At 41.5% G+C, this 144,179-nt stretch overlaps 1 protein-coding gene across 1 annotated transcript; it reads left to right on the top strand.

Annotated features, from left to right (window-relative positions):
- Window positions 1-37,208: 37,208 nt before the first annotated feature.
- LOC126101338 (odorant receptor Or2-like) lies at window positions 37,209-99,384 on the top strand. The gene is made up of 6 exons (XM_049912009.1): window positions 37,209-38,008; window positions 69,909-70,008; window positions 72,458-72,559; window positions 72,708-72,781; window positions 90,745-90,871; window positions 99,310-99,384. Exons 1-6 carry the CDS (start codon window positions 37,209-37,211, stop codon window positions 99,382-99,384), a joined length of 1,278 nt encoding a protein of 425 aa, XP_049767966.1.
- The last annotated feature ends 44,795 nt before the right edge of the window (window positions 99,385-144,179 follow it).

The raw sequence follows: 144,179 nt of genomic DNA, 5'->3' as shown, positions 1-144,179 counted from the left end.
TGCTGCACTGAGGTGCTGTACACAGGTTCATACAAGGCAGGGAGAGTTATTGATGCGAACAGGATACAGAGTTCTAAGAGCAGCCTAGAAGAGGTAGAATGGGGTGAAGTATACACAGAAAATTATGCTGTTGCGAAATTCATTTTATTCCACCATAAATTAGTCTCACAATTTGAGAGTATCTTTTCTAAAACGTTACCCAAAAAAGCCATTACAAAGTCAAGTAAGCCATGGATTACTAAGGGAATTAAGATATCGAATAAGAGAAAGAGGGAAATATATGTATAGACCAGAGTAAGTCTTGCTTACTACGAAAGATACTGTAATATTTTAAGGAAAGTTATTAAGAAGTCGAGAAGCTTATGTATTCTGACAGAAATTACTGATGCGGATAGTAAGACTAAAACTATATGGAATATTGTCAAACGGGAGATGGGGCAGCCTGACAGTGCACATAATACCGTAGCAATAAAGCAAAATGATGATGTTGTAAGTGATAATTGACAAGTTGCAAGTAGTTTTAAGAATCACTTTATGAACGTAGCAGCAAAAATAGGATTAAAGGGCTTAGTTGAAGAAGCAGAAAAATATGTTGAAAATGTCATACCGCAGGACTTTAGGCCTTTAGCTAAAACACCAACATGCATCACTGAAATTAAGGGAATTATAAATAGAATGAAAAACAAGAGCTCATTTGGTGTTGATAGAGTCTCTAACAGAATTCTGATGTGTTGTGCAAATTTAATAAGTGGAGTCCTTAGTGATATACGTAATGCTTCGCTGGCACAGGAAATTTGTGTTGATGGAGTCTCTAACAGAATTTTGAAGTGTTGTTCTAATTTAATAAGTGTGGTCTTTAGTGATATATGTAATGCTTCACTGGCATAGGGAACTTTTCCAAACAGATTGAAATACGCAATTGTCAAACCTCTTCCTAAGAATGGGGACGAGAGGACTTAAATAATTATAGACCCATATCACTGCTGACTTCATTTTCTAAAATATTCGAAAAAGTTATGTATTCAAGAGTAGTCTTATATTTAAGTGAAAATAATTTACTCAACATGTCACAGTAGGATCCCAGAAGGGTTACTGAGAATGCTATCAACATATTTACCCATCAAATAGTACAAGCCCTAAATAGCAAATTATCGCCAGTTGGAATTTTTTGTAATCTTTCCAAGGCATTTGACTGTGTGGATCATGTTCCACTCTTACAAAAACTCATGTTTTATGGAACTGAAGGCTACACATACAGCTGGTTTTAATCATACTTAACGAAGAGAAAGCGAAAAGTTAAGCTGATTAACTCAAATAATGTTGGGAGGCTAGTAAAATTTAGTGAATGGGGAGGTATCACCAAGGGAGTCCCACATGGTTCCATTTTGGCTCCTCTGTTATTCCTTTTTCATGTGAATGAACTCTCACTTAAAGTTCAGCACGCAGAACTAGTACTTATTAAAGATGACACGTGTGTTATAATAAATCCTATTCCAGAAAAATCAGTAGAAAATATTATTAAGGATGTCTTTCAAAGAATTATTAAATGGTTCTCAGAAAATGGACTCTTCCTTAATTTTCAAAAAATTCACTATATCCAGTTCTGTACACTGAATAGAGTCATACTGACAATTGATGTGGCCTATGAACAGGGCTCTGTTAACAGGGTAGATTTCTCCACATTTTTGAGTGTTCCCATTGATGACAACTTGAACTGGAAGAAGCATATTAATGAACTTCTCAAACAATTAAGTTCAGCTTCTTTAGCTCTTCGTATAATCGCTAGTCCTGCTTATAAATAGATCAGCCTCCTAACGTACTTTGCATATTTCCATGCAATAATGTCTTATGGAATAGTTTTCTGGGGTAACTCACTACTTAGACATAAAGTATTCATTGCAAAAAAGAGAGCAGTGAGAATAATTAGTGGTGTTCAACCAAGGATGTTATGTAGGCACCTATTCAAGGAGTTAGGTATTTTAACGGCACTATCAGAGTACATATATTCGCTAATGAAATTCGTTATAAGTAATCCATCTCAATTCGCGAAGATCAGTGATGTTCATACGTACAACACTAGAGAGAAAAATGACCCTCACTATCCGTTATTGAAGGTGTCAGTTGCTCAAAAAGGAGTGCATTATTCAGCAACAAAAATCTTTGATCATTTGCCCAACAACATAAAGTGTCTGGCAGGTGGCAGATCAAGTTTGAAATCTATATTTAAAATCATTTCGTCTGGAAAACTTTTTCCTATTCAAAACTGGTAAAAAAAATGTACCTCTAAATGTAGTTGCATGTGTAGAACTAAAAATTTCAGTAGTATTAATATTAGCCCTATTCATTTGTGTATATATATCTTGTAATCTGGCCTGTTCCACATCATATCGATAAAATTATCGTGAAAATGATCTACGGATCATGACATTACTAAACTAAACTAAACTGAGGAGATGTATTGAAGTCGGTCGGTGAAGCCTGGCATAAAGTCGGCGTTCCAAAATATCCTGAATGTGTTCTATAGGATTCAAGTCAGGACTTTGTGCGGGCCACTCCATTACAGGGATGTTACTGTCGCGTAACCACTCCACTGTGCAGGCCACTCCATTACAGGGGTGTTATTGTCGCGAAACCACTCCACCACAGGCCGTGTTGAAAGATACAATCGCCATCCCCGAATTGCTCTTCAATGGGAGGGAGCAATGTAGGCCTCCCTGCCGTGATAGTACCAGGCAAAACAACAAGGGGTGCAAGTACCCTCCATGAAAAACACGACCACACTATAACACCACCGCCTCCGAATTTTACTGTTCGCACTATACGCGCTGGCAGATGACGATTCCCGAGCATTCACCATACCCACCACACCCTGCCACTGGCTCGCCACATTGTGTAGTGTGATTCGTCACTCCGCACAACGTTTTCCCATGGTTCAGTCTTCCAATATTTATGCTCCTTACACCAAGCGAGGCGTCGTTTGGCATTTACCGGCGTGATGTGTGGCTTATGGGCAGCCGCTCGACCATGAAATTCAACTTTTCTCACCTCCCGGATAACTGTCATAGTACTTGGAGTGGGTCCTGATGCAGTTTGTAATTTTTGTGTGATGGTCTGGATAGATGTCTGCTTATCACACATTACGATCCTCTTCAACTGTCGGCGGTTTCCTTCAGTCAACAGACGAGTTCGGCCTGTACGCTTTTGTGCTGTACGTGCCCCTTCACGTTTCCACTTCACTATCACATCGCAAACAGTGGTCCTAGAGATGTTTAGGAATGTGTAAATCTCGCTTACAGATGTATGACACACGTAACAACCAATCACCTGAGCACGTTCGAAGTTCGTTAGTTTCGCGGACCACCCCATTCTGCTCTCACAGGATGCGTGATTACTACTGAGGTCGCTGATATCGAGCACCTGGCAGTAGGTAGCATCAAAATGCCACTAATTTGAAAAACGTATGTTTTGGGGATGTCTTGAGAGTTTTGATCAGATAGTGTACGCAGTTTATACCTGTCAAACTACGGGTTGGAGAAAGAGATACTATTACAAGTTAAAAATAAAGCAGGATGTGAGTAAAAATACACCAGACAAACATAAAGAAATGGTTGTCTTCTGTGTGTAAATGTATATTAGAAGTTAGTTAATGTTTTACAAGAATATTTGCTTGTCTTATTCACTTACGTAATAAAAAGCCAACGAATAATCCGATTTATAATCATCTACGCACATTATTTCAGATTAAGGTATGGGTAGCTGGATGACTTTGAAAAGTAACTGAAACTAGATAGGTGAAGGGAAGATAACCCTCAGTTCATATCTTTACGAATGCTGTGTAAGTCACACCATCGAATATCTTCCAATGTCTCCTGAAATAGTGGGTATTTAGTCTGATACAGCGTTTTTGAAAATACATATATGCTCAAAACGAACTCCATCTACTGTGTTAGCAGCGACATGTGAACATTTGTCTAGCCCCAATTGGATAGACCCCCAGTAATTGCCAGTGTATTATCAGGAAGGGGTTTCTCGTTCTGGTCTTCTATGCTTTCACAGGAACAGTCGCTTACAACAAAGTGCTTGTAGTGGGGATACTTCAGCCACCCTTTCATGATACCACTACATCAGTTACTGATTTGCAATGGGCTTTTATAGGAAGGAGACACTTGTAATAATCCTCTGTGTAGCTGCTATAGTGTAATCAGTAACTAGCGGGGAAGGGTAGGGGCAAGGGGACAGATTAGGAGTAGAGGAAGAGGGGGGAGGGAGGAACACCATGACAGTATCTGCTATCATCAACGGTGCGATGATGCCACATCTAGCAATATCATTATGAATAAATTTGGCAACAATGTAGACTGAATCTATGTCGGCTCTCCCTTCTACTGAGGTGGGCCAATGCATTATTGACTGCACAGTTCGTGAAGCTTTGGCCCTTGAACAAATCATTCAATTTTTCTGACACTGTAATCATTTATTTCTCTGTGGATGTAAATGGCCTCTACCGATTTCCGTTCCGTTAGGATAATTCCACAGAAAGAAGTCACAGGGGTTCATGTCTGGCGAATAGGGAGGCCAATCCACGCCGCCTCCTGTATGTTTCGGATAGCCCAAAGCAATCACACGATTATCGAAATATTCATTCAGGTAATTAAAGACGTCGGCCGTGCGATGTGGCCGGGCACCATCTTGCATAAACCACGAGGTGTTCGCAGTGTCGTCTAAGGCAGTTTGTAGCGCCACAAATTCACGAAGAATGTCCAGATAGCGTGATGCAGTAATCGTTTCGAATCTGAAAAATGGGCCAACGATTCCTTTGGAAGAAATGGCGGCCCAGACCAGTACTTTTTGAGGATGCAGGGACGATGGGACTCCAACATGGGGCTTTTAGGTTCCCCATATGCGCCAGTTCTGTTTATTGACGAAGCCGTCCAGGTAAAAATAAGCTTCGTCAGTAAACCAAATGCTGCCCACATGCATATCGCCGTCATCAATCCTGTGCACTATATCGTTAGCGAATGTCTCTCGTGCAGCAATGGTAGCGGCGCTGAGGGGTTGCCGCGTTTGAATTTTGTATGGATAGAGGTGTAAACTCTGGCGCATGAGACGATACGTGGACGTTGGCGTCATTTGGACCGCAGCTGCAACACGGCGAACGGAAACCCGAGGCCGCTGTTGGATCACCTGCTGCACTAGCTGCGCGTTGCCCTCTGTGGTTGCCGTACGCGGTCGCCCTACCTTTCCAGCATGTTCATCCGTCACGTTCCCAGTCCGTTGAAATTTTTCAAACAGATCCTTTATTGTATCGCTTTTCGGTCCTTTAGTTACATTAAACCTCCGTTGAAAACTTCGTCTTGTTGCAACAACACTGTGTTCTAGGTGGTGGAATTCCAACACCAGAAAAATCCTCTGTTTTAAGGAATAAACCATGTAGTCTACAGCACACTTGCACGTTGTGAACAGCACACGCTTACAGCAGAAAGACGACGTACAGAATGGCGCATCCACAGACTGCATTGTCTTCTATATCTTTCACATCACTTGCAGCGCCATCTGTTGTTGAAAATTGTAACTACTGTAATTTCGAAAGTTTGTCCGCATGAAAATGTACTGTTGTCCCAAGCATATTGCAACAAACGGTGTAGTTCTATCGCTGCTCGTTTAGTTTTTATTGCCGTTTCAAATATACCGGTCATTTTTGAAACACCCTGTAAATATGTGAATCATTTTCGGAGCGTTATGCTACGACTTGCTGCAATGCGGCCTTGGATAGTTTCTCCTCTATTTTAAGGACTCGACAAGGGGATGGCTTTGAAGAGCCTGTGTCGGAAACGCAACACGTCCTGAAACCTATTCCTCACGTAGCTGTGTGGGCGTTGCCTCCGGATCGCGAAATCGGATGCGCACAGCCAAGGCAGTTGATTTTGTCTTTCCGAGACAAGTAGACGGTGTCGAATTCGGCACATATTGCTTGTTTATGTTTGCACAGGGAACAGCGCCTGTATTGGGGCGCCGTGACAATGAATTAACGTTTTAGGTAGTAGTTGGCAAGACAGTGGCGTGGAAAGAGGAATTTTTGACCTTCAGGCTATCCCATAATTTATGTTCTATTACAGTGCACTTTGCCGCGGTGGCAGTTACGACATCCCTTTGTGATCTATGTTACCATTTTACATCACGTAGGAGAAGTCTAACGAACTATTTCTTGATTATTTACAATTGTTTGGCTTGTTACTATGGCAGAATATCAACGGTTTACTACGGACGTCGAAATTCTGAATTGTTACGGCAACTGACTGAAGGTATAGATGACGGAACCGAGAGTATCAACGACTCGTGTAGTGGAACGAGCTATGAAATATCACAAAATGATGGCGATATGGAAGGCACCGCTTTGCGGTCTGATGACGCTATCTTAGAATTTTCTACAAATTGACGTTTTGCCAATAGTGACGCGAGAAATACAGATCTTGGGCGAAATTTCTAAACCGTTTGGTCAGGTAAGTCGGTTTTAAATACACTTTCATTCATTTCACAAAAAACGTAATTACCCATCTTCCAAGACCTAAAGGCAGGGTAAAGGGCCTTGTAAGTCAGAGCCAAACGTTGTCGCTATTTATCGCTGATGAAATGATTGACCTGTTGATGAAGTACATCAACGAAGATATCGACCGTAAGGCAGAGAAGTACAGGTCAACAGAATCGTACGTCGGTAGAACTAATTCGGCACAGATCAAAGCTATTATAGTGTTGTCGGGCTTGTCTGGGATTCTGTAAGACTCTGGACTGACCGTAACGGTTGTATCATTCCATGTAGGCTTTCACGGCCGGCGTCTTCATCAGTAAACACTTCCGGGCTAAGTTGCCGTGGTTGATCTGTAGAACTTCTTCTCCCTGACGTTTCGTTCTCAACTACGGAGAACATCTTCCGAGGTGAGTCAACGACTGGCTGCTAGGAGCTGGGGCCGCCGCTTATATGGATATCGTAGAGGGCGCCACCACACGTCACGTGGCGTCGATGTGCAGCTATCTCTGGCTATCGTTTGTTCTCTCGATTGCAGGCAATCGATTGTCACGTGATTGATGCAACGTCGACCGCCATATCTTATCCAATTTTAATCCTTGAAACAAGCGTGCTAGCGAGGACGTCGCATTATTATACACGTATGTATTTAGAGGCAATTGAAATCCACAAACATCAATACAATTTTAATCGTAAAGAAGAAAGATTAAAATTGGATAAGATATGGCGGTCGACGTTGCATCAATCACGTGACAATCGATTGCCTGCAATCGAGAGAACAGACGATAGCCAGAGATAGCTGCACATCGACGCCACGTGGCGTGCGGTGGCGCCCCCTACGATATCCATATAAGCAGCGGCCCCAGCTCCTAGCAGCCAGTCGTTAACTCACCTCGGAAGATGTTCTCCGTAGTTGAGAACGAAACGTCAGGGAGAAGAAGTTCTACAGATCGACCACGGCAACTTAGCCCGGAAGTGTTTACTGATGCGTAACGGTTGTGTTTTCTTACATTTATGGTCCAACGTGTTTCGATGCACGATGACAAAAAAGAGATTTGAATTTCCATTTAGTGCAGTATGTTTTGATACAAAAGGTATAAGGGACTTAGAAAAGGAAACGATAAGTTTGCAGTATTTCGCTAATTGTGGAATTTGTTCAACCAAAATTATTCGGAATACTACAGCTTTTCAGAATACGTCACTGCTGATGAGAATCTTTTGAGTTTTAGGGACCATGCCCTTTCCATATGTATATACCTCAAGAACCATGTAAATATGGTCTCATGGTCTTTGCAACGTGTAATTCTAGAACGTTTCATTTATTTATTTATTTTTGGTGGGATTCCTTATGTTGCCAGAGAGAAAACTGACCATAAAATACCTGCCATCACAGTAATTTGTAAACCTTACTGAGATACTGAAACGAAACAACAGAAATGTGACAACCGCTAGCTGGTTCTCTTCTTGTGAATTAGTTGAAGAATTGAATGAAAGAATACTGACTTGGTACGAATTGGAAGAACGAAAATAAAAATCTAAATAAATAAATGAAATAAAAGTACTTCCTCCATCCGCAGTAAATACTAAAGGTCGCATTCAGAATTCTTCAAAGTTTCTGTATGATGATCTGAAGATGCTGTTTTTTTTTTCCTGTCCGAAAAATATAAAAGCGTAGCTCCCTTATCAACCATGCCTTCTACTGGCGAGATGGACTAAAGTAGCTAAAAACCTGTCGTAGTTGAATTCTATAATGACACCGCAACGATCAGATGACTGCTGTACTGTTAAAACAACTCTTAGACCCTCCCCCTGTCTTTCTTTCCCGCATGGAACTTTTGTCTCAGATGTTTTCCGCTTGCAGTCATCCCAATGGATCGTTGCGCACACATTTCTTAGCCAAGTAGCCCGCATGGTCTCTTTATGAACCTTCAACTCCTGGCATGAGTAATACTAGCACCCGCTGACGTTAGTGACTTGTTAGTCACGGGATAGCGATACGGAAGTATAGAGATGGCGGTAGTATCACGTACACAAGGTATAAAAGAGCAATGCACTATCATTTATACTCAGGTGATTCATGTGAAAAGGTTTACGACGTGATTACGGTCACACTACGGGAACTAACAGACTCTGAATGCGGATGGGAATTCAGTATTCCACGACCCACAGTGCGAAGAGTGTCAACAAAAAGTTTCATGCATTATCCCTCACTAAGGACAACGCAGTGCCCGACGCCCTGCACTAACCGGTCGAGAGCAGTGGTGTTTGCGTAGAGTTGGTAGTGCTAATAAACAAGCAAATCATCTAGTACAAGGAAAATCTTTAGTACGAGGTCGCAAGTTCCGTCTTTAGTAAGGCTCATTTGAAAGTGTTGTGTTAACAATTGTGACAGGAACAATATTAACTGCTAATGACTCAGCACGTGTATCACAATGGCAACACATCATTAGTGTCCGGGAGTTCCAGACATCAAAATTCTTGTGAAGTACGTATTACACTTCACAAAACGGACATAGTCGACATTAAAGAAATGCTAAAAAACAAACCACTGACTTACAGCAGGAACATGGAATGAAAAGTGATGCTCCAGAGTGATCACAAAAGTTCGCACCTTCGAGATCCAAGGAATTACGAACTGTTCAGGATATTCAACTAGGTGTCAAATATAGAAAGCATATAGAATCTTATTGCCGTAATGGGGTGATGAGAACTGAATGAATGTGATGGAATGCAACCGAATGCGAAATAGCCTGTTGTGGAGTTTAACGTGGAGATGATTATCCTTGAAGGTGTAGCTGCAGATATTGAGATAACATGTTTTATACGCACGGAAAAACAAACATCCAGAGCCAGAACTTTTCCAATGGTTCCAGGCGGTATGAACTGCAATGTCACACACTTTTCAGGAGCGGTAATTTGCTGTAAAGCCTATGATTTTCGTACGCAGGCCAGGAATCAAGTAGTAGTGAGCTATTTTGACCAACTTTAGGTCGAAAGCAGTGTTCACACCATAGCTGTAGTTCTCTGGCAATGATTTTACCATTATTCCTTGATGCGACATAAATATTCGCTACTGCCCTTGGAAGATCACGCAGACAAGAAAGAATCATAGGGACAGAGCATTTGCAACTTCTCGCAGCACAATATCTAACTTTCCAGTCAATTTGCCATCCTGATTAACAGTCGGCATAATTGTATACGAATGAGTTAGGGTATTGGTATTAGCTGATCTTTACACAACTCGTTTGGTCCCTCAGATTTAAACCGTTCGTTTTATTAGCATTCGCTCTTCAAATTCCGATACGTCTGTATTGAAAACAAAACTATAAGTTAGTTTATCTCGCCTACAGGTTTTCGGGGTGATTCCGCAGTTTCTTGTGCATCGTAAAGTTGACCCTTCGTTTCAAATTTCGTTATGTTACGTATTCCAGATTTGTAGCGCTGTCTAAAGTTATGCAACCTTCCACTGCTTCTCTTGAAATCACTGTAATCTACGTCTCGTGCAACCTGATGTACGTAACGCAGCAGGTCACTATCATGCACATCCTGTAAATTGTATCGAGCATCCTGGAAACGCATCCTTACGTTAACAAGTACGACTTGTCCTCCCTTGAATATCCGTAGTTTTTCTTACATACTATACGGTCTTACTGCTGTGAACTTATTCCAAACCTGTTAATAATTGTGTTTTTGCTGTAATGCGGATGATCGTCCATGTATGTAATTATGTTTAGTACCCGCTCTTTGGGCAACGATTGTCCTTTACTACGTTTTACTGAAGACACTTCCGAAATATAAAAACTCACAATGATCTTAATAAAAATTAAAATATTTAACTTGCTGTTCTGCAGGCGTGTAACAGTCGACGGTTGGAACCCGAATGATTGACTGACTACGGTGAAAGGAGTGATTGTTGTCTCTTCAAAACAAACAAATGTATAACAACTATGCTACAGCTGCCTGAATTTACATTGGCAGTTAAACCTTGTAAATAACGCAAGGAATTTAAGAAATACACTACTAAGGAAACACAGAAAAGAAACTGAATACCTTACTTACTGCTCTAAAGTCGTGTAACAGACGAGAGTTGGATGAAGACATAAAAAGTCGTATCGTTTCATTGCATTCACATATATGCTTAAATGTTGCACATCGCCAAGTGCCGTTGTCCCTATAAGTTTCAGCTTGATACCGCTACCTATTCCTGAGAAAAGTTCTTAAACATAGGACAGACAGACAGACGGACAAGAAATTGATCTTATAAAGGTTTCATTTTTACCAATGGAGATACGACACCATAAAAATTAAGACATCAAGTAACCACACATGCAAAATAGAAAAAAAAACAGCGTTGCTGCGGCTGCTGATACAGATTAAGAAAGCTGATATGCACTATCTACATCAGCGTCTACCGCATACAGCTCATTCAACATACGTGGACCAGTCAGACACACACACTATCCGCGTGCTACAGGCTGTGCTTAAAACAGTAATAAATTGCCGTTACACTGCAATGAATTGGTTAGTTATCTATGAGTGGTGACCAGCGACGTCGAAGCCTCACACTGGGCACCAAACCTATGGTAAGTTAGGTGATATTGAGCGCCACGCTGGACGCTTAAATGTCTTTAACGATAATTTTTAGAGGTGACATAGGAAAAACTTCTTTGCTCTGTAGTTTCTCTGGACTTCAAGGTTGATCATTATCTACCAGTTCAAAAATCTCTCATCTCTGGATGTGAGTGAAACACTAAAGCGTCTGATGATTGACTACAAATAAAAATATCAAACAAATTTATTTAAACGAGAGAAAAAGGCATGAAACATCGTAAATATGGGATCTAATGGTGCTTGAATTGGGCAGGCTTACCTTATCAAAATCTTTGGCAGTCAACAGTGCTGTGTTGGTTGTCGGTGGATGTAGATCTGTTATTTGGGCTGTTATCTTGTCCATCACCTTTGCGAGAAAGTGGTCGGTGACGGATGAAAGACAGTTGCCTGGGGCTCAATGGCGTATTCACTATGTGCAGGCCGAAAGGATTAATCCTTCATTCCGTTGGCAAGAACTACACGGCCGCCATTTTCATCATTCACGTCATAGCTTTAAGAGAGCTCGACTCCCAGACGAGCAGACGTTGTGCATGTGGCCAAATTACAAAAGTGCAGCCAAAGATCCAGATTTAAACCGGATGACGGTGGTTATCAAGACGACTGGTGGGCAGATGGGTCAATACACAGATGGTTAGTTGAATCAGGCTGCAAAAGCAGCATCACGCTAGGTACGGAATAATGCGAATAAGCGTTGAACTCGAATGAAAACACCAAAACCTCGAAATTAAATCAGAACAATGGGGAGTAGATTGAAATCATTGCAAAAATTGATCAACATCCAGGACAAGAGCTGACAATGTTCTGTACACTAAACCTTGAGATGAAGTCCCATCAAGATGTCTCACTCATCACTCTCTCCATTGAAAATGTACCCTAATTGTGATCACCGAATCTTCACTCTACTGAAACAATGTTCTCTTCATTCACCAGCTCGCCAGTGCTTGATGCTGGTCTACTACCTCTTGATCTTCTAGAGAGATATACACTCCTGGAAATTGAAATAAGAACACCGTGAATTCATTGTCCCAGGAAGGGGAAACTTTATTGACACATTCCTCGGGTCAGATACATCACATGATCGCACTGACAGAACCACAGGCACATAGACACAGGCAACAGAGCATGCACAATGTCGGCACTAGTACAGTGTATATCCACCTTTCGCAGCAATGCAGGCTGCTATTCTCCCATGGAGACGATCGTAGAGATGCTGGATGTAGTCCTGTGGAACGGCTTGCCATGCCATTTCCACCTGGCGCCTCAGTTGGACCAGCGTTCGTGCTGGACGTGCAGACCGCGTGAGACGACGCTTCATCCAGTCCTAAACATGCTCAATGGGTGACAGATCCGGAGATCTTGCTGGCCAGGGTAGTTGACTTACACCTTCTAGAGCACGTTGGGTGGCACGGGATACATGCGGACGTGCATTGTCCTGTTGGAACAGCAAGTTCCCTTGCCGGTCTAGGAATGGTAGAACGATGGGTTCGATGACGGTTTGGATGTACCGTGCACTATTCAGTTTCCCCTCGACGATCACCAGTGGTGTACGGCCAGTGTAGGAGTTCGCTCCCCACACCACGATGCCGGGTGTTGGCCCTGTGTGCCTCGGTCGTATACAGTCCTGATTGTGGCGCTCACCTGCACGGCGCCAAACACGCATACGACCATCATTGGCACCAAGGCAGAAGCGACTCTCATCGCTGAAGACGACACGTCTCCATTCGTCCCTCCATTCACGCCTGTCGCGTCACCACTGGAGGCGGGCTGCACGATGTTGGGGCGTGAGCGGAAGACGGCCTAACGGTGTGCGGGACCGTAGCCCAGCTTCATGGAGACGGTTGCGAATGGTCCTTGCCGATACCCCAGGAGCAACAGTGTCCCTAATTTGCTGGGAAGTGGCGGTGCGGTCCCCTACGGCACTGCGTAGGATCCTACGGTCTTGGCGTGCATCCGTGCGTCGCTGCGGTCCGGTCCCAGGTCGACGGGCACGTGCACCTTCCGCCGACCACTGGCGACAACATCGATGTACTGTGGAGACCTCACGCCCCACGTGTTGAGCAATTCGGCGGTACTTCCACCCGGCCTCCCGCATGCCCACTATACGCCCTCGCTCAAAGTCCGTCAACTGCACATACGGTTCACGTCTACGCTGTCGCGGCATGCTACCAGTGTTAAAGTCCGCCCCAGTAGCTGAGTGGTCAGCGTGACGGATTGCCGTCCTCCGGGCCCGGGTTCGATTCCCGGCTGGGTCGGAGATTTTCTCCGCGCAGGGACTGGGTGTTGTGTTGTGTTCATCATCATTTCATCCCCATCCGGCGTGCAGGTCGCCCAATGTGGCGCCGAATGTAATAAGACCTGCGCCAAGGCGGCCGGACCTGCCCCGCGAGGGGCCTCCCGGCCAATGACGCCAAACGCTCATTTCCATTTCCACCAGTGTTAAAGACTGTGATGGAGCTCCGTATGCCACGGCAAACTGGCTGACACTGACGGCGGCGGTGCACAAATGCTGCGCAGCTAGCGCCATTCGACGGCCAACACCGCGGTTCCTGGTGTGTCCGCTGTGCCGTGCGTGTGATCATTGCTTGTACAGCCCTCTCGCAGTGTCCGGAGCAAGTATGGTGGGTCTGACACACCGGTGTCAATGTGTTCTTTTTTCCATTTCCAGGAGTGTAATTTTGTCGTCACATCCTATCTTTCGCTGATGCTATATCAGTGCCAGCCAACAATCGATTCCTCCTGAGCAGTTCTCCTTCTCTTGATTCCTCATTGCAGGATGACGACCCGACGTTCCGCTTAAATCTCCCATAAGTCCTTAGCGGGACACGCACACCATGAATACAGAGGAAATAGAAATTCTTTCACTTTTTAAAATTTTGCGGGTATTCCTGATAAAAATATGTACTTTATGTAGAGTACCTCATCATTTTCGTGTTTAAATAACTTTTTAAAATGTTAGTGGTACTTGAATGTGCAATTGTCACACTACTTTCAAACACAACGAAGTAGCGTTAGGTTTGAAAGTTCACTAGCTGGTGCTTCAAAACGCAAGCTGAAACATCTTATCGAAAATGAACAAGAAGTTGGTGTTGTAAATATTAAAAACAACAGTCACATTTTAATTAATAAACACAAATTTTCCGAGTTGTTTTTGTGTGTTCCTATATATAAGTACTGTAATAGTGAAGAATTACTTACATTTAGTTAGGATATAAATAAAAGAGGAAGAGTTTCTAGCAAAATTGTTGTGGAATGCCAAGTGCGTAAAATAACGTACTGTACATTGGAGTCTCCCATATCATACGAAAAATATATTCAAGTGAATATTCGCCTTGTTTATACCATGATATATATTGGGAAGGGATGAACAGCAGCCTACATTTTCTGTGCTATGATGATTCTCCCATTGCCACCTGCGAAATTTTAGAAGTATTATAAACGTTTGCACATAGGTCAGTGAAGATTCTATGCGGATGACAGTGAAAGTAACTGAAGATATTTGTCCATCTAATGATATTGTTGCTGCATTGGAGGCTTTCTGGCGGAATAGGGGCTATACATTGCTGCTTCTGAAGATACGTTCAGGATGGTGGAGTATTAATGTTTGACAAGACATTGCCAAGGTTGTAGCAGACGAGTCGAAATTGAAGACAAAGGTGACCAAAACTTCGTAGGTTTCAGTAGTGGTACGGAAATCCCTATTTTTAAAAGGTCAATTTCTAAATGTGGGGTGCGATGTACTCACTACCTTGGTTATGGTGACTCTAAAATCTTCAATATGGTTGTAATTGCTAAACCATAAGGTGAAACAGAAATTTGAAGAAAGTGGGATGTAAAGGACATGTGGAGAGTGGGGTAGGACATTGAGAACTCTCCAACTGTAGGACAGGAAAAGAAACTCTCTGATACCAAAGCAACTGGTGGACATCGGAGTCTTGCTAATTCAGAAATAGGTAACCTCACACAATGTTATGGTATAGCCAGCAGAAAAGACACAGAAAATATCAGTGAAATGAGAAAATCAGTTTGGAAAACTTTGTTTCAGTCATAAACAGAAAACCACACAGAATATTATGGTCTACCATGACGAGAAACAGAGAAAATCTCTGTGAGATGAGAAAAGCTATTGGGGCAACTCTGTTTCAAAGGATATTCACTGATGAGCATAGACAGCATGGCGCCTGCAAGATAGGAAACACTTCATTGTGAAAGGATAATAGGTGTGAATCTAATGGACAAATACATAAATACACACGCCTTGCTAGAAACCGTTAAGCTAGAACTAAAGCCAATGTATAGGGATCCTCTAAAGTTCTGAAAAATGTTTACATGGCAAAACACAGAATCCTAACGAAAACATCAATAGTTGTATATGGTAAGGCTTAGCAAAATCTGTTTTTGTTGGCATGTCATCTTTTTAGACTTGTGTGCTGGACGCCATGATATGTTTTAATTATGAAGTAAGAAGCATATTCCAAACCATGAGCAGATCAGGAAGCCAAACTGGAGACAACATGGAAAGTAACCTGCTACGAGGGGAAAGGCTGCTGAAAGCATGACATAGGAGGCCAGAATAACGAAAGACAACTCAAGAAGATGGAAACGACATTCAAAATCAACAATATTATTGAGCTTTGATGTTTTGACTTGTTATCATTGGTAAGAAAATGACATGCAAATCTTTAGTTTTTCCATGCTTAGGTACCATTATTTCATTCAACGATTAACCTAGAAAAACAAAGATTTCATGAATAATAATATTGCTTATAAAGCAAACCACATTATTCAGTAGTGCATCAAATACTTTAATTTGCAGTATGTTACACATTCTAAATTATTAGGAGAAAAACCTGATATCCAAAAGCAATTTAAAAATATATAAAAGCAAAACATTGGTAAATGTTTATGATGTACTGTTTCAACAAGTAAACAATTAAAAGAATAAAACTGGTTTTGACCATTTTTTAATATTGTGGAAGTACAGTGAACCTAAAGCAAAAATTATATGTAATTCAGAATGTAAGTTAAAAATCAATATTCACAGCATTATGTACTACACATTTTTTAAATGTTTTCACTTAAGGCTCACAATATGCTAATTGTTTTGTTGAAGTTTCATTCCAGTATCTTTTAAAGTTTTTGAGCTATTAAATTTCAAAATACTAGTTAAAACGAAAGGTTATGACCTCAATGTCCCCTTTAAGCACCTAATTTTCAAAAGTCTTTAACTCCAAAGTCATTCTGGGAATTGTATAGAGCCAAGAGTATTGGGAAATCGGACACCATGCAACCTCGTTCCCGACTGGGCACTCAGTTGTAATCAGTGCAGTTTTATATTTACTAGATTGTAGAGAGACTGTGTTCTGATGGTGTCATGAGGACAATGTAATACATAAAATGCATAACGCTGTTGTAAGTATCAGACATGATAATGTATCTGATTTGCATAAAGTACCAAAAATTTTAACAACTACCTTTCCACACTGACTTCCAAAAATTCATTTAAGCAATGACTCACCAGTCACATTGGTTAATTTTATTTGAAGGTATATATCTTTTGCCACAGTTTATAAGAATGAGTAGATTGCATATTTTCCACGAATCATGAAAGGCCAACATACACATATAAATATAAACAATGAATTTGGAGTACATAGTTGTTGAACATGAGTTATACCTTAAATACTATCAAGAAAAAAGCTTGAAAAACATGGTAAAATTCCAAATTCTCTTTAACATCCCAGTTACTCTGGTCCCCAACAAATGGGCGCAGTATAGAAAATGAGCCTAGTTCATGCAAGTTTTTACTGCCACCAACAGATGGCTGCACTACAGGAAACGTGTATAGTTCGTTTCTTGTACCATGAGTTTCTTAGTATGACCAACAGATATCAGCACTGTAGGATGCAAGCCTAATTCGAATTTTGTATCAGAAGTTTCCTACTGCTACCAACAGGTGGCTGCATCGTAGAAAACGAATTTGGTTGTTTATTGTAATGTAAGGGTCTTCGTGTCACCAACAGATGGTTGTGCTGTAGAAAACATGCATTGCACTGGTAAAAGCGATAACTGCAGTTTCTCTGTACATCGCTTAGCTTAAGATGCAACAGAGTTTTAAATTAATTATTTTCCATATCCATGGTTCTTTTCAAACGCCAAAACATTATTTTCAGTCACTGTCCAGGTTAATGATGCTTCTCAAATGTTAAAATATTCTGAAAGTTGGCAAAAATACATCTGAAATATGTTGTAATGTTAATATCTACATACACATATAGTTATCAAATTAGGGTCCAAAATTCTAAAATTTGTATTCCAATGCTATTTATCCATGCATAATAGCAGTTGACATTTTAGAAGGTAGCCTGTATGGAATCGATGTAACAAAACTAGCCTGATCAGGCTTATAACTACAGAAAAATACTAATACTAAGCAGGAAACACTGTAAGCAAATTGACAGTCAGGATGCAACTAATTAGGCTTACCATTACTGTAGTCCCAATACCTCCTCATGTTTAATATTTCGGCGTTTAAATTGTTCTCAAACACCATGCTAGGACAAACAAAAGTAACCCGTCATGCATTATAAATGCATAAATAATTAGAAAAGTGTAACCACGGTAATGGTTGAATGCAATAGTTATTAGTATAAAAGACGCAGGCCTACTGCAAACTATGTAGAATAACAACTACCAAAGTAGTTTGCCGTAAGTTTATAGACTTTACTTGATATACTGATTTCTACATTTATAATGCCACAATATTCTGAAAGATGAGAAAACTATACCAGTAACATGTAAATTGTGACGTTTACATCTGTTCTCCACCATCAAATTGTGGTGAAGTACAACAAAAACGCTGTAAGGCTCGAATAAATCACCTTACCACATCGATGATGTCACAAAATTCTAAAGTACATGAAGTTTGTATTCAATCGGCGTGCAGCTGGATCCCCTATCTCTTCCCCATCGACTCCTGTTTCTTCTTCTATCACATAATCACAGAAATACTCCCCATTGTAGAGCCCTTTTTTTGTGATTTCGTTGCGTTTCCTGCAGCCTATTTGCCTTGGCTCCCTGCACTTCCTACTTATTTCATTTGTAAGTTACTTGCATTTCTGTATTCCTGAATTACCCAAAAGACTTTTGTAATTCTTTCTTTCGTCGATTGATTGAAGTATTACATCTATTATACAATGTTTCTTCGCTGTTGCCATGTATCTACAGTTTCGTTACCATTTTCTGTGATTGCCATCTTTAGAGCTGTCCACTTCTGTTCAGCTGTACTGCCTACTGAGTTTTCATTGTCACAGTGTCTGTAACTTAAGAGAATTCCAAGTGTATCTCTTCATTCATCAATTCTGATGAGAACAATCCTACCATTGAACTTTACACTGTAACTTAATCTCTTCCCTACCTTCCGATTAATCGCAAATCCTCTTCCCATTATTACATCAGATAAGTGAATTATAACGCCATACGCCAATGAACCACAGATAAGCCTTTGTAATCCTATGACCAGAGGAGGGCAATATAACTTTGCTAAAGCTAGTAATCAGAATATCTGTCAAATGAGTCTGAGCAATAATAATTCTATTTTGGAAGTCTCTTTACAATAATAATAAGTATCACAGCCGTTCCAATGTACTGTAAAAATGGAGTGCATTCTCCTGCAAAATATTGTGCCCAGGATATGTGACATGGAATGCACTCACAATCTATAATTTTCCTGTGTTCTGTGTGTCTTTTTTACGTATGAAGGCATGATTTCGTTAGAAAGATAGATGGGAAAACTTGAAATTCTTATTATTATTAGTCTTTGAAAAAGACATAAGCAGTGTACAGGTCTTGATGTCATCCAAAGTTATGTACACCTTTCATGTGTGTGTGTGTGTGTGTGTGTGTGAGAGAGAGAGAGAGAGAGCGAGAGAGAGAGAGAGAGAGAGAGAGAGACAGAGAGAGAGACAGAGAGAGAGAAATGGCTCAAATGGCTCTGAGCACTATGGGACTTAACTGCTGTGGTCATCAGTCCCCTAGAACTTGGAGCTACTTAAACCTAACTAACCTAAGGACATCACATGCCCGAGGCAGGATTTGAACCTGCGAACGTAGCGGTCGCGCGGTTCCAGACTGTAGCTCCTAGAACCGCTCGGCCACTACGGCCGGCCAGAGAGAGAGAGAGAGAGAGAGAGAGAGTTTAATGCACAAGAAATAAACGAGAACAGTGTAGCAACGCTTTTGCACTGTTGTTTAACTTTTTTATAAATGTAAATATGCAGAAGAACATACACAATTGTCTTGAGATGTGGTTGATATGTATTTATAAATGTGTGTCTTTGCATTTATTATTATTATTATTATTCTTATTTTGACTCTTTCTTCTTTGGGATTTACCCTATATAGTAGGTGTTACCATGTAAAAACTGTTTTGTTACCGTTCCTCTCTCATCTGTCTGATTGCGAAGCAACTGGATGAACTTTTATCCTGATCGATACAAACAGCTCTACCCTCTTGTGGTCTTATACATTTATATTTCTCATACAGCTAGTATATGCATCCAACTCACACTGCAGTTTTGGGTCAAATGAATCGACGGTAGGCCCTGGTTCTTTGGAGATGTTTCGTAGATGGATGCTGACATTTACATCTCTCATTAAAGTCACAATAGTATTCCTAAGAACTATCCACAGATTGCAAATCTAGATGAAATTACCAGTCTTAAGGAGTAGAATAAACATTTTAACTGTTGATCCCAAGAAGTTAACTAAATGAAATGGACACTATTGATTTCCTTGAAAGATAGTTGTGAATTTCTATGTGCAGTAGTGATTATCGTAAGAATATTAAAGGATTAATCCAATTTCTGGTTAGGTTCTATGAAACCGATGATTTACTTAGAGAACTGACATGAACTTTTAGGTTCCATAATCTGTTAACATTTTTTTTTTAAACCAAAGTGAGATTTCTTATGACAGTTGTGTACTTATAAGAATACACATATTGATCAAGTATTTGTTGAAATTCTTGCCATTAGGCAGAGGGTAAGCTACGGTTATTTACTGTGAGAATCGTTCATGTCAGAGATTTAATTGTTTTACTTCCATTTAAGAGTAAAAAGTTATTGTGTTTATGGAAAGGTAGTCTTTTCTCAGGATAATAACATATTCTTCAGCAGAAATTGGTAATACTTAAAAATGTTTGCTAGAAAAACCTCATTCATAATGGTGACATTCATTTTGCTATGAATGATCTTAACTGAATGACATAAAAGATCTTAACTGAATGACATGAATGATCTTAACTGAATGACAGTCCCTCAGAAATATTTTGAGCAGGTTTTGTAGTGAGGTGGCTCTGTAACTGTATTTAATAACGGTGATTGAGTGTTAAATAAAATTAGATCAATTGATTTCCACTATATAGATAATTTTAAAATGGAAGAATCAACATTTCTCATATATTTAATACAAACTCATATTAAAGCAGCAAATAAAAAAAAATTCTCAGACCTTTTATAAGAATTCGACATACTTCCAATAATGTTAATATCAATTAGCATGAAGTCACTTAACTGCAAGACTGCAAAGGTTTGAATACTCTCATATAGTGCTCCTATTCAAAGCCATTGAAAATATTTTATTATCTGTATTGGCAATGAAAATTTGTTTAAGCACTTTTTCATACATTTCCAGATGTGCCACAAACATTAAGTATATCCTATTGTGGATTGTATGGAGTGATTCAAACTATTTTGTTAGTAGCGTACGATCATATTCATAGTTTCCTTTTCGGTTTTTTGTCAGTTCTGTGCTCCATAGACTTCTGGCTCACTTGAAATGATGTAGAAGAAATAAATTTACAGATTATGAATACATGATCTGTTTCTGAAAATTAAAGCATGTCAAGTATTTACAGATCATTTAACATCATCATGTTTTCAACATAATTAGTTTTGTAATTAGTGAAAATCTTTTAACAAGAGGAAGATTTTTAACGTTATTGATTCAACTACTATTTGAGTCAATTACAGATTTAGTTTTGGGAAGTACAGATTGCTTCTATCAGTACTGTAGCAGTGGGCATCATTATTTTTTAAAATTTTTATGGATCAGGTGTGACAGAGTTTTAATTACTTGAATAGATGCCTATAAGTTTGCTGTTTATGGAGAGCACTAATAGTTTTCATTGCTCGTGTTTTTACAATGAATATTTCCTTTCCAATTGCTCATTACTGCATAGGTCTAAACCAAAAGATGATTAATGAGGTGAACTATGATAAATTCCTTAGATGGTTGATTTGATTTTTCTTAGTAATAATAATCAGAGAAAATGTTTCTAATATCGTGTTTGTTTGCATGGCTGTCCTCCACAATAGTTCTAGAATTCAGGTACTACTGCATTCTCTGCCTTAAGCTTACTTCATTTAGTTAAATAGAATTTTATGCCAGATGAATTTCGCTTTCATTTACAAAACATCTTCTGTAGCCATTCTGTAAATATAGATACATACGTCGATACATTTAGGTTGTTAAAGGTTAAAAATCGTATTTCTTTGTTAAGTCTGAATGCTGTATACAAGTGGTGTTTCTGAATCTTTTTGACGTATTCTGTGAACCACTGCCATTTCCTTCTTTGTTAGCAGTGACTGAAGCCGAAACAAACTTCGGTGTAGAAGAAGAAGGCGATACAAATGACTAAAAAACTTGCAGGAACGTCTTGAAGGGATAATGTTAAGGTACTTGTGTAATATTTACTGTAACAAGAAACTGGAAACAAATGGTATCACAGATCACGCAGACTACCATATATCATAATAAAATAGGAAGTTTACGCTAATAAAACGACTACACCTTTTTAGTAACGCACCACTCCAAAAGATACGTAGAAACACATGCTATTACAACCAAACGGAAATAAAAGAAAACGACAGAAGTGGTAAATAGTAGTGACTACAATTAGTAATAGGAGAACACTATCAATTTTGCTTTAAATTGTGAACACTTACAGTGCAAAGCTACATTTATTTATAGAGACTCCAATGTCCTTAAAAAGTGTCACAAAAAATTACAAATGACACTGTTTAAAGTTCTTTCTGAGTTTTGAAATAGCAAGAGCGAGCTTTACGTTGCAGCTTATCTGTGCATGGTCGGTGAGTTGCCGAGTCGACGACAGTTCGGCTGTGGTAACGGCGAGATTATAGTAGATCTGTCGGTGATGATATGTATCCGTCTCCTTGCCCGGCAGCTGATTCACTCAGCATCAGTCTTATCCTTCCGTCATCTCCCACTGAGTGTAGGTTGGTCGGTAGTAACTGTTGTTGCAGTTTGGATTGGAGCCCGTCAGTGAACGTCAATAACGTTACTGATAAACATTGTACAAATTTTAACATCAAATATACTGCTTCGATGGAACGTAAAATCCACTTTCACTCGGAGGCAGTGTTCGTTGACGTTTGTTATACCATTCTTAGCATACGCGTCACCTTAGCGACTTCACAATTCAGTTAATCAGTTACACAAGGTGTAAATAAATTGTTCAAATGGCTCTGAGGACTATGGGACTTAACTTCTGAGGTCATCAGTCCCTTAGAACTGAGAACTACTTAAACTTAACTAACCTAAAGTCATCACACACATCCATGCCAAAGGCAGGATTCGAACCTGCGACCGTAGCGGTCGCGCGGTTGCAGACTGTAGCGCCTAGAACCGCTCGGCCATCGGCCCGGCAGATGTAAATAGCTTAACTATTTATACAGCGAGGTTTAACTGATTTAATGCGCTCAGAAGTCCATTAAGTTGCAAATGAAATAAGTACATTTGTTTCTGCAAATTTGCTGCAAATAATTTGTTTCAAATGACGACTACCACTATTAATTGGCGTGTACATTGCAATTGCAGCTTGTAACACTCTACGAAGCTCGCAGTATTCAAACGGTCAACCGTTTTTTCTTTCATAACGTCCACGTCAATATTTTGTCCAACATGTATTCAAAACATAAGTATTCAGCAGTATATTTGTACGTCTGTGTGTGTTTATGTGTGTGTGTGTGTGATTTTATCCAATACCACGCTGTCACATATATATTTGAAAGAACTCCGCAAATAGAGTTATTCGTTGCTTTCAAATATCTGCACCTGTCATGTCACCTATGACGGTATTTTCATGACGTATGTGCACTCACTAGACTATTCCGTAAATGAATCACAGCTGACTGAGACTTCAAACTTGCAACTGAGGTGCAAGAAATAGATTGGGGAACGTCTTCTACTACATCTCGGACATGAACGAAAACCTCCTTGGATCCACAAACAGACTTATTCAACTATATAAAAAATATGCTTCCCTGAAGACCGGAAAAGGAAGAAGGAAATTAAATCTCAGCTACCTGAAGATCTAAGACACATCTCACGAATCTCGGAAATACTGTTATTTCGGACATACAAACTACGTCCTACGTCAGAAAAACATATTCGTTACAAGCTAAAGCGGAACAGTGTGTCTGGCTGTGAGAAATGATAAACTCACACATGTTCACTCATTAACCAACAACAGAAACAGACCAGCTGGCTTGTGGGTGGCCTTGGTATAGACAATGGAGCTGCTGCAGATCCCATCGTCCCAGCTCATCTGAAGAACTGAATCGGTGCCTCATATTACCTACAACAACAGTTGAACCGCAAATGAAACTCTCCGACAACTTCATGGGGTACATGTCTGTATCCACGAAAAAATTATATCTAAATAATGTTACCTGCCAACAGCGCGAAAAACGCCATCATGCATATGAGATCAGCGTCAGCTGGACACGATGACACCACAGACTAAATGATGAAGTTAGCCCACTATAAGAGATGTCTTCAATCGCTCCTTGAAGGCAAGAAGGAAATAGTTAAGCCACTACTTAAAATGCACGTTGCCACAGCTCTCTCTGATTACCGATCTACTCGAATTCTTCCTGCACTGTTCGGAGTCTTGGAATATATGGCCCACGACTAACAAACTATCTAATTACAGACAAAGACATCGACAAATACGAATCAGTTTTCTGTGAACATAACAGCACAACATCTGATGTAATAAAAGTTAACACGTAAGCTAGAACTTACTACGGAAGCATAAGACGCGACTACCACGTGCTCCTTAGAATTCAGCCAACATTTTGACACTGTTGTCTTTGAAATTTTACTTGCCAAAATTTGCACCATAAATTTCTCGCTAAGTGCAGAGCAAAGGTTTCGCTCATACAGGACTTCTCGCCAGCAGTGCGTCACATCCGGCACGATAGATTGGTGATGGAGGCAGGTAGCATTGGTGTCCCTTAGACTTTGTTACTAGGTACTACAGAGTTTTTCATTGGCTGTCAATGACGTGATGTCAATTTTGTCCTATAAGCTGATGACCACCAGTTGCATGTAAATATTAAGACAATAAATGTGAACAGAGCTATATAGAATCTGAAAACCAACTTGTGTGCACTATTAAAATGGGCATAGAGTATATGATTATAGCTCAACCTGTCCAAAAGCTGACTGGTACTAGGTCGTCATACTAGGCTCACTAGCCTGAATGATCGGGAATCCCTCTCATCTCTAAGACAAATATCAGCTTCTCTAGTCAGCAAAGGGTTTAGAGTAATAATAGATGAAAATCTAAATTGGACTAAGAGCGTAACTGTAATATGCAAGAAGGCTTCAGTATCTGTCCATGACCTACAACGATATAAGAATAAATAAATCTTCCCTCTTGACCTGAATAAGAAACTTACACAATCACTTATAATTCCAATTATTTATTAAGGTGATGCTATCACGGAAGGTCTTACCCAGGATAGCCTACTGCACCTAGAACTGGTTACTAATGCCTGTGTTCATTACATATTCAACTCCTTTATCATATTTCACCAGCATGTACGCAGCTGTCCTGGCTGCGTGCACATTAGCGCGGAGATCTACTGTTTCTTTGTCTTCTGCACTACCTAATGAACGTACGCTCTTCCTCGTATCTCTCCGCGACCTTGACGCTGTTGTCTGAACAACATGGCAGAAACACCCGTTCCCATTAGAGCAAAATCCCTTCTGTCCCAGTATGTCGTTCAGTCACGTTCTCGATGTCTTTCTCATCAGCAAGAACCCGACTCACGAATAACTATCCGCATTATATGAGAGAAATGAATAAGATCTCCAGCTTCAGAAGACATTAATGTCATATCTACTGAAGCAACAATGATGACTAACGTAGTCGCTGTGTGCACTAGTTACCCCTGTACATTCTTCTCTCCAACCAATTCTTCTTTACTTGCCAGTATTATTAGCTGGTGCAGTCTTCTTCCCCAGAAGCCGCTATGTCAGAAAACATCTGTTTCATAGAACTATAAATTCTTTTTGTATCTCCTACTAATGTTTATTTTCATTGTTAGGGGCAGTCCCAGAAGTAGTAGAAAAACAGCCAGTATCAACTTTATTAGTTCACAATCAGTATTATTTACGCACTTTATCCCTACACATATACAAACCTTTTTAATTCAATATGCTACATTAAAATTGTTATTTCTTAGGCAACAGTGATGTAAGAAAAGTACAGTATATGTGAAATCATTGTGTGATGAGAGATGTCCGGATGATCCTAATTGGATCAGCTTAAATAAATCAACAAATAAATAAATAAGTAAAATAAACAAATGCTAATACGTTTCAAACAGCATACCCACGCAGGATATCGACACTGCACACACATTGGCTCTCTCTGTTCTACTGCAGCAATAGCTCTTGCTTCACAGTTCGTATAACAGTTATTGATATTTCATTTAGTTTTACATGTTGCACTTAACAATAGTGTTATAAGAAAGATAAATAACTGAAGTATTTGCACACTCGGAAATAAGAATAAAAACATGAACAAGAGATTCGTGCTGTAGCGTGGATTGCCAATTGTTAGTTTTTTCACCAAAATGTTCTATATTTCACCGCGTTTTCGATGTTGGGTACCAAACTTCCATTCGTATCACTAATTTATCAACTGCTTTGCAAAATTGCACATTTGGTGCACAGTTGCCAGCAGCTTGTACATGCTGCTTTCGTAAATTTGAACCTAACCTAAGAGAGTGCTCGTTTTCCGTCTCTTTCCTTGTTTTTGGCTGCCACCAGCTGTGTCCGCCACCCAACCCCTCAGCTGAACCTCAGAGCAGAACACAGTTGCGTTTTGACATTATTGTGTGCTGTGTTTTGACTGTGTATCTAACCTACTTGTTAATTAATAAATCATGACAGAAACGAAGGTGTCTGCTGATTTATAAAGTTATTACTAGTATATTGCAAGACCATTTTAATCGTTTATAATCATTGCTTTACAGCCAAGAATTTCTTTAGGTATAACTACCTTCTTTAATATCTATTATTGTGGTAAATTAGATTTTACTCTTTTGAACGTTACAGAAATACTATAAAGAATACCAAGTAATTAACGCAAAATATGGATACCCAACCCAGAAAAAGGTCTTCGTCGTTCTTGTGGTTTTAAAAAGGAGTGCATGAATGACGAAACATTTCTACAGTTGTATTAGTCAAGCTAATGACAGACAATATACAATATGTGTGGTTCCGTCATCTTCTGTTAGTGTACACAGCAATGAGGTTAATTCTCTTATTGCCGGCCGCGGTGGTCTAGCGGTTCTAGGCGCTCAGTCCGGAACTGCGCGAGTGCTACGGTCGCAGGTTCGAATCCTGCCTCGGGCATGGATGTGTGTGATGTCGTAAGGTTAGTTAGGTTTAAGTAGTTCTAAGTTCTAGGGGACTGATGACCACAGATGTTAAGTCCCATAGTGCTCAGAGCCAGCCATTTAATTCTCTTATTCAAGGGAGAAACGGCCAGATACAGCCTTCATCGGTGCCATCAAGAAATGTTTCCTTGTACTAGCTTTTGGAGGTTTAAAAGAGAAAATACTCCAGTAGCGTTCAATAAAATTCATCGCGCGGTAAAACATGCATACAGCTACAATTCCTCTGACTATGGGAGTAAACTACATGCCCGAATTTTATGATGTCCATCAATTAACTTCAGATGTGCAATTAGGTAGAACAAAATTGCACGCTCTCACGACTAATGTCATGGCACTATATACTAGAGAATCCGTCGTAATAAGTAAAAGATAAAAGCAGTCCATTTTCAGTACTTATCGATGAAATGTACGCTTGGCTATGACCTCACGTCGGGTAGACTAGTTTATTTATTTATCGTGTGGCATTACAAGTGCAAGTACAAACCATGATATGATTAAAATACATAATTTATGAAAAATACGTGCAATATGCTCCATATGACTCAGATATAGTACAAATACTGATATAAATACAACAAACAAAAGTAATATAATGTTCACATGAGAGCATAGTTATAGTAGAAGGCAGCCATAATTCACTATAAAGTTAAATCCAAAGGAGACAGCCTTTCAGGAGCAACAGGACAGGTCTCTTTAAATTCCCTCCATTTTAAAGAGAAATTACCCAACGGGCAATCTTGTACTATATGTAGCAATGTTTATTCAGCAATTTCACAATCACATATTCGGTTGTCAGTGATACCCCACTCGCACATCATGAATTCAGTTTTAGTGTTCCAGTCCTTACATGGTTTAACTGACACTGTGTTCTGGGGGGAAGTTGTAGTCTTGGGTGTTGTTGGTTGGGGCCTTCTACATTGTTCTGGTTAACGTCACTGTTAGATAGTTAGTTATATGTTCCATCGATCATTTGGACAATTCTTTTATCCAGAGTACAGGATATGCATATATGGTTACTGTTAACATTAATGAACGCATTACCATTTTACTCTTACTAATACAACTACGCTTAAAAACAAGTTTTCTTTTCTTTTTACTGGTTACCAGTTATTAAGCATAATTCCTCAGTGGACTAGGAGGAGTTGTCCAGGCGAAATGATTTTTAAATTGCAGTTAAAACTTGCTTCGATATCTGCCAGGCATTTTATGTTCTTCGGCAGCTGAAAAAAAAATATTGGTGCATATTCAACTCCTCTCTGACAACTTTAACCAGGGGTTAGAAACTTCATTTTTTACCTCTAGTGTTGGAGGTATGTGCATTTGACAGCAAAAAAAGTGGGTCACTGCCGAATACAACTAACATAACGTAGCTGTGTTGCAGGTCCTCTAAACACCGAAACCCCATGGGGTACATTCGTTTGACTGCACACAATGGGTACCGCAAGAGACTACTGGAGACCAAAGGTCTTTATTGGCGTCAGTCAAAGCATCAACTAATATCGTCATACAAAACATTTTAGTAAACACGTTCTTAGCGATGAGACGCCCCATAACACTCATAAACTAACCTTGATTACAACAAGTGACTTTCCAAAAGATCTGAGAAAACGGATTATTTTACATATATCGTACAGTAATCCTTAGTCAAAATAAAATATGGAGTTACAAAGCTGTAAGGCAATTGGTAAAAAGTTTTTCGCTCTCGAAAAGGTTTTCCATTCACGTGCTGAACGTCGCTCTATGGCGAGTAGCTCGGGAAACTGGATATTAGATGAACCAGTAAAAAAACGCGATTAACGGCAACAAGCACTCTACGGAAATCTCAACGTTAACAGCGAATCACCAATAATAACATTGTCCTCGTAACATATCAACAGCTACATGTACACAAATTTGAACTTTAAATGACATGACCAACGTTGTCGTTCTGGACCTGGATTGAAACCCAGCACCTATAGCCATTGCTAACCGAGCTAAGCTCTGTTTGTGCCTTATTCAGACCTGATCACTAGGCATAAAGAGACGTGAAGAATAGACGTTTGCACCAGTATCAGTTATCAATTCAGATCCTGAAAATGTCCGCCGCCGCCGCTCGTGGTCTCGCGGTAGCGTTCTCGCTTCCCGAGCACGGGGTCCCGGGTTCGATTCCCGGCGGGGACAGGGATTTTCACCTGCCTCGAGATGACTGGGTGTTTGTGTTGTCCTCATCATTTCATCATCATCCAGGAAAGTGGCGAAATTGGACTGAGCAAAGATTGGGTAATTGTACGGGCGCTGATAACCACGCAGTTGAGCGCCCCACAAACCAAACATCATCATCATCAGATCCTGAAAATAAATGAGGTAAATGTTTGTACTGAACTGGGAATCCTGTCATAACAGTTACCTTCCTGGGAACTACCCCCAACGACGTTTAATATGGTGTCATTCACAAGGAAAAATTGAAATGCCACCGTGTAAATCTTGTGACAGGGATGCGAATCCAGCACATAATTGGATTGTTGACGAAGTTAGTAAAATCAGAAGTTAAATATCAAATGTTTTCACCAATAGCGAGATGTTGGATACTTAAATGACGATAGAATGGCTTTTGCCTGATTGGGATTCGAACCAAGCATCTAGCGTCGTCGTTTTCTAGCCAGGGACAGACGATAAATTGCTATTGTTGGTTCACCAGTAGCGAGATATGCGCATGTGTAGCTAGACATCAGGCGACGAAAACTTCTGTGCTGAATGGAATTCAAACCCCGCACACGTGGTCGTGAAGACACTTTAACTATTAAATTATTTTCCAATAATAGCTAGGAGTGGCCTGTTTGTACCTTCAATGATGTAATGGAAAATACTCTGCTGGCTAGAAGTTGAATCCACAACATATCGTCCTTGGTGATCAAAACGAAAGCAATGTCAAACCCAAATCCGTTTTCGCCAGTAGGACGGAGAGGAATGTTTGAAATTGAAAAGATGTAAGGAAACGTTTGATCTTGTAATGTTGTGATAAAAAGCTCATCAAGTGGCTCTGAGTTGAAACGAACACGTTGCAGCTGACAATGCACGAAGAGACATTGAAAATGCAATTATTTTTCGCTAGTAGTTCGGAGTGCACATGCTAGGGCTTGAAATGAAATAATGAATATTTTGTGCTGATCAGGATTCGAAACCAGAGAGGTGCGCCGGCCTGTGTGGCCGAAGGGTTCTAGGCCCTCCAGTCTGGAACCGCACGACCACTACGGTCGCAGGTTCGAATCCTGCCTCGAGCATGGATGTGTGTGATGTCCTTAGGTTAGTTATGTTTAAGTAGTTCTATGTCTAGCGGACTGATAACCTCAGATGTTAAGTCCCATAATGCTCAGAGGCATTTGAACCAGATAGGTGCCTTTCGAGGAAGCCTAGAAGAGTTTTCAATCTTGGGGAACACAGTGAAATCGAATTCGAATCCCAGTCCAGCACCACAATTTTCAACGTCTGAGTTTGAAATAAAGGAAGAGCCTTGTGAACTTACATGGCCATTGGTTCATTAAATGAAATACGTTTTCTAGTTTATGAGTTCTTGCTGGTGACAGAGTCTCTGCCTTCCGGGGTTCATCCATCTGTCACAGCTGAAACGAATGCCGTTCTGCCCCAGTCGGCAGCGAAGGGATGTTATCTTTACTGCGGATAATGAACTACGGAGCTTACTGGCGTTCTGCACTTGGCGTTACTAGGAGTGAAGGAGAGTTACTTGTCTGTGTTAAAATCTACGCCTGACGTGAGATGTGAACCTACACGTTTTACACATCAATACAAGATTACTCCACCAGACCACAGAACCCCCTGCCAAGTACATAATTATGAATTGCAGAGTATTCATTTAGATGTAGATGCAGATGTCAAGGGACGGGTAACAGGAAGGAGGGCGAGATCTGGGAATGGATAGAAATGCAGAAGTGCAAAATATAAGCGTGAAATGCTTGCAAAGTATTGCTTACTTAGATGAGTGCCACAGTTCGTTTTATCTTAGGACCGAGAGATAAGGAAGGACTGTTCTCAGAACGAAGAATGGGTTTTGTGAAGGGGAGATCAAAGAATACGGTTTCATAGGTGTTGAGAGGAATGACAGAGAGGAAAGACAGCAGCAATTAAAAGAGAAAATGTAGCGTCAATGGAAACCGCTAGATTTGTGTGTAACGTTTTTGGGGGAATGGAATAGAAGGGCACTTGCGGCGATAGTGTCAGAGAGAGAGAGAGAGAGAGGGTGAGAGAGAATAGAGGAGATATTAAAAACGAGTAAACATAATGCGAAATCGTTTGAGTGTTGTGTGGAGGACGATGGGTGTATTCATGGTTCGAGGGGAAGAGAGAGATGTATTTGAAATAACAAACACTACTGTGACAGAGTCCATCTACGCTGAATAGTTTTGTAAGTATCTAGACAGGGTATAAATGAAATCAAAATAGAATATTTATCAAACTGTATATTCAAAAGAAACCCACTTGAATTAAAAAGGAAACTCAAAGGAAAAATAATCCATATTGTATCTTTTCTGTTGCCACGTGATCTTCCACTAGCTCCCAATGAGGAAAAATGACGAAAAAGAAGACATAACAAAACATTTTAGGGAGTCTAATATTTTTTCCAGAATTCTTCGTTATTTTGTACTTCTATCATGCGTCTTGGCATAGAATGTATAAGCCGTCGGACGTAACAGCCTGAAGAAGCAACTTCCTCCCAGGCTTCTAGGACGTAGTCCCAAAGAGCGTCCGCAGTAGTTGGTTGGTTTCGTGGCGAGTTCTTTATTAATGTTCTGGCGACCTCAAAAATGGCTCTGAGCACTATGGGACTTAACATATATGGTCATCAGTCGCCTAGAACTCAGAACTACTTAAACCTAACTAACCTAAGGACATCACACAACACCCAGTCATCACGAGGCAGAGAAAATCCCTAACCCCGCCGGGAATCGAACCCGGGAACCCGGGCGTGGGAAGCGAGAACGCTACCGCACGGCCACGAGCTGCGGACTCTGGCGACCTCAGCCCACATGTTTTCCATGGGGTTCATACCAGCCGCCCGTGGTGGCCAGTCCATATCGTTGACGCCAATCGTGGAGAGACGCTGCTGAACAAATGCAGACTTCTGAATAGGAGAATGGTCCTCTTGCAATGTGAAGTCCCCTTCTGCGTACAGCATTCGCACTGACGGAAGCATCACATTTTCCAATATGAGGGCATACTGCATGCTGTCCGGAGTTCCTTCTATCCTGTGAAGAACAGATAGTCGGCCACTTCTTCCCGTCGTGGTTACATATTCGCGTCGATGGCGAGTCCTTTGCAGTCTGTAAACGATTCATGGACCGTCGTTACTGGTGGAAAACATCTTCTCATCAGTGAAAATGACATTATTCCACGACGCCCTCAGATGGAGCTCCGAAAATGCTAGCCGGTATAAAACGTCGTCTTCGCTGAGCTCTTGTTTCACGGCGGATCTTCGTGTATGCAGTCCAGCGTCCCTCAGCCTTCGGCGAATCGTGTCACTGGAGCCGTGAAAGTAGGTCTCCCGCCGCAACTGCTTCGCGTTCGACTCTATCTCGAATAGACCTCTCCCAGTGCGCCATTACGGCAGACAGCCTGGTGTATATTTCTGCTTGCCGCTCTTATACTGATGCCAGGAGAGGAGGTAAACATATTTACGTCAAACGGAGCGGCAGAGGCAGAGGCATGCGGCGCAGCCGTGCTGGCTCGTCCCGGGCTCGCCTCGGCCAACCTGGCTGGCCCGTAGCTCGCGAGCCGCCGCTAGTACAGACCCGAGCCGCAAGGTCACGATCACCCCTTGAAGGATCAAAAGTTAACCTAACCTACCCAAGTCTGCAGTGTAAACGCAGCTACAGCTATTATGCCATAACATGTGCCGGCACACCTACAGTTGACGATTGATTCAAGTATTTGACGAACAATACGTTCAAAAATACATTAATTACCACAAAATATTTCACCTAGCTAGCAATAGCATGACGCAGAAACTATTCTTTCTTGTAAGCGCTCTGCATTAGATGTAGCCTTAAGAAAATGTGTATTCAAGCACGACAACTAAGCGGAATGTAAAAGTAAACAGGTTCGGCGCCAGCTTCTCCTAATAATAGTATATACGTAGTATATAATACACGTTTTGTGCACTTATAACATGTACTCAGTGTCTCTGAAACAATATGTCCTGCACGACGGAAATTACTTTCTGCTGAGGCACTTCATTTACATCTCAATGATACACGACTACTAGAGAACATTGCTCTTTACCGCAGTCAATCCACTTGTAAATTAAAACCATGATATCGCAGATATTAGGCAACACGGTACTAGGGATGAGAAAGGCCTTAAGGTTTGCAACTAAACATGCTACTCCTAGCTACTACTGATTAAAAATTTGATTATTAACGTGTCTTCATAACCATGTGTGTGGCGTTCGACTCTCAGTCAGCATAGACGTTTTCGTCGCCTTATTTCTAGCTAAACGTGCGCACATCTCGCTAATGGTGGACCAACATTGGACATTTCTCGCCTGTTCCTGGTTAGACAACGACGGCGGTAGGCGCCGGGTGCGAATCCCGGTCAGGCAATACTTCTTCAGTCGTCATTTAAGGTTCCAATTTCACTACTGGTGACAAACTGTGATTCTGATTTTACGTACTTATTCAACAATCCGATTAGGTGCGGGGTTCGCATCCTTGTCACCAACATTACATGATGGCCTTTCAATTTTAAACATGTGTATCCTTTGTTCCTGGACAATGCTACAATATACAACGTCTTTCGAGTTTAATTATCAAGAAGGTAATTGTCATGTTAGGATTCCTGGTTTTGTACAAACATTATCGTCATTTGCGCTCAAGTTGAGAAATGATAACTGATGATGGTGCAAACGTCAATATTTGACGTCTCTTCCTGCCTAGTGGTCGAGTCTCGATAAGGCACAAAGCTTTGCTTGGTTAACAATGGCTTTAAGTTCTGGGTTTACATCCGGATCCAGAGCAAAGACGTTGGCCATGTCATTTAAAGTACAACTTTGTGTACAAGTAACTGTTGTTTAGTAATGTGAACAATGATATTACTTGTGATTCGCTTTTAATGCTGGGATTTCCGTAGAGTGCTTGCCGCCATTAATCAGGTTTTCTTTTAACTGCTTAGTATTACATAAAGTTGATGCGAAACCACTCCCCGTTGAACGTTGAACGACGTTCAGCATGTGTTGGGTAAACCTTTTAGACAGCAAAGAAATTGTTTCCAATTGCCATACAACTTTATAAATCCATATACTGTCTCAAATATTTAATTGTGTCTAAGGATTACTGAGCGATTTATGTGACAAAATTAGTTGTCCCATAACGTTTGAAATGTCACTTCTTGTAACTAAGTTTAGTTTACAAACGTTAAGGACTGTCTGATCTCTTCTGTACTATCATGGTGTTACTTTACATCTGGATGGACTGTCATAAAGACCGGTGTTCTCTACTAGTCTCTAGCGGTACCCATTGTGTATCTTACAACAACTGTACTGTGGAGGGTTCGACGATGTGCAACATAGATGTTCTATGTTGGTTGCGTACATTCAGGTGCAGCCTATACATTGGAATTCAGGCGTGACCCACTTTTTTTGCTGTCGAGTGTACATCACTGTTCTTCTGAAATTGTGATGGATTGTTTGTGAGGAATTTCATTAGCGAAAATATGTATTGTGATGATAAGTTAAAACTTTTAACTCCTTGAACAGGTACCTGCACGACATCACTGGATAAACATCATATATAAATCTTACTGCTCGCTTTTGTGCAATCAATACTTTCTTTATAGGTGGTAAGTTACCCAGAAAATTACTCCGTACGACACTGCTGAGTGGAAATATACAAAACATGTCATATAGTTTGACAACGAATGTCCTTCACTACGACGGGATTTGTGGCTTCCTGTCCGACAAGGGTGAAGAACTACGTGGCTTCAAACCTGCTTCAGTACCACGTTCAGTTATTAAACATGTATCGTCATCTTTTTACTCCTCATGTACACTGTCTGCACAGTCGAGCGTATACTATATCACACATTCTACTGACGTATCTTGCAGAGATGCTAATATTTCATCTGCCACTCCTTTTTCACCGTGCGAAAATCCTTTGATTTCTTTGTGACGAAATGTCAACTTCAACAACTGTTGCTATAGGTATACTGCAATGTTTGCTTTCTTTATCTTTGCCATTACTCTGCTTCGTATCAACACCATTAGCACTGTTGTGCGTTACTCGTCGAGTAATTTGTTGAGTTACGCTCTGTAGCGTCATGCCGTGCTCACCTTCGGGTTACGTCAAGTACCGCCCGTCTTTCCATTAGTAGCCAATATTGTGGTTGCATCGTAGAAAATATGTGGGGCATCAGTTGCCGAACTGGTGACCAAATGCAATACAAAATAATTTTTTAACTACATGTTTTAACGGTTTCGACAGAGACGTATAGTACAAAACTATAGTATCTGAGGTACAAAAAAGTGTGAATCCATGTTATTAAGCCGAGTTACTTTACACCGTTGCAATTAGACACCTTTTATCACAGTAATTTACCGTACATGGTTCGCAGTCGATAATGGATCGGTACAGCACGAGAACTTGTAATTTGATACTTTGTGAATGCTCAGTCTGAAATACATATTATTTTCAAAGCGTACGTAGCAACAGGTATATCTCGTCCTCTATCGCTAAGTGTCGAAACTGTGTTGCCTAGAACGTCTTCCCTTTCTTCCTTTGTCTTCCTGGTGTAATATAGTCCTTCCAGTATCACAAGTTTCCGCTAACAGAAGGACAACGACAAATACACAAATTAGACAAGTACAATTTGCTGTTGGTTGGTTTTAAGCTCATGTTTCTTCGAAGTTACCGAGGCATACAAAAGATAACTTAGTGGCCATTTCACTGAGATACTTTTTTTTTAGAATGTTGCGTGCTGCAAGCTTATCCATCAAAGACGTCTCAAATTCTAAACAAATTAATATTAAATTTGTTACATATATATTTCATACGTTTGTTACGCTGCATAAAACATTACAAAATTAGAAACAAGGTAGACTGTGGCTATGCCTTTAGGTTCGCACATCACCGTAATATTGATAGCAAAGAGAGCAAGCTAATCCATGTCGAGGTACACTTTTTTTATTGAATGAAACGTATGAATCTTTGAATGTTTCATTGAGTGATAACATCCTTCGATTAATATTTATTTATTTAAATAACTTTGCTGGTGAGGTATTGTTGTAGTGAGCTTTTATGAGTCCTTAAATCACATTACGCACATGCTTAGGATTGGTATACTACGTCTAGCCATGTCGAGCTTTCTAAAGGACATCAGTTTCGCCATTCACAGTCGAAAGTATCTATGTTCACGTTTGGAATTTCGACCTAAGGTCATAGTGAGATGGTGTCCAGAAAAAGACTGCGCTTCAGCACACGTAAAATTTCAAAAATCCTCCGACGTGTACTCATATCATTGGTGTATCTGAGCCCTCTGACAATGTTAAGTACTCAACAGATATCCTTATTAACCAATGCCTTTGCGCATTGCTTACATGTGAACTGAGGCAATGTACCATCACAGTTGTTCATCGGGATTTGTGTTAAGGCTGTTAACATTGTTATAAGACTCAGATACGACGATTACATGAGTGCACGTCGTTGTTTGTAGCAAACCACTTCAGAACGGCCCTAAGACTGAAATTGTATTTGTGAAAATACATTCAACAGTCAACGGCTAAAATGATGTCTTTTAAAAACGCCTGACACTGTTATTTCAAAGTGTTACTACCTGCCAAATAAAGTGCTAACAGTGGCATACGCCAAGGTTTGTTGACAGAATGTGACACATATTTATATAAGTATTGTCATTATTAATCATTTTCTGATTGGATGAGCAACGTATATGGCCACATGACTTTTAAGTGATCTTGTCAACCGTACTGTTTAATGTTTCATTGAAGCTATATTATTAAACCCTATTGACTTACTGCGTTTGTGTACGTTACATAACTCAGACGAGACTAATTGAGGAAGATGAATAAATCAACAATAAAATGCTTAAATATTACTTGATAAATGGAAATTCGTCTCGACCTCTCAATTTTTTACTACTGCACTCATGTATATATATGAATACAAGGGACGTTCAGCGTAAATGGATCGAGAAGCTGAAAGGACTGCAGTAGTTTAAATTTCGCTCCACTGTCTGCACCGGTCTGTGTTACAGAACTCTATTCAGGCGGAGTATCCTGAGCTGCAGGTGGAAGAGGAGCGATGAAAAGTAGGGAAAAGGGTGACACGGAGCTGCCTTTATCATGGTCGGAAAGCGAGCGGTCAGTCTTGAAGCTGAATATGCGCCACTTGTGTTTATTTGGAGCATGGCCACTGTCAAGGTACCGAATATTCCACGTTTACAGCGTCATCAACCTAGCTCTGGGCATCTGGTACGTCAACGAGGCCTCTACATACGTCTCCTACATATGGGGAGACATGGAGGAAGCGACGCTGGTACTTATTAGTACTTTCAACATCGGCAGCATCGTTGTGAAGACGACTCTGTTCCTGTGGCACAGAGGACAGTACTTCGCCCTGGTCCGACGAGTGGACGATCTGATGCTGTTACAGAGCGAACCCTGCTCTCAGGACCCGGTCCTCGGGCACTTGCTGTGGCGCTCCAAGAGGACCGCGGCGCGCCTCACCACGGCCATGCTGCTGCTCATGGTGTCCCAGTACGTCACGTGGTACCCCATGCCACTCATCATGAACTGGGGTGAACGCCGCTTGCCTCTAGCGCAGCACCCCTGGGACAACAACAGCAATTATTACGTGCTGTCTTACGCCGCACAGTGCATTGCTGTATCGTGGATGACGCAGATCAGCTTCGGCATCGACTGCCTCTTTGTGTCCATCATGATCCTCGTGGCCGCGCAGATGAAGATCCTCGCTTCGCGCGTGGCCAATCTGAAGATGCAAGACGTCGGGTTAAGTAGCAAGCAGCACACAATTAAAAGTCCCGGATACAAATTATACAGAGATTTGTGCCTCTGTATTGAAACCCATCAACAGCTTCTAAGGTACGTTGAGCAGTGACTTGTAATTTTTGTGAATGATACGAAGCTTTTCATAGACTAGGATGTTAATCTTCATCGTATAAATGATCGGTTTCAAATGGTAGCAGTCATCCTCAGGCAACTGTAAAAGGCGATCCTTATTATTGTAAAACTTATCGTAAGCGATGTCTAAACGGAAAAGCAACCAACGTCTTTTATTACGGAGAAAGAATAAGAACTCCACAAACAAAATTTAAGAGATTGTTCTAGGATATTTTCTGAGTATTTTGGTACAAGGGATGGGTGGCCTCCTGGATATCGTTACAGAATAATTTCATTGCATGTGATTTCTATCGCTATTTATCTTGGTAATCGTACTGCAGAGAAAATTTTTGCACAAGAGTGAAAATATTGACACATGCACAGTGTGTCTTATTTTGAAGCAAACACGTTCCATTCACTCACGGTACTTGTGGTTGACAACAACAATGACCATTTTACGCCGCCAAAATTGCAATTCAGTGTTGCTAGTTAACTTTCCCGGGTTTGTTTCACTGACAGTCCTAGCTGCACATTAACAGACGCTACACACGCTGCCGTGTTCGAGGTGGTCAGTTCTAGGAATAATAGATAACAGATCTGCATTTGTAATGTGCAATAGTATACACTGATAGAACCGTTTGAAATCATTGTGACAAGAAAGTACTTCCTTGGTCTGAGCCGGCCGGAGTGGCCGTGCGGTCTGGAGCCGAGCGACCGCTACGGTCGCAGGTTCGAATCCTGCCTCGGGCATGGATGTGTGTGATGTCCTTAGGTTAGCTAGGTTTAAGTAGTTCTAAGTTCTAGGCGATTGATGACCTCAGAAGTTAAGTCGCATAGTGCTCAGAGCCATTTGAACCTTGGTCTGAATTTTCTTCTGTGTCTTCTGTTGAAATTTCTTGTGATCGTATATTACACGCTTCTTCACTGTTGTGAAGGGATTGTTACAGCAACTGTGGTTATTGGGATGACAAACCGACTACATCATTGTTCTATTATTACTCTGAAATGATGACCGTGGGTTTGTAGTAGCAAAATACTCATAAAACATCCCTGACCAAAATCCCTAATATTGCCAGTGGAGTTCGGCTTCAGCCTCTATCGTAATTTTACAATAACTTACTATGTCAGAATACGCCCGCCCGATTGGCCGTGCGGTCTAACGCACGGCTTTCCGGGCGGGAAGGAGCGCCGGTCCCCTGTACGAATCCGCCCGGCGGATTTGTCTCGAGGTCCTGTGAGCCAGCCAGTCTGTGGATGGTTTTTAGGTGGTTTTCCATCAGCCTCGACGAATGCGGGCTTATTCCCTTTATTCCGCCTCAGCTACACTATGTCGTCGATTGCTGCGCAGACAAATTCTCCACGTACGCGTAGACTTTACCACGCAAACATAGGGGTTACACTCGCCTGGTGTGAGACGTTCCCTGGGGGTCTACCGGGGACCGAACCGCACAATAACCCTGGGTTCGGAGTGGGGAGGCGGAGGGGTGAAGTGGACTGCGGTAGTTGTCGTGGGGTTGGGGACCACTGCGGTTGCGGCGGGGACGGGACGGAGCCTCTCCGTCGTTTCTAGGTCCCCGGTTAACATAACATAACATAACATGTCAGAATACATTGTTTGTTTTGGCATATTAGTATCTAAGATCATATTCTCATTAGGTTATTTCTGTTGCTACTCTACACAACGAAGCGACGACTACATTTCAAATTTGAGATTTTGTTTGTTATTTACGGTTTATGCTACGCCTCCTATTGGTCGAAATTCCTCCCCTTTTTTTAATTTTACCGTAGAAACAGATGAAACAGTCCAGTTGATGCGTCATACCTTTGTAAACTGCAAACGACACATTACTGGGAAGTAATGATTCCGTAGATATGTCTCTTATCTTTTGCTTTCGTTTCATCCCATTTATTTTCGCTTAAATTGAAAGTCTCTAGTAGTATATCTTTGGGCACTCGAACACTTTGACCAAACTTCAACCTTACGACCTTTCCATGCTATCACTGAACATGAACGCATGACTTCAGCCATGTGTGTTGCAGCTGTAACATAATACGAAGTTACGACAGCAAAAGTTCAGAATCTTCAGCAAAAATTCTGTCCCACCAGGAACTATTGCATATGAAAAAGACATACACACGTTTCGCTCTCACGATCGCAGCGCAGTATTTTACCAGCCATTAAATTGGGTCATGTGCAAAAGTATCGAATTAGATATGAAAATACATAACGTTATTCACAGTTCGAAAGAATTTCCTTGCCAAAAACGTCTAGGTTTCACGTGTCTTGCATAAACCTGGTTCGTTTTCTAAATCATCCAAGCGAACTGAATTTTTTGTGCCATTTTCAAATAGTATCGAAACAGCTTGTATTATTTATCGAAATACATGCCAAAATTGAGAACAATGTTGTAACTCAAAATAGTTTTCTGTATTATTTATCGAATATACACACATTCAGAAAAATTTATTGAGTAAAAAAGTGTTTTGTAACACAAAATTGTTTTTGCATTAAGCAACAGGTTCCAAAATAAATCCAGAGCTTTTGCCAGCAGCTCTTGATGCCAGCAAGAGAGTTAAATACTCTACGAACACACACACACAATTACGCCAGATGCTCTACCTAACATTCTCCTTCATCATTAAATTTCATCTACCTATGTTTTCAGTTCAGAAGGAAATGGTCAGTGCCGTATTGCCTCATCAGTGAATTTCATCCACTCGGTTTTATTTGTACATCACTAAATAAATTTCCATGCCCGATATTGAACGTAAATTACCACCTCATCAACAAAGTTTCATTGCTTTATTAACTGTTATGATTTATACTTTAATTTTGTGTGTAGTATCATTTCACAAGGGTTAGCTCCTGTGTTTCAGATTGATACGTGTGTGACAGATTGATGGTCCATCTTCAAGTAAACTAAACGAAATTCCAGATGAAATAAATAAAATTATATGCGTTCTATGTTTTTTTTTCAGTTTTCACACTATAACCCAGTTACAAACCGAATTCACTGTTCCTTTACGATATCACAAACTCTCTAAAATCAGTTACAAATACTGTTTTATACTTTGACGGAAAAAATTACAGTAACAAAAAATAAGTAATGTAGTGTAACGAAATTTTGGGAATACAGGTATCTAGGTAACATATATAAACAATTACCATTGCAAAATCACAGTTTAATGTAACTGGAGGTAAGCCATTGCAAGTAGGAGAAGCTGGTACATCAATAACCTCTGTAAGTATTAGAATGTTGAATAGAAGAACGCAAACGTGCAAAAATTGTATTGTACAGGAGCCGTGTGTCAGTTTATGGGATCGAGTTTTATGGCTTTTCACTTGGTCGGTCAATACAGAAACGGTTAATGCTGCTTGTGGATGAGAATGGAATTATCGTCCGCTAGGCTCCCTCTCTGCTCCATTGGAGACAGATCTGGTGGTCGAACCTGTCAAGACAACATGTCGACACACTGTAGAACATGTTGGGTTACAACAGGAGTATGTGGGCGAGCGTTGTCATGTTGGAAACCACCCCCTGGAATTCGGTTCACGAATGGCAGTGCAACAGGTCGAATCAACCAGACTAAAGTAAAAATTGGCAGCTAGTGTGTGTGGGATAACCACGAGAGTGCTCCTGCTGTGATAAGAAACAACACCCTTGGCCATAACGCCAAGAGTAGGTCCTGTGAGTGTAGCACGCAGACAGGTTGATTGCAGGCTCTCCATTGGCCTCCTTCTAACCAACAAGCGGCCATCACCGGCACCGAGGCAGAAGCAGCTTTCATCAGAAAACACAACGCACTTTTACACTGCCCTCCAATGAGCTCTTGCTTGACTCCACTGAAGTGACTGAAGCAGCGAACGGCGGTGGTTTGGGGTCAGTGGAGTGCACGAGTGCACACAGCAGGGCGTCTAGCTTGGAGCTGTCTTCGAAATAAACAATTTGCAATAGTTGGTTGTGTCACTGCGGTGCCAACACATGCTTAAATTGCTGCTGCAAATGCCGTATGATGCATCATAGGCATGTGCCAAACACAATGGTCTTGCCTCTCGATAGTGCCACGTGGCCCTCTGGAGCCCCGTCTTCTTGCAGCCGTACATTCCCATGACCACCGCTGCCAGCAGTCATGTATAGCGGCTACATTCCTGCTAAGTCTTTCTGCAGAACCGCAGAAGGAGCATCCAGCCTCTTGTAGTTCTATTACGAGACCTCGTTCAATCTCAGTGAGTCATTGATAATGGCGTCTTTGTCGCCTTAAAGGCTTCCTTTCTTAACTCACCATGTCGAATCTCAAATGCAACTAACGATGACTACCATTACATAGTGTATTTAAAGCAAACCTGATCAACATCCTTATAGTTGCATTACCAGTGCCACTCTTAGGGACTGGCGTAAATTCTAATAGACGTAGTCTTCTATTTACCAGGTGTACCGGTATGAAATGAGCGTTTTTTTGAAAATGAAACACTAATTTTGAACTGAAAAGTGAAGACATTTTATTAAAAGTACTGACCATTGCCTTCTATACATTTTGACCACTCTTCTGGCAATTTGTGGACACTACGCCAATAGAAATGTTCGTCTTTTGAAGCAAACCAGACACCCGATTTTCGACTTCTTCGTAGGAATCGAAGTGTTCCTCAGCCAATGCGTGCCCATTCATGAAAACAAATGGAAGTCTGAAGGGGCCAAGTATGGTGAATACGGCGGGTGGGGTAGCAGCTCCCAGACAAGTGTTTTGATTGTATCCTGAACCAGTTTTGCTTTGTGTGCAGGTGCATTGTCGTGTAAAAAATTACTTTGCCTTGTCTTCTGGCCCCTTCTGGTCTTTTTTCGATCAAAGCATAGTTCAAATTGATCATTTATTGTCTGTAGCGATTAGTATCCACAGCTTCACTGGGTTTTAGAAGCTCACGATACACCACACCTTTCTGATCCCACCAAACACAGAGCATTGTCTTCTTGCCGAATCGATCTGGTTTTGCAGTCGATGTTGATGGTTGTCCCGGATTAACCCATGATTTATCCAGTTTAGGATTCTTAAAATAAATCCGTTTTTCATCGCCAGTAACAATTCGATGCAAAATTGATTTTCTTTCATGTCATTGAAACAAAATTTGACAAATGGTTTTCCGGTTTTCCATCTGTCTTTCATTCAATTCATGTGGCACCCATTTTCCACACTTTTCATCTTTTTCATAGTTTTCCAACGGCAAGAAATTGTTTGTTGTGCAACATTTAGCATTGCTGCCATTTGCTTCTGACTCAAAGTATCACCTTCATCCAATATTGCTTGCAATTCGGCGTCTTCGAACTTTTTAGGTGGTCTTCCACGTTCTTCATTTCTTACATCAAAATCATTATTTCTGGACAGTTGAAACAATCTTTTGCATGTTGCTTCTGATAGAGCATTCGATGCGACTCTGCAGCGCTTTTTTTTTCAAATAAAAACAAAAAATTAATGCTTTCCGCAAATCATCACTTTCTCGTACAAAATTCGACTTGTTATCTCGATGAAAACATATGGTGTTGTTTGTTCCATGTATTGATGTATACCAAATATCTTTGACAGATGTCATACCAAACAAAAAAAAATTAAGGCTCGTTCACAACAAATGTTCCCTATCGACACATTTGTATCTTAACGCTCATTTCATACCGGTACACCTGGTATTTACTCGTCAAGTTCCGTAGGACCAAATTGAGGAGAAAATCTTCAAGGTCATGGAACGTGTCAGTACATGAAATTACAACATAAACGTAATAACAGATAAAAATAAATGTTCATCAACCTTCAAAAAGTCAGTCCATAAGTTTAAGTAAATGCTATCACCAATACAATAAAAATCAGCTTAATTTTTCAAGGAACTCCTCGACAGAATAGAAGGAGTGACCCATGAGGAAACTCTTTAGTTTCGATTTGAAAGCGCGTGGACTACTGATAAAATTTTTGAATTCGAGTGGCAGTTTATTGAAGGAAGTCTGATCAAAATGCAGGTTTGATTTCTGCCGAGTATTAACCGAGTGAAAGCTGCTTATTCTTGGGAATAAACTAATATTGGAACAAGAAACGACAATACGTATTGAGAGGCCAATGTCAAAATACCCAGACTCCTGAACAGAGGTCGACATGAGGTTCGTGAACTAACACCACTTATTGCCCGAACCGCCCATTTCTGAGCCAAAAATATCCTATTAGAATGAGAAGAGTTACCACAAAATATAATACCATACGACAATAGCGATTGAACATAAGCAAAGTAGACTAATTTTCGTGTCGAGCCATCACTCACTTCTCATACTGCTCGAATAGTAAAGATGGCAGTATCAAGTCTTTGAACAAGATCCTGAACGTGGGCTTTGCACGATGGCTTACTACAGGGTGTTTAAAAAATGACCGGTATATTTGAAACGGCAATAAAAACTAAACGAGCAGCGATAGAAATACACCGTTTGTTGCAATATGCTTGGGACAACAGTACATTTTCAGGCAGACAAACTTTCGAAATTACAGTAGTTACAATTTTCAACAACAGATGGCGCTGCGGTCTGGGAAACTCTGTAGTACGATATTTTCCACATATCCACCATGCGTAGCAATAATATGGCGTAGTCTCTGAATGAAATTACCCGAAACCTTTGACAACGTGTCTGGCGGAATGGCTTCACATGCAGATGAGATGTACTGCTTCAGCTGTTCAATTGTTTCTGGATTCTGGCGGTACACCTGGTCTTTCAAGTGTCCCCACAGAAAGAAGTCACAGGGGTTCATGTCTGGCGAATAGGGAGGCCAATCCACGCCGCCTCCTGTATGTTTCGGATAGCCCAAAGCAATCATACGATCATCGAAATATTCATTCAGGAAAATAAAGATGTCGGCCGTGCGATGTGGCCGGGCACCATCTTGCATAAACCACGAGGTGTTCGCAGTGTCGTCTAAGGCAGTTCGTACCGCCACAAATTCACGAAGAATGTCCAGATAGCGTGATGCAGTAATCGTTTCGAATCTGAAAAATGGGCCAATGATTCCTTTGGAAGAAATGGCGGCCCAGACCAGTCCTTTTTGAGGATGCAGGGACGATGGGACTGCAACATGGGGCTTTTCGGTTCCCCATATGCGCCAGTTCTGTTTATTGACGAAGCCGTCCAGGTAAAAATAAGCTTCGTCAGTAAACCAAATGCTGCCCACATGCATATCGCCGTCATCAATCCTGTGCACTATATCGTTAGCGAATGTCTCTCGTGCAGCAATGGTAGCGGCGCTGAGGGGTTGCTGCGTTTGAATTTTGTATGGATAGAGGTGTAAACTCTGGCGCATGAGACGATACGTGGACGTTGGCCTCATTTGGACCGCAGCTGCAACATGACGAACGGAAACCCGAGGCCGCTGTTGGATCACCTGCTGCACTAGCTGCGCGTTGCCCTCTGTGGTTGCCGTACGCGGTCGCCCTACCTTTCCAGCACGTTCATCCGTCACGTTCCCAGTCCGTTGAAATTTTTCAAACAGGTCCTTTATTGTATCGCTTTTCGGTCCTTTGGTTACATTAAACCTCCGTTGAAAACTTCGTCTTGTTGCAACAACACTGTGTTCTAGGCGGTGGAATTCCAACACCAGAAAAATCCTCTGTTCTAAGGAATAAACCATGTTGTCTACAGCACACTTGCACGTTGTGAACAGCACACGCTTACAGCAGAAAGACGACGTACAGAATGGCGCACCCACAGACTGCGTTGTCTTCTATATCTTTCACATCACTTGCAGCGCCATCTGTTGTTGAAAATTGTAACTACTGTAATTTCGAAAGTTTGTCCACCTGAAAATGTACTGTTGTCCCAAGCATATTGCAACAAACGGTGTATTTCTATCGCTGCTCGTTTAGTTTTTATTGCCGTTTCAAATATACCGGTCTTTTTTGAAACACCCTGTATCTATCTGAACACCTATAAATTTGAGCTGTTCAGTTTCACTAATCATATGCCCATTCTGGGATTATTAAAACATCAGGTTTTGTTGAATTGTGTGTTAGAAACCGTAAAAACTTAGTCTTACTGTGATTTAGAGTTACTTTATTTTCTACAAGCCACGAACTGAGGTCACCTTTTGCTGCCTGTTGCTAAAGTAAGAGGTGAACCAATTGTGAGCTACTCCCCGTTTTCCGTAACGGTCCTACTTTTGGAGCAATATTTTGTGATCAACACAATCAAATGCCTTAGTTAAATTAAAAAATATGCCACGCGTTCGAAACCTTTTGTTTAACCCATCCAGTACCTCAGACAGAAAAGAGAATACAGCATTTTCAGTTCTTAAACGACTTCTAAAGCCGAACTGTACATTTGATAGCAAGTCGTGTGATATAAGATTACATACATAGCATAGCCTTTTCAATAACTTTTTCAAACATTGACGGCATAGAAATAGGTCTAAAATTATACACATTATCCCTTTCTTCCATTTTATAAAGCGGCTATACTACTGAGTACTTTAATCGCTCAGGAAACTGACCATGCCCAAAGGAAAATTTACAGATATGGCTAAATACAGGGTTAACATGTGCAGCACAGAACTTTCATATTCTGCTAGACACTCCATCATAAACATGAGAGTCCTTAGTCTTCAGTGATTTAATTAATGACTCAATCTCCCTCTTGTTTGTATCACAGAGGAGTATTTCATACATCAATCTCAGAAAGGCATTTGCCAAGAAAGTTATATGATTTCCCGTAGAAACTAAATTTTTATTTAATTCACCAGCAATTCTCAGAAAATGGTTAGTAAATACTATATATACATATCTGATTTATCAGTAACAGATATATTTTTACTGCGAACTGACTTTATATCGTCGACCTTGTGCTGCTGACCAGACGCTTCCTTCACAACTGACCATATAGTTTTAATTTTCTCCTATGAATTACCTGTTCTATTTGCATAAGACATACTCTTTGCCTTTCTGATAACGTTTTTAACGCGCCTGCCAACTTTTGCTTATATCGCACAACTCCTTCTTGGTGCTGTGATTTCTTTCCGTCAGAGTATTTTCACACATACACAAAAATATCAGTTATTAGTTGTAAGGAAGTTGTTGCCCAAAGCTATAATAACAACTTCATGTAGAACTATGAAACTTTATCATCTTGTGCTGTAAATGCAGTTTGTGGTGTTTAACAGTAGAAATTACATGACAGTTCGATGAATAACGTCCTGTACAGTAGTTTTGATATCAGAGTTTAACACATATTCCCCGTAATCAACTGTGCTTAGTTATTTTGATGATGAGAATTTCTCATCTTTTGTTCTATGCACTAAGTTTTGTGCTTCAGATCCGGGAGCAAACAGCTTTTTTAAGTCCTACGAATTCTATTACAGTCTCTACTGATAAATCAGCTGTAATTGAACCAAGTTTTTTTTCTTTTGGCACTTGGGACATTAAAGAAGTTACTAGGGAAAGCTGAAAGGTCAAAACAATTAGGCCCATCGCTTTAAATAACATCATAACTGTATGGGGTACTTACATGGAATATTACACCATCTGTTTCCGTACATCATATTTTAACATTTTTGAAATACAAATACCAGTAATGGAAATCTGAAAGAAGCAAGAAATAGCTAAATTAGACATTCCTATGACTGTCATAAACTATGTTAAGTCTGCTTAATACAACAACAATCTATTATTTGAAATTCAGTCTTGCAGTTAGAGTAACATCTTCATATCTACCTTACCTGGACGTCTCTAGTTATGTGTCTTTCGTATTTCAGACATTTTGCATTGTTTTACAAAACACAAAGTTATTTATCAGTAGATGTAAGAGGATTTTTTTTCTCAAAAGATTGCTTACCTGGATACATTTTTGTGAAATTTACAGTGAAAATATTGCTTTTTATTTCTTTAGTGAATTAAGGTATATCCTGTTCACTTCTTTGATTTGTTACTATCAGGTGGTGATGGATTTTTCTGACGAGAGAAGACTAAATCGCGAATACTCTAAAGATATTTGACAGCACCTTCTAATATGTACCATAGTTCGGCATGTTTTTCACGTTAAGAGTTTCAACACCCTCAGGAAAAACGCCACACAAAATTGGGGACTGTTAGAGGCTATCACTGACCACCTGTAGAGGCTATTCACGTCCAGTTTGTAAGATTATTCAGTTTTATCATCATAAGTAGCGATGAATCTGTAGTTTGGAATAGCATGTTTGCATGAACTGTGAACAATACGATGATGTTATTGGTAATAAGCTGCAAATAATCTGCTTGTGTGATTTTATTTAGGGCATCCCATCCTAATCCAGGTGAAATAATGTAAATAACAAGATCCAGTTTATATGTTTTAAGACATATGGGACAAATGTTTTTGAAAACATAAGCAAGCAGTAGCATAAAGTTTTCAAGTCTGTGTGGGAGTGGGGTGGTTGGGGGGGGGGGGGGGGGAGTTAGAGCTTACAGGCGCTCAACAGAGAGGTTATAAGCGCTCTTACATATATTAAAAGAAACAAATGGGGATAAAAGAGCTAAAATCACAACGAGGAAGAAACCTATAAAATGTCACTGACTCACTCCCACCTCACTCGCGTTAACCCACACAATCACTCTACCTCACATGCTTGAGGACAACGGAGAAAGGATGAAAGCTGCTATATCTGGGATTAAACCATAAGTAAACCGACAGAGGAGCTAAAAGAAAAACAAAGGATAATGTGACTGGCTGACCACTTAGAACAAAACCATAGGTTAGCCGGTCATCCTTTTAATACATTAACATCATCTCCCTAAAATTTTTGGAAACAATTTGGATACATCACAAAACGCTAAACTCTCACCCCACTCGATTAAACGTCATTAAAAATAGAGGACAGATACGTCGGCAAATCTGCCGCTGCCCTCTCGCCTGAAAATAAAGCACAGTCTAAAATGTTGAAGATTGTGATCTATACGCCAAGAGTACTACACACTGGAAGATCCTCTCGCCACAACAGGAAGCCATGCGTCGTAGGGATTTGGCTAATGCGAAGACGAGCAAGGAGGATCTCGTCACGCCTGCTAACAGGAAGAAGTTACATCACGACCACGTTGTGGGCTTTACTAGACGCAGCGTATTGTCGTCACTTCCAGCCACTCATCTTCCCGTCGACGTATGACTCTGTACCTCAACAGCAAGAAGATAGATGCATGGGGATGGCACACTGAACTAATTGAGGATCACGACACACCTCCTTGGCTACTACATCTGCCATTGCGTTCCTCGCAGTACCTACGTGCCTTGGCTGTCAACAGTAAGATACCTCCTTCCCCATCATTTTTAACTGCAAAAGAGCGTCCTGAATAACCTGGAGGACTTTATCGGCTGGATGTAAACGTTGCGGAATCTGACGGCCACTCGGGGAGTCGGAACAGACCAGTAATTAAGCTGGTAGGGCGCATCTCATTTGCTTCAGTGCCTTCAAGATGGCGGACTCTGGAGCTGACCACATCTTGAGTATACGATCTGGGGAACCAACAGCGTAGCCAACGGAATCCATCAGTTTATATCTATCCATGACTACAGTTACATAACTTTCATGCTAATTTAGAATGTCTGAAAATATCACATTAAAAATAGAAGGAGAAGTGATAGCTCTCCTGTACTGTACTAAATCTAAAATTACTCTGTGCTTCTGCAGCAACCAGGGTGGCAATCGGTTAAGAGCCCGGATTTGAAGCCATAAGTGCCCTGCACCAATGGACTCCAACATACATTTCGTGCGGATCCAAAACGGCCTCATTGCCGATGGACGACTGGTAATGAGGTGTTCCATAGCTTGACGAGCAACAGTATGGTGCTCTTGCGAATTTCGAGTAGAGAGAAACGTACACGCATGATGCACCATGAGGAGTTACGGTCAGATGGTAAGTGGCAGTTCACCAACCTCAGCGCAAAGACTGGGTAGGGGGCTGGTCTTGTAAGCGCTCGTGGCCAGTCTGATCCTCCCACAGTGTACCACATAAATTCTCTTCAGTTTAGAAGGTCTCGCTGACCCATGCGCTGTGTAGCCATAGTCAAGTCGCGATCGTTGGACAGCCCTGTAAAACTGGAACGGACGCGCCCTGCCTTCTCCCCAAGACCTGTGATCCAAGACACATCAAAGTGTTCAGTGCTTTCTGGGCCTCACCTTCGTGTCCTTCAGGTGTGGTAATCACGTCAGTCGGCAGCCAAAATTGAGGCTTAAAGACCGCACAGAGTCTTTAAAGGCAGGAGCAGAAGAATAGTGTCCCTGAGTGCAGTGTTCTAGGAGTTACCCTCTTTGGCGCGGCCATAAACAGTATCGAATCTACATTATGGAGTCCTCTACAGTGCTCCTTAATTGTGGACGATTTTGCAGTTTTCTGTTTCTCCTTCCGTACAGAAACAAGAACTTGTCATCAGTTGCAACTTACTGTACAGTGGAGGAGTGGGCTCTCGGGACTGCTACTGTCGCAGGTTCGAGTCCTGTCTCGGGCATGGATGTGTGTGATGTCCTTAGGTTAGTTAGGTTTAAGTAGTTCTAAGTTATAGAGGACTGATGACCACAGATGTTAAGTCCCATAGTGCTCAGAGCCATTTGAACCATTTTTTTTTGAGTCGGCTCTCGATCTCGTAGCTGCAGTCACAATTAGCAGAAATCAAGAACCAAGACAAATGAACATAGAAACTAACTCCATTGTTTTCCTACATGCCATGAAAGTGATAGTGTATTTGCCATTATTTTCGTATTCCTGGCATTCAGCATTAGACCTGCAGTAAGAGCATTCTTAACTCTTTCTATCTCCCATTAGTATGTTATCAACTAAATATCAAGGTCATTTACATCTATCCCAGTTGTTTCAATTCCGGTTTCTCCTTCAGCTAATTGGGATTCGTCATAATGTACTCTGCATACAGACTGAATACATAAGGTGACAATAAGAGTATTAATTCCATACGAGACCATAACATGATTGGGCACTCCAGTGTTTCTCAGTGCTTCCCGTAAGTTACAGTGGTCGACACTGTCAAAGACTTTAGCATAAGGAATAAAGGAGAAATACACATACCTCTGTAATCCTTTTGCTTTCTCCGTAATCCATCTAATGTTGGCAGTTCGATCTCTGGTCTCTCTTCCTTTACAAAATACAGCTTGTTCTTCAGCTATCTCTTGGTCTGTTTCCCAAGAGTAAAACTGGTATACGTGTGAAACTACAAAACATATTAATTATATATTATATATTATTTCAATAATATCTTCGAGATAGTGATTTTCCGGTGCCTTTTGCAATGACTCCCACAATAGATTGATAAAACTCTCTGTATTTGAAAGTGATGAAAGAAAAACCCGAGAAAATTACTGTGACCTTTTCGAAGGGAATAGGCTTTACCTACAAACATATACATCCACCGAATGTGTGGATAACGAAGAATAAGGTCACTCCTGTCTGTATTGTGATTAAATACTCTATTAATTTTAATTCAATAGTAATGTCGTCCTCACATGAGACCAGTATGACGAATCTTTGGCGTCATTCAAACCTAAATGGAAACATTTACTAATTACTTCGCGTATCACACTGCTGTGTTCCATTTTGGTCTAAGCATTGGAATAAATAAAAATTCTCAAAAATCATATTTACCTACACTAAAAAATTAGGTCAATTTAGTTTCTTTTCCCCTATACCAAGATGAGTATAAAACGTTTAACAATAGCTGTCGAAACTTTCTGCAAGAGTAAACGTTTTGTTTAACTCTTGTGATATGTTACAACTGTGTACTTAAGCTAGGTACAAAACTGTGTAATAGTGTGTGCGGAGTGGGAACCTAGCTACAAGCTCACGCTGAGCACCGGCAAGAACAGAGACATGAGATTTATTTCTGTTCCATTCCAAACGTGTGCCATAGTTGTAGTCAGTCACGAGAGTTCTCAGTTTGGCCTACACTTAGTTGAAGAGTTGATACAAAAAATCTCAACAAGAGTTCTGACCCGGTAACCCAGAAAAACTCATCGCAATATTCTAACGCTGAAGGAACTTACTCCTGAGTACGAAGTGTTTTCTGTGGAATGCAGAAGGAATCTAGAGCAAACAGTGCCAGCTTGAAGGTGTGATTGTCGAGATATTATGCCCTTAGTTCAGCCAGGAGGCGACCAGCCATGGTAGATATGGATGAGGGATGATCTTGAAATCCAAAACAAAGTACCCAGTATTCTATGTAGATCTACTTCACTATCTGGTCATTATCGTAACAGCAGCAGTTATTCCGCAAGTACATCAAAACAGATCTAAAATATTCCCCTTTGGGAAACCTCTGCCCCAGTATCAGATCGCTTGGTATTTGGCTGAAAAGAACGTGTGTTCTGTAAGGGACTGGACATTAAATAGCCCATTCTGCCATTAAGAGTAGTGACTGAAAAGCATAAAAATAAAAAAGTTCACTAACTTACTGCTATACTTCGTGAAACATTCCAAAGTTAATAAGAGAATTAATGCAAATTAAATCGAACCTCGAGACCTGGGGTTACAACAGGCACTAAAAGTAATATTGCTAATGGAACAGACAGGGTGCGTAACAGAAGCATCTAATACCATTTGTTATTTGGCGTCAAGCGAGGGTGTGTTTACACATATTTAAAAAAATGTTTCAAATGGCACTGAGCACTATGGGACTTAACATCTGAGGTCATCAGTCCCCTACACTTAGAACTACTTAAACCTAACTAACCTAAGGACAGCACACGCACCCATGCCCGAGGCAGGATTCCGAACCTGCGACCGTAGCAGCAGCGTGGCTCCGGACTGAAGCACCTAGAACCGCTCGGCCTACACATATTTATTCGTTCGTATGTTTACTCAATTTCTGTTGACGTTCATAGAAGCAGAATACATTTATAATAATTACTTATTAGTTACCATTACTAGAGTAATCATAGCGTTGATCTGCAGTTTCTGTTAGCAACAGAACTAAAAAAAAAAAAAAGCTAAAAGACGCAAAATACACAGTAGTATCGTTACGACGGAGCAGGGCCACACTAGCGGCACCACATGGCTCATTGCTTTAAATGCATGCATATATCCTAGATGCAGGAGCAATATTCTGAGGCAACGGTGACCTGGTACAAAGTTACGGCTGCAAAAATTCTGCCTCATCAGTATGAATTTTGCCTTATCAGTGAAATTCACACACACACATACACACAAACACACACGCACGCACACTCACGATTGACAATATTTTGTACTTCAATAAAACAATGTTTATGTCAGTAAATTTCATCTCTATCTGTTTTGTACTTGACTGAAATGCTACACAAGGTGGATCGCAGAGTATAGGTGTGACGAAAATAAGAATGTTCAAGAGAAATTACATAAGCGATGGTGCTTATTATTGCAAGGCGTGGAATGTTCATGTGTATCATAGCTCACAAATATAAGACGCCAAGTAAGTATCCTTTACGCAGGATGAAGAACCGTGACTCTGCCAGCGGCAACAAACTATGTTTCCTACGCTTTGTCCAGATAATCAGATATAAAGAAAACGGCGTATGATGTCCATTGTGATTGGTTCATGAACTTACTGTAACTGTAGACACGCCTTTTTTAAATATACAACTTTTGTAAATGTAAATGTGTGCTCCCTACATCGAGTGATATTATTCTGAGTGCTAAGCGTAGCAGCATGTAGGCTCATGTGACTGTAACTGTAGACACGCTTTTTTTAAATATACAACATTTGTAAATGTAAATGTGTGCTCCCTACATTGAGTGATATTTTTCCGAGTGCTAAGCGTAGCTGCATGTAGGATCATGTGCATAGGAAAACGACGACGAGGAAAAATAATAGACATAGAAAATATTTCAAAAGATGTGTAGTAATTGCAGAAGGTAGTTAAGCCACGATATCACACACAATATTAGCGCTCAGAAACACGTTGCACTCAAGGATTAAACAAGAGACAAAATGAAATTTATATGAGCCTCAGGATATCGTATAAATTCCAGTGATAGGGAGTGTAACGACTTCAAATGCTTTGCTATTTGCATGGATTAAAAGCCGACAGTTTCTGCACCGTACTTCTAAAAATGCTTTCTTCACAAAGGCAAAAACTCTGTAGCCTCACATGGAGGACACGCCTTAGTGTCATGAAAGATTCTACTTCAAAGCTCGGAACGCGAATCAAGCAAATAAATTCGTGTAAACTACCCTATCTCTGCGTACAATTCACAAACTTGCATCCCACATGTGCTAATGCTGCAAGCAACCAAACTGCACCTCACGATACTATTTTGCCTAAAACAGAGATCTATTCCTTCATACTGTAAAGATGTAACACCACACTAGACTCATGCACACTATTGTTTCTCTTCAGCCATGCTACCTACCGTTCATTCTGATGTGAGCTGTGACATATGAGCCAGCTGAGTTGGGTGCAGAGTCCTTCTTAAACACGTTGCAAAACAAACTCCATAGAAACAGGCCTTGGAAGTCCTACTGTACCGACCAACTGCCACGTCATCCTCAGTGCAAAGGCATCGCTGGGTGCAGATACGGAGGGGCGTATGGCCCGCACACCACTCTCCTAACCACTGTCCAGTTTTGTGACTGGAGCCAGTGCTTCTCAGTTAGGTAGTTCCTCAGTTTTCCTCACAAGGGCAGAATTCACACGACTTGCCAACACCACATGGCAGATCCTGACGGTCACCGATCCAGGTATTAGCCAAACCTGACATGCTTAACTTTGGTAATCTGCTGGGAACTAGTGTAACTACTGCAGCAAGGCCATTGGCCTAAACACCTTACAGACTGTGACAAAAACCAACTACGTTGACAACAGTCGATAACTAGTTACAGGAAAGTATCTTTATACTAAAGTTGTGGTTTAATAGTATTCGAAACATTCTAGAAGAGAAAGTGAGAAATGTAACATACAACCATAGTGAGAGAAGGAAGGTGGAGATGGACAGAGAATGACAAATGAAGAGACAGGTAGAGGCAGGGAAGAAAGAGATAGAGAGAAGGAGGAGGAGGATATGAACTGGGGGAGAGGAAGAAATGGACAGAAAAATGGAAGAAGAGGAGATGGGGAGGCAAGAGGAAAAGGACCTGATGGACAGAGAAAGGAAGAGGCAGAGATGAACAGGGCAAGGAGTGGGGGGGGGGGGGGGGAGTTGGAGATGTTGGAGATGCAGAGTGAGGCGGCGGGAAGAAGATATGGATAAGTAAATGGTTCAAATGGCTCTAAGCACTATGGGACTTAACATCAGAGGTCATCAGTCCCCTAGACTTAGAACTACTTACACCTAACTAACCTAAGGACATCACACATATCCACGCCCGAGGCAAGATTCGAAACTGCGGCCGTAGCAGCAGCGCGGTTCCGGACTGCAGCGCCTTGAACTGCGGCCACAGCGGCCGGTTAGAGATGGATAAAGAGGGGGTGAAGGATGAGAATGACAATAATAGGTGAAAGAAAGAGATGGGCTAATTGAAGAAAGGAATAATTACCCAGTGATGGTGTTCAGAGCGCTGCTGTGAGGATGCTGAAAAATTGTAGGTACAACCATTAATCGGTGCACTTGCGCAGTATGTTGAAAAAAAAACACTAGTTCCATTTTCTGACACCATGTGAATACATGACAAAGTAAGCAGTGTTGGTGCATAAAAAGGGGAGCAACGATCAAGCACATGATAATGGTAGTTCTGACATTTTTATTAGGGTATCGTCACATTTTACATCATGTTTTCAATACGATGTCCTGACAACATGCTGCATCCATAACACTTCACGGTCCACAGCTGCTCGCTGTATATCCTCTGTAATCACAGCGATATGTCGTCGGATGCTATACTTCAGTTGAGGAATAGTCCAGATACATCACTGACAGACACCATCTTTCAGATACCCCGCAACCACAAGCCATATGTATTTAAATTGCCTAGATAAGATGCAGTCATTATCAAAGTTTTCACTGAGAAAGTAATTCACATAGAAAGCAACATGTGGTGTCGCCACATCTTGCATGACAATAGTTGTGTTCATTCTTGGAAAGCTGGAATTATATCTTGAACAAGGAGGGCCTTATAACACGTAAATGCCACCGCACACCTAAGAGGTCCACGAAATGCCTTGTCCTTGAGAATAAAGATGTTTGCGAAATGACAGTGCACAGTCACATAAGCCGAGTGCAGTGGACGCTTCTGCACAACATGCGATGGAGTAGAATCCCACATGCGACGTTTCTGTGCATTGAAGACGTCATGTGGAGTAAAATGTGCATCTTTCATCCAAAGAACATTTCCCAAGCACCTGTCGCCCATTTTCATGCGTGTCAAGGAACAAAGCGCGAAGTCACGGCACTGTTGTGTATATTGGGTGTTCGTTTGCTGCACATTCTGAATCTTGTAGGGCTAACATTATAGAAAGCGTCATACAATCTTTTGAATTGTTTACCCGGACAGAGACAATTCCCATGAGTTAGCTCGAACATTGGTTGCAGAAGTTGATACACGCTGGATAGTCAGGTATAGCTACAGCAACTTCATTGACAAGTGCCATGGGTGTTCGTTTGCTGCACATTCTGAATCTTTTAGGGCTAACATTATAGAAAGCGTCATACAGTCTTTTGAATTGTTTACCCGGACAGAGACAATTCCCATGAGTTAGCTCGAAGATTGGTTGCAGAAGTTGATACACGCTGGATAGTCAGGTATAGCTACAGCAACTTCATTGACAAGTGCCATGGGAATTGCCCGCCTCCTTCTCCCTGCTGCACCGCCTAATTCACCTGATTCTTCAAATCTCTTGATCACATTCTTTAGCCCGTTTATTGGAATGAGGTGTCTTCGCTGCTTTTTCTGTCGACGATATTCCAGCAGTGCACCCTGCTAGTGCTGCCAGTCTTTGTTTCTTCTCAATAACCATTGTGATTCATACGGAAATTTTTTTAACCATTTACACCAAAAGTCAGTTCACAAGAGAAATAAACACACATAGCCAACCAAAAAATAGCATACTGATGTCAAATCAAAAACATTTCACATTCTGACCACTTACAGCGCCATAATTTCACCTGTTGGCAGAAAGTGGAACTATGTTCTTTGAAAGCATACTCTCCAAGTGGACCGATTAATGCACAAACCTAGGGTGTTTCAGGGTCCTACGATGTGTAAAACCTGTTTATTTATAACCAACCTATACACAACCGGGCGACAACAGCTATTCAGCTAGCAGAAAATTAAATAAACTATCAGATTAGCCATCACTTTTGCTCAACGGTCCCTACAGAACAAAAGCAGATATTCGTTCAAGGGCTTAGATAGTCAAACAAAAATAACAAGGCGAGTTTAGTTACGCCAAAATATTGCCCCCTCTGGCAATTACGGTAAGGCAGACCCAAAAATTTATAGAGAGCAAAAGGAACAACAAGAAGTTGCTTCTGTTCTATAAAACACAGAAATACACCAATGGGAACAAACTGAATTTGTAATATTAATACATATAAATAATGAAATACGCTTAGTAATGGCTGTACTATGCATACACATAAATTGAATCAGACCAGGAGGAAGTCTGTACTTTTTTCTTAGGGAAGTGCCACTCTTTCAGCTTTTCAGTCAGTAGCATGCATAATACTTTGAGGATTTTCTAACTTGAGATAGGAGGATAACACGAATCCCTTTGTACTTTGACACAGTCAGTGTTATATGATGGAACCTTTGGTGAGTTTGGTAATACTTTGGGATTTCAGGTTGGACTATTTCGAATCACATGACCCTATGGAGGGCACATTCTGATTGGTGGCACGAATTTTATTGCCTCCTCTTCATATACATGAATAGGGAAACTCACAGATGACTTAAGGGCAGCCAGAGGACCGACGTTCTGGATGGATGAGTTGCTGTTACAATGAACTGAACTGTGCATGATAAGAGAAGGAAAAGCCTTTCTTAGGTGTCATGAAGTTTCACAAAACATCCTTACATTCGAGCAGCTAAGGAAGGTGTAACCGAACCCATCGATTCCAAGTGCAACCGATCCGTCTTTTAAATTTAAAGTACGAGAATTTTGTGTAATTGAACTTTTTAACGTTTTTATAGCACGGAATATATTTCTTTTTAAGCTGTTGTAATAGCTGCGTTTACTCTCTATGATGTTTAATACGGTACAGAATGATATATTAAGTTTAAGAAAGAAAATACTTCGACGCCTACGTATCTGTGAAAAAACACAAGCCGTTATCGCTCCGTTTTACGACAGCGCATCCCACGACCCAGCGACTGCCACACATTAATTGATCTCACTAAGCACGCTGTTTCTCTTCCCAGAAAACTAACGCCTCTTGTCCACTCAGGTGAGCATTAGCATTTAATCTGCACTATATAACTGTCAGTATTTTTGCTGGCTCTAAGAATATATACTTATGTGTTTAACCATGTGCAACCTAACGGAATATTAACAATCTTTTGGCATCTAGTTTTCTCTCCAAAGAGTGATGAGGATAACTGGCTTCAGTCTGCATTAATTTCGACACACAATACAGGATACTACACTGAATACACTGCACTACCCACCCTGTTGTTTATTATCACACTAGCGCTCCCTAGACCGGTACTATTGTTCCAGAATTTATTAAATCCTACGTAAATGAATTTACTATATTACATCTCCTCGGAATCATGACGCACCTCAATGTGTACCTACTTTAAAATTTGCTTTTATGTATTAATTAAAATAAAATAACTGAAAATTAAGTGAAAGTTCTCTCAAAATCTGAAGCATTAAGTGAATTACCAATGCGACCAGATTATTTTAAATCCAAGTAAATCAATTTAAAGCTGTATTTTCCAGCTAAATATATCTGTGACAAACTAGCACTGTTGGTGGTACTCCTCTTACCTCAATATCTTCAGAGCCAGAACCCTTGAGGAAAGAAAGACGCTACATGTGCGCAAGAAATGTGGCCAAGAAAACCAAAATAGTGTGAGAAAAATGCTCAAAACATGTTTGCCCCAACCACAGATTTTCAGTGTGCCAAAATTGTTTGTAATGATATCTCAAATATGTAAAAATGTTTATAATTTTCAGTGATAAAAGTGCAATTCCAAATAAAATTTCCTTAAATTACAGTTTCGTTTTTCTTATTGGTGTACTCCGAGACCCCACTAGAGTATTAGTGTATGAGCATTTCACTAGAGGAGTTAAGGGTTAAAAAAGTTGACTGTATTCAATAATTGTATATTAAGATTGTGACTGTAGCAACCATTAAACTTCTGAGTACTTAGATTAAATAAAAGGTCTTCCCTCGTATATCGTAGTTCTCGTGGTGATGTAGCTGAAAATTGGAGAATGATAAGTGGTTAGGTTTTCAAATTTGCAATGAGATGGAGTAAAGTTAGTACTACCACGGTGCGTTGGCTCCAAATTCCGTCTTAGAATAATGTTGGATATTCTTGCTTTCCAAAATCCGCAATTCCTGGAGATGATTTTAAAACGACGCAGAGGCCGCTTCTACACTAAATTGCACTCGAATGAGCACCATTTTAGCACTCACAATATTTGTACATCGCCGGACACGGCACAGCCACACTGTCTCCCACTGCTGTGTATTTTTTTTTTCCCGTCCTTTCAACGCCACTTCACACTCAGGACATCCACATAACTATGGGCTGTAAACCCAAAGTAGATTCTCGACTTTCTTATCTGCTTTACTAAAGTTATTGTAAGTTTTCAAATAACCCGTGAATATTACAACCGTTAAAATTACAGGAAACATGTATTATTATGTTTTTGTTTTCATTAAATGAGATCCTTTGCTTCAATTACTTTTAACAAATTGTCAAAGACATTTAACATAGAAAACATCTATACATTTAACGTAGTTGGAAAACATCGATGCCTGTGTGTACCGAATTTACAGTCATGGATTAATAGAAATATTTTAATAATTTGTTTGATGACATTTAAGCTTTTACGTTACAGAAGTATCGTGCAGCACTGCAAGAAACAAAATAGCACAGGGTTCTTTCATAAACAGTTGAGTGAGATGTCTCCGAGGCTGAAAGAAATGGTGTTCTGTCGAAAGGACCAGGAAATTCAATGCGAGTATGTTTGCATTAACAGAAAGTGTCAAAGTACACAAAATTATTCTCCAAGAGATGGAGCATAGACCACTGAATGGTTCTTAAGGGGGCTGCTATCCGATATGCTAAGGTACTTGCACTCAGGAATTTAGAAGATTTGGCTGCTCCTATTTGGATAGCTACAGAGTTTGAGATAAAATATGTGTTCTCTCTACGGACGTAAATGTTACAGACGCAGACTTTTGAGACACACTACTAGGCAGTGTCGCAAGTAGTCAACTGGTATACACTATAGGGAACTCATAATCCACCGTCTGAACATCAGTGCTACAAAAACGTATGTAAAGGTGGAGTGCTGTGGGTGTTAAGAAACATATATTTTTATCGGGCACAGGTGTGCCTTTGTGAGGGGCTCTTCTCCACCTCTTGGGTGACAAGAATTTGAACACTCCATTTTACAGGTAACGCGATACAGAGGTGGTGATGTAGGGTCGCTAGGTTCAGCATGATTGTCACTTCATGTAGGTAATGGGTATGTGCAATCATAGTTTTGGATTTTCTGATTAGTTGTCATGTTAAAATATTGATCTTCAGTGACACATGGTGGCACTGAGGGGAACATTGCTCCAGCTGGGAGAAATTGTCGCCACTGATCAACAATCACAAGATTAATCTACTATGAAGAGCAAATCGGTTAAAAGGCTGGCAAAATCACTAACAGTCATGAAAAAGTGCCGCAAGGCACCAGGTAATTGCTTTGAGTGAGTGTGCGAACAGATTTACCCATTAACATGTTGTGTGAGTTAAGCCCACTGGTGGAAAATGAGGTTTTGGATGCATCACAATGATTTATACGTAGGAGTGTTGTATGTGTACAGCAAATGGATGGCGAGAGGGATTTTCAGCGCCAATAATTTCTGCGCTGGCAGGATAAGTTTGGCCAAATGAATGTTAGCCACCAACTCAGATGTTCTAAACGAAGATGATACAGACAGGCCAATTGCAGACCATAGCAATAAACAGGCAGCCAGAACAGCTGCATTACATGTAAAAGTGAAGCATGTGAAGGGAGCAGATTGGGTATATGTGGAGAAATTGTTAGAATTTGAGGAGTACTTAACTCTTATGGACCACTGCCAGCAGAACCCATAACACAGCATGGGATTCTGACTGGCGATAGAGCGTCACTGTACCAGAAAGTATCAATTACTGCATATTATGGAAGAATTTATGAACCACAGAAAGACGGCGTTACTGAGTAAAGTACTGATCCTTGGCAGCAGCTGTTGCTGTCGTACCAAAGAAACTATTGAATGTGTTTAGAAATTATGCATTCTTTTGTGACTATCAACACTTAAATAGCAGAATGGTAACAAATGATACATTACAGAAACTTAAGATAATTTAGGTTGGTGCCAGTACTTTTCTACATTACAGATAAGGATTGGTTACCATCAACTGGAAGTGGTTCATGGGGATTAAAAAAACTGTAAACTCCACCTTGTTTAAAAAATGCTGGAAGGGATGCAGAGGGGTTTACAGATACGACAATGTGTGGTTTGCCTTTACAATATTATCATGTTTTCGAAGGACATGGATGAGCATGTGCTATGATTGAGCGATGTTTTTAGGAGATTAAAATCAAGGTATCTCACTTTAGTGAGACATGTGGAAGAAGTAAATCGCTTGGGGTATATGATTAGTCAGGAAGGGCTGAAGACGGAGCCTAAGTATCAGTAAGTGAGGGATTATCCGACATACCAAACACGTAGGGTTTTGCTGTGATTTATGGGTTTGGCATGGGATTATTATTCATAATTTGTACAGGTATTTGCAGATATTGCACAACTGCCATCATTTATACATTTGTAGAAAAAAGGAATCAAATTCAAACGAGTAGTGAAATGTCAAATCGCATTTAAAAAGTTGGGCATTAACAAGAAGCCCTGTATTGGTTTTTTTGGAGTCTATCCTACCATATTTTGCTTTCAACCAGACGGTAGAGTGCTTCTTAGTCCGGGAAGTACAGGCTGAGAGGTATCCAGTAGCATAAATATCATTGCAGTTAAACATATCCAAAAAGAATTATTGTGGAACAGAGAAAGAGATGTTACCATTCACACAGAGTGTTACATATTTCAGACGTTGTCTGTAGAGCAAAAATGTGAAGATGTTAAAGACTCACACAGCACTGAAGGGATTGTTGCAGTTAAAGGATCATTAATGCAAACTTAAGTAGTGGACACAAGATGAGTAACACAGCTGAAAAGTTGAAGTAGTGTGACTGGTATGTCACAGCCTTACTCAATGGCAGAAGGCATAGACTGCTGATGAGACACAGTTGCTGTTCATTGTTCATGGTAGACTGTTATGCGTTTCAACTAAACTGAAGTCATGCATAATCATACTATTGAACTAAAGGAAGAGGTAGTGAAGAAAGCAGACGATGATGTGTTAACCCGGCACAGAATGTCAGAGTGTGGCAGTACATAACCAATGGAGAATGAGAAGAAAAGACGTAGAACAGTATGTAAGGAATGGTATAGCTTTCGTGTAGCTTATGGATCTAAGCCCTCAAATGGTTCAAATGGCTCTGAGGACTATTGGACTTAACATCTATGGTCATCAGTCCCCTAGAACTTAGAACTACTTAAACCTAACTAACCTAAGGACATCACACAACACCCAGTCATCACGAGGCAGAGAAAATCCCTGACCCCGCCGGGAATCGAACCCTGGAACCCGGGCGTGGGAAGCGAGAACGCTACCGCACGACCACGAGCTGCGGACTCTAAGCCCTCAGCAAGTATCACTACAAAAGTTGCCAGACTCATCCAAATCTTTTGAGAAGATTGGTATGGATATTTTGGGATCTTCTAGCCTGACAACAGTGGGAAACCACTAAGTTTTGGTTATAATTTACTACTTGTCGCGATATATTACGATGATCACCATTTGGAGCAATAAGCAATAAGAGCGGTGCAGATGGTGCAGACTTTGGTAAATAACGGGTTGCTAATATGAGGTATCGATAAATGATAATCACTGACCAGAATACCAGCTTCGTGTGATATTTTTTGCAGTATTTATGCCCATTTTATGGGTTTGGGAACTAATATCTAGCGCACTAGACCTACATAATAATGCAAGGATGGACTGTGTACACCGTACTGTAAGAAAGATGTGCTATTACGTCAGTTGTATCTTAATGACCGGGACGTTTACTCACCATAAGTAGTAGCAGAATACAATTAAAACCCACATTAGCACTGCTGTTTCTCCATGCAATTACATAATGGAGATAGATGTCTACGCCATTTGACATTAACCGATTATCATGCAGAATGGAGAACCAGTGGAGAACTTTGCAAGGACGCTGAAAGAGGTGTGGGAATATATACAGAAGACGAACACTGAGGCCCTACAGCGTCAAAAAAGAATACTGTACAGTTATATTAATACAATATCGAGCAGAACAGTGTGTGATGTTAATAAATCCGTACACCACAAAAGATAAAATGATGAAATTCATCAACCAGCCGCTGTTGCCGAGCGGTTCTAGGCGCATTAGTTTGGAACCACACGACCACTACGGTCGCAGTTCGAATCCTGCCTCGGGCATGGATGTGCATGCAAGCCCTTAGGTTAGTTAGGTTTAAGTAGTTCTTAGTTATAGGGGACTCATGACCTCAGATGTAAAATCCCATAGCGCTCAGAGCCATTTGAACCATTTGAGAAATTCATCACGACACCAGGGACTGTAGCAAGTAATGCAGGCGATATGACCCTATAACGCGAAACTACAACTGCCAACTCAATCAAGTGTTGTTCACATGGGAGCTTATGACACTTTGATTTGGATATCTCAGTACCAAATACCAAGAGTAAGAAGAGGTAGGATGGAGAGGAAGAAGCACATGTGTGAGCCACATGCGAAATGCCACATCTATTAATGACACCAAAGTAAAGAGGGTGACCTTCAGGTTTTGCTGTTAGCGCAATTTACATATGAGAATTTTTATATGGATTACTAATTAGGATATTTTCCTCTTAAAGGAACTGAAAGGAAGTTTAATAGTGGCATCTCATTAATATAACGTTTGTTATGGCAATTGTTTTGTTATTATGGAACTTAAGGGTTTTCTGTTAATTTATTTCTCTGCTGGGACAGATTATGAATGGCAGGACTTTTGAAAGGGGAAGGAAGAGTAATCTCAGCTTGCTTTTCCTATGTCGAGGCAACACTATAAATGTGACGCTGCCTTCGTTGTATTGACAAGACAGACCATACCAAGCATTTCCAGTCCGGAATCTGACCAGTTCTAATAATATCCTGGTAGCCTGTCTTATCCCCTCCCTCTACAATCTCACAACTACATGAGAATGGGGCATTTCTGCAGAGCAGTGGCTTCAGCAGATGCAGCAGTACCGAGGTAACCAAGCATCACAGTGTCATACCCAACAGTGCCATAGTATCAAGCACATTTGTGGTTCTGACTGTGCTTTGAGCAGCCTTCAGCTGTGTTAGACAGAAAACTGCCAAGCCCTGAGAACCTCCAGTTCATCAACTGCAGATGGAGTGGGTAATCTGTAGCCAATAACGATTACTTAAGTGAAATTTGGTATAGAAACTTTGTGATAAACTTAAGGAATTCACTGAGTAGATCTGTTTATTGTTAAGTAATTATTAGCGCATTTTTCAAAAGTAAAGAACCTAGTAATATTATGTAGCTATTTCAGAACTGGTAATTCGATGGAGTAGAAGTCTTGTGTGAAAAGGACAAAAGTCTTGACGCAGCAGTATGAGCGAAACATTTCCTGCGGCTAGTCATGGAAAAAATATCATTTTGGTTAAATACATTGAAAATGAACCTTCACTGTTAAGGTGACAATTGGAAGTCATCTTGGACTATCAGTGCTGCACATAGCTGTTAGTTTGTAGAATATGTGTCGACTCCTCATAGAACTACCATGAGCTGAGAAACGGAAGCTGGATCTACCCAGAGTGGAAATGTGTGGTACCACTGTTATATTTTAGCATGGCTTGGTAAAATAACGATGCAGCCGCGGTTTATCAAGAAGTCATGGGAGCAGGTCAGAACGGATGCAGTTACATCAGGGGTTACCTAATAAAATGACAGGTATTCACCCCAAATCGTATAGACCATTACCACATGCAGCAACTCAGTGAAGAAACCAGAGGTGTAACAGCATTGACTCAGCAGGACGACTGAACCACAGCGTTATTGGTTTCAACCCCGGAGTCGATGCAGTTGTGGCTTATGTGACAGAAGTCGATGCTGTAGCAAAATAGCAGCAGACCAAGTATGTGTAAACACTCGTCACTTTTAGTCAGTCTGCTAGTCACCAGCACTGAGGGGGATCTACAGCAGTCTATGAGTCAACAAATCTACATGTAGCAGCAAGTCACTATCACTGGAATCTGCCAATGCTTGCTGCAGCTATGCAGGTGTTTTAAGTGGATGGGTTTCGGACTTAGCAGCCGCTAACCGGTGGACACCTTGGCGATTACTACAGCTGCTGCTGACTTCCTTTCCTTGGGTCTGCTGTCAGCCAGGGCCTTGCAGTAGGTTAGCCACCATCGCTTGTGCTTGGAAACACTTTGCTGCCAGCTTCTGTTCATATGGGCAGACACTGATGCTATTGTTTTCCATCCCATGTAGCGTTCACAGCGCACCTCATCTGGTGCTACCGGGCAGTATTTAAGCTGCAGTATGGGCGATACCCTTCTTACATACGCTGCTGTTATGTCCTGGGGATAACGACATCTCCATTTATCATAACGACTGGCGTAATCATCAGAGAGATAAAGAAATGTTTAACATTGATGTTTTCCCTGTTAATGAGGCGGACAATGATCAGGCATCCACACACCACTCCAATACTGCCCCATCCAGTGTGGCGTATCACAGGCTACCCAACGCTATCAACACAGCTCCACCACCCACCATAGTGGCTGACGAAACCCGGTCATAACAATACAAAGCAGAAACAATTACAATACCATAACTTGGGTGACAAAGATTATATGCTTTGGAGACTGTTTATGCACGCAAGTTCCCTCATTTAGGTTGTCTTGACGACTGTAGCGTCAGAAAGAGCATCCGGGAGCTAAGTTAAAGATCAAAATAAAAACGTACAAAATCATGAAGAAGCACACCTCTTATTACACATGAGACTTAGGCGAAAGAAAGAAAAAATGACTCTTACACATGATACTGTATATTATGAGAGTAGATTAGGATCTCGAAGAAAGACAGAACCTTCGTTAGACAAAGAGTAACAGTAGGATGAGTGAATACTCTTCCCATTTCACTGTCTGAAAATAGACAGGATGTTTAAGGACACCTCGCTCAGTAATTGTTATGAACAGGAAATCTGTTGTAGCGAGGATAAGAGAGGATACAACAGAGTATGTATGGGTATAGGATCGGTCGGTCAGCAGCTTACTATTATAGGTAGGTAGGGGGAGGGGGCGGGAGGATGATGGGCTTGTTGAAGCCGTTTTTTGGGATTGTATATAATTTATAGAAAATGTATGGGGATGTAAAGGAAGATGCTAAAGGCTACGAGAAGGGGAGGAAACATAATTGGGTGCGTAATTTCATGGATTCCCGTGACTGGATAAGTAGACACAAAATTGACAGAGGAGAGGAGAGATTGGTTAAAGATTTGTCAGGTAAGTAGAGTGGTGGGAGGATTCAGTTAGACCTAAGAGTCTCCAAAGAGATCTGTCCGAAGCGCGTAATACGTACATATTTTGTCTTTAACAATATTTCTTTCGTGTGAAAAACTGTCATAAATGTAAAATGTAAAATAACATCGTAGGCATTACTGCAGACGTATAGGTGAAGGCAGAGAAGTAGTTGCAAAGCATCTGTGGTGTGGAAAAAAACGTATGTCTTGGTTCACAAATGTCGAATTATTTCCGTCGAAAATATTGTAATATGTGGACAGGCAAGTTATAAATGGGTGAGCAGGTATGTCGACACAGTATATACCCTCAAGAAGATTTTGCAAATAACGAGAAATAATCTGTGACCTAATTTTAATAAGCTGTTCGCTAATCAAGAAGAGCCTGTTGCCAGCACAGATCTCACAATAAGCACTACTTCGCACCAGAAGCAGCACATCGCAAAGTGAGGTCAAGGCAGTCTAACTGTAGTTGTGTAATAGTCATTCCAGCGTGTTAGTAACGTTTTGGAACGTTAAAGTGTGTTTTGTCAAAGAACAAATTGTGAAGAGAAACTTCATTGACGCAAATTGTTAACCATCAAAAGGTTCCTATCCTTTCACCATAAATGCCGAGAAAGTCACAAGTAAAATAAATAATCAAAAAAAGCCAGTTATCTTCGATTTCGAATCAGGTGTTTGCTGTGTTCAAATGCGGTGGTGACTGTAGTGGATTAAACAGTATTGCACTACTACTGTGACAATCAGTTTAATTAAAACATGATTTGAAAGAGTTTCATACTGTATGGCTGGCTTTCTTGTAGTCACAGTAATTTTGGAATTTTATGTTGTATTTTATAAACGATATTACGTATGTACACCTACATAAAATTAATTCCAAAAAATAGCTGTTGCCATGGATTAAAATTATCTGAAACGCAATCATTTGCAAATTAATAACTAAATAATGATAAACAATTTTTGGCACGTTTAAGAACTTAGCTGCATAATAGTTTTCATTAAGTTTTAAAGTTATTACACTTATTATCGGTGATGATTAAAATAACTAACAACATTGAATTCCAAATTAACGAGTTTTGAGTTTATGGTGTATATCCCTGTCACATGTAGGCTACCGTGTGCATTCTGTCAACTGCTGCTTTCTCTTTGCCGCACGATATTCTCGTCGTCTCAGAGTCATTACAATCACTTGCTAAATTTAAATTTTTGCTCGTTTAGGATCTGGCGACGGTTTTATTCAGCACAGCTGAAGGAAGTGTTATTGCCGCTCTACTGCTCCCGATCTATATTAATGACATAATCTAAGTAGCCCTCTTAGATTGTTTGCAGATGATGCTGTCAAATCTTCTCAAATCATCAGAAGACCAAAACGAATTGGAAAATGATTTAGATAAGATATCTATGTGGTGCGAAAAGTGGCAATTGACCCTGAATAAAGAAAAGTGTGAAGCTATTCACATGAATACTAAAACAAATCCGCTAAATTTTGATTACGCGATAAGTCACACAAATATGAAAGCTGTAAATTCAACTAAAGACTTTGGGATTACAATTACAAGTAACTTAATTTGGAACGATCACATACACAATGTTGTGGGTAGAGCAAATCAAAGACTGCGATTCATTGGCAGAACACTTAGAAGGTGCAACAGATGTACTACTGAAGAGACTACTTACACCACACTTCTCCGCCCTATTCTGGAGTATTGCTGTGCGGTTTGGGATCCACATTAGGTGGGACTGACGGATGATATAGAAAAAGTTCAAAAAGGGATGGCTCGTTATGAACTATCGCGAAATAGGTGTGATAGTGCCACAGACATGGTACATGAATTGGAGTGCAATCATTAAAACAAAGGCGTTTTTCTTTGCGACGGGATCTCTTCATGAAATTCCAATCACCAGTTTTCTTCTCAGATTGCGAAAACATTCCGTTGGCACTGACCTACATAGGGAGAAATGATCATCACGATAAAATATGAGAAATCAGGACTCTCTCAGGACAATTTAAGTGCCCGTTTTTCCCGCGCGCCGTTCGAGAGTGGAACGGTAGAGCCAACTTGAAGGTGGTTCTTTGAAGGCAACCTTTGCCAGACACTTAATTGAGAATAGCAGATTAAACAGATAGATGTAGACTGAAACCAAATTACAGGATTCAAAATTATGGCTAATTACAGTGACATTTTAATTAATTATTACTTATCTGCATCCCACTGTTTGTCTTTAAGCATTACCACACTGCGCCAAGTGATATGCAACGGTTTGAATAATTATTTAGAAATAAAAATCTAGCTTAGCCACTATCTGCTTACTGTTTACTGTTGTGCTTTCGGCAAATATGCAACAATGTTGTCAAGATGCCAGGTAAGTGGAAATTTTGATTAGGGCCAGATAATTGTTTTACTTCAGCTGCACATTTAATATGAAGACAAGTTGCATTCAGGTCAGTTACAGTTTAGTTCAAATTAGTTTATGTTTAGTCAAAGGTTTGGATACGAGTTTAAGTTGGATAACGGGTTGTGGGTACATAGTTCTGGTAATATATAGTTTATTCATAGAGTGAGCAGTAAAGTTGGCCTAAATTTTGTACAGAAACAAATATAATGGGGACGTCCACATTATACTAGGACTGAAAATAATCTCGACAATGGCTTCAACAACTTAACATTAGTAAAAGACTCCGGTAACAAAATAAAGGCATATTCAGTAATGTACCAGAGATTCTAAATCAGTATGCTAGAGCATTGTAGATCTTTGGTAAGTAATACGTAGGAACGTAAGAATGGAATAACGAACCTTGTATTAGGCCCGTTCTTCTTCCGGGAACACGCTAAACACAATGAAAAGCCTTTTGGAAGAATTTAGCTTTGTGTTTGGTTCTAATACGATTGTTTCTGGCACTGTAATGTTTCATAACTTCAAGTTGTTCTGCAGACTTTTCCTGCAAGTAGGAGACTCCACACTAAGTGTCCTATGGAGTGTGAATTGCGTAACGTAAAATACATGCATAGTTTCCGGTTTATGATTCTACAAGTAGATATGGCATTACTAATGTGGTTTGTTAAAGTAACAACATGAAACTTTCTCTGTTACAGATTTATCAGAGAATTGGAGGACGCAATGAGTCCCATCGTATTGACTCAATTTGCCTGCAGCGTTCTTGTCACCTGTGTGACGCTGTTTCCAGCAGTTTTCGTAAGATTCTTACTTCAGACTAATATGATAAATAGTAAATAATTCAATTTTTTCGTCTTTAACTATTTGTAGTTCTCTCGGCGCAAGAGTAGGAGAAAAATGGGCCGGATTCATAAAAACGGTTGTTAAGAACTGCTTAAAACTTATACGTAGAATGACGAGTGTTATAAGGCAACACGGTTTAAACTGGTGGTCAGATTCTATGAAGAATTCCTATCCTGGTAATTATTGCGTTACTCTGTTCCAGTCAAGACAGCGCCTACTACTGTGAACCTTTTAATTACATACACTCGCAGCACAAAAAATTATCCACTTCGCATGTCAAAGTACGTCAAAGTACGCAGTACTTCCTAACCGCTAGGTACGGCCCTGGAAAGGTGAAGTGGATGATTTGTGTAACTGCCAGTGTGAACATAGGTGGTACCAAAAAATGGTTGTGTCGTTCGCCATCTGAAAAAGTGCAGCAACTGTGATGTGAGTGTTATTAAAAGGGTTATCGTCTTCATTGTTTTCTTATTGCTTCTTTTGACCACGAATGAGAGTTACAAATTATAGATCTTTGGTTACTCTTCCCCACAAAACTCTGCTGTTACAGTGGGTAATGTGGTATGGTGAATAGACTTAGAAGCGTAGTAAACGTTTATATATCTGCACTAACCATATATGTGCAAGCCGTTGCGTTCACTGTAAACCTAAGTCAGCATTACAAAACATCAACCACAAATTCTATCTTTAGAGAAAATGACTGACGAACCACTGGACTGTAATTTCAGTAGGTATCAGATATGTCGAGAAAAAAGTCACACGTGTAACTGACAAAGTGGGTCCCATGATTTGAACCCCAATTAAAATCTCTCGAAGTGTTTCTGAGAATGTGATAAAAATCTGGGACTGCATCCACTAATCTGACCGAAATGATTACTAGTATATTAATGCATTTATTTGAGCTGGTGTATAATAAGGAGCTTCGGACACTTACATCTTACCATACTTGCTTAGTGAGTAAACGCTGTTTGTTGTGATACATGTGCAATGTGTAATTATAATGTTAATATTAATAATAACGACACCCAGTACAGCAACGATAAAAGGTTAAGCTGCAATATCTTCTTGAAAGCAGAGTGGATTTGGATCAGGCGCCAATTTGCAAGTAATATATTCCATACACTTATGGTTGAAATGAAGTTGTTTGCTGTGCAGCGTTAGTTACACAGTGTGTCTTCTCCAAACTGAAACACTCTCCGCATCGCAAGTATTACCAAGGTTCACTTCACAATCAGTGTCGAACATGAGTGCTTCTGAAGCCAATGAACAGAATTAATGTTAACAATGGTATGATTAAATTTCATTGGAGAAAAGAGTGCAAGGAAGCGATTCATATTTATGACCTTGTATAAATGATACCAGTAGACTTATTGCTATTAAAATTCAGTTTATAAGGGGTATAAGTGCAGATATTATTATATGTTGTACCTCAATATGTACACACATCAGTGAGTTGCTTGTTTTTCCTCTGTGTCAACAGCCTTCCCACAAGCATGTCACAAATCAACAAATCACGGTCTGATGTTTTCTGCAAGGTTGTAGCTGCACCACTAAGTGGACTATGCCTCTCAGTATAGACTGCCACTTTGTGCGCTCACTTCAACACCTAAAGTACTGCCCAGCGGAAAATAAGGAGTAATGGTTTTTTCTTGCCAAACATACTTAGAGGTACTAACCAACGCCAAAACTTGTAGCAGATGCGGTTATTAGTTTGCAAATACTGACGTAATGTTGTCCACAATAATCAATAACAAATGTCTGCACTTATACCTGCTACACCATATATATTCATGGAGGTTAGAAAGAGTCGCAAAAGCTTGTAAGGGTATTGCAAGGGAGTTTGTACTGAGCAATAACTGCTCAGGAAAAAAATCGATACGTTGTTCCGTTTCCGAGTTATTTAGCATGTAAATTAGACAATCAGTTAGTTTCGCGCTGAAATTCAAGCATTTGCAAGAGCTGATATGTCGTATATACGTAGACATCTATGAGTCTGTGGTTACCGTTTGTTGAAACACTCATAACCAGTTAAAATTTGCCTTTTTCTAGAGTGATAAATTTAATCTGGGTGAGCACAAGCTATGTTCTTTCGGTTTGAGGAAACAAATGATGAATACGTTTGGCGACACCGCTGCTTGATCCGCGTGATGACCTGACTGGCGAACCTATGTGCTAAATAATTCACAAATGACGCAACGTTCCGATTTTTTTCTCTTAACAGCTATTATTTCTCAGCCCAACTTCGCCTGCAACAACCTTTTCAGACTGTTTCTGACCCCCATGTACAGCTAATGGAGTAGTCTCGAAAAATATATGGTATGCGTAACTGCATTTTTGTCTTCTACAAACACAATACTATGAGCAGCAAAGGACGAACATAAACTGTCTGTATTTCTTGCTGCAGAGCACAGACTTCACTGCTGTGATTCGGAGTGCCGGCTTCCTGCCCGTGCCATTAGGACAACCTTATCTGTACTGCTGGGGTGCTCACACCGTGACAGAACAGGTAATAACGCACCGGTCATCCATGTTCACTTCATTGTGTTCTTCTGGGTTTCTTAGACCGTGTGAACCCGGAAAAGTCTCTGTCGTCAACTAAATATGCATTATTGTATGGTGGCTGTTGCTTACTATAACTGTTACGTATATTGCAGTTTGGTTGCACCCAGGAAGAAGTGGGGAACGCCAATGAACCCCCTCACAACTTCTCCCCCTGCTCCCGCCAAAGGTAAAAATGATAATGATCCTTTCAACGAAAAAGTCCTACCTTGTTCTGCCGCACAAATAGACGTATCAATTCATATCAGTATGAAGCGAGTCAAAACATGCATAGCACACTGACTACTGCCAAGTGTAAAAAGAGCGGTTTATCATAAAATCTCAAAACTTTTTCTCGTCTGTTTTTATGCCAGCTGGAAATGCCAGACTGATCTACACTGCAGATGTATCGAGTAGTGTTTTACACACATTTCAGAGGATTTTTCTTGTTTTAAAACAGCGATTTTGGAAAATACTAAAACGTAAGTATGGAAAGTATTTGCGCTTATCCGAACGTTACCTGTCTTACTGCAGTATAATACGTCTATGTCTCATGCAAACTCTAAAAGATAAGTTGTATGTGCTTCTTATAAAGTAATATCACTACTGCGGCCAATAATTAATAAACAGTTTTTTACTGTAAACTGTTCAGTACTTTCCTTCACTCACAGCGCTTTTACGAAACTAATATGATTTGACTTTGCTGAATACACCATTGCTTCAGTGCATTATAGCCTATGCCACACATACTTCGTGAATTGTTGGAGTTAAGGCATTCATTAGTACAGCGTTCATCTATGTCGATGGGCAGCTCACACTATCGCTAATATATGCGAGATTACTGCCTCTTCACTAAATTAACGAAGCTGCTCGGAATGGTAATGAGCTGCTTGTCATGGTACATTAGAGCAGACTGATGTCTAACATTTTTTAAGCTATCCGTCAGACACATAAAGGAAAAATACCATGCCGTCTCAGTTTTCTTATGCCGTGAGTCAAAAGAGATAAAAACTCTTCTGTGTGCATTACGTTGAAGAACTTGTGCAGGAACTGGACGTTGATACATTATTATAAGTGTATTTTACACTGTTTCCGACACGGAAAGGGTGTTTACAGACACTTCGCTATGCTGAAATACGCCGGTGCCGTTTTCTCCAGGCACGCTTTCGTTTCCAGTTTTAATACATTTATATCTTGCCGCGTAGTTGATCGCTGGAACATTGTACTTGGTGGCTAGAATGAAACTGAAGATGTATCGAGGACTGCAGTGACAGGATGCTGAAACATCATAAGTACGTTCATTAATTGCTGCACTCTCAGAGTGAGCTGAAAATTGTATTTTCACTATCTGCCACTAAGTGAAAATATGGTGCTTTAAGCACTCTGAATGTTAAGAGGGTGCAATGAAACAGAAGGAACGATCAACACTTGATAACGATGGTTCTGGCACCTTTATCTGGATATTTTTTTGAAAACTTTATCAGCGATGTTATGTTAACATGATAATTAAAAAACAGTCTTGATCGGAAATTTCTTTTAATCGGAGTGACCGGTTTAATCCTTGAGGATCATCTTCAGACTCCAGAACGGCAGGTGTATTTCCATGGAGCAGTCATTTCAGCGTCGTGGATCGGCGCAGCCTGCTCCATGGAAGTCCACCTGCCGTTCTGGAGTCTCAAGATGATCCTTAAGGATTGAAATCAGTCACTCCGATTAAAAGAGGTTTGCGATAAAGACTGTTTTTTTTATCATCACCTTTATCTGGGTACGGTCACAAGTTACAATATGTATTCGATATGGTCTCCCGACTAAGGAACATGGCAATATCTACAGTTGCTGGCAGCCTATCCGGTGTAATAAAAGGGATATGTCGTCGTATGCTATCCTTCAGATCAGGAAAAGTCTGAATACCACAACATGAAGTCACATAGAGGGCGTAGTACCTAGAAATGATGGGGTCGTTACCGATGGCTTCTCGAAGTAAATGTTTCACCTTGCAAGCAACATGAGGTGTTGCCCCATCTTGCGTGAAAATAATAGTGTGGACACAGTTGTATTCTTGCAAAGCTGAATTCAAGTATTGCACAAACATGTCCTTATAACGTCACTGAGCACGTAACGGGACTGTGAGGTGTCATGTCCTCCTCGGCGTACCATGGCGTACGGTTTGTTGGTAGGTTTGTGGAGGTACGTGGCATTAAATGGCCAACAGCCTTGCCGAAGTAGTGACACTACACCAGAGTCTGACCAGCGCTATTGGGAAACGGGGTGCACGCAGCCTGTGTGAGGTAAATTGAGAAGTTAACTTGATTGAGACGGTCACGGAAACTGACGCCGGTCGGGAGAGTGGTGTGCTGACCCCACGCTCCTCCATATCTGCAACCAGCGTCGCCTGAAGGCTGCGGATGACACGGCAGTAGGACAATACTGTTAGGCTCTTCCGAGGTCTGTTCGGGAGGAGGTGAGTTTAGTTTAAGTTTAGTAATGTAGCATTAAATGTCTACGCACAGGTCGTGTAATGCGCGTAGATCACGGGCCGTTTGTAGCGTGCTCGGTTATGGCGCCCGATAGCGACATAGAGGGTCCCATAGGATGTACATCAGGCAAATCTGGTTGCCGAGATATCAACATGAGTTCACTACAAACCCTGTCCGCCCCAACAGCACCGGCACGGTAGTTCAGTGTGATCGGTCAGATCAGAGGGTTAGCTGCCCTTAAAAAAAAAAAAAAAAAAAAAAAAAAAATGGTCAGCGTGACGAACTCCCGTCCTAAGGGGCCCGGGTTCGATTCCCGCCTGGGTCGGGGATTTACTCCGCTCAGGGACTGGGTGTTGTTTTATCTCCATCATCATTTCATCCCCATCCGGCGCTCCGGTCACCCAGTGAGGCGTCGAATGTGATAAGACCTGCACCAAGGCGACCGGACCTGCGCCGTAAGGGGCCTCCCGGCCAATGACGCCAAATGCGAATTTCCACTTTAACTGTAAACCCACGCAAACCACTGTAGCACTGTTCTGACTCCGAGACACTGACAGTTATACTGCTGTAGGACGACGCTGCCGTCGGGGAAGACATCAAACATGAAGTGATGTAGGTACTTTTGCTGATGTTAGCGTGTCTTAAATTACGACCACAGGTCCCATGCAAGTGCAGCAGAATGTCTTCCAAATCGAAATACTGCTCGCACCAGACCGCGTCCGTGACGCGCAGCACGTTTCGAGTCGCCGTTCACCTCGATGGCGACGTTTTTGAAGACGACCATCGACCTAATGTAGCAAAAATGTGGTTAACCAGAATAGCCGATACGTTTCCATTGATGACCGTCGAATCCCGATGGCCCCATGCCCACCGCAATTGTAATTCACTATGTCGTTGGATCAACATGTGAAGACGTACAAAGCTCTATGTTCATCAATATGCGCGACCAGAATTGCGCTCTTTTGAGCAGAGACGCCACAGATCACGATGTATCCTACTTTACAGAGCAGACAAGCCTCCAAAACCCAATTTCTGTGAAGAGTCGTGGATGTCCAACCATTTAGCTCCTAGCGGTAGTTTGACTGTCCTTATACCCCCTACCGTAGATGCTCAAGCACTAGCACGTGAGATTTCGAGCAGCTTCGCTGTTTTCGAGATACTCGTTCACAGGCAGCGTAATAATAATCTGCCGTGTATCAAAGTCGATCTCAATGGATTTGCCAATTTCTAGCCCAAATCTTCGCTTGCGTGATTCCCCGTCCGTGGCCGCTCAACTTACATACTTTTGTTACTGCGTGACGTGCCCGCAACGCTGTCAGGTGGCACGATGGGCAGTGGTCATAATGTTTTGGCTTATCAATGTATGCTGAATGCAGTGGATGCTCCTGCACAACATGTGCCGGAGTAGAACGTCGTATTCGTCAGTTTTGTGCTTTCACTGCACTTCGGACAATAAAATGTGCCTAGTCTGTCCAAAGAATATTCCGCTGCCACTTTTCACCCATTTCCATGCGTGTCAAAATACGAAACACGAAGTTAAGGCGTTGTAGAATATCTTGGTGTTTATTTTGGTGAATTTTCTGGATCTTGTAGGGATACCAATGTAAAATACGTCAGAAAACGTTTCGAACTGTTGTCGAGGGGAGAGACAATTCTTGTGACACAGCTTGAGCACTGGCTACAGAACTTGAGGCACGTGCTGAACGATCAACATCTTCAATAACGACCGCCAACTGATTGGGCCACCTGCCTCTACCTGCTGCCCCACCTAACCCACTTGCTTGTTCAGATTTCTCGATCATATCCTTTAGCCCATTTATTGACATGTAGCCTCTTCGCAGTTGTTTCTGTGGGTGATTCCCCGCAATGTAGTGCAGCTGTTTCTGCCCTTCTGAAAGAACACCTTTACCAGCAGTGCACTTTCTTCGCGGTAGGCGTTGCATTTCATGTAGAAAAACCTTTTACATCAAAGACACTTCACAATAGAACAAAAGAAATCAGCACACGCCGCCAGGCAAAAAACAACATACTGACTTCGAACAAGGAGACTTTTCACGTCATGACTGCTTACAGCGCCATGATTTTGCCTGGTTGCAGGAAGTGTTTTTTTTTTTTTTTTTTTTTTTTTTTTTGTAGAGTACGCCGCTTTCGCACTTGCTAATGAACATACCTACCATGTTTTAGCTTCATGGAGCACTCTGAACCCTTCAGTTTAATTATAACAATGCGGCATCGGTCTTCACTGTCTCATTAACTTCTTCGTCTCGACAGGCTTTTAATTTACTATTTTGGGCGTTACTTACGTACTATCTATTACTGAACATTGAGTTTCAAATTTAGCGCAGCTTGTGTAAGAAAAACCAGCAAAATATTATACATTAATGCATGCACAGCTTAGATGAATGGAAAACAAACTTAAATACACAAATACTTGATGTACAAAATTTATAATATGCGAGTTGCTTTCTATCAGTTCACTTGCACTATAACACTACGTCATCACAGAAATACAAAAAAACTAAAGGGACTTTAGCAGGGAAAGCTATTGTTGTCAGTACCAACTGCATATACAAAGTGAAGAAGGCAGCGGGGTTCACAGCGGTAGTTGACGTATCAGCCACCGCTGGTGCTGAAAAGTAGCACAGGTGGAATCTACACGCTGCACCCAATGCTGGGCGTCGGCTGCCGTACCATTACTCTTAACTTTAAACAAGAAAATTTACAAAATATTTGCTGCCATACTTATGTTAGCTTCTCCTTAATGAGTTTCCAAAGGTAAATTGGATATAAGACTACACTTTTTAGTAAACCACGAAATTTCGTTTGGGAGCTCCAAAAACAAAGGGCCCTCTTAGTATGGGAGCCTTCAAGAGTGTATTTCTCGATTTGCATTCGAATTCACGTGTGTACGTGGGAGCTGGTATCACTTTATTGCTTTCCATCTGTGAATGTAAATAGTTTCCAATATTCCTCTATGTGTCGTAAACAGCATTGGAAACTGCTTTCTTGTTTCACTGGCGTCGCGTCGGATAATGCTGTGAAAGCTGCACATTATTTCAACGAGACAGCTGCTGGTCATCTTCAGGTACTTACTGACCTGTTGCTGCAATGTCTCGCCAATATATATATATATATATATATATATATATATATATATATATATATATATATATATATATATATATATATATATATATACGCTGGCTTGCTAGAAAAGCGCAGACACCAAGGTGTATGTCATCGTAAACGAACTATAGAGTATGGTGACATCAAGTGCCTCCTGCCAGAGAAACGGGTCACAATCTTCGTATGCGCGACGCGGCAAAAGCACGGTCGCAAATAGAGCCCAGCATGTGCTCGGGTAGAGTGGTTGGTGCCCAATTTAAGTGTGCGGACTCAGATTCCCCGCCCCTGTAGACTCGGTTTTGTTCGTCTGCGGCCAACGAGGCCTTAGTGCCGCCAGTGCCGGTTCGCATGTCTTGCTGAGTTGAAATCCCGTGTCTCTATTACTCAAGCTGCTACCCACACGTATTTCGACTACTTCTTTAATGGTTGGTTGGTTGGTTGTTTGGGGAAGGAGACCAGACAGCGTGGTCATCGGTCTCATCGGATTAGGGAAGGAAGTCGGCCGTGCCCTTTCAGAGGAACCATCCCGGCATTTGCCTGGAATGATTTAGGGAAATCACGGAAAACCTAAGTCAGGGTGGCCGGACGCGGGATTGAACCGTCGTCCTCCCGAATGCACTTCTTTAATGCTGGAGGCCCAATACCTGGAGATGAACGACAGGATCTTTGTCTCTTCGTAGTTCATACTGTGCCCGTATCAAGACATTGTTCCGCAAGAGGAGACTTTTCTGGCTGACCCAGCCCGGAGTGACGTCTACGTTCAGCACACCACTCTTTGATAGTGCGACACGTCTGGCCAATGTATGAGTTCCGACACTGACACTTAATTTTCTATATCCCTGCTTTCCTTAGACCCAGGTCGTCTTTAACAAAACCCAACATTGTTTGTACTGCTGGAGGGCGGAAGACGCATTTTATTTGTTGTTTCTTAAACGGCCTGCCGATCTTGAAGGACACGCTGCCAGCATACGAGTAGGCGAGAAAAACCGTCCTCTTGGAGTTCCCCGTTTCTTCTGACTGTTCTTTAGGGTTGGTGTGTTCAGTTTGAAATGCATTACGCGTCTGTTTAGCAGAGTAATCTTTTTGTGCAAAGACAGAGCGATGACGGCTAAGCTCTTTTGATAAGCTCCCCCTATCCGAGATAACTCCGGCGCTATGAAAAAGAATCCGTAATACGGCACTGCGTTAAGATGAGTCATGACAGCTCGTAGCTCATAGACATAGGTACACACTGTGACCTAAGGAACCATCATTTTTTCTGCGAGCCAAGCCATCTAAGAATGAAAGGTATCCATTTTTGTTCACTTCCATGATGAAGGAAATGCTCGAATGGAGGCGGTTAAGGAGTTACAGAAATGCAGGAAGTGTTGCTGTCCCATGTAGACATACTACAAAAGTGTCGTCCACATATCTATAGAAAAATTCAGGTTTCAACACTGCCGACCGAAGTTCTTATTCCTCGAAGTCTTCCATAAAAACATTACCTACTACAAAAGACAAACACACATGCCAATTTGCTCAAAATATTGTCCATTAAATAAAGAGTAAGTCGAGGTAAGTACATGTTTAAATAGATATAAGATGTCTTCCACCAACTTAACTAACATAAGTTGTAGTGAATCCACCGGAGATGCTCGGGTGAATAAAGAGGCCACGTCGAAACTCACTAATACACTCCTGGAAATGGAAAAAAGAACACATTGACACCGGTGTGTCAGACCCACCATACTTGCTCCGGACACTGCGAGAGGGCTGTACAAGCAATGATCACACGCACGGCACAGCGGACACACCAGGAACCGCGGTGTTGGCCGTCGAATGGCGCTACCTGCGCAGCACTTGTGCACCGCCGCCGTCAGTGTCAGCCAATTTGCCGTGGCATACGGAGCTCCATCGCAGTCGTTAACACTGGTAGCATGCCGCGACAGCGTGGACGTGTACCGTATGTGCAGTTGACGGACTTTGAGCGAGGGCGTATAGTGGGCATGCGGGAAGCCGGGTGGACGTACCGCCGAATTGCTCAACACGTGGGGCGTGAGGTCTCCACAGTACATCGATGTTGTCGCCAGTGGTCGGCGGAAGGTGCACGTGCCCGTCGACCTGGGACCGGACCGCAGCGACGCACGGATGCACGCCAAGACCGTAGGATCCTACGCAGTGCCGTAGGGGACCGCACCGCCACTTCCCAGCAAATTAGGGACACTGTTGCTCCTGGGGTATCGGCGAGGACCATTCGCAACCGTCTCCATGAAGCTGGGCTACGGTCCCGCACAGCGTTAGGCCGTCTTCCGCTCACGCCCCAACATCGTGCAGCCCGCCTCCAGTGGTGTCGCGACAGGCGTGAATGGAGGGACGAATGGAGACGTGTCGTCTTCAGCGATGAGAGTCGCTTCTGCCTTGGTGCCAATGATGGTCGTATGCGTGTTTGGCGCCGTGCAGGTGAGCGCCACAATCAGGACTGCATACGACCGAGGCACACAGGGCCAACACCCGGCATCATGGTGTGGGGAGCGATCTCCTACACTGGCCGCACACCACTGGTGATCGTCGAGGGGACACTGAATAGTGCACGGTACATCCAAACCGTCATCGAACCCATCGTTCTACCATTCCTAGGACAACAGGACAATGCACGTCCGCATGTATCCCGTGCCACCCAACGTGCTCTAGAAGGTGTAAGTCAACTACCCTGGCCAGCAAGATCTCCGGATCTGTCCCCCATTGAGCATGTTTGGGACTGGATGAAGCGTCGGCTCACGCGGTCTGCACGTCCAGCACGAACGCTGGTCCAACTGAGGCGCCAGGTGGAAATGGCATGGCAAGCCGTTCCACAGGACTACGTCCAGCATCTCTACGATCGTCTCCATGGGAGAATAGCAGCCTGCATTGCTGCGAAAGGTGGATATACACTGTACTAGTGCCGACATTGTGCATGCTCTGTTGCCTGTGTCGATGTGCCTGTGGTTCTGTCAGTGTGATCATGTGATGTATCTGACCCCAGGAATGTGTCAATAAAGTTTCCCCTTCCTGGGACAATGAATTCACGGTGTTCTTTTTTCAATTTCCAGGAGTGTACATCAGCTGGTTCGAGACGCAAAGTCTTCAGTCACTGTATAAGATCTACAGAGTTGCGAATGTGATGTTTACAGTTTCCTAACAAAGGGCTCAGAACAGAAGCCAGATGTTTAGCTCGGTAATATGTCGGGACTCCTGTACTGCTCACAATAGGGCGAAGCGGAACCACTTCCTTACGTATTTTAGGCAGTCAATAATCTCGTAGTGGAACTGGAGCTTGTACTCTTAAGATCTTTTTAAGATAGTCAAGAAACCGGCTCAATTTGATGAGGGTGGATGCCTTCCGTTGTATTGCATCGCTCGGTTCCTTATGGAGAAGACGAGCCCTGCACCAAATCCGTTATCTTGCAGAAGTAAGATGTTGCAGGAAAAAGAACAGTAATGTTTCCCCCGTTAGCGCGTAAAATTAGTATCTCTGTCTCTTTTCTTAAGGAATGGAGCGCTTTTCGTTCTTAGTACAGATGTTATGCTTGGGTGCGGGCATCCTAGTTACGGCCCTGCAAGTCTCTCGCCTCATTTCTTCAGCAACCTCACTGCGATGTTTGAAAACACCTTGTTCCACGGCACTGATAAATTCCAAATTTAGTCCCTTTTCGAACACCGATACCGTAGCGTCACTCCGTTTTTACTTCTGAAATTAAACACAGCACTTCTACATAGTTTCCATTCTAGCGATGATTGGCTGGTAAGGAGATGTAACTTGGAAGTTTGACGCGCTACGGCCTGCTGCCGCGTCCAGCCCAAAGGCGAACACTTCCAGGAATCCCCTGACAGATGCGACGAGATATTCAGATGTGGGTAAAGCAAGCTCCTGAGACTCTGTCTAATCCTCACCCTGTGCAACGGATTCTGCCTCTCACGAATGCCATGCTGGCTCGTTGTTTTATGGTCTTGGCGACTGCAGAGTCTATATAATGAGCAAACTTGGCGATTGTCGGTGTAGTTTGCTGGTCAAAGGTGTGTTTCTCTTGTTGCGGAGCTTATCTAACTCAGGTATTCTGTTGACCATTTCCTCCCTGTAGACTTACTTCCACGTACTGGGACTCATTCTTTAAAGAAGCAGACGAAATAAGTTTGAGTAACGACCTGGTTAACAGAGACACGGGATTCCAACTCTGTAGCGCATGGGAACCAGCATTGGTGGCCCTAAGGCTTCGTCGGCTGTAGACGGTTGAATCTGATTCTACACAGACTGGGAATCGGAGTCAGTACACTTAATCTGGGCGCCAGTACTCTACCCATGTGCGCGCTGGAACATTATTTGCGGTCTCGCTTTTGCTTGGTCTCTCAAGCGAAGGCGTTATAGCGTCACTCTTTAGCGCCTGCGCTTTTCTAGCAAGCCAGCACATATATTGACGATCAACTGCAACAACACATCGGTAAGCACAGCATTGGAAACATTTTGGAGCTTGAATTAGGTGTTTCATCGGCTGACTGTGTCATATGGGAAATTATGCATCATTTGTACAGATGTTCTAATTGTCTACATGGTGCTACCTTTCCTTTATTATTGTTTCTAACACAATACGATTCATTTTTACTTTCTGTACGCATATTTATTGCAGTAGAGGTTACAGTTTTCCCATAGATATAGCTACGTGGCTTTGTCCATACCTATGGACACAAGGTGGCCCCATGGAACATACCACCAACTTCCTGTGTCGCTTGTTTCGAATGAAAGGCACCTATTCGGTCTGCACTGCATGCACCAGCTGTCTTTCATAATATTTGGCAGATATCAGGCAAGGATGTCACTGCTTACTGTTTAATAATTGTCACATCACAGTTCCCGAGATACAGATAGTAGCAGTTCCTCAATAAATTTCAGATGAACCACTGCTTACTGTTTAATAATTTTTTGAGTGATAACTGTAATAGATGGCAATCACGCTTGTGTAATGGTGAGGGTGAGGGGATCCAGGAGCGGTAAGTAGCAAAGCAAAACAAAATTTCACAGTTTATTTGACACAAACAGTTTCACGTAAGACACACGCTGGTAACCTTAGCACACTTGATTATTCAATTAAACACTCATAAGGGAAATTTACTGAATTATTTAAAATCATCAATGAGTAATTCAGACCCTATTAACGGCAAAATCCTGACAGAATTCCAATAATCAAAGTTAAATAACAATGCACAACTAATTTACGGTTCCAAAAGAGAAGGCCAATAGCTGACGAAGGAGGTTAAAGACCCATCTCGAAAATCTTCGTTTAGAAGCTGGTACATGAGTTATTTATATTCGCCACAGGTCTCAACAAGGCTTCCCACCAAATTGAAAAAAGCGTAACTAAAACGACTAATTTTACATCTAAAATACTAAAGAATTATTACGACACATGTCAATAACAACTTAAAATAATTAAAAATGTGACAGAATGGCACCTGTTCCACAAACCAGAAACATAAATCAATTTATGATACGATATTTCAGCAACTCTCTTGACTACACCGCCCCTCTGGTGCAGTCGCACACATTTAAACCGAGTACCAGCTAATACTCAGTGAACTGCACTTGGGAAATTTACTCTCAACAGGTGTTGCTAAATAAATTCAATATCAGTAAAACCCCATATCAAATAAAGACACCATAATAAAAACTGTAAGACCATCTCAGCCAAATTAGATCAAAGAGAAATTATAGACAAGATCATATGCGGTGCAGTTATTACAGATGAAAGTAAATGATAGACATGCACAAGTTATTGTTGGGACTCTCTTCGGAATCTTAAACAAAAGACCACGTAAATTTAACATACCGGCCACAATAGCTGAGATCTAATTTCTAAATATCAAACAGAGAACCAGTTTTCGTCGACACGTAAATGACGGGGCAGTAGACCTCGCATGAAAACTGTCGAGAATTACCCATAGAAGTGATATGTCCACTCATTTGGTACAACTAAGAGCTGTCACGAAGTAACTCAGCTGATGGAAGCTTACCTTGAACTTCCATTGGATGATGATCATAGCTGCTACAATGATCTCACAGAAGGTACACCTCGATCAACTACTTTTGTGGCAGGATCAGAACCTCGATACACCGTATGAAAGAATTTATACGTGGCTATCAATCACATAACCAGATCCACACACAAAGAAACCGTCTACTTTCCAAGATGACAATCGTTACTGTGAGTGGATGTGATAATGTGCTCACGACTGCCAGGAGACTCTTTGGCAAAGTGTATTTTCAAAACCTATCATTCACACCGCGCATCCAGAACTTGCGGCCTCTGCGACATGCGAAGGAAACTCCACACACCTCACCTTAAGGTAGCGACGCTAGCTGACAATATATCGATATGAAGGTATCAATCTTCTCCTATGAAATCGGAAGCTGGAGTAGGAGCTCATTCATTAGATACGAGCTTCGCTTCGGCACTACCTGACTTCAGCTGACTCAAATATGACCTGATTTTCTTATGCATTTTAATGTCTGACACAGGACAAACTATTAACAGTCTTATGAGGCCACAGATATCAGGGCAGCATTTTCCCCATAATCCTCCGTGTCCCTTACTTAGCTCCAGAAAGTCTTCACATAAATATCATACCCCACTCTCATTGAAACAGTGTCTCTCTCTCCTCCCCCCATCCCTGATTGTACCTACGGATCTCTCTAATGTATAAGAGAAACTTTATTTTTCGCCGTCTCCCATTTAGCCTGGATATCCTCAACGTTATTACACACTGGTCATAGATCATTCAACGGAACAAATTCCTCAGTCGTGAATTAAGGAAGAACGTGAACTTTAGTCTGGCAGCCATCATCTTATGTGCCTCATGGCAGGCAGTATCAAAGGCAAGACTAAGCCAATCTACATAACCAAACGAGAACGGTAAATTATTAATGGGGATTTCTAATTTTTGTTAATATGTTCCTCTAAATATGGCTGAGGATAATACGGGGTAATCGTCACATGAGAAATATCATTATTAAAACGAACGTTTTTTTAATTAATGCGGTCACTTGCCAAGGCCTGGTTAATATAACACTTAAGTGCTGGATACTAACGGTGGTCGACATTCCTTTATTAGGGACCAAACACACGTACCTCATATAGGCATCAAACACCAATAAAATGTACCTAGTAGCACTGTTGTTAGGTGGGAGAGGCCCCAAACAATCACGAAACAATTGATCCAGTGGCTGATGTTCCCTGGTGGATTAACAAAAACTTCTCCTGGTGTTAGTATTAGACACTGCTGTCTCAAATTCTTGATATTGACCTACTAATCTCTTAATATTTGAGTCATTCTTTCCCAGGTCAGGTGTTATCTTATATGCATCCTAGTTTTATAAAGCCCCAGGTGCTCTACACAATGAATGATGAAAGTAACTAAAGACAGCAGGGACTAAGCTTTCAGTATGACAGCTTTTGAGATTCCTGTTGTAACGTGTACCGAAATACACAGTACTCCCTACTGCAGGAAATAGACATCAAACAAGTTACCGTCCTCCAGCTTTCACTGAATTCCGCCCAGACCACTATCTTGTAGTTGTCTGACCTTGAAATCAAAAAGCAGTAAAGCAACGTCAGTGAGAATTACTGCAGCTACCACAGAATACACGGCCTTGGCTTCGTCTGCAGATTCCGGAACGTTCCTCTGAAATACGCGACTAGGTGCATCGGCGACCTGATGTTGCACATCCCGGATAGGTATTGCTTCAGCCTGAAAGGCAGATTCCACAAAGTTTCTGCATGGCACTGTACTGAGACCTTTTGTGGTGAACTGCTCGCATCGTATTCGCAACTCTTGTGACTTTATTAATAGACTGAAGTAACTTCGACTCGTTACATCGGACCTATTAGTGAATTTCCACGATGTGTCATCCTTAGTAAGGTCCCCCTCATGGATTCAATGTCACTCATCAGCAGTACGTTCAAAGCTATCATAACGGCGCTATTTCGTCATACCCTTTCCTCACTCTACCTTTTATTCAACAGTGCATATTCCCAGGAAAGTGACGGAGCCGCCCACTGGTAATAAACTTTCTTACGGAAGACTTTGAGTTGAGGGCCTTGATTCTACCGACCTTAAGCCAAAAGTCTTCTGGCAATATACAGAAGACGCATTTGTACTGTGGCCGCACGCTGAAGAAGACGGCCACGCTTTTTGAGGCATCTGAATTCAATCCATCAGAATATCCAAATTACGATAGACGCGGAGAAGGGCGGCCGTCTGTAGTTTCTAGACTTCTTGGTCAATCGGAAAGTTGATGGATCGTTGTGTCAGTACATATACATTAAGACCACATCCACAGACCAGTAAATGCAGGTGTCCCGCTGCCAACACCCGGCATAGACTATGGGAGGCCATCGAACGTCGTTGCAACAGGCACACGTTCTGTCTGATCGAGACAGCCTTGCAACCTGTGTTCTAAGAAACTGCAGTCTCTCTACATCAGGCCATCGCAGCTTTAAGAACGAAGAAACCTATACGAGCAAGTCCAGGTCGTTCCTCCCGTCTTCGGTAATATATCGTCGAAATCAGGCAGAATCCTAAGGAAACTTCATGTGAAAGTAATCTTCCGCTTTTGGCGGTTCAGCAAAGAACGACCAGGGATTGCGGAGGGCTGGAAACTAAAGAATAACTTGACAGTGTAGCAAACCTACTTTGGTAAGACAACACGTACAATACTTGAAACATCCTTTGACCGTGATCGCAACACTCGCCTTATGCAATCCAGTAAGTCCGCAATGGCCGAGTATTATATGTCCAGAGAACATTCTAGGGATACTTCTGCCATGGAAATCTTGGCCTCGAAGAGATCCTTCTAGTACACAATTATTAAGGAGTCAGTGCAAATACGATTGACGGAAGATGTTATTAATCATGATGACAGCTTTCAACTGGATAAGGAGTGGGACCCGTTGATTTCTTCTATGTCTGCAGAAAGGAAACATTTTATGATTAGTGACACGTCTAGTGATGACTTAATTAATTTGACATCTGAATCTCAACTATGCAGGCACGCATTACGACACCAACGTGCATGTCGAACCGCCGTTATGCATGTTTCTACGTGCCATAGATGAAGCAATATTGAAAGACGGCGTGAAACTCGATGCAGGTCGCTCATGTAGTGATTACCTTTCCACATGTGACTTGACGTCAATTTTGTGGTATAGTGGCAACGATGAAAACTAGCAGTCACAAGTAAAAGCACTTGCCTGAAGATGACTGAATGGTTGTCAGCCGAAATATTGTGGCAAGAAGTCGACGTCACTGGATGCAATCCCGTAACAACTACGGAATATTCTTTACGCAAGGGAAATTTAAAATCACTGAAAGGCAGATACTCGGACTATCCATTGGTCAATATTTCCGGTTTTGTGGGACCTAGCATGGACACAAATTAATGCCTGAGTATTAGTTTCTAAGTTAAATTTGTCATGCTCCAGGTTAAACTTAAACCTTTCTAGGGCAAAGACGGCGACCAAAGCTTCCAAATCATAAACGGAATAATTTACTTCTGCAGCTGACGAGGCTCAGGAGCATAAGCCAGAGACCTCACCTCTCTATCACGTTCCTGTAAAAAAACTGCCCCAAACCAGAATTTAAAGTGTCTGTCTGTACAACAAACAGCAAGTTTAAGTCTGTAACACCCTCTACTGGGGCACTGCACAACGCTAGTTTCAAGGTATAAAAGTCCCCCTGCTGAACATCTCCCATCTCCTCACTGGAAATTTTCATTTTTCTGACCCAGATGACAAAATAGGACCACAAGTTGGGCGTCAATAGGCATACATTTTCTGAGAAAGTTAACCATGCCTATGAATCGTGCAACGCACTTCATGTCATTGGGCAACAGAAACCAATACGGAGCTTGAGTGCGTCCTGATGTATACTAGCCCCACAGACGGTAACATATGCGCCAAAGAGATTTTACTCTGAGCCAAATTTTCGATAGACTGCTTAACTATCAATCCCGCCTCACTCAGATATCCCAACAACTTCCTAAAATTCTCTAAATAATCAACAAAGGTTGCACTCTAAATGAATACATTGTCTAAGTAATTGTTGTTGCACTTCAACTTTAGATCCCCCAAAACAGAATCTAAAAGGGAAGACAACACGGCCGCATCTGTGGACTGTCCAGAGGGCACTCTGTTAATTTCAAAAAGATTGAAATCATTGCAAAACATTGTTCAACGCCAAATTTTTCTTGAGATATATCTAGTAATAGGCTTAATTAAAATCCAGCCCAGTAAAAAACTTACTCCTGCAGATCACATAAAACTGTTATGTCGATCAGGAAGTAGAACAGATTCCAACAACGCTTCTGGTTTGAAGCATGGTAATCAACGATTGGTTTACACGCTGCAGTATTTGGCGTTGGCACCAAAAATATAGGAGCTATTCAAGGAGAAAAAGAAAGTATAATAACGCAATCAAGTAGCCGTTGATTTCAGTTTTATGCATCTTCATCCTAGGTGGTAAAAGCCAGACCACAGTCTGCCAAATTTGTTCTATTCATAAAAGTGGGGGAGGGGGGATGGGATCTTATGGCTCATCGGTCCAGGGGAAGGAGAGAGGAGGTATGACATTGATTGTACCACAGAAAATAGTATGGACAGGCCTCAAAAGGGGAGGGGAGAGGTATTGAAGGTGGGGGGGAGCGGAGAGTGACTTTCAATACACCTCAGTCAACTGTCTCACATGTAACCTGAAACTATCCATGCGATATGACACCCCTTATCAGTTACTGAAAAACTGTTCCCATATGCTCACCGATCCACTACTAGCACTAATGTGTTCTGAACATCCTCTCCTTGAATTCATTCTTGGGACATGCTCTGCGACTTACTTCTGGATTTCATTAAAACATACAACAAGAAATTATTCCTGTAAGAATGAGGTAAACAATTCATTTAGAATATGAGTTGTCATGCATTCATATATAGCACATAGCTGCTACATATTTAAGGCGAATTATGAACAGAAAGAGGGAACAATCAGTAAACAGAAACTTCCTAGCAGTTCAAACTTCGGATCTTTGCTTTTCGCGTACAAGTGTTCTACCGACTGAGCTACCCACGCACCACTCACATCTTCACAGCGTTACTTCCGCCAGGACCTCACCTCCTACCTTGCATCTCCTACTCTCCGAATTAGTAGATCATTACATGAGTGAAGATCAGTAATGCCGCGAAATGTAGGAACAGAGGGCGAAGCAATATGTACTTAAGTCATTAACTATCGTAGAAGATAGCTTGGTAAAGGCGTATTTCCATTACAGCATTTATAGATTTCTAAAAAGCTTTTGACAGTATTCACTGGATATATTATCAAGGAGATAATACAGGGAGCGAATGGCTTCCTAGTACATTTAGAGAATTCAGACTGCAGTTACCACAGTCGAAGAGCGTGTACATGAGGTGGTAACCGGGAATGGAGTCTATTCCCCATGCTATGCAAATTGTTCATCAAACAACGGGAGTGGAGGAGAACAAAGTTCATGCTGAAGACATAAATAGTTTAAGGTTTCCTGACGAAATTACAGTTCTGTCAGAAATGGCAAAGCAGAACGGATAGTGTGTTACGATCAGGTAATAAGTTGAACGTCAGCAGAAATTGAAAAAAAAAAGAAAAGAAGAGAAAAAAGAAAAGGAGGAGAAATGTAGTGTAGTAGTTCAAAATGGTTCAAATGGCTCTGAGCACTATGGGACTTAACTTCTGAGGGCATCAGTCCCCTAGAATTTAGAACTACTTAAACCTAACTAACCTAAGGACATCACACATGTCCATGCGCGAGTCAGGATTCGAACCTGCGACCGTAGCGGTCGCGCGGTTCCAGACTGAAGCGCCTAGAACCGCTCGGCCACACCGACCGGCAGTGTAGTAGTCACATTAAATCAGGCGATCCCGATGGAATCGGATTAGGGAATGAGACTGAAAAACAGCAGATGAGTTTTCCATTTCAGGCAGAAAATAATTTATCAGCTTACAATGGTCGATATAGAGAGGATGTAAAACGGAGACTGTAAACAATCAGAAAAGCTTTTCTGAAAAAGAATTACTTGCTTATATATAAATAATGTACAGGACGTAAAGGATGAGTGTCATTAATGAACAGTACAGTAAAAGTCTGTAAATAAGCATCGCATCATGTAGAAAAATGATGAAAACTTTATTCCCTATTTTCACAGTTTCCATAGCAAGAATCATGTTGAACGTTATGTATGTAACCAGAAAGACAGGTAAAGGCAGTTACCTAGCATACACTGATGTGTGGCAAATTTTCAACAACAATCGCCTTTACACATTTAATCAGCTGATACTACCGTAATCATCATAAGACAAAATTAATACTTGTTGATTTTATATATCGCCAGTGAGGTGAAAAGTGTGTCAGTATGAGCTTGGCTTTGTCTGTTATTTATTTTTTTAACTGAAAGACAATCGCGTCGTGTCAGTAATATTAATGTTAACAGGCCGAGGCTGTGTCAGCGGCGGCTTACAGCTGCGCATGGATGGAGGCGAGTGAGAGTTTCAAGCGAGCCCTGAGAATCCTCATCAGCCGCGCGCAGAAGCCGCTGGTGCTCACGGCCGGGCACCTCTACCCCATCAACAGGCCTGCTTTTGTCTCGGTTAGTACTTAAGTAAGTGCGTGAGAGCTATATCTGGTGGAGTAAAATCCGGATTTAAGGTAATTTACCGCCAAGGGAATGAGTGGAGAGTGAATTATCGTTTCTGTGTTTCTATCTTGTGCGTTCCTATACAATTCACCGAATTGCGATGAAACTTTGGGCTGTTGCTGTGCGTGCTCCAACGAAGGTTTCTGAGTTAGTACAACCATTTTGCAATAGGTGTTGCACGAGCTATTTCAACTATTGAACTTGATTAGTTTTTATCGGCTCACCTGAGAAACTTTATGATTATTAGTACATCCATTTCACGTTACATGTCGCACGAGTCGTTTCAACAAGTGTGTGTACCTGGTGTCCCACAAGGGCTTACATTGTCTGAACTTCAGTAACTCGAAAACTATGAATCTTAAAGCATGAAGATTTTCACAATGTTGTTATAGTGCTTTAAGGTTGAAGATGTCCAAACTGCCTCTCACCGGAACAATACAACGTCTGACATGTGTCATAGTTGCTATTAGAAAGAATTTACATGTAATCACAATCACCTCTCATATGTCATCCAGCATACGTGGTTTTCGGCGTGTACTGGGTCCTTCAGAGCTACCCACAAAAAGAATTAATCGGCGTTAGATCGGTAGATCTGGATGAAAACTCAACACTTCTTTATTGGCCTATACACATCTCAACAACTGTTTCATCCAGAAAGTGCCGCGAGTCATATGAAAGTCACCGTCTCGTTTAAGAAAACAAGCTTCATCTTGGTACAGTTGGCGAAGATCTAATTCAGTTTGTACCTTCAACATGGTAAGGTACTTTAAACATGTCACTCTTCCTTCAAAAATCAATGGTCCTACAACTCCTCTGACATGTATCACACCACACTTGTTGGTGGGCTGTGACAGTTCTGGTACGAAGGTGGGAATATATGATATGATCACTGATGTCACCTATAAGTCATCATATTTCCCCAGACTTCAGACTTCCACCCCTTCACACCTTTGACAAATTCCAACGACCCTGTGTGTGAAACATCAGGAAATTAAAAGAAATGGGGTTTTCTATCTAATCCTGTGACGTCACTGTGGAAGTAGGGCTTTTGTCCTCAGTATAAATTACCAGGAAATTCAGAACTAGATGTCACATCATCAAGCTTGTGGAAGTAGGTATGCTGAGCATAGTAGTGCAATACTAGTCCAGCCCCACTACGATGTCAGAATCCAAGACGATGACTGAACACGGAGACCAGGGCATAGTGGCACATCTCTATTACGTCAGAATCCGAGATGATTGATTTTGGACACTGGCGTAGCTGTATGATGTCACATTCCAAGACGCTTGGACAAAAGAAAGTAACTTGCCTACTACATAGCACATAGTCCTGAAGGGACCAGTAGGGCTACTTACAACGCTTAGGTCACTTGTTGTACGTCCTAAATTAGAAAAGTCCCCTCCAATATAATTTAAACAAGTGTTTAAGTTTGCACATCATTGATGTAATACAGAATTGTAAGCCTACTTATTCCGTTAAGTTGAAGCCCAATTTTAAAACAATATGCTGCATAGTAGGAACAATCATTTCCTTATTCAAATAAACACCAGTGTCTTGGGTTCTTCGCTCCCCTCCATAGCCCCCCCCCCCCCCCCCCCGACGCCACTGCAGTCACGGAATCACGTCATTCGCAGCTGTACTCAAGCGTGCTGGGTCGTGTGTAATGCTGAGCAGTACCGGGCGGCCGGCAAGACCCCCTACGCTGCTACTGCTAATGCCCCACAGCAGACATACGAGTACGCCACAACACCAGCCAGGTAATCAGGAGTCACGTCTTCATCAGTATGTAACAGCTAAGCACGTAGAACGATGCACACATTTACTGTCTAGTGACATTAATGTGACCATCTATCAAAAGCATGAATAACCATCTAGTGTAGCGCGAGCGACTGTGAGACGCGCAGGAAAAAAACCAGTGAAGTTCGGGAGGGTATTGACGGCGATATGGAGCCATGCTGATTTCAGCGTAGTGGCCAGATGGGCTAGGTTTCTTGGCTGAGGATCCATGGCGCGAAAAGTCCTGTCGAGTTGATTCCACATATACTCGACTGGATTTTAATGTGAGGAGTTCGGTTGGCAGGAGAGTTCAGTAAACACATCCTCGTGCTCTTTGAACCATGTACGTACAATGTGAGCTACGTCACACATTGCATTATCCTGCTGTTAGATGCCACAAAGATGAGGAACAAACAAGCTGCTTGTAGGGGTGAACACAGTCAACCAGGATGGATGTTTAGCTTTGTGGATCCATTATTACTTCCAGAATTAGCAGCTCACCCAGGGAATGCCACTAAAACACTCCCCAGACCATAAAGTGCCCACCTCCCGGCTGTTGCAGGGTGTTTGCTTTCAGATGTTTGACGCCGTATACACCAACAGTCATCTGTCCAACGGAGCATCGAGCGTGACTCACGTGAAAAGACCATCTGCTGGCACCCATTAAACGTCCAGTTGCGGTATTGGCACCCAAATTCCAACCTCCATCGCCGGTGAACACTAGCCAGCATGGGTCCATAAGCCATGCACCCACTGGAGAGTCCCGTACGCAGCAACCTTCGCTGAACGGTTATTAACTAGAGTCTGTTGGTATTGCGTTGGTTCACCTAGAAGCTCAGTTGCTCCACAGTTGCACGTCTATTCGCCCATACACATTTCCACAGCTGTCACTCACGCTGTTATCTATGGCCCATGGTGCAGCGCACTTTCCTCAGGGCCAGTTCTGAACAGTGTCATTTTTCCACTTTAACCGTGGCAGCAAATAGAGAGTTCACAAACTTATGCGTTTCTGAAATGTATATTTATAGGAATACGTGAACATTTAAAGAGTATTTGTTAACATTTGTGCTTTAGTAATATCAGTTATATACACTCCTGGAAATGGGAAAAAGGACACATTGACACTGGTGTGTCAAACCCACCATACTTGCTCCGGACACTGCGAGAGGGCTGTACAAGCAATGATCACACGCACGGCACAGCGGACACTCCAGGAACCGCGGTGTTGGCCGTCGAATGGCGCTAGCTGCGCAGCATTTGTGCACCGCCGCCGTCAGTGTCAGCCAGTTTGCCGTGGCATACGGAGCTCCATCGCAGTCTTTAACACTGGTAGCATGCCGCGACAGCGTGGACGTGAACCGTATGTGCAGTTGACGGACTTTGAGCGAGGGCGTATAGTGGGCATGCGGGAGGCCGGGTGGACGTACCGCCGAATTGCTCAACACGTGGGGCGTGAGGTCTCCACAGTAGATCGATGTTGTCGCCAGTGGTCGGCGGAAGGTGCACGTGCCCGTCGACCTGGGACCGGACCGCAGCGACGCACGGATGCACGCCAAGACCGTAGGATCCTACGCAGTGCCGTAGGGGACCGCACCGCCACATCCCAGCAAATTAGGGACACTGTTGCTCCTGGGTTATCGGCGAGGACCATTCGCAACCGCCTCCATGAAGCTGGGCTACGGTCCCGCACACCGTTAGGCCGTCTTCCGCTCACGCCCCAACATCGTGCAGCCCGCCTCCAGTGGTGTCGCGACAGGCGTGAATGGAGGGACGGATGGAGACGTGTCGTCTTCAGCGATGAGAGTCGCTTCTGCCTTGGTGCCAATGATGGTCGTATGCGTGTTTGGCGCCGTGCAGGTGAGCGCCACAATCAGGACTGCATACGACCGAGGCACACAGGGCCAACACCCGGCATCATGGTGTGGGGAGCGATCTCCTACACTGGCCGTACACCACTGGTGATCGTCGAGGGGACACTGAATAGTGCACGGTACATCCAAACCGTCATCGAACCCATCGTTCTACCATTCCTAGACCGGCAAGGGAACTTGCTGTTCCAACAGGACAATGCACGTCCGCATGTATCCCGTGCCACCCAACGTGCTCTACAAGGTGTAAGTCAACTACCCTGGCCAGCAAGATCTCCGGATCTGTCCCCCATTGAGCATGTTTGGGACTGGATGAAGCGTCGTCTCACGCGGTCTGCACGTCCAGCACGAACGCTGGTCCAACTGAGGCGCCAGGTGGAAATGGCATGGCAAGCCGTTCCACAGGACTACATCCAGCATCTCTACGATCGTCTCCATGGGAGAATAGCAGCCTGCATTGCTGCGAAAGGTGGATATACACTGTACTAGTGCCAACATTGTGCATGCTCTGTTGCCTGTGTCTATGTGCCTGTGGTTCTGTCAGTGTGATCATGTGATGTATCTGACCCCAGGAATGTGTCAATAAAGTTTCCCCTTCCTGGGACAATGAATTCACGGTGTTCTTATTTCAATTTCCAGGAGTGTAGTTTATTCTATATGTTTCAGGGTTTTTCACGAAATGAGATAGAGATGAGAGAGATAAATAATTACTTTCACTCTTTTCATTCTGTTTAAAGTATTATTTCATGGAAACATATATAAATATGCTCAGAATTCTCTAACAACATTATGTAATGATGAACCAGATGCGTTGTACATGGTGTGTACATATCGAAATTCGTAGCAAAGGTTTCCTCCGAAGTATTCTGGTGTCATCGTAATGACCTTACCATGCTCAACGGTTTACAGAGTTGGAATATCAGAAATGAATAACATACAGAAATTCATAGCAGAGACTTCTTCTGCATTCGCCTGATAGGTGTTGTATGTAAGGATACATCAGGGAATTCCATATAATCTGTACACAGTGCGATATCACACGCTGCATGGTTTTGCTGCCATGCATCAGGTTTCTGAAAGTCAGTGCAGTCGTAGTACTCTCTTATATGGTTCTTACACTACAATACAGGAACACTGTCAGCAACTGAGAATTGAGCATTGCAGTTATTTGTGTTGAACCCCGCTATAATTCAGATCAATCACAATCCTACAGTATTATTTTCATAATGTAACACTACATTGAGCTCTTGACCTGAATTTGTTTCTTAACAGTCAGACTGTTTTGGGGCGGCCCGCCACGATATCCTGTCCTGTGCCATCTCTTTTACCTCAGAGTAGCACATGCAAACTACGTCCTTAATTACTTGCTGGTTATATTTCAATCTCTGTCTGCCTCTACAGTTTACGCTCTAGTACCATGCAAACCATATTCCGATTTCTGAAATATGACCTACCTTCCTGTCCCTTCTTCCTGTCAGTGCTTTTTACATATTCCTTTCCTCACTGATTCTGCTGAGGTTTTCCTCATTCGTTACCTTATCAATCCTACTTATTTTCAGCATTCTGTGTTGCATCATACGTCAAATGCTTCGATTCTCCTCTGTTCCCGTTTTCCTCACAGTCCTTGCTTCATTATCGCACACAGTCGTAAACCAAAGGTAATAAAATTGAGGCATACGTTTGATACCAGTAGACTATTCTGGGACAGGAATGCCTTTCTTGCCAGAGATATTCAGCTTTTTATGTCCTTCTTGCTCCGTACGTCATGGGTTACTTTTGCTGCGGAGGTAAACAGTTTGTTAGCTTCGTCTGCGCAGTGATAATTAATTCTGAAGACCATAGTGGCTAGAATATATTTGGACGTGTATTTTATAAAAAGGATCTGATTATTGTCATTGCTGACCGAAATCGGTAGTCTGAGGACCTACAAATTTGTGACCATAGACGTGAAATAAAAGAAATTTATTCTACATTTTCGGGCCACTGTTCCATTTGCGACCATGTCGCAGGTTGTGAGACATCATGAACAGTATACTAGTGGTGAAAATCGGCACTACTATTCCGCTTTTTCCTTTAGGCTATTGAATCGGTTGTATTGGTGCAATATCCCTATTGGTTAGCTGTCAGGCAAATTTTGACATGACGCCCAGTTACCTGGTTGGTGTCGTGTCGGACTCGTATGTCTGCTGTGAGGCAGTATTTTAGTTGCAGTAGTGGGGTCTTACCTATCACCCCGGTACAGCACACTGCTACACATGGCTTGGCGGAGCTATAAATAAAGTTTGCGGATAAAATGGTGTAATGGGGGGGGGGGGGGAGGGCTTGGCCTGGTGCTTGTTTAAATAAAGACACAGTTGTTCCTACTACACAGCACACAGTTTTGAAGTTTGGTTCAAAATGGCTCCGGGCATTATGTGACTTAACATTTGTCGTCAGTCACCTAGACTTAGAACTACTTAAACCTAACTAACCTAAGGGCAACACACACATCCATGCCGGAGGCAGGATTCGAACCTGTGACCGTAACGGAGCTCGGTTCCGGACTGAAGCACCTAGAAACGCTCGGCCACAGCAGTCGGCTTGAAGTTTGGAGTTTAACACATATGAATATGTAGGCTTACACATGCATGACACATATGCTGGTCAAACTATTTTTCTTGAAAAATTTCGATTGAAAAATATGGAATTTGTGGTGGGACATCGTGGTATACTCGCAGTTCTGGCCTTACAGTTTCATGAAGTTCCGTAGGTGGTGGCCTTACACGTAGTCTGGAAAATGACGACCGTAACGCAGGTGCGCTCCAACCAGAGAGCTGACACTGCGCCTCTTTTGGCGGAAAAACGGAACATCGCAGATATTCATAGGCGCTTGCAGAATGTGTACGGAGACCTGGAGGTGAACAAAAGCACAGCGAGCCACAGGGCTATGCCTCTGCTATCAGCACAACAAGTCGTGCAAACTCGTCCGATCTCGCGTGTGCCGATCTGCCGCACAGGTCTATGACTCCTGCAATGATTGGTCTCGCACTTTCAGACTTCCATCTGTTTCGGCTAATGGAGGATGTACGCCACGGGAATCAGTAAGTGGATGACCGGAAGGTTTCTGATGCAGCAAGACTTTGGCTCCAACACCGACCATTTGAGTGGTAACATTCGGACATACAACATCTTCTAATAATATGGGTAAGCACGTTGCCTTGAATGGAGATTATGTTGAAAAATAGGGTCTTGTATGAGAAGAGTGGGGAGTAATATGGTGTATTTGAATCCTGAATAAAACCAACTTAATTTCAGAAAAAAATGTTTTGCATTAGTTACTGTGTACCCCCAATATTACGGTAAAAATTAGAGTGAGATAATGTGTGTGCTTTAGACTAGTCTGTCGGAATATGGCACTTGCTATATAGACTGGAACGTCTACTTCACAGAAATGTGTACAGCTGCAATTATATAACACTTTCTTTGTTTTCTATGTGAGCCTGTTCATCACTGTGTAAATAATGCAACTTGAATCCAAATAGATCTTCTTACTGTAGTCAAGTCTTCGTCTACTCTACAAAGTTTGCTCCCCACAAATCTCTTAGTTACCAAACTGACTATTCCTTGTTGCCTCACTATGTGTCCTGCCAACGGATCCCTTGGGTCCGTCAGCTTGTGACATAAATTTATTTTTTTGCTCAGTTTGATTCAGTACTTCCTCATCTTTTTACTGCCAGTCTCCATTTCAAATTACTCACGATTTCGCCCATCGTCAGTCCATTTTCTGCCCAAATATCAAAATTCACCTACCACTTTTAGTTCCTCATTTCCTAATCTAATTGTCTGAGGGTCGCCTGAGTCAATACAACTACACTCCACTATCCCTGTTTAGATTTTTTTATGCTCACTTTATTACTTCTATTGCAGAAGCTATCGATCCTGTTCAGCTGGTCTTCCAAGTCCTTTGTCGTGCAGTTAGCAACATGTTCCATAGATCATTTGAACGATTCTTTTATCGAAATCATTTGGAATGAATCAGTTTGCAGCACATGGATACATGATAACTGTTAGCATTAACGAACACATTATCCTTTTATTCCTACTCAAGCGACTGCATTGAAAACAAGTATTTTTTTATTTTTAATTCTTTTACTGACTGCCAGTGAAATCCTGAGGTGAATAAACTCACGAATATGTACAAATGAGTTCGTCTTCCTTTTCAACTGATACCTTCCATTCATGCTATACTCAGCATTACTTATGCTCTTGGATATCGTTTAGCGACTATTCTGATGCATACCTCATTACTTGGACAAAAGCCAATCATGAACAGACAAAGTAGTCTCTGTTTGCATAAAACTCATATAGCTACTTGGAAACCAGGAACCCTATGGATAAGATAACGGCAAGAGGCACAGGTGATAACAGTGCTTTCTGTACTGAAAGTGATATACTTACGTTTCTCCTCTGGTAATGGTTTGCATCGTCATGGCAAGAAAGATCAAAAATTTTTCAGTTTTTTCATATGTGGTATTATTGCCTGCAGAGAGTAACACATGTTATTTAATAAAATGTGAAACACTAATCAAACACATAGAAACTAGAGCATTTAGAGACAATGTAGACTCTCAGAAAATACAAAAATATGTTATCCGGTTTGCAGGATAATATTCTGAGGATGAAATCAGACTGAAAATAAGTAATTGTAGTTATTAGTATACCTATAGTTTTTTTGCCACTTTCTTAAATTTGGTCTTATTTTACAGTTGGTGAATGCATCGTACACGTACTACGCACTGCTGTGTCAATTCAACAAACGCGCAAAGGAACGAGCGCTCTGAAACATCAGGCAAGATGGTTAATTAATATGAATGTCAACCAACAGTTTATCGGTGTTTACCATTAGTTCTATTTTTCTGTATATTTTTGTATTGCAATTAGTAACACAGCTAAGTCACGAGACTTGTATGAAGTATTAAGGAAATGCAGGCTCTGGAGAACAACAATTACAAAAACACTATTATAAAACGTGAGAAGCCGTGATGCACTTAGTTTGCCATTATTATTTCTATTGTCACTATGATGCTGCAACAGCATAAGATTAGCTCTACTTCTCAAACCCTTTCAATAAAATTTTCACAACCTATCAAAAATTATTCAAAGATAGAATATAATGTAACTGTTCTGTACCCAATGAATTGTGTGTCTTTCTGCAGAAAGTTATCAAAATCGTAAATTATAAGAAAACTTTAATATCCGTAATTTGAGGAACACCATATACATTGGAATTTCAATTGAGACTATATTACAGTGATTGTCATCCAAGACAAGATGTCTTTACGTGAAAATAAGTAGTGCAGCAGATTTTTTCGTATTATAACACCAATTACGGATATTTATTCGTTGTTAATTATAATTGTAGCCTACAAGATTACATGAGGTAGCAATTTCAAGTCATTCCTTTTTATAGCATGTAGTTGTTTAAGTTTAGGCCATTTCTTCGAAAACAAACATTGTGAATTAAATCCTGCCTTATACGTGGGAGCCAACCTCTCTCCATAACACAGTGTTGGGTGATCTCTTATTTTGAGCAGAAATTTCTAGCTCCAAGATTAGGGAATCATCTCGACTGATACCTCTGTTAATTACATTTGTTTCTGGTAACAATCTTATTCTGGCCACGAGTGCTTCATTTCTTGAAAAATGCCATGAGCTACTGATAAAACGTTTACTGAAACAGTCAGTTTCGACTGCCCATCGTCATATTCTTAAAAGCGTTTACGGCATCGTATTAGGTGAATATAAAATCACAGGAAGTCGGCTCTATGCGACACGCATCCGCTCACAGCTTTAACGTCGATTGCTGATATAACAGGATAGCACAGTTAATATATTGACATTATAATTTACGTTGTGATATGACAACAGTGACAAAATTATCGGTTTATTGTCTGTCAAAGATCTTGTATTTAAGAAGTTAATGATCGTCAGTCAACCGAAACTGGTTATTTAAATAAGGAATTTATCAGCAGATGAGTGCGTAATGTCATATCTGCAAGCTGTGGGGAATTAGCTCCTGAGAATACGCTTTAGTTCTTAGTTTGGTGCCATACTGTTGCATAAGCATGCTGATCACACTGGCGCCCGATTGCATTTACCTCCGAAACGCTGGCCGCCACCTACTAAAATCATTTACAAATCGAGGAGGAGACTATGTTAAGTGTAGAATTATTTCATATATCTCTGTATGAGAATATGGCCCGTAAGCCCCTGATATCAACGTTGGGTCAGCTTCCAACCTATGGGTAAGATTTCACTGCAGGTGCTAGATGGGCTTTGATTTTAAGTAACTATACGTACTAGAACCACTATAGAAAAAGACGGTCATGTGAAACCCAGCTCGCGCTATTCGTCCACGAGACTCAGAGGGCCATAGACACGGGTTCACAGGTAGATGTCGTGTTTCTTGACTTCCGCAAGGCGTTCGATACAGTTCCCCACAGTCGTTTAATGAACAAAGTAAGAGCATATGGACTATCAGACCAATTGTGTGATTGGATTGAGGAGCTCCTAGATAACAAGACGCAGCATGTCGTTCTCAATGGGGAGGGGTCTTCCGAAGTAGGAGTGATTTCAGGTGTGCCGCAGGGGAGTGTCATAGGACCGTTGCTATTCACAATATACATAAATGACCTGGTGGATGACATCGGAAGTTCACTGAGGCTTTTTGCAGATGATGCTGTGGTGTATCAAGAGGTTGTAACAATGGAAAATTGTACTGAAATGCAGGAGGATCTGCAGCGAATTGACGCATGGTGCGGGGAATGGCAATTGAATCTCAATGTAGACAAGTGTAATGTGCTGCGAATACACAGAAAGATAGATCCTTTATCATTTAGCTACAAAATAGCAGGTGAGCAACTGGAAGCAGTTAATACCATAAATTATCTGGGAGTACGCATTAGGAGTGATTTAAAATGGAATGATCATATAATGTTGATCGTCGGTAAAGCAGATGCCAGACTGAGATTCATTGGAAGAATCCTAAGGAAATGCAATCCGAAAACAAAGAAGTAGGTTACAGTACGCTTGTTCGCCCACTGCTTGAATACTGCTCAGCAGTGTGGGATCCGTACCAGATAGCGTTGATAGAAGATATAGAGAAGATCCAACGGAGAGCAGCGCGCTTCGTTACAGGATCATTTAGTAATCGCGACAGCGTTACGGAGATGACAGATAAACTCCAGTGGAAGACTCTGCAGGAGAGACGCTCAGTAGCTCGGTACGGGCTTTTGTCAAAGTTTCGAGAACATACCTTCACCGAAGAGTCAAGCAGTATATTGCTCCCTCCTACGTATATCTCGCGAAGAGACCATGAAGATAAAATCAGAGAGATTAGAGCCCACACAGAGGCATACCGACAATCCTTCTTTCCACGAACAACACGAGACTGGAATAGAAGGGAGAACCGATAGAGGTACTCAAGGTACCCTCCGCCACACACCGTCAGGTGGCTTGCGGAGTATGGATGTAGATGTAGATGTAGATGTAGCCCACTAAGCAGCATGCCAACGCTGACGCGCTCTTCATAACTGCCACGCGGACCCCACAGAGACTTCGATGGTCAGGAGCCGGTGTTTTTTGCTTTAGTCATCAGTCTGCGACACACTCTCGACGAATCTACCAGTAGCGCAGGCAACCAACCGCGATCCCTTGCTTAACGAGGTAATGTAGGCGATTCAGTACGGCTGGCAGGGGCCACGTCTAAACAAAACACAGTCGACGTCCCGAAGGTTCTTTTCGTTGTCACACATCCTCGGCATAACAAGCAGTGTCGAACTCTTATCGACCATGACTGCTAACGCCAGGATGAGATTCAGATTAGGCTATCTCGTGGACACTGCACACTGGGGTGTGTGCAGCATGAAGTACTTAGAGCGGCGTCAGGTTTATTGGCCAGGTGTGGACGCCACCACTCAACACATGGACCGGAACAGCCATTTCTTTGTTCTAGCGCTCCCGTCCGAAGCAACCTGGGCAAAGAGATTCCGTTGATGTCACCGTACCATATCAACAAGTGTGAGGATGACCTCTCAGATTTCCCATAAGAGGCACAGATGGCTCTTACATTAATGTCTGCTACCAACCGTACTTTGTCTTCCAACTTTGAGAAAGAGGAGAAGCATCGAAGGTCAGATGCACAAAACTGTGGCGACGACCCTTTCTAGAAACAGCTCTCCAGTTTCCTCACCATTTAATGTACTGGTCCAGCCCAGTCATCGGACGGAGCCAGGCTGAAATTCCACTAGTGTGCAGGTCTTATACAGATGTTCGAAATCACGGCCGGATAGTTCTTCATCGAAACCAATTCCGGCCGTGATAGTTTACATCGTTGACTAGAGCAAGATTAAGCAACCACAGCCATAACACATAACAACCCCACCCCACCAGCCTGATTCTCACTTCCAGCCCCAACCCTACTTATGGCGACTTCAAGATATTTTTAACTGTCAATTATGTATAATTATAGGAGAGCAGTTACGTGGGGAGGCGCATCAGACTGACAGTTTATTAGCTGTAGCCCAGTGAGATTTGTGAAAATCTGGGGAAGTGGATGCCACTCGATGATCATCGTTCTAGTACATTATGGTGTAAAAGCTTGTCGGTAATAGCCACAGATTCTATGAAAAAAAAAGTGGAGGCGTGATGCGATCAGATGGTTGAACAATATTAATAACAGTTGAATTTTAAGTGCACAGGTTGAAAGTGACTGTGAGGTGGCCCACTCAAACCCTGTCATCACTATTAAACATAACACTCACTTTTTTTCCTCTTCTTTTTCAAAGCAGTTGTTACATCGGCAGCGGCATGTGAGCATGTTTGAACTAGAAATAATACGACGAAGAGTTCAGTCCTGACTGGGAATCGAACCTAATACATACCGTTGTTGACTACACACAAAGAGACGTCAGCTACCTAATTTTACTCCACCAGCAGCTCGGAAAAACATACTTACAGTGATCTCTCAAATAGTCCTGTCTCTCACTGGGAGTCAAAACCGGCAGATATCGTTAGTGTTGACAACGAATGAAAATGCATTAAAAATCAAAATTATTATCCACCTGCAGACAGGTGTTCTCATGCTTGAGCTTGATAATACATAATGAAAACTTTAGTGCCCGGCCGGCATTCGAACCCATTCATGCGCAATATGTGGAGATATTGAGGAAAATGCAGTTTTGAACAAACAACAAATTGTAGTCGAGCTGTATTGTCACGAAGGGATCAAATTCCACGTTAAGGGCGGTCTGAGATGCATTCCAAGTTCAGAACCAATTTTATCGACATACAGAAGCTCAAAGAAAAGATAGAATAAGGGTCTAATTGGTACAGAAGGAATATCATGTTTAATGTGAATTTCAGACCACAATACCATTATACTTTCTTCACTTGGCGTAGCCAGAAGAGATTATAATCTGTCTCTCCCTATTAAAAGTCAACAGCAGAAGTTGGAATCGAACCCAAACCATAAGTATAAGAGCCTGGCGTCAATCCAAGAGACCACAAAATTCTTTTCTCTACCACTGCTTTTTTTATCATAACGATGTTTCACCACACTGGATGAGAATTCGGACACACACACCATAGGAACCTATCACCAATTTTTTTTGGGGGGGGGGGCACCTTCCTCCCCTTCAAACCGTCCTTTACGCTCGCCAATTTTTGCCTTCTTGGCCCGGCTTCTCCGCCTTTAAGGAGAGAATGTAACTTGATGATGTGGAAACGCGCATCTGCTGACCGACAAACTAGTATGCCCCTTCTGCTGCCTTTGTTCGCAACAAGGCTTGAATAAAAATAAATGTAAATTCCATTGAGAAGGCTTTCACATAATTGTTATGGTAGCGTTACTGCATCTATAATTTTCTTTCTCCGTGCGTGGAAAAACGGAAAGAAGCAAACTCATTATTGCTGATAAGTAAAATTCTCTTCTTCAGAAAGGTAAAGAATTAAAGTAGGCTTCTGCTGCCTGATTTTACACATAAATAATATAAATATGTCTTCCTGTGAAAAGAAGGAATGAAAGAAAGAAACTAAATAAAAGGAAGACACCAGTTTCATCACTGTGTCGTTTGCTTCCCTCAAAACAAAGTGATATATACATATGGACTTAACTGGTTTATATTTATGATCTTCTCTGATTACTTTCTGTTGGATACCCCCCTCTTGCTACGTGAAGTGCAACCTTGTACCACAAAGCATTCGTCTAATATACGAAATGCTTCGATGGATAATGTAAATTACGCACTTCTATTGGTTACAGTATTGTTTTAGTTAAAAAATTTGCGTAGTTTTCTTTGTATTTTTCAGTACACATCAACTTTTGGTGCTCAGTTGTAAGGTATACCCAGAAGTCCTCCCTATTGCTTGATTCTTTTGTCAGGATGTAATGCATCATTTGACATTTCAACCAGTTGATTGCGTTTCGTTTTGTTTTAGGGTAAGGTATACTGTCGGGGTTTAAAAATTCAGCAGGCGTAACGGCGTTGGGCGTAGTTCTGCTGACGCTCACTATCTTTTGTCTTATGTAGAGCCATAGGTCTTTTACCTTGTCACACAACAATCTATGCTCTTCGGTATCGGGTATATTACATAATATACACAGCGGTGACTCGGCCAATCGAATAGGGTGAAGTTTTGAGTTCGTCGTAATTTTCCTGTTTACAGCATAGTACCAGGTCGATCTGACATACGTTGGCAGGTTCCGGCAGTGAATATTTTGCCATATTGTATCCCAGTTATAACAAGGATACTTTTGTTCTACGTCGTTTCTGTGTTTTTCTTTCATAAAGTTACTGTAAAGTTCTTTAACTTTCATTATGTCTTTTTCAGGGATCCTTGCCTGTATGTAGCTGTATTCCCCTAAAAAGTATTTCAAGTGGTATAGTCCGTTGGGTATGTGTTGGACATTTATAGGTGCACTGATGTCAGCAGGAGCTATTTCATTTAACAAATTTGCAGCAAGGGTGCCACGTGGTTCTTTCCATTGTTTGTATGTGGTTGAAAGGTATAAGGCTTGCGATTTTTTGCTGATATCGGTGAGATTTAACCCACCACATTTCGTAGGGAGCATCAGAATGTCGTATTTGACTTTGAAAATATGTCCGCGGCTGACAAAATGTCCTAGTGCAGATGCGATACTTTTCGACAAAGGCGCAGGTGGTGGCAGAACTTGTGCTACGTAATTAACTTTGGATGTGATATATACATTTGCTACTATTCCTTTCTGAAGTTCATCGAGTCTCCTAATACAGAGGCGCGTATGCTGTTAAGTAATTTTCGATAATTCGCAGCAATAGTGTGTTTGATATTTCTTTTAAAATCTATGCCGAGACATTTCATGGTTACAAGCTCGCGTAACAGACTCTGAATTTGCGTCCCAGTTCCACGGCCGATGTTGAAAATCCCCGACTTTGTTCTATTAAGTTTTGCACCAGATGCCTGTTCATATTTTGTTACTATTTGTAGTACGCTCTCTACTTCAGTGCCATTCACGACTAGGAAGCCAACATCATCAGCGTACGCCTTGCACACGATCTTTTCTCCACGTATTTGTAGCCCTTGTAGATGTTTCATAAGGGAGGCAAGCAGGGGTTCGATGGCGATGGCGAAGAGTGCCATTGACATTGGACACCCTTGCCTAATGGAGCTGGTGACGTCAATCGGGCGGCTAATGTGCCCATTGATGACAAATCTGGCTGAGTTGTTTGTTAATGCATTTCTTACTACTGCAATGAAACTCGGAGGGAAACCCATTGCGCCCATGGTCCGAAGGAGAAAACGATGATTTACCCTGTCGAATGCTTTATCAAAGTCGAGTGAGATGAGTGCACATTTTATTTAGCAGACGTCGGCCGTTGAGATTAGGTCCCTGTAATCACAAAGGGTCTGGAGAATTCCCCTATTTTTGCCCACACTTGTTTGATTATGGCCAGTGACGCTGGTCATTGTGGTTTTCAGCCTGCGAGCGAGGATGCGGCCAAAGATTTTATAATCGCTGCTTAAAAGCGTAATTGGCCTCAGAGCGCTTACAGTTTTCGTGTTGGTGGTTTTTGGCACTAACACTACGAGTCCCTCACGAAATTCTTTCGGGATGTGATTTTCAGGGTATAGTAGTTCGTTGCAGATGAGAGTTAACTTGGGTTTTACGAGGTCACTAAATTTGCGATAAAATTCTGCCGGAATTCCGTCTGCCTCTGGAGCCTTATTTTTCATGCTTCCGTATATACACTCCTGGAAATTCAAATAAGAACACCGTGAATTCATTGTCCCGGGAAGGGGAAACTTTATTGACACATTCCTGGGGTCAGATACATCACATAATCACACTGACAGAACCACAGGCACATAGACACAGGCAACAGAGCATGCACAATGTCGGCACTAGTACAGTGTATATCCACCTTTCGCAGCAATGCAGGCTGCTATTCTCCCATGGAGACGATCGTAGAGATGCTGGATGTAGTCCTGTGGAACGGCTTTCCACTTGGCGCCTCAGTTGGACCAGCGTTCGTGCTGGACGTGCAGACCGCGTGAGACGACGCTTCATCCAGTCCCAAACATGCTCAATGGGGGACAGATCCGGAGATCTTGCTGGCCAGGGTAGTTGACTTACACCTTCTAGAGCACGTTGGGTGGCACGGGATACATGCGGACGTGCATTGTCCTGTTGGAACAGCAAGTTCCCTTGCCGGTCTAGGAATGGTAGAACGATGGGTTCGATGACGGTTTGGATGTACCGTGCACTATTCAGTGTCCCCTCGACGATCACCAGTAGTGTACGGCCAGTGTAGGAGATCGCTCCCGACACCATGAAGCCGGGTGTTGGCCCTGTGTGCCTCGGTCGTATGCAGTCCTGATTGTGGCGCTCACCTGCACGGCACCAAACACGCATACGACCATCATTGGCACCAAGGCAGAAGCGACTCTCATCGCTGAAGACGACACGTCTCCATTCGTCCCTCCATTCACGCCTGTCGCGACACCACTGGAGGCGGGCTGCACGAATGGACCTCGCCGATACCCCAGGAGCAACAGTGTCCCTAATTTGCTGGGATGTGGCGGTGCGGTCCCCTACGGCACTGCGTAGGATCCTACGGTCTTGGCGTGCATGCGTGCGTAGCTGCGGTCCGGTCCCAGGTCGACGGGCACGTGCACCTTCCGCCGACCACTGGCGACAACATCGATGTACTGTGGAGACCTCACGCCCCACGTGTTGAGCAATTCGGCGGTACGTCCACCCGGCCTCCCGCATGCCCACTATACGCCCTCGCTCAAAGTCCGTCAACTACCACATACGGTTCACGTCCACGCTGTCGCGGCATGCTACCACTGTTAAAGACTGCGATGGAGCTCCGTATGCCACGGCAAACTGGCTGACACTGACGGCGGCGGTGCACAAATGCTGCGCAGCTAGCGCCATTCGACGGCCAACACCGCGGTTCCTGGTGTGTCCGCTGTGCCGTGCGTGTGATCATTGCTTGTACAGCCCTCTCGCAGTGTCCGGAGCAAGTATGGTGGGTCTGACACAGCGGTGTCAATGTGTTCTTTTTTCCATTTCCAGGAGTGTAGCTTCGTCGACATCTTCTTCAGTCACTTCCGAGATGAGAATTTGTGCTTCCGCGTGGCGTACTTTGCCCTGGAGGTTGATCATTAATTCGTCTTGAAGCTGTTCGTCAACTGTGTGACTAGACATTAAGGATTCATAATGCTGTATGATTGCCTCTTTAATCTCTCTTTGCTTCGTCAGCTTCCTTCCATCATCAGTTGTTATTTCAGAGAATATCTTGCGAGACGACCTTTTGCTTTCACGAGTGACATGATAAATGGAAGTGACCTCTTGCTGTGCTATATTCTGGGCACGCGACCGTATTTGGTAGCCTTCCAGTTGTTTACGCCGAAGAGCCAAAATTTTTGCTTTAATTTTGTTAATTCTTTCGTAGTTGTCCACAACAGTCACATCGGACTTGTACAAATCCCTTAGACACAGTAAGTAGAATTCTATAGTTGATTTGTACCAAAAGTTTTTGTCTTTTGAGTAATCTATGAAAAACCTCCGTATTTTAGGTTTGGCATGTTTCAGCCACCAGTCAGTGCCAGAGTTGTACGAACTAAATTTGCTTTCACACTCTCTCCATAACTTGTAAAATGCCTCCTGACAAGCTTGGTCTTCCAGATGTGACACGTTGAGCTTCCATGTGCCTCTACCTTGGTAGGTCCCATGTTTTGTCAGATTGATTGTGCGTATGTACGCAGCGTCGTCCGAGGAAACGGTAGGCCATATTTCGGAGTGCAAAATGTGGTGTTTCAAACTGTGAGTTACGTATATCCTGTCTAGACGGCTCGCCGAGTGACTTGTGCTGTGGGTGAAGTCAGGGACTGCACCGTGCATATGCTCTCATGAGTCTATTAGTCTTAGGTCATTAACTATACGTTCCAGTTCAGTACACTTGTTGAAATTGGGAGTTTGATCTTTGGCATGCAAAACACAGTTAAAATCTCCTCCCAGGATAAGGTGTTCATATCGAGTTCCAAATAGTGGTACAACTTCTTTAAAGAACTCCGCTCTGCGGTGCCTGTTGCTGGATCCTGAAGGGGCATAGACGTTAATGACTCATATTTTGTTTATTGTGGCCGCTATGCCTTTACTGTTTGGTAGTGTTACCACATCTTGGACTACTATGCCCTCCTTTGCGAGCAGAGCTGTGCCCATTTCCGTTCCATGCCCTGGGTTTATTATGGCTTTGAAGCCAGGTACGTTACCGAGCTCAATGTCTGTCACTTCTTGTAAAAGGATAATGTCACTGTCAGAAGCACATATAATATCTTTTAAGTTCTGTAATTTAAAGGAACTATGAATCCTATTAAGGTTTACTGTAGCGATCTTCTAAGCTTGTAAGTCAGACATTGTTCGTTCTACTTGGTCAAACTTTAAACAACATTCTTCCGTTTTGTCTTGCAAGCGTCAGCTTTAAAACTCATTTTAATAATATTCACCGGTAGCAAATGTTTCAGTGGTGTGTCCTTGTTCTTTAGAAAGTTCGTTCACGGAGACGTCTTCATTGAAGAAATCAGCCACCTTTGGGGCTGGAGTACAGTCAGTTTTAGTTTCTGAAACTTCTGTCATTTCTTCATCCGCATTGTTATGATCGCTTTCGTCTGCCCAGCTGGTTGACGTTGTCGTCGTGGGTGGGACGAGTGAATCTTCAGGAGAGTGATTCGGTTCTTGAGGGTGGGTGGATGCTTTCTTTGTTAGCTTTCCTTGGACGTCCCGTTTTTCCAGCACAGAAGGGGAACGCTCCTCAGAAACTGGTGTCGCTTTCGTGTTGCCAGCCATTGCTTTTTGTCAGAGTGTAGGAGCGGTCTCCTTTGCGCACCAGCCGGCTTTTTTTTTTTTTTTTGAGAATAACCTCTCGGCGGACTTTCTTCAGTAGCCAAGCTAGTTTCCCTCTCCTCCAAGGTGTCTCGGTCTTCAACTTCCGGCGGATCTGCTGCCGTAACAGTTGCAGGTGCCTGTTTCGGTGGAACTTCAACTGTTTTCGTAGGTTGGTGGGACTCTTGTAGGTCGTCAGCTATGACGGCACAGACGTCCATCGGAATTTCAGTGTCTGGAGAATTTGTATTTGTTGTATTTGCACACGATTCAGGGGTTGAGGTGGCAGTCGGCCGTTCGCGTGCCACGGCGGCGTAAGTTCCAGGCGATGTTGTCATCGCCAGTGTTCTGGCGGCCTCGCCGGCCGGCAGCTGTACAACGCGCCGCTGTATACATTCTGCGCGAACGTGCCCAGGCTTGTTACAGGCGGCACAGGTTCGCGGTTGGTCGTCATAAATTACAATCTCTCTATATCCGCAGACATTGACGTACGACGGGATGTGCTTTTGTAACTCTACTCGAAGCTGCCGTACTTCATTTAGTACTGGGAATTTATGCGCGCTTGACCATTTCTCGGCAAAGTTGCTGAGCACTTTACCGAAGGGTGAAATTACGGCATTAATTTGGTCTTTTGTAATCTCAAAAGGCAACTCGAAGATTCGAACTGTGCGAATGCCAAAACCAGCATGCAACGGTGGCTTCACCAACTTTTCCATCTGAGTGCTTAAATTTCATGACACCTCCGGAAGACTCAACACTCTTCTCGCACAACTCTGAACTACGCAGTTTAACAAACACGACACAAGCTACAATCGACAGGTGGATCCCGATTATATCATTAAAGGAGTGTTTCACATCTTCTTCAAACCAATTCTCTACTTCAAACGACTTAGGTCTGGCATATCGAGAATCAAAGGTAAGTTTCAACGTATCTTTTCGTCTTGGCTGAGCCATCACTGCATAGTACTCATTACTTCTCGAAGTGTTCGATAAACAGAGCTTTAAGCTGCAGCAAGCGCGAGACATTCCACGCGGAAGCACAGACGGCGCACACTACGTCCTACCTCCACGCCGGCCGCCGGCGAACACACCAATCCAACAGACCACCAACGCCTTTTCTGTATGACTCATTTTCTATCATAACACCGTTGCGACACACTCGATAAGAATACTGACACACAGGCTCCCTGTAGTCTTTTGCAGCTTGTTCGGTACATTCATTTACTTGGTTGACTGAATCGCCAAGAACTAGCTGCCTCGGCTGCACAGTGCATACATTCGACTCTATTTTGTAATCACCGAAATAAAATCACGTAACTGCCACCGACACAGAACTTCAAACAGTGTAGGATGCAGAAATTTAAATAGAAAGTGTTCCTTTCCAGTTAAGCTACTCTATTGCGCTATCTGTTTGTTGAAAACGTCCTGTAGTGCAAAAGAAAAGCTGTAACTGTCTGTCTCTCAGAAGTCTAGTTCCGGCCATATGGATTATATCACAGCACTGTGGAATGTGGAAGTTCTGGAAGAACTGTTGTCGACTTCTGGAGGCGCTTTAGCTAGACGACAAATAGTAGCGTCACGGTAAGTGTCGCGCACCGTAGATAAGACGTTGCGAGTTCTATTGCATTCGCTGCTACATTTTTTACAACGCAATTCTGCTGTCTGCTCAAGTTACCAATTTAATGGAGCTTTGTACATAATTCCCTTCACTTCTCAACCCAAAATAGCCGCATGTGGAAAAAGGGCTAACTTCAGCGACATTTTGTTCTTGTCAGATTTAATAGACGGCCAGGCAGCAGATGCATCTCGAAGCTTTCGTATTATGTATGGGGAGAGCGCATCGTGCCAAAATAGTCAGAAAAGTATTTTCTACATTAGCTGTCGTCTGGTAGTGGCATTTTATTCTTCTTCAAACCTTGTTTGACAGCTATAACTCAAAACAAGTTTTCTACCTGCATGTGATCAATAAACCGCATGTGCATTGTAAGACTGTCATAGATAACGTCAGGGAATTCGCATATATCGTTGATGATTACTTTCTCTCTCATGTTTAGTATAGTTTTAACAACACTAAAAGAAACCTTATGAAAATTCTGCACTGCATTATAAGAAATGAAATAAAACTACCCACGATAACCTCACATAACCTTACGACGAAAGTTTCTTTGATAAAACTGAGTATCTGCACAAAAACGTGCATCTATCAGCACGAATTAGTAAAATACTACTCACTTAGATTTCGACTGGGTCTGTGTTTAATTGTTCTGCTGTGTCATACTCAACAGGTATGGAAATGTGGCATTTCATAAATAAAGTTATGTATTCCTACAGACCCAAAATTTGCTTCTCAGCAGCGGAACGACGCGCTACCTGTTGTGCAGCATTGTAAGTTTTTCACCATTCCACTATGAGCTGAAAGTATTTTCTTGCGATTTCCTTATCGATGTTTGATCTGACTGTTTGTAGCTCTTTCACAGAAGGGATAAAAACGTTACATTCAGCGAGAATGGAACCGCGAACCACAACAGACGGTTTTCTGAGGTCAGCACGTCACCACAGAGCTAACGAATAGGTATACATTGTGCAATCGTCTTACGAGGCCAATAGTGGCTAGAACTCGTAAACTGCTATTAAAGGACGAGTTTAGTTGCAATTTCCACATGCAACGACTTGCCTAGCCTGAAAACTAAGAAACTCATTCACAGACGTTTTACGTGCCTCACCGATAGTCGACGGACGATAGGGGGACGGACGAATTGTCTCCCACTGCAAGGTCATGTTATTTTATTTAAATGATTACAAAATCTGGTAAAACGAACAGTGAGGTTGTCAGTAGAAGCACATTACTGTAGTCAGTAAGATGTTGCAACGCCCATGGCCTGTAATGATAAAGGGCCCGTTTAAATCAAGCATGTTGTATACAGAAGTGGAAGAGAGAGCACCACTGAATTCTACAATCCGTATGCATTGCATACACACAGAAATTACTGTTACACTGTCCTAATGGAGCCCAATGAGTGAATTGCATATTTTCCGGTGAGAAATAGCACTAGGAAAGAGTCTTTGCTACATTAGGTTATTTCAACTGGTGTCACTCTGGGCTAGAATATATGATCAGCGACTAAGTGTAAGGACAATGAGTCGCATGCGGCTTTTGCAACAATGAAATACTTTCCTATATTATAGAAGCGAATATTAAATTGGAACTATAATGCGAAAATTTTGAACTTGGATAGCTTAGAATGAAAATCTTTCTTTTTATTGCAAAGGAAAACTATTGATTTTATAAAATATTCTGTGTCATACACAACTTGAAACAGGTCACGTCGACCAAATCATATGGAAGAACTGACAGCGACGTATATCGGAAGGCTGGAAGATCCCTTGGCTTTTGGTTTGGCAGTATTCGACAGCCATTTCTAGGCACAAGTAAATGAAAAAAGGCAGCGCGTTTTTGATATCAAGTAACGTCTTCATCAATTACTTTAGATTTAATGTAATCTACGAGTAATTGCTGAAGTTTGATATTAACATGAAAAGGAGTCAGTAGACAGGGTATGAAACGTCCCCTTTGAAAAATTATACATGACTGTGCTTAAACTGACACACAATATTTTTAGCGCAACGCTATCTGACCTTCAAAAATCCCTACAAAAGAATGGCCCTGACTAAAATTGACCTATACGTTTCACAAATCACTTACAAAAATCTTGGTTACTCGAACTACTGCAATACAGCAAGCGCCACTACTGCCAGCTAAATAAAATATTCAAACTACGGAAGGCACTAACTACTGACAGGCATAGTTAGCAAAAGAAAGATTTTAATAGAGAACAAACAATGTATTTACCTTAATAGTGTTGAAAAATCATAATATACATAGCAGTTCATGACATCCAGTCTTACAAATTTCTAAACTGCGCCATTTCTCTCCCCACATCCACCACTGCTGGCGGCTCACCTCCAACACCGCAACGCTACGCGCTGTTAACATCCAGCTGCCCAACACTACCATGGCAGACAACAATGAAAACTAGCCACAGACTGCACACAGCACAGCCAGTGATTTTCATACAGAGCGCTACGTGGCGTTACCAATATAAAAACCTAAACAGACTACTTACATAGCCCCCATGCTCCCCACAAAAAAATTTTACAAATAGTTTTGGGCACTGGTCAATACATATTTGTTAAAATTTTTTCTCAATTACAATAACAAAAAAATCAAATGCAGACACGTATTGATACAATGTTAGTCAATAGCTAAAATTTTCTCATAGTCCATAAAGATAGTCCTGATCGTTCATCGCAGTAAAATTGCAGTGTTTTTCTCAAAGTCTGCGCAGTAAAAGAAAATGCACATGGAAGTAGTGGATTTCCATGCAGTCTTGAAGAAGTAGTGTTGTCCTTCCAACGGAAAGACAGTGCTTACTCTCGACATGCAGACAGCTAATGGGCCACAACAGAGCAAACCCACAGCAGAGTCATTCGACGTTTTGAAGAATATTGGTAGATAGATCATCGCAGAGCAGACCCACTATAGTCTTGGTAGAGAGTATGGTATTGGTGGGCCACCAAAGGTGCAGACCCACTGCAGTCCTTGTAGAAATAATGGTATTGATGGATCATCAAAGCTGTAGACCCACTGGAGTCCTTGTAGAGATGGCCAGCAGCTATCTGCTGCGACTGTGCAGGTGCACAATCACCATTGAAGTGTCTTGCGGACAATATAGCAAGTCCATAACCACCACTTGTGCACTCACAAAGTTTTTGGAATTGTCCTTAGAACCAGCAATCCTGTTATCCAGTCCCTTGCTGAATTATTAACACACGTGCAAACACTAACAGTCCCTACTTCTCACATATTGTCCATATACTATGACCAACAGAAGCGTGTGCAGTGAAATGTAACTTTCAAGTTACTTAATTTGATGAACTGGTGTCAATTACAATTTTATAACATAAGAATACAATAACAAAGGTACAAAATACATCATTAAAACATAACAATACAGATAACATTTGTAGTACAGGCTTTAAAAAAGAATCGAACTAACATATACATCAGTGTTACAGAAATTATGACATAAGTAAATACATAAAAGATCAGAATAACTTTTGAAACATCAACTTTACACATGAGCATTAAAACAAAACAGAATAAATAATGTCTAAACATCTTTACAAAGTAAATAACATAGTATTAGAAAATTGTACAACATAACTCTCATCAGCTAAACACATAAGGACAGGAAAAACACAAATACACAAGGGTACACAAACACACAGCGGAATAACACAAGAGGAAATGGCAGGGTTTGTTTTCAGTGTAACATTTGGTACTGCAGTCCAACCCAAAACTTCATTCCATAGATCTTTCGTCTTATTTCAACATTTGTTTCCACCAAAAAAATCCAATCCAAACATGCTTTCTGTATTTATATGTTCACATATTTCTTACCTCATTATTTATTTTCCATTATCTTACCTCAGCACTTATTTCCAAGAAAATCCTACCTAAATCTGTTGTCCCTAAACCCTACTTTTTTGTTCACATCCTCTTTCAAAATACTTTTCTGGCCAAACCATTTTCTTATAGCTTCTCAATGCATTTCTTCCAGTTCATCACAACTCGTTCTCTCATATAGCCTTCCCCATCTTAAGCTAACTTAAATCTACTGAGCTCAGATGCTAAACTAAGGGAAGAGGCAATGCAGCAACACATAACAAATTAACACAAACCGCAAGGACAAAAAAATGCAAATTGGCAAAGCAAGCAGCAGTATGACAACTAATATAGGGCAATGAGCAGCAAACAAGAAAAATAAATCAGTAGTAAAACTGGCTTAACAGAGTAATGTAAAGTGACATTTCGTAGCACTATGCCTGGCAAAGAGCAGCAGCAAATGCAATAACTTATATCTAAACATGACAAAGCTCAAGCAGAAAAAATATTACACTAATAATGGCCATGTTTAATACCTATGTCACATCTTAACACTAGGGTGATGCATCATCTTAACTTACACTACTAAATAAGTTACCCACTCATTGACAAAAATTATGTATGCAATTCCTGAGAAGGGAAATGTCTTTTTGTGCTCCCTCGTTTTTTTTAGTAGATTATAAAATGGTTATTTAGTGGATCTGTAGGCATAAAATATCTATATTAGTACATCTGTTAAATTTTATTTTAACCAATGCCGCAGTGCAGCTAGAAACTAGATATCAAACATAATGAGCAATCTCTCAACTACACCCCTGGAAATGGAAAAAAGAACACATTGACACCGCTGTGTCAGACCCACCATACTTGCTCCGGACACTGCGAGAGGGCTGTACAAGCAATGATCACACGCACGGCACAGCGGACACACCAGGAACCGCGGTGTTGGCCGTCGAATGGCGCTAGCTGCGCAGCATTTGTGCACCGCCGCCGTCAGTGTCAGCCAGTTTGCCGTGGCATATGGAGCTCCATCGCAGTCTTTAACACTGGTAGCATGCCGCGACAGCGTGGACGTGAACCGTATGTGCAGTTGACGGACTTTGAGCGAGGGCGTATAGTGGGCAAGCGGGAGGCCGGGTGGACGTACCGCCGAATTGCTCAACACGTGGGGCGTGAGGTCTCCACAGTACATCGATGTTGTCGCCAGTGGTCGGCGGAAGGTGCACGTGCCCGTCGACCTGGGACCGGACTGCAGCGACGCACGGATGCACGCCAAGACCGTAGGATCCTACGCAGTGCCGTAGGGGACCGCACCGCCACTTCCCAGCAAATTAGGGACACTGTTGCTCCTGGGGTATCGGCGAGGACCATTCGCAACCGTCTCCATGAAGCTGGGCTACGGTCCCACATACCGTTAGGCCGTCTTCCGCTCACGCCCCAACATCGTGCAGCCTGCCTCCAGTGGTGTCGCGACAGGCGTGAATGGAGGGACGAATGGAGACGTGTCGTCTTCAGCGATGAGAGTCGCTTCTGCCTTGGTGCCAATGATGGTCGTATACGTGTTTGGCGCCGTGCAGGTGAGCGCCACAATCAGGACTGCATACGACCGAGGCACACAGGGCCAACACCCGGCATCATGGTGTGGGGAGCGATCTCCTACACTGGCCGTACACCACTGGTGATCGTCGAGGGGACACTGAATAGTGCACGGTACATCCAAACCGTCATCGAACCCATCGTTCTACCATTCCTAGACCGGCAAGGGAACTTGCTGTTCCAACAGGACAATGCACGTCCGCATCTATCCCGTGCCACCCAACGTGCTCTAGAAGGTGTAAGTCAACTACCCTGGCCAGCAAGATCTCCGGATCTGTCCCCCATTGAGCATGTTTGGGACTGGATGAAGCGTCGTCTCACGCGGTCTGCACGTCCAGCACGAACGCTGGTCCAACTGAGGCGCCAGGTGGAAATGGCATGGCAAGCCGTTCCACAGGACTACATCCAGCATCTCTACGATCGCCTCCATGGGAGAATAGCAGCCTGCATTGCTGCGAAAGGTGGATATACACTGTACTAGTGCCGACATTGTGCATGCTCTGTTGCCTGTGTCTATGTGCCTGTGGTTCTGTCAGTGTGATCATGTGATGTATCTGACCCCAGGAATGTGTCAATAAAGTTTCCCCTTCCTGGGACAATGAATTCACGGTGTTCTTATTTCAATTTCCAGGAGTGTAGAAAGACAATATATGTAAGATGTTTCTCACAATTTCATTAGGCATTTTAGTAAATATCATAAATTAAGAACTCCACAGTGTAATCATATATTTTCAAGTTTGAGCATGTCGTATTTAGGATGCTTTCTACAAAGAAATGCCAATAGCGAGGATAATGGCCTCTTTTTTTCTCCACCTGTGCCTTGAAAGGCACACACTAATGGCTTTTTTCCAGGCGACTGTCACGCAGCTGCCCACGTAATGCGTCGTGCCCACAACGCATTATGTGAAGGTCACTTAAGTTTCTTACCGAATTATTTACAACACCAGTTTGCACTACAGTGGCAGTCTCATATACAAAATTTCACGAGTCCAGAATTTGCGTTGTAAATGTGTAGAAACAAAATCTTATGAATATAACAGTGTCCAAAAAATTTTCGCCAGCATTGTGATACAACAAAATCTTATGAATATAACAGTGTCCAAAAAATTTTCGCCGGCATTGTGATACATTCACGCATTTACACACATATCGTAACTCTTAAAGTACGATTCTTGGTTTCCAACATCCTTTTTCACAAGTCCCTAACCACTATTCATTACTCCTCACCTTATTACACATATACATATTCGTCGACACGTCAATCTTGCGACGACACTTCAATATTTCATCATAATAAGTACATAGCATAATCAAATTCCTCATATAGCATCAGCTTATTGATCATAAACATACCTCAACAGCATAATACACATTGTCATCGTAATAATAACAACATAACACCTCAGTCAAATCTCAAAATCGTTGTAGCTTTCTGCAATAATTTCAAAACCTAAAAAAAATTCTCTGCTCATTTCAGTAGTTTCATCTGCCTTAAACGTACTTTAAAAATCATGATCTCATACCAAATACACCATTCAAAGCTCTCATAGTATCACAATGGTTCTGAAAAAATATGAACAGTTCACAAATTACAGACAAAATACAGTTTCATAAGTGTGAAGTTATCCAACTGTGTAATTACGTCAACATCTGTCACTGATGTAGTAAAAAATAAATGTTTGTCTTTCAGTTTAATGATCAGATAGCTGTGTAATTTATGTGTTAGAGAAATATGGTACCGACGTGTAAGGTTGTATAAGCAAATACCATATCAGCTAGGGCTCCTTGTGCTTGCCAAACACATGGTACACAAAGTAGGCGTGTACCCCCTGAGGATTAATGTAATTATACCCTCAGGTGTTACAGGTTACAGCAATGGAATGAAATGTATCACAGAAAACCTTTGTATCACTCTACTTCAAATATCTCTAAAAATAAATGATTTAAGTGCAAAATTAATCACTCAAATACGTGTCCTGTAGCGCGAAATGTGCGTCTTGCTGTAAGATAATTTCTGTGGAAGTGTCGTAGTTATTGTTCTCCAAAAGCTAAGTTCTGCAGAAACCAATGATAAACAAAAGTGAAATGCTTTGCGTATAGATATCTTAGTTATTATGCATATTGCTGTCATGAATAAAGTACTGTGCTGTAACGTATTGTTGTGCTACAGAAAAGGCAGTCTCATTGTAGCTATACCATAAAAGTTACTACTAAAACATGTTTTACTTTCCAGAATAATTCAGAAAAACCGTGCAGATATAAAACAGATACACCGCAAAAGCAACAATGTAAATCGTGTCACATATTAGTAGCGTAGTGATATAATTGTGTAGCTGTCAAAGAAACCAAATACTAAGTCATCTGGTATCTCACTGAAAGTACTTTAAATCCAGAATGTATTTTCAAGTAAACCAAAATGTTGGATTAAAATCTCGTTAGCAGTACTGGTAAATGTCCTAAGTATGTGAGCCTTATAGTCGTTACGTAATCGTGCAACTAACAAACAAGAATGTACACACACAATAACACTGTGTCGTTTGTTCACAATAACAATGCATTCGTAATTTCTGTTTAAATAAGTTCTCTTGGTTCTTGACTGGATAGTTAACTTTAAAACATAGTTGCATGTTAACAGTTTCTAAGATTGAAAAAGAGTACTAGTAACGTGAAGTGAAAAATTTTATAGCAAAAAAGCAGATTATCTCTCAATAAATGGTTTTACAAGTGAAATGTTTTGTAACCCTTTGCTCTTCCTAGTACGCAGAGTTTCAACTTTAATGCAATTATCATGTGGTAAATGTCGATAAAGAATACTGGAATTTTTCTCAAGGTTAGCGTCTATGTTATTTTTCTCTGAGGCAGCCTGCGGTGCGAGTCATTGTCTCTCCCTTTGGTGGCGCACACAGTTATTGGGATTATGAGACCTAACTTCTACAAATTCACCTTGACGAGAAGGCCCTGCCTTGTTTGAAACCCGCCACTTCTGATTAAATTCTGGTCTGTTGTTACGATTATATCGCCTGTCGTCATGGCGGTAGATTCCATAATTTCTTTCTTGTTGGTCACATGGTCTAGAATATCTCCCTTAATCGTAACTGCACTCTGAACTGTTGCGTCTGAAGTTATTCTGTCTCCCATGATAATAATTAGGTTTTTGATATCAAGTAACGTCTTCATCAATTACTTTAGATTTAATGTAATCTACGAGTAATTGCTGAAGTTTGATATTAACATGAAAAGGAGTCAGTAGACAGGGTATGAAACGTCCCCTTTGAAAAATTATACATGACTGTGCTTAAACTGACACACAATATTTTTAGCGCAACGCTATCTGACCTTCAAAAATCCCTACAAAAGAATGGCCCTGACTAAAATTGACCTATACGTTTCACAAATCACTTACAAAAATCTTGGTTACTCGAACTACTGCAATACAGCAAGCGCCACTACTGCCAGCTAAATAAAATATTCAAACTACGGAAGGCACTAACTACTGACAGGCATAGTTAGCAAAAGAAAGATTTTAATAGAGAACAAACAATGTATTTACCTTAATAGTGTTGAAAAATCATAATATACATAGCAGTTCATGACATCCAGTCTTACAAATTTCTAAACTGCGCCATTTCTCTCCCCACATCCACCACTGCTGGCGGCTCACCTCCAACAGCGCAACGCTACGCGCTGTTAACATCCAGCTGCCCAACACTACCATGGCAGACAACAATGAAAACTAGCCACAGACTGCACACAGCACAGCCAGTGATTTTCATACAGAGCGCTACGTGGCGTTACCAATAGAAAAACCTAAACAGCCTACTTACAAGGGAAAGAACCTGTTCTTGGGCAACTACCTCCATAATGACCAAAAGGCCTTAAATTATCTTGAAGCACATGTGTTCCAGCAGCGGTATGAAGAAAATGATAGTAAAAATGACGGTAATAATTTATTTATCCGGTAACGTCACACTTCACGGCGGATTTTCTCGAACTAAGAAATTTCCTGAACTAGTGAAAATTTCAAAATGGCTTCACATCAGGGCTATGATGCTTATAAGTGTCTTTACATCCTGCTATCGTTAGAATAGCATAATCTCCGCATCAGAAGCTTGCTTCTACTTAACTATTTAATAGACTCGCATTATTTTCCCGCCATGACTAATTTTGTATGCTAAGAACTTCATCCGTTACAGCACTCTCCTGGGACTGGGAAATGTGGCTACAATGGTCTAGTGGAACGAACTATCACAAGTGCAATGCGTGGGTTCAGTCATTTACTTTTATGAGGCACATACAAATTTACTATACCTCTGGTAACCTCGAGAAAGACGCTATAATCCAGAATCCGCATTAAACATCACGTTCCTTCATTCCCAACTGGACAGAGCCGATTTGCTTTAGGAAATGACATAGGCGGAGGTCATTTCAAACAGAAATACTGTCGCCAGTAAACTTACTTACTTTACAAAATCTTATTTTATGTGATGCGCCGATAGCCATTTAAAGAAACAGGACTCTTATTTTACTTGAACTTGATTGAACTAGAAACGTTGAAATATTTGGTGCTGAACTGCGATTCGAATCTCCCCCTTCGAGGATCTGAATCTCTCGGAGCAGTATAGTTCAATCATTTCGTTCCTTTTTCCAATATTGCAACCTTCTCTAGGTCTCCTCAAAAGGTAAGTATGTGGGTCCGATTCCTGATCCAGTACGAAAATATTCATAATTTAATTTCAAGCCCTATCACGTGCACACCGGCCTGCTAGTGAAAATTAACGTGTATTTTTAATGTCTGTTCATGTGTTGCCAACAATTTCTGCTCAAACACGCACACGTGTTACTGTTGCTGAGTAAGTAATTGATACTTAAGCTATATTTATGGACGATAAAGAAGAACGATAGGAGTGCAGTTCGATTGTCGCTCAGGCACAAAAATTAGTATCCTCACTTTAGATACAAACACCTAGCAGCTGGTAACAAAAACTGATGCTTAACATTTGATTTGTTTAGTTAACAATCCGATTACGTGTTGGGTTCGTACCTCCGTCACAGAACTTCACACCATGCACTTCATCTTTACATGCATACACACTTTGTTACTTCTGAATGGAGGTATATCAAACAACTTTCGTGGTTAGTTAACAGGGATGAAAGGGTCTTGATAGGAGTCCCGGATTATTACAAAAACTGTCGTCTTTTATTTTCAAGTTTAGATTTGGTTACTGATATTGGCGAAAATTTCGATAATTCATGACTCTTCACGGCTAATCAGCTATATGGTATGATTAGATTAGATGAGGTTAATAATTGTTCCATAGATCATGAGTACGACATTTCGTAATGATGTCGAATGTGTTATTTTAAAGAAATATTTCTTTACATACGGGTATTCAATTTCGTTCCAAAAATTTTCCACTGTCTCTCTCATTCTATTTTATCTTTATTTCTGTCTCTCTTTCTCTCTCTCTCTCTCTCTCTCTCTCTCTCTCTCTCTCTCACACACACACACACACACACACACACACATACTTATTTATTTTTATTTGTTTGATGTGCTCGACTATTGGTGAGGAACGAAACCGTCTGTGAATGAGTTTCTTAGTTTTGAGTACAGTTACGAAAGAAATATAAAAAAACTATGAGAGTTACTGATTTATGATGCTTAGTTTGCAGTCAGTTCTCAGTATTATTAGTAACTACGCTCCTGTCCCTAAACCTGGTTACAGAAAAGCAAATCAGACGCATTACGTATTCCAGGCCGTAGCAGCCGCGTGTTTGAGAAGCCAACTATGGTCACTTCCCAGCCCGCTGTTGGATCATATCGGTTCGTCTTCTTCCTGCTAGTATTGTAACTGATAATTGGCAACAAGGCAAGGTATATTTGGCAACTCTGCGATCGACGAGTTATTTCCTGGTGTGCACGGAATCAAGCCTCAAAGTTCACTTGATATTTCTTGTCATTTCCATTGAAAAATCTGAGTTATTATCGGTTGAGGTGTGACAAAAGATTGTAAATTTACGGTTTTCAGCCCAGATAAATCGTAGCATCTGGAAATTGCAACTAAACTCGTCCTTTAAATAGTAGTTTACGTGTTCTAGCCAGTATTTCCCTCGTAAGAGGATTGTACGCCACATACCTCTTTGCTAGCTTTGTGGTGACGTGCTGACCTCTGAAAAACCGAATGTTATGGTTCGCGGTTTCATTCTCGCTGAATGTAACGTTTTTATCCCTTGTGTGAAAGAGCTACAAGCAGTCAGATCAAACATCGATAAGGAAATCGCAAGAAAATACTTTTAGCTCATGGTGGAATGGTGAAAAACTTACAATGCTGCACAACAGGTAGCGCGTCGTTCCGCTGCTGAGAAGCAAATTTTGGGTCTGTAGGAATACATAACTTTATTTATGAAATGCCACATTTCCATACCTGTTGATTATGACACAGCAGAACAATTAAACACAGACCCAGTCGAAATCTAAGTGAGTAGTATTTTACTAATTCGTGCTGATAGATGCACCCTTGTGTACAGATACTCAGTTTTATCAAAGACACGTTCGTCGCAATGTTATGTAAGGTTATCGTGGGTAGTTTCATTTCATTTCTTATAATGCAGTGCAGAAGTTTCGTAAGGTTTCTTTTAGTGTTGTTAAAACTATACTAAACATGAGAGAGAAATTAATCATCAACGATATATGCGAATTCCCTGACGCTATCTTTGACAGTCTGACAATGCACATGCAGTTTATTGATTGCATGCAGGTAGAAAACGTATTCTGGGTTAAAGCTGTCAAACAAGGTTTGAAGAAGAATAAAATGCCACTACCAGACGACAGCTAATGTAGAAAATACTTTTCTGACTATTTCGGCACGATGCGCTCTCCCCATACATAATACAAAACCTTCGAGATGCATCTGCTACCTGGCCTTCTAGTATTAAACCCGACAAAAACAAAATGTCGCAGAACATAGCCCTTTTTCCACATGCGGCTATTTTGCGTTGAGAAGTGAAGGGAATTATGTTCAAAGTTCCATTAAATTGGTAACTTGAGCAGACAGCAGAATTGCGTTGTAAAAAATGTAGCAGCGAATGCAATAGAACTCGCAACGTCTTATCTACCGTGCGTTATACTTACCGTCACGCTACCAGCTGTCGTCTAGCTAAAGAACCTCCAGAAGTTCTTCCAGAACTTCCGCATTCCACAGTGCTGTGATATAATCCATATGGCTGGATCTAGACTTCTGAGAGACAGACAGTTACAGCTTTTCTTTTGCACTACAGGATGTTTTCAACAAACAGATAGCGCAATAGAGTAGCTCAACTGGAAAGGAACACTTTCTATTTAAATTTCTGCATCCTACACTGTTGGAATTTCTGTGTAGGTGGCAGTTACGTGATTTTATTTCGGTGATTACAAAATAGAGTCGAATGTGTGCACTGGGTAGCCAAGGCAGCTAGTTCATGGCGATTCGGTCAACCAAGTAAATGAATGTACCGAACAAGCTGCAAACGGCTACAGGAACGCTGTGTGTCAGTATTCTTATCAAGTGTGCCGCAACGGTGTTATGATAGAAAATGAGTCATACAGAAAAGGCGTTGGTGGTCTGTTGGATTGGTGATAGGTTTCTATGATGATGGTTTGGGTTCGATTCCAACTCTGCTGTTGGTTTTGAATAGGGAGGGACAGATTCTAATTTCTTCTGGCTACGCCAAGTGAAGAAAGTATAATGGTATTGTGGTCTCAAATTCACATTAAACACGATATTCCTTCACTACCAAGTAGACGTAAGGTTGTACCACAATAAAGTCAGGAGTGGCAAAATGTGGGAACTCTATTACCACTAACCTTTCTTATACTAGTTATTTATTTCTAGTGACGAAACAAACGCTATGTAGGGTCACAGGACCCTTATTCCATCTTTTATTTGAGCTTCCGTATGTCGATAAAATTGGTTCAGAACTTGGAATGCAACCCAGACCGCCCTTAACGTGGAATTTGATCCCTTCGTGAGAATACAGCTCGACTACAATTTGTTGTTTGTTAAAAACTGCAGATTCCTCAACATCTCCACACATTGCGCGTGAATGGGTTCGAGTGCTGGCCTGGCACTGACGTTTTCATTATTGATTATCAAGCTCTAGCATGAGAACACCTGTCTGCTGGTGGATAACAATTTTGATTTTTAATGCATTTTCATTCGTTGTCAGCACTAACGATATCTGACGGTTTTGACTCTCAGTGAGACACAGGACTATTTAAGAGATCACTGTAAGTTCAAGTATGTTTTTCCGAGCTGTTTGTGGAGAAAAATTCGGTACCTGACGTCTCTTTGTGTGTAGTCAACAACGGTATGTGTTAGGTTCGATTCCCAGTCAGCACTGAACTCTTCGTTATATTATTTCTAGTTCAAAAATGCTCACATGTCGCTGCTGATGTAACAAACCCATATTTAACATTCGTTTTCTCTAGAATATAACAGTGATAGGTTCCGGGTTGGAGTCCTAGGAAGCAAAAAATTAATTTTTCGTCTCGTCATTTCAGTTAAAACATCTAGCTACTGCCGAGAAAATCCGTTATGTCACAGTTGTTTGTGTTTCGATAACAATCCGATTTGGTTCTGGGTTTGAATCCCTGTCCAATACAAAGCTTTACCTCACGGCATTTCAAGTAAGTTACCTGTGAAGAAGCAATATTTAACATTTCTCGTAGTTCGTTAACAGGGACAATAGATGCTGGGTAGGAATTCGCGTCGGTTAAAAGTGCTTACGTTATGTGATTTAAAGTTGATATTTGCTAACTGATACTGTCCAAAATGGAGCTATATCACTCTCTGTATGTCTAGTCAGGGATGACTGTTAGATTCCGCCAGTCACGAAATATTATTCTGCATGACCTGGGTTTGAATCCATATGCAGAATGAGACGGTTCGTCGTGTCATTTGAAGTTCATACATATTCTCAACTAGATGCTCGTGAATAACTTAAATTTTTGATGTCATTTCGTGTTAAATGAGAAGTACGGTATGTTACTTTGAAGAAGAAATCATGAATACGACGAACTTACTAGGTGCATTACCTATCTGACGTAATAATGGGAGTGGTACATTTCAGGTATGTCATTTATTGCAATAAATGTGAGCTTACAAGCCTTAAGGCAGTCATATATGTGATAAGGTTTTCCCTGATATTTATAGTATAGTGGCATTACTTTAGATTTTGAGTTACAGAGCCGAATTTTCTAGGTGTGACTTGTTGGAGCCATTTTCAATAGTCAAACGTCTGTACCAAGGAGCGATTAGAGGACATTCTAGACAGCTGCGTTATGTGGGTTGCATGCAAATCAGGCGAAATGCAATTCAGGTCGTCCGGATACTTTTGAGCAATACTGTACCTCTTTCTTGGTGGAATGACTGGAACTGATAGGCTGTCGGACCTCCTCCGTTTAATAGGCGTTGCTCGTGCATGGTTGTATACGTGTTTGGGCGGGTTTAGTGACACCCTGAACAGTCAAACGCACTGTGTCTTTGATACAGTACCACAGTCAACGATTATCTTGAGGTGTTCCGGGGAGTAGGGTGATACAAAACTTTTTTTTATGTGTGTATTTGGCAGGGGAATTTTAAAATGTCCGCTATTAGTTGAATCCGCTATTGTCAAATGACCGTTAAGGGAAGTTTTACTCTATTTGTTGGGAGGAGTGGCAGCGAAAGAGCACTACCTTTATAAACTTCACATTAATTGTTGAAATTAAGATTTACGTGTAACTGACAAGTGGGATGATAATTCAAACCGACAACTTCAGTTGTTAAGAATTCTATAAAGTTAAATTTTGACTTCTTACCGAATAAAGAATATAGGATAAGCAGTGGTTTCTGGTTGCTACATTCATCAGTGAAACAAGCATGCCATATCAAGAACACTATCACGCGTTAAGGGAGACACTGACAGTGCAACCAGAACCATGCAATTTGACGAGCAAGTTAAGCAGAGTTATGACCTCTGGACATCTGTAGGAAGTTGACAAAACAAACATGGACTCAGAGTCTCGCTAATAACAGCTTCCGATAACCCAGAGTCAAGATGCCACACGGAAATTAGCGAATTAAAGTTTTCAGACGACGTGCATCATACAAAATATTCTTCTAATTGACTAGCAGGACGCTGCAGGGTGGGACACAGCTGATTCTTGGACAGACGAACACATGTACGATACTATAATGGAAGGGAGTTGCGATGGCGGGGACTGAGTCACGACAAAACTAGATGTAATTATTTTGTATTGTTGCGTTAGCTAAATTTCAGGTCTTTACAACCAGACACTTCTGGCAATGGAATCCAAAGTAATAACGCGGTTAACACCGAACAGATAACAACACAAATGATGGCAACACATGATGGTATATCAACTTACAAAGAAAGGGTGCTAAAACTGATAAAATACTTAATCGAAACGGAGGCGGTTCTAATAATATTTATTGCAGCCAATCCTAACGGCTGAAAGTCATTTAAGGAGTTCATTTTGACTGCGTAAACCTACCACGCTGCAAATGGTGAACACACCGGAGTGGACACTGCTTACAAAGAAATCACAGAAATACAGGAAAAATTCTGGGGTAAAATTGTTATAGCCTCTCTCATTTTCACTTAACCAACCTCACCACATTTGAAGGATCACATGAAAACGTTATTTTTTCAGTGTTAATCCAAGACACGATCAATGATGGGCACGTGTGGTTGAAGTTTACTTACGAAGAATGGACAACGAATCTAGTAAAATGTCTTCACAAAACTGTTACGGTTTAATTGACATTCAGCTGAAGAAACCTTTACTTTTATAAAACCACGAGAAAAAGTAATTTGGACGTAGTTTACGCAGTGAATGGCGAGAACATGTGGTTGAACACTGCGTACAAAGAAACCAATATATATTCACCACAGTTTCCCCAGAAAACTGGTGTGCCCATTTCACATGCATTTAATCAAATTTTCCGTATAATAAACACCACCAAAAAATTTACTTGAGACGGAGCTAAGCTAAAACTCGACTAATGGAGGAAAAACGTGATTACGTTCGACATAAAAGAACTTAATTTTAATAAAAACACTACCTGAACTAAAACTTCCTGGCAGATTAAAATTGTGTGCCGGACCGAGACTCGAACTCGGGACCTTTGCCTTTCGCAGGCAAATGCCCTACCACCCAAACTACCCAAACACGACTGACGCCTCCTCCTCACAGCTTTACTTCTGTAAGTATCTCGTCTCCTACCTTCCTTGGTAGAGCACTTGCCCGCGAAAGGCAAAGGTACCGAGTTCGAGTCTCGGTCGGGCACACAGATTTAATCTGATATGAAGTTTCATATCAGCGCCCACTCCGCTGCAGAGTGAAAATCTCTATCTACCTGAACTACGAAACGAGATTTTACACCAGTTCCAACACTTCGCAATGCTGCAAAAGCAATTAGAGCATAAAATGACGGCTTACACTCAACTCGGATGGCCCTGGCTAAGCCCCTTTGGCGTGTTAAACCACCAGAATAACAATAATTAGCAATTCTTTTGAGGTTTCTGTGACTACGCAGTTTTCTACAACAAACCAGCATAATTCAATATATTTCTACGATTATGTGAGGAGCCTACAACGTAACGATAATCTGCGGTGTTTAAAAGGGGTTTTTCTGACACGTGTACCGAAAGTTTCGTAATTAATAGAAACAAGGCATCGAATTCTAAGATTAATGCTAAGCGGCACAGTATAGGTAATTTTAGGCTCATCGTTATCGCATGTACAACAACGATCGCAAGGTACAAAAAATTGTAGCAAGTTAAAGTTTCTCTGTAGCTAACCGTAATTTTCAATACCAAAAATTGTTTCAATGAATGTAGATTTCGAAATAAAATCGCGCCCCAGCCCCACAGCGAGCCAAAGTTAAATTTTTAAATAACTTTAATGACTTCGAAATCGCTCAAATTCTGGACAAGAATGATAAAGCAGCACATGAACAAAATCCACTGGTGCGATCTTGGATGTACAGAACATGTCTAACATGAACACTGTAGACGTTAGTTTGGGATGCATTGAAGTTAATTGTAATTACTATTACCAATAACGTCCAAACACTATCAAAACTCCATGGAAACTGTAGTGAGTCAAGTAACTCATAATAATGTTGTATGCCTGAAAATATGCTTAATCGTTATCAAACCAGATTAATACTCTCAACTAATTACTTTAAAAACGATTTATTTTCAAATTAATATCTTAAAAACTTTCGTTCATGGCAAAAGCTACTCGCCGCTACTAATGCTATGAAAAGATAGGCTCTTAATATCATTTACATAACACAGCATCATAAAATTAGGCTTTACTTTCGTCATAGAAGAATGTCGGCACTAACGACGCCCCCCGCCGCTTGGGTTATGAGGCCATCCTCTGCTCCTTTCGGCGGTGAAGGCAACATCCAAGAAAAGGTTCCAGAATCAGTATCGATTTTTGAAGGTTATAATGCACTGACAGTATTTGGAACAGAAAGCTAGTTGAAGCCAGATGTCAATGACAACGAAATCTAAGTTCAGACTGGAATGTTTATTGTAAGGCTAGGTTATTCCTCAATGGTGGCGACGTGTTTATTGCAGTAAAATATTCCATAAAATCTAGTGACGTTATCAGAGATTTGGAATGCGAATTAATCTGGGTGAAACTGAGTATCAAAGAATGGTCAAAAGTGGTGTTTGGGTGCTTTTATAGATCGCCTGGGTCAGGATCTGTAGTTGTAAAGCGCTTCCGACAGAGCTTGCAGAATATCATTAGAAGTTTTCCTGATCATGCAGTTGTGATAGGTGGTGACTTTGCCATCAAAACTGGTGCCAGAGACAGGGAATCGTGTGGCCTTGTTCTGGATGTCTTGTCAGAAAACTACCTTGAGCAGATATTTAGAGAACCAACTCCTGAGGGTAACGTCTTAGACCTTCTGTCAACAAACAGACATGAACTCATCGAATCATTTAACGTAGAGGAAGGTATCAGTGATCATAAGACTGTGACAGCATCTATGATGACGGGTCCTACAAGAAATGTTAAGAAAGGCAGGAAGATATATTTGCTCAGTAAGGGCGACAGGATACAAATTTCGGAATATCTCAGCAGTCAGCATCAAATATTCGGTAATGAGGACGAAGATGTGGAGAGCAAATGGAAAAAATTCAAATGCATCGTTGAAGATGCTCTAGACAAGTATGTTCCGAGTAAGGTTTTAGGGGATGGGAAATATCCACCATGTTTTAATAGCCGTGATAGAAAAGCGCTGCGTAAACAAAGAGCACTTCACCTCAGATTCAAGAAAAGTAAAAACCTAGCTGACAAACCAAAACAGAACGAAGTCAAAATGAGCGTAAGGAGAGCAATGAGAGAAGCGTTCAATGATTTCGAAAGTAAGACGTTGTCAACCGACCTGAGTGAAAATCCAAAGAGATTTTGGTCGAATCTAAAATCAGGAAGTAGGTCAAAATCATCTATTCATTGTCTCAGCGACCACACCGGCGCCGAAACGGAAGATAACAGGGAGAAGGACGAAATACTGAATTCGGTCTTCCGAAGTTGTTCCACAGCGGAAGATCGTAACACTGTCCCTCCTTTCAATCGTCATGCGGACGTCAAAATGACAGATATTGAGATAACCGATTGTGGAACTGATAAGTACCTACAATCGCTTAGTGGTGGAAAGGCTCCAGGACCGGATGAGATACCTGTAAGCGTCTATAAAGATTATACTCCCCTTCCAGCAGTAATTTATCGTACATCGCTTGACCAACGAAAGGTACCTAACGACTGGAAAAAAATCGCAGGTCATTCCCGTTTTTAAGAAAGGCCGTAAGGCAGATCCACACAGTTATAGACCTATATCGTTGACGTAAATCTATTGCAGAATTATGGAAAATGTTCTCTACTAAAGAATTATGACGTTCTTGGAAAATGAATAGCTCCTCTATAAATATCAGCATAGATTCGGCAAACAGAGATCCTGCGTAACGCAGCTCGCTCTGTTCCTCCATGAGATCCACGACGCTCAGGCTGGTGCCGTGTTCCTTGATTTCAGTAAGGCGTTTGCCACAGTCCCGCATTGCTGTTTAATGAAAAAAAAAAGAGCTTACGGAGTATCGTAACAGACCTGCAATTGGATTCAAGACTTTCTTGCTGACAGAACTCAACGCGTCGCTCTTAACGGAACTAAATCGACAGGTATATAGGTAATATCCGGAGTACCACAGGGAAGTGTGATAGGACAGTTGCTGCTCACAATATATATAAATGATCTAGTAGAAAGCGTCGGATGCTCTTTAAGGATATTCGCAGATGATGCAGTTGTTTATACCAAAGTAGCAACGCCAGAAGATAGTAAGAATCTGCAGAATGACTTGCAGAGATTTGATGAATGGAGCAGACTCTGGCACTTGACCTTGAACGTAAATAAATGTAGCATATTGCGCACACATAGGAAAAGACATCCACTAACGTACAGCTTCATTATTGATGACAGACAGATGGAGACAGCGTCTACCGTAAAATATCCAGCCGTAACTATCCAGAGTGACCTTAACTGGAATAACCATACAAAACAGATAATGGAAAAAGCAGACGCAAGACTCAGAATCGCCGGAAGATTCTTAAGGAAATGTAACTCATTCACGAAGGAAGTGGCTTATAAGGTTTGTTTGCCCGATTGTTGAGTATCGTTCACCTATCTGGGATCCCTGTCAGGTGGCACTGATAGAGAAGATAGGGAAGATCCAACGAAGAGCGGCGCGTTTCGTTACGGGATCGATTAACTGGCGAGAGAGCGTTACGGAGATGCTAAACAAAATGCAGTGACAGACGTAACCGGAGAGACGTTGCGCATCACGGAGAGATTTACTACTGAAATTTCGGGATAGCACTTTTCAGGAGGAGTCAGACAACATATTACTTCCCCTCCCCCACATACATCTCGCGTTTTGACCACGAGGAGAAGATTCGAGAAATTAGAGCCAATACAGAGGCTTACCGACAATCATTCTTCCCACGCACTATTCGCGAGTGGAACAGGGGTGGAGGGATCAGATAGTGGTACCGAAAGTACCCTGCGCCTCAACCATTCGGTTGCTTGCGGAGTATGATGTAAATGTAGATGCAGAAGAATTGCATTCAAATCAGTTTTAGTTTGAGCTGAGAGTATGCAAGAGTAGTGCAACACTAAATGAACAACTATAGTTACTACAGCTTTAGTTACAATAATTGTTTGATTCAAAATGAACTGTAAATTTTTTTAAACTATGTCTTTCACCTACGACTTTCTCAAAAGTCATGGTGAGAGGATAGAACGCTGCTCATGGTTAACGACATTAACAAGCTGAAACAGAATGAAAATATTTCAGATAAGAAAGAATTCATTAATGCGCTTTACAGCTTGCGCTTTACTGCTGCAAGTAGTGTGTACCAGGCTGTGATCTCATGCTATTTTATTTCAATATCCCAGCTGTAAATTGCTTTTCTATTTTAGTTGGACAAATACTTTCATCAGTACAATAGTTAACAGTAACAAACATAACAATACGCATTTTAGCTAATCCAGGATGGAAGACCTTGTTTGGACTCGCAAGTAATGGCGCGCTTCACTATCGAAATAAATGCAGTCTCTATTGTGGTCATTTTGCAGCAGTGTAAATAGCTTCCTCTATCAATTAATGACATTTATTGTAAAATACATTACTGATATTTATTAATCTTTCAGTATTATGTTCAGAATTGGTAAGAGACAGTAAACAGCAAAAACAATTTTTTGTAACAAGCTTCAGACGAAGAAAGCAACTAAGCAAATATTAATTCAAACATGGAGAAAACTACTATAACGAATGAACGGAACGCAGCCCTAATGGTTGGACCTTTAGTCTTCCCATCTGTACAAGTTTCTGGTGAATTCGATATACGACAAATATTGCGACAGTGACTGTGACCACTATGAGTACTAAAGATACCTCAGAGTTCGATGAAGCAACGAAAAATATCCCATCAGAAAGTTTAGAGCTTTCATCGACTGTATCTAGTTTGTAGACAGTTTAGTATCATTTCCGTAGATGTAGGGAAAATATCCAAGAGAATAAAAATTTGAAGCAACAACGAGGAACGTTACCTAGCAATGTCTCAAAGTCATCTAATATTTGCCAGACTTTGTCTATTAATGCACTTAAGATCACTGGTGTAAATACACTTCAGTCCAAAGTTGAAACTTTCGCTACTGGAAAGGTAAACACTTTAAATTTACAGTTTAATGACTAGATGCATAGCTTTAGCAGTAACTTTTCCCAATGGATAGATAACAAAGTTAAGCACACTGATAAACGTATTACTGAAGAGTTACATTAGTGAAGAATTATTCCGAGCAGTGCAATGGTTGGTTAATGAATATTTTTCAAACAGTGAATTTTTAAAACAAGAACAGATTTATGAATTTAAACAATTTAAGCAAACTATTGAAATATCTGCCGGTTTGGCAACAAAATGTGTCCTCAGATGCCTGATTTGCAAACAGATACAGGAAAGTGTAAGACATTCCTCCTCCATAGTAGCACCCACTCATGAAAGTGCTAGTCACTTACAAACTGCACAAAGTTTCGGTTATGAAAATGCTTGTGGTGCTCAGTTCCCACTAATGACCTATTGTATAATTTGGGGGCAGTATCTAACTTGTCAGCTGTTTTGCTAGATGAGAGTTTACTACAACATAGTCAGTTCCAGGTATTCTTCAAGAGAGAAAGACTGCTCACTCTATTGTTTTTACCAAATCATTTAAAACGGTCTTGCCTAGGGCTTGGACTGGTCAACAAAAGATGAATTACATAGTAAGCTGCACAGAGAGTGAGGCGGTTGTAGGGACAACAAAACTGCGGACAACTGTATCGGCAACGAACAGCTTCAAAGCGCTTTTCTGAAAAACGTTTCGGTAATGCTCTGTTGAGCAAAGATTGAGAAAACAGGTTGTTGAGCCACAGTTAACAGATCCATGTCAAGATAGCCTACTGTGCTATTTTCAAAAGTATCTAAATATGACTCAGTACTGAGAAGACCCTGTCTCCAAAGGAGATGTGTTGCAGAATCTAAAACCAAATTACCGTTTGAGGTAAGGGAATACTAATCCAGGTTCAAGAGACAGATATAGAATACTTCATGTTTTTAGTTGACTCACTGGAATAACCCAGGAAGACAAACGCGTTTCGTAAAGTTACAGTAGTCACACAGCCCAAGCGACGCGTTCGAAACAGTACATCCAACCTAATTCGAGCTGTTAACTTTGTAGTACTGACCAATCATCCACAAGATGCTGAGAACTATGGAATGAATTCGTCTAATATGAAAAGAAGCAACAGATACCGTTTCCATCCAGGATACAACTGTAGTCGTAACAGATGAAACAACTGGAATGGGAACAGGACTTATAATGAAAACTGTAACTACTGTAACCACCGTAATAATGGCAATAAAAATAATTACTAAAACCGACAGTGGCAGTGGTACCCACCGAACAACAACAATAATAGTCCTGAGAACCTGCCTCCCTCTAATACGAGGGTGCTTTGAAAAGTTCTCGCAACGGAACAGAAAAAAAATTACTTACATCACTGATTTTTTTTAATTTTTCAATGCAGTCACCTTATAGGTTAGTGCACTTGGTCCCTCGATGTTCCAGTTACTTGATCCCATCTCGAAAATGAATTTCATCCAGGCTAGCAAAATAGTTGTCGACTCCGGCTGTCATTTCTTTGTTTGGAGTGAATCTTCGTGTACCAAGAAAACTTTTCAGTTTTCGGAAGAGATGGAAGTCCGACGCAGCCATATCTGGTGAATAAGGCAGGTGGGGCAACAATTCATTCTTTAGTTCGTGTAATTTTGCCATGGCGACGGTACATGTATGCGGGCTCGCATAGTCTTGATGAAAGATGACTTTTTCCTTGCTAAACCTGGCCTTTTTTCACGTATCTTTTGTTTCAATTTGTCCAGGAGGTTAGCATATTATTCTCTAGTAATGGTTTGCGCAGTGGAGAGATAATCTACAAACAGAATCCCCTTCGCGTACCACAACATTGATGCCATGATCTTGCCCGCCGAAGGAATTGTCTTTGCTTTCTTTGGTGGCGGAGAATCAGCATGTTTCCACTCCTTTGACTGTTTTTATTTTTTTGTTTCTGGGATATAGTACTGCACCCAAGTTTCATCTGTGGTCACAAATCGGCACAAAAAATCTTGTTCATTTCTCCGGAAATTGGCCAAACATTGTTTCGATATCTCCACTGTCATGGGTTTTTGATCCAGCGTCAAGAGTCGCGGCTCACATCTTGCAGATAATTTTTCATTTCGAATTCTTCAGTTAAAATGTGATATACGCTTTCAGATGACAATTGGCAAGCGTGAGCAATTTCACAAACTTTCAATCGGCGATGTTCCAAGACCATTTTGTGCACGTTTGCAATGATTCCTGGAGTAGTGCTACATCTTGTCAGACCACTGCGCGGATCATCATCTAAGCTCTCCCGACCAAATTTCAATTCATTTGTCCACTTGACAACAGATGAATATAAAGGAGCAGAGTCCCCCAGTGTATTCTGGAGATCGGAATGAATGTCCTTTGTTTCATACCTTTCTTTACGAAATACTTAATCACTGTTAGATCTCGATTTTTTTCATATTTGCAAATCACTATGAGCGAACAACAAGAGAGCCACGTCACCGCAACATCTCTCTTCCAAGAGCACTGACGTGGCACGTGTTTTCAGGCAGTAGTTCAATGACTAGCGCGTGAACAAGTTGTGCTAGCGCTGACCTCTCGTGGTGATTCCGAAAACTTTTCAAACCACCCCCGTAATAACAGTAATGACAATAACAGTAACAACCAGAATAATTTGCAAAATAACACGCGAAGTTCTGTTGCCAAAGTGACTGGAGGACACAGCATCCTCATATGAGCTAGCGAATGAGCCTCAATCGTCAAATGACGGCCTGTCAGACTTGACTCAATCTGAAACTTCCTGGCAGATTAAAACTGTGTGACAGACCGATACTCGAACTCGGCACCTTTGCAAGTGCGGGCAAGTGCTCTACCAACTGAGTTACCCATGCACGACTGACACGTCATCACAGCTTTAATTCTGCCAGTACCTCGGCTCTTACCTTCCAAAATAACAGAAGCTCTCCTGTGAACCTTGCAGAACTAGCACTCCTCGAAGAAAGGATATTGTGGAGACATGGTTTAGCCAATGTTTCCAGAATGAGATTTTCACCCTGCAGCCGAGAATGCGCTGATAAGATACTTCCTGACAAAGGTAGGAGACGAGGTAGTGGCAGAATTAAAGCTGTGAGGAAGGGCTGTGCGTCGTGCGTGGGTAGCTCAGTTGGTAGAGCAATTGCCCACGAAAGGGAAAGGTCCCCAGTTCGAGTTCCGGTACGGCACACCGTTTTTATCAGCCAGGAAGTTTCATATCAGCACACACTCCGCTGCAGAGTGAAAATCTTATTCTTGATTCAATCTGTCATACCACCAGATGATGGGGTCATAATGCAGGTTTTTAACACAATTAATGTGTAAAATGGTGCAATGTACTGACCATTCCTAGTAACTAATCATTTAGTTACTGACTGCCATATAGATGTAGATTTTTTGACAAAAAGACGCAATAATCGACTTCTGCTTCGAAACATGTTTCTTGGCGCACAGTGGTACAAGGATGGAGTAACTCTGGGCAGACAAATGTTAAATCATTGGAAATGTTGCCAGAGCTATCGTATACAACAGTCAGGCATTGATGACAGCTAAATGTTAGCCATCCCGTAACAAAAGTTGAGATACCAGACTTAAAAAAAACTCATGGGCGATATAGTGATTGAATCTACATCAGCTGCAAATTAACAAGTAGACCAGTTATACGATTTATTACTACCCTATTTACAGGTATTAACACGAAAACTTGGTGTTATTAAAACATCTACTTACAATATAGAAGTTCATCCTCGTAATTCCCTGGGCAAAGAGAGCAACAGTGAGAGGTGAGATGAAGTAGATGCCAGCATAGAATGTAACTGAACCATCTAAATCCCCAAATTGCAGTCCATTGCTGGCAGTAACCGAACACTAACGAAAATAAATAAATGCACCAGTATGCATAAGACCTGAAAATTTGTATGAGAAATTATAAAACTTTCTTTGCGTCTAACATCTTACAAATATTGATTTAAATAGTTCATATTGGGAGCTAAAACTAACGGCAGAACCTAGAAATTATACAACCTTTATTTTTGGTGGTAGTAGTAACACTGTATGTTGAAGGCATTGTGACACCAACAAATACTTCGGAATGACATCTACACAATCTACAAAAAGAACTCTGGTAGTTATCACAAGCAAGAGTAAGGGAAAACGCAGATAAGTATAAATGTGCAAGAGACAAGATCAAATATTTAGCCTATATAATATGCTCACATGGAACACAACTAGATCCCTGTAAAATTTGCGCATATTTCCCATATAAAAACACCAAGAAGCAGTTAAAAGCATTTCCTGATGTCTACTATTTCTTTCAGTGTTTCGTTCCAGATCAGTTACTAAATAGCACAGTATTACAATGTTTATTTAAGAAGAACGCTTTATGGCTTTAGAGATAGGAATATACCAGTGATTTTAACGTAGTCAAGAAGGCATTATTTAATTAGATTTTGTGTCATCCACATGTGTTGCAACAGACACATGTTTTGGATCGTGTCTGTTTCAAATTGGTCTAGAATAAGTAAGTATTGTAGTGGCAACTATTGCCATCGAATGCAACAGCAACACCAAATGTAGCAAGAAGAGGTAGAAGGCACCGTATTAAGACTCGTCAGAGCTTTCCAAGTGATTTATTGCTCCCAGCCACAGTGCCCCCATTCTTCTTGATCTACGTCACTGGCTCCCACAATGCTGAGGACACACCTTCACTGTCTGCGAAACAGCTTGGCATGGAATGGCTGCCTCAGCAACCCATGCACGCACTGTGTGTCGTCGGCCTTGTACGCCAGCAGAGTTGTTGCGTTGTGAAAAGAATCAAATCTGTGTGAAATCATATGAGACTTAACTGCTAAGATAATCAGTCCCTAACCTTACACAGTACTTAACCTAAATTATCCTAAGGACAGACACACACACACACACACCCATGCCCGAGGGAGTGCTCGAACTTCCGCCGGGACCAGCCGCTGTGTTGTCAGTATGCCAACAGTTGACTTGGCAGTCTGCATCCCTGCTGACTCAGGGCTGCTTGGTGTGAGCCGCAGGTGGCCAGCTGCGTGCATCTCGCCGGCGTGGCTGAGATCGCGGCGACAAGTGCCTGCTATACGGAATCCGAATCTGCTGCCCGCGCCTCAGGATGCCTCTGGCTTGTGTTGGAATACAGGACGACTGCTCGCAGTAGCGAGCCGTGGAGTGGCCGGCTGCGGGCTGGCTACGGACCCCGCGTCGGCCTCAGAGGGCTGAACCAGCGACCCACCATGGACTGCAACGCTGGCGCCACATCAGCTGCTGCGTGTGGCTGATGGTGTAACACACCCCGCCGACCAGGAGAGCTGCCACACTTGAGAGAATCTCATTGGAAACCCGCACCTATTTATTTGCGGCTGTGCACCTCTGTTTTGCGATATGTGCCACTTTGCGTCACGTACTAAAAAATGGCTCTGAGCACTATGGGACAACATCGTAGGTCATCAGTCCCCTAGAACTTAGAACTACTTAAACCTAACTAACCTAAGGACATCACACAACACCCAGCCATCACGAGGCAGAGAAAATCCCTGACCCCGCCGGGAATCGAACCCGGGAACCCTGGCGTCACGTACTCATACCACACTAGGTTGGCCAGTGGGCCGCTTCTGCCTGTGATTTGCTACATTCAAAACTGTTACATATACTCTTTCAGCAATTTGACGCCCTGAGGCCTCTATTCTACATCTCAACTGTTGTATGCTTAACTCACTGCAATCTGACCCGCACGTGGCTGTAACTTGTGCTCAGAATATTGCACCAAACTAACTTTCCCTGTTCTAAATGGTGGTGTCGCTACAGTATCAAGCAAAAATGATCAAGCTTTGCAAGCTGAACACACTGAATACGAGGACTGTTATTCAGTGATAGATTTAGGAACATTGGTAGTTATATGGGCATTCAAAACCTTAAGTTAATCATTTGTGGTAGAAAAATAAAGTTATACACTGATCACCAAGCTTGGCTTTTTCTTATATTTTGCAAATTATTACACCAGCACCTAGTGCAGTGGTTATTGCTCTTACTGGAAAATTCCTTTGAAATAATTCATGTAGCTGGAAAGCAAAGCATTGTAGCTGTTCGATGACAGTTTGGTTGTCACCCTTGGAGAGTGAAGTGAGAGATCAGGATGGCAGTAGATATGTTCAATTAACTTCTTTGTTTCAGCCCTCCGCTGTAGTATATCAGAAACAGATTGTTGCCAATAGGTTTTCATGTGAAACAACAGGCTTCCAGCTTTGTTGACACTGCAAAGAGCAAGGTCATGCATGGTGTCAATCGAATCCCACTGTCAGCAGTGTCTCTGGCTATGACCACGACAGCATGGCAGCATAGCTGGCAATACAATGGATGGAGCTGTGACCTCCCACCAGCAAGCAAGTGGCTCTTCACTCTGGCAGCAGCTGCTTTTATGACTCAAGACAGGCTGCCCTGTTAAATGGTCGAACAGCGGAGCCCTTACTGTATTCCAGGATGTCACCCCAGGTGTCACAGGCGCATGGCGTAAGCTGTGACATTGAGATGAAAAATTTTTAGTACACCAATGGTTGAGTACTTACACATTCCAGACTATGATTCGCCAGGGCTTATGGCACGTAGTCCAAACACTTCCACAGTGGCAAGTGAGGAAAAGCTTCAGTCCTTTCGCTATGTACTGCAGTGTTGGCTGTTGCTATATGGTGCCCAACTGGCTTTGCTTTGCAATGCTTGCGGTGTGTTTTGCATCGAACCTCATCACTTGTCTGCCTGTAGCTCTGTTGCAGCTCACCTCGCTCTGGTGTACTTCTTTCCCAAATACGGATAAGTGTTACGCAGATGACACAGTGTCTAGACTGCCGCAAGTGTGAATGGAAATGTGGAAACACAAGCACAATTAACAGATTATCGCAATTTACTCATGAAGGACAAACACTATCAACAATACTATACTGATATGTGTAGAAATATGAAAGACTTACAAGCAGCAAATCCAAGATCGCACAGCTGAAGCAGGATATTCAAGGAAGTTGGACTGTTATTACACCATACTCAATAATGTATTGTTCTATAGAAGGCAACCCAACATGAAATCTTCGTGTGTGTGCATACCCTACACAAAAACGTAATGATCTATAGAAGGTATTCCATCACAAACTCTTACTGTGTACGCACACTGACGCACAGGACGAAAAGTACATCGCTTGCCAAACACATTTTATGTCGGCCATCAGAAATCAAAATACATCAGCAAAACCAGTAAGAATGAATTGCATTGTATTTTTCCTAACAAACCACTTGAAACCGCAACTGTTGATGTTACCATTCCAGGCACAACCACACTCGGAAGTATGAAATATACTATTACCTTATTTTATATTATTTCCAAATTTATAAAGTTACAATCTCCTAAGTCCGTTATGCTACACTTATTACCAAAAAAATCTCAAATGATTAGTTGCCACAGTAGGAAAAACAAAGACAATGCTAATGAAAATTCATTTTACTGCACTGGCTACAAATGAAGAGGCTTTTTCCTAGAAAATGACATACAATCAATTTAAATATCCTGCTTTAACCGTCAAGCCAATCAATCTAAACGAGTGATCTGAGAATTAAACAGATTTAGACTAACATATACATATCTAAAAAAATTGCAGAATGAAAACAATCTCAAAAGTATGCAAAGTTATGATGCAAAGAATTATGATTTACACAGGACCTATCGCAAATCTTCGCAGCTCAAACGAATAAACAGTCAGTGTGCGTTCATTTATGAAGGACGGTATACCATGACATGTATTCCCACACAGGTTGTATTTACTCACAAATCCTAGAACCTATAAGGTTCAAGGTCTGTACCCAAACAATGATCTGAAGAACTTTCAACGTATGCTAAACTAGTAAATTAACGTTATGAAAACTAAATATCAGCTACGAGAATATTTGTCATGCTGATCGCCAAATGAATCAAAACACACGAAACATGATTTATCTTTAGTTTGCAACACACGTATGTATCGGTGATAGAGGATCTATACAAGCTGAAATTGTATTTATCAATTTTCATACACACACATATATATTAATTTCAGGAAGATGCACTATATTTCTGACTGACTTATATCTATGATTTTTCTGTTTTTATTATGGTGCTAAGTATTTTCACCTGTGTAGGTATATGGTTATTTTCTGTGAGTACAGAAGTGCCTCTCAGACTTACAAATTCCAGAGTACCCACCATGCTTAAAGCTTTTTAATACTGACTTTGATTTTGTGAACAGAGGAAAAGATGGTCATAAACTTATAAGACTGGGTGAACAGCAAAATGTCACAGAATAATGTCCTATCAATAAATGGAAACATTTACGCAGATACACTACACTGTGTAATGACCAACTGAATACAACACAATTATATGCAAATATTTAATGTATTACCATGTTCATGAAGCAAACATCAGTAGTACATTCATATAAAATATTACTCAGCAATGTAAATGGTACTGAGCTGCTGAAATAAAACTTGTAACTAGAGGTTTTTGCTCTGCTCTTTTTGGGTGAATATCTGTTAGATTTTGTAATTGAATCATTTCAATGGCGAGTACCTAGTCATTCTGCACTCACGTACTTTAGCTAGTGATGTGCTATATTGACTTTCCTCTAACCCTACTTTTAAAAGTATATAAGTAAGTGCATTAATACTTTCGTAATGTAAGAGTGCTACACCTAGATTCTAAAGTACATTTTAAGGCTGGTAACAGGTTTGGTAAAATTTGTGAAAACATGTGATTGATTAAAAAAATCGTAAATATATTTACTTTGATAGACAATCTTTAAACATAAAAGCCCGCAGTAAATAAGAAATACCATATGAAGGAACCTAAACATAAACTAGTCATGTGTAAGCTATAAAACAGCAACCAATCATGTAATGGATAGAAAATTAGTGCATAGTGCGTAATCCCAATCCCTGGCAGGGTGCTAAAGTTACATTAGGACAAATAAGCAGCACATCTGCCAGATACAGAGGTGTGCAGTCACCTCTTGGTAAAACTGGAACTGATTCCTCCAAGCATGTGTGCTACTGACGTTGCGGATGTATTCCACTGTATAGGAGGGCAAAACCTGTCTCCAGCATCAGTCTTCACTAAGAAAACTTAACATCACATAAACACTGTGTGTCACGTCCAATGGTTACGTCTGAACTAAGCCATGGGCGTCCCTACACTAAAATGCGATTTTCGTTGGGTGATGGTGTGAATGTCATTATTGAACATTCAAATGTACATACGAAAACAATGAAAAGTAAATAAAACAAGTACACGATAACAGATGAGTGAATTTATCAATGTTACACTTTTGTAGATAAGCAGATAAAGAATTAACTTTAACCTATGGCTGAGTTCAAACTGTACTTATGCACTGGGCAATGAACTCTCCAATTACCTAAAATAGAATGAAAATGAGTATTTTCTATTGAAAATAGTATAACAATTCAAAAGTCATGTTAAAATCTATGATTATGAAAAAACTCAAACTTTATCTGTTTTATATTTACTTATCTATGTATTTTAGCTCTGTATGCACCAATATAATGCACGTTTTTCAAAAGATTGATGGCAATATGGAAGTGTTTGATGAATGCCAGAGCTGTGGCACTGCTGGGCATATGTCATTGGAGTCTGACGGAGGAATAAGACGGCGAGCCTTGTGTACATAGCGGACTTTTTGAGGAGAATCGTGCTGGCTAGCCTGTCGCCACCCAGATGACATCATGCAACCTGCTTCTGATGTAACTCCTCTACTGGACTTGAGAGCTGCATTTCTCCACGTACACGAATCAACAACTGTCTGAACAGTGGTCTCATCCATAGAACAATGGTATTGCTCACTTTTCATACTGACTTGTAGCTACAGATAAGCCTATACCAAGAAGTTGACAACTAATGAATCGTTCACTTATGGGACTGTTCTTGTTGGACATGTAAAATGTATATAATAGTTTATCTTTTCTAGATATCTATAGTTACGAACAATGGTATCAAACTCATGAAAACTAGTACCTATAAATACGTGAGGCACTAAATTGCATTTTTAAAGCTCTGAGGGAACTTCCACACAACTCTGCAGCCAACTGAACAACATAAATATGACGGAATTGGAGAGTCACCGGTTCGTCCTTCAAACTGACCGGAATCGATAGGTTTCTCATTTTCTGTGGCCAACCTCACATCTCTTTACCTGTTACCTCCTCTTATTTTTGGGACCATCTTCTCTTTTCTGAATATGCCCACTTAGTTTAAGTTGGTACAGCCTCGTTCTACTCCCACTATCTACGGATAACACTAAGCCCACCTATCTTCACCTCAGTGTATAAGCTGTATATTGTATGCATATACTCCATAATTTTGATTTAGGTGTATCCTGATGAACATATTATTATGCAATTTACACAATATTCGTAAATTATTTTTGAGATGTTGGTGTAAGTTATTTCACCTTCTACCACCTGAAATCTGTATCTTGCATTGCAATAGTGTTTTTACACATCTTGAGATACTAACGACAATGTGCAGAGCCCTTCATCAGATAAACCTTTAATCAATACATAAACCTAACCAATCACCTGCTTGACTGGGTCAGTGAACTCAGAAATTGCATCCGCAATCACGCTCTGGGTGCCCTTAATGAACATGGTTTCGAAATTGTATTCTTGCAAGAAAAGACACCACCTGTTTAATCGTGGATGTGTTAGCTTAAAAATAAGAAGAAAGATCAATGATTTATGGTCGAAATAAATTTTCATATGATGGCTGTAACCGTAAGATCGGACGGAATGGCGGGAGCATGTGGTCGAGCACTACTCACAAAGAAA

This window comes from Schistocerca cancellata, chromosome 9, assembly GCF_023864275.1.
Source record: "Schistocerca cancellata isolate TAMUIC-IGC-003103 chromosome 9, iqSchCanc2.1, whole genome shotgun sequence".
NCBI lineage: Eukaryota > Metazoa > Arthropoda > Insecta > Orthoptera > Acrididae > Schistocerca > Schistocerca cancellata.
The sequence above is the reverse complement of the archived record's forward strand: the minus strand, read 5'-3'. Positions and strand labels throughout refer to the sequence as shown.

What these genes read in the sequence shown, in the direction of transcription:
- LOC126101338 (XM_049912009.1), top strand. Translation starts at nt 37,209, where the DNA reads ATGAAAAGTAGGGAAAAGGGTGACACGGAGCTGCCTTTATCATGGTCG. An exon ending in CGCTGTTTCCAGCAGTTTTC is followed by an intron (nt 70,009 to 72,457) that starts GTAAGATTCTTA and finishes TTCTTGCTGCAG; the next exon opens with AGCACAGACTTCACTGCTGT. An exon ending in ACAGGCCTGCTTTTGTCTCG is followed by an intron (nt 90,872 to 99,309) that starts GTTAGTACTTAA and finishes CTTATTTTACAG; the next exon opens with TTGGTGAATGCATCGTACAC.